Here is a 121,896-nt window from a genome sequence, read left to right as displayed (position 1 = left end):
TTGCGGTGCAAATTGTTACAAGATTTTAAGTTTATTAATTCCTTTATATGTTATTCATGTTTCCTTGACTGACAATTTCTACAGCTTGCAATTGGTAGTGTCTACGCTATTCTCACTGGAGAAGGTGAAATAACTTCTCTGTTCGTTTGCTTAATAGACCTCAAAATGTATAATATTTGTAACAACTAGATCTGGTCTGCCCCTAAAGTTACACGCACTTGTAACAACGCAAACAATGAATATTCATTATGCATGTGCAGAGTAAATATAAGTTGTGTTCCTACGAAAATGTATGAATGATAACAGACGTGTGTTTTTGCTGCTATTCAGTTCATAAATCCAACTGGCTACGATAGCCGTGCTTGTCCCACCTTCCCGCACAATCGTTGATGACCCGCAAGTACCCGTCGTCTTGGAGGGACTGCCATACATCGAACTCCATGTTGAAAGAGTGAGGACTCGTTGAGTAGTTCTTGGGCGTGTCGTCGTAATAGTGATATCGAAGGGTACGATTTGTTGGATCGACAGAGCGAGGATAGAACCCGTATAGTGTTATTCGTCGGCAAAACGTGGTAGCTGCGAGGTAGACCTGTGCGCCTGTCGTTGGATATCTGACTTTCATCCACCTGGCAGAGAATAATATTATAAAAAAAATAATAAAAAAAGAAAAACAATGTGAGCAAAAAAAAAAAAAGTCCGTGGCAACCAACATACCATAAAATCATCAAGCAAAGAATGATAACAAGAAATGTTTTAACATGAGACCAAAGAATGCAGTTTGACTGTTACTATTTCAGCACATCGCTAAGATACGTTATCGGTCTCCAAACTATAGATGGAACAAGCAATGAGCAGTTTATAACTCACTCTTTAAAAGGCATACATTCTCAGGTAAATGAGCAGACGCGATGATCTAAAATTGAACGATAATTATAATTGTACCCTCAATGTTATCAGGGAGGTTTTTTCTCACCTCCCTGATGCTATGCAAAGCAGTTTTTTTTTATAACCAAAACAATGACTGTATAAGGAACTGACCACTATCTGTTTCAGCAGACACATTTGTCTTTGCACTTTTGTTCAGCGAATTTATTTTGAAATAACATAATCATGTAAATCTCAGAGGAGGCAATGAATGTTGAATAAAACAGGAAAGAAAAATATAAAAGTTTAAGTTTGAAATAATCATTTTATGACCGCCTGCGGACTTTCTCAGGCTCCAGCAGCGCTGGCAAAATCTTTGTGTAGAAGTTGTGTTTCCTTCGTGTGCCCCACGGGTAAACTCCTTGATATAGATTTATTTCTTCGTGTGGGCTTCGTGTATGCTCGGGTACAATCGTGTGACTTTGTACTTGTTTCGGCTCTTGATTCGCTTTTGACTATGTTTTGGGCAAAGTTCGCATGAAATTAAAAATTCCGTATTCGTATGGCCATCTTGTGTCAATTACTGAACAATGTGAGGCCACCCTGAGTGACTCATTAATACATACTTTCTTTGTTGATTTTAATGCCCCGTCTCATGTGCTGTAGAGAACCGGGTCCTATCTAAAAGCAAACTCTAACCAAAGAAGGACTAAGGACACCTCAGTGCTCGGAAGTGTAAGCAAGAGTACCCTATCAAGCCCCACCCCCAAAAAAGTATTGCTTTTTGTGAAAGGAAATTCAATACATTGGTCAGGTAACATCATCGGTCTTCAAACTGCAAATAACTGCGAGAAACAATTATACGCACTTTCCTGTTGTATCAGCTGGTCTAACTGGACTGTAAGCAAAATAAAATTTCAGGCCGTGGTACTTCTTGTAGAACTGCAAGTCTTTTGTGATGCTTCCAATCAGCCCATGACCTTTGAAGTACCAAATTACAGTGCCATTCAAACGGCGCAAGAGTTTCAGCAAACTTCGACAATCGTCTGGTAAATTGTCGACCGACGTATTGGCATATTCATCTTTAGCACACGCCGACATTGCTCTACTCTGTTCGCCGTTAATCGTTGTTAGATTAGTCTTCGATCCAACATCACGAGCATATTCCCCGCCGGCGGGCGCGAGGTTCATTCGTAGAACTAGATTTGCCCTGTCAATGACGTCACCACAACTGCTATCCAATAGAACGCCGCTATTTCCCACGATTGCGCAGGAATCTATCAGCGGGAGGGACGTGGTCTGGTTGTACCGCTTCAAGCAAGTTAGAGACGAAGTTATTTTCATTTCATCCGGCCGTATTCCAGGTAGAAATATCTGGATAGTCTTCTCACGGGTCACATTCGTCATAAACTTTTCCCTTTAAAAGATCCAGAAAAACAAGAAAAACTGAAATGCAAAATCATATCTCTGGCTTACCTTTCCAAACAGTGCACGTCATTCAGTAATTATGATGGATGCAATCAATTGATATTTGTTGTACATGTATTCAAACAGTATTTTCTTACCTTGCATGCTACGTGTAAGTTTTGTGTGATTTATCATTTACATGTTCACATTGAATAAGTCATGATTTATGATTTATTCACTTGCACAAAATATATATTACAACGTAAGACCAACAATAAAGTGATTAGTTTTACCTTGCCACTATAAACTCATTTGGCTTGGCGGGTTCCTTTTTTGAAGCTGTCGTTGTTCGAAATTGCACTGACGCCACAAGGCCATGATCTGAGTCAAAGTATGTTGAAATAAACCGAATTCAAAATGAAAGGTTTAGCATTCATTCCGCCTCGGCAATAGGGGCTATACATAAAATATCTCATTCGGCAGTATATGCTGATGCTTATTCTATGCGGATAACATTAATCTCATAACTCATTTCTTTAATACGTGAAATTACTGTCTGACTCGATTCAGTAGCTATCTCAAAGGGTGTTGTTAAACTTTTCGAATTCAGATGATTAAAATCATGTAAATATTGTATACGGACTCGTGTTCCCCAAGCTTCAGTATTTGGACCCGTGTTATTCACTTAGCACAATACATATCGATACATCGATAACGTAGTTAAGCTTGCAAAAAGCTTGCAAAGCTTGCTTCCATTTTTATTTCAATTATGCTCGTGCTACAAGCCCTAATTTCCGAGTGCCTGCACATGTTGTTTATTCCATAACAATTACTGTGACAAACCAATGCATATTGGTTGTCGTGAGATATTAAGAAACAATAATGTAATCAACTGCAGCAAGGGAAGGACTACTTATTTAGACATTAAAAAAATTCATTTTTTAAAGTGTGTCCAATCACAATAGTTCTTAACTTGAAATTACGTCAAAAATAGTAGATACACTTGAATCAGCAAATCAAATCTGTAATCATTTTATTTACTTCTGTACATCTGTCGGCCAGCGAGTCTGTACAAAAACATTCAAAAGGTGTATTGCAATGCACCTACTCTTCTATAGGATGGAAAGTAGACACTTTTGTGGACGCACGACAGCACTGACCATTGTTTTTTTTTGTGTGTGTTTTTCAGTGGCAAGTATTTACCATGTCGAGTTTTTGTACGTCCTCTCATGTTTATTTTAAAGTAGAGATAGGAGTACAAACATTAATCGCCAACGACGCCATTCGCCAGAGGACAGCTGTGAAATTTCCGATTTGGTTATTGTTTTATTCCTGACAAATAGCGGTGCTCGTTAGCGTATATTTTTTTCTCTTTTCACGAACGGCGAGGTTTTGTTTGTTTGTTCATTTCCATCTGAGAAGATAGCCCATATTCAGCTTTGCTAAGCTGGACTTCCATGGGGTCCAATAGGATGTGAGGTGGGATCACTTCACTGGGTTAAACACCCTGCTCTTTGCGATGAATGAATGAAGAGAGATCTTTTACGTGCATGAGTTGTGACTCTCTCATACACGGGACCTCCATTTTATGTCCTATCCGAGGGACAGAGTGTTTTTGCCTCTTGCTAGAGGGGACGGTATGATTACACACAACATTGCTCAGTCCAGACTCGGTTTCGAACCCGGGACCTTAGGATTGTGAGGCAGACGCACTACCGACTGAGCCAACTCACCGCCCTTTATGTAAGAATGAATATGATAATATTGGTGATTGTTACGACCAAAATCACTCTGAGAATGATCACACAAAAGAAACAATCAACTGATGTTCAGGCGGTTTATTAACAGTGATATTGTGGGTACAGACTCGTAATCGGTTTTCACATCAGTACAATAATGATCAATAGAAACTGTAAATCGGTAGTGGAATCACTTACACGTATTAAGTAATCCTTTGAAAATGTCCAGATATGATGTTCGATGCACAGATGAATGATTCTTGACGCACCAATGAATGATTCCTCCGACATAATTCCAGAGGCACAGGTTGCACTAATCCACAGTATAAATCATTTTATATCCAGCAAACAGGAAATTTATCTTTACATTTTTAAATATCTTTTATATTTCAATTTAGATTATTGTTTGTTTGTTTCTGTTCTTACTTTTGGTTTATTTCTTTAAATACGGACTCGGCACTAACATAACTCCACATAAACATCGTACAATGAATTTCAAAGAAAAGATCACAATATCATTCTAGTCTCCACTTTTCTTTAGTGAATAGATACGCCCATAGATACGTCACTAATCTTTGATAAGCTCCATTAAGAACGCTTTGATATAGAAATGGAATTTCCATTGTTGTGATTGGCAAGTCAGTGAGTGCATTCTGTGCACACAGAGTGTAATACAGAAAAATTGCTTGTTAATAAATACACATACAGGGGCGCAAAGCACTTTGCATTTCTGGAGCCACTTCCGGGTTTAATCAGCTGACAAGAAAAACACACACACACACACACACACACACACAAAAAAAAAGGCCTTAAAAGGTATTTTCTCGTGCCACTTCCGGGGTTAATAAAAAAAAATACATAAGCGCTGTTTTCTGGTGCCACTACAATAGGCTGACATTGATCATCGTACGATTTCATGTAGACTTTTCAGTAAAAAAAAAAAAATCAAGATGCGCGCCCTCTCATTTTTGTTCTTTATTTCTTTTATCAAAAAGAAAGGGAAAGTAAATTAAAGGGGCTCGCGCCAGACAACAAAGTACAAGGCAGTATAGTACAGTCTGTATACTGATATTGTCTTGTTGGAGGTGCAATAAAACACCGAGGGGAAATTGATAGTGTCTTGTGGAAAAAAATTAAGTACCAAGGGACTGAAACGATGAACAAGTCAATATTTGATATAATGATATGGTCTAAATTAATACACATCATATCATTTCTAGCCCAGTCAGAAGCGTCAGCAGCCTGTCAAATAGTAAAATTATTGCCTGACGTGCAGGACTGCACCGCTGGCAAAACAATGATTTCGTTCGGCTGCATAGTCACGTGATTGCATTATGACCAATCACCAACCAATATTAGTGTAGACCATTTAGTATGTACAATTATTTCATTTCATTTCATTTTTATTTCATTTTCGGCTAAAGCATATAATATGACAATTTCATACAAACAAATTAAGTACAATGTAACTGACATTTCCAAATGAAATTTAGATACATGTCATTTGTTTACATGAATCAATAAACGTACTAGTTGAAGAAATATATGGACAAAATGTGACTGAATCATAACAAAGAAAGGGTCGGAAATGGAGGGGACTGCTAAAAAGCCAAGCTTGTAGAATGCAGTCCCCTCGTGAGTCGTGAAAATTATAGTAATAATGCAACGAGACAATTTGACATACAATGTAATCCTTGGGAAACAGAACATAAAACGAGTACGCACACAAACGCGCACACAGACAGAAACAAATCTGCTCTCTTACATACGCGTGGAAAGAATAAACAGGAGGTCAAAGGCCAGAAGGGGACAGGAAGACAGAGGAAGAGTTCAAGGGTCGATGCCAGGGCACATGAGACTTTGGTCTTACCGAGTCTTACTTATTGACAGAATACATATACATTAACATAACACTACACACACACACACACACACTATATATATATATATATATATATATATATATATATATATATGTGTGCGTGTGTGTGTGTGTGTGTGTGTGTGTACTACTCCGATACGTCTCCTGGCATGTAGCCGAGTCTCCGGGGAGTCGCAATCAAACACGTTCAATTTTTTTTTTTTTCGCACCAACACCACTTCCAGATAAAACAAAAACCCAGCATTCGTGCAGCAAAGTAGTTCTGAAATGTGAGTTAGGGATAGAAACAACCACTGTAAAAATTTGAATGGGTAAAATCAATGTTAAGTATTGTGAACAGTAGTTATAATTAAAATGTTTCTAGTCCAAACCGTCTACAGTTACGATTTACTGAGAAAAATACAGATATCTGCTTATACTTTAGGCTTTATCGCGAAAATTTTATATGATAGGATATTTTGTGGTACAACAGGCCTACACGTATGCATTAAATATCATATCTTGAATTTTTTTTTTTTTTAAATCACTGTTCCCAAAGGTAAATAGGACCTTTAATGATAAGTCATACATGTCGTATACCATGTTTACTCTGAAAAATTGTACGAAATTAGATTGCAAATTACAATCAACCTGCCGAAATACTTGCTTTCTCTCTTAAAGTACGTGCATTTCGCAAATAAAATTAATTTAGTGATGATATCCAAGTGTATACTTCAACTGCACATGCATTTTTCTTGATTTAAAGGCAGGGAATCCCATTTGCATGCCTTAAATAAAGAGTTGTATAAATACAGTGGTATGTTGAAGAGAGTATCATTTTAGAAACTCCCATAAAGTATTGAAAGTGGAAGGTAACATTTAGTACATTTTTATTGACCGTTAGATTTGAATTGATTTTTTTTTTTCGGGGCTCACCGTAAATTCCAGTACAGTACTAGGCTACCTTTGCAGACCCAAGCACTGCATGTGTGTCCATCATGTATATTTTGTGAAGAAAGTTCATCAAAACTTACAAACATTTCTATATACATTCTTGCCACACACTCTATTAATTATGTTATTACATCAGCTCTTATACTTTTAGATTTGTGTTTATAGATAAAAAAAATACAGAAGACTGCAACAAAAAGGCTTAAGAGTGGCTGACACACAGGACTACTGAGTAGTTGAGTTTTGTTCATTATTCAAATTGTAGATAACTGTTGACTTCCAAATTTCTCAGCAGTGGCCTAAACAAGTCCCCTTAGGTTCATATTTAATGTTTTGCTGCATTTTGGGAGGTCTGTAAAAGGTATCCCCTACCTTTAAGAGAGTTATTATCTTTTGCACATGTAGTTTTTAGATATCTCAAAGCGCAGTCTTGTTTTTACTCCACCCTAATTATGGCTGTCGTTGATCCACGATGAGATCAAAGCAGGACAGCATATTTAATATTATTGTGACGCTTTTCACAGAAACAGGTGTTTAAATTAATAAACGAGCGAAGAATGTCCATGTGTGGTAGGTCCATGTTTTAACAGGGATTTCCCCACTGTTCGTTACAGTTACACAGTCGAGACAGTGCAGCAATATTACAAGCATGGCAATGAAAGGGAATGAGATTCTGCAAGCAATAAGCCAGTTCGGAGTTCCACATTGCGCATGAGCAGAAACAAGGTCATTCGGACCAACATGCATGTTGGTTTTTAAATTCACTGGGATAAGCATCTGTGATGTAATGATTATTCATGTAATCCTTATAAATGCCGCTTGCCAGCACATCCACCTGACAGCAAAAAGTAAAAAGTGGTATTTGGCAATATCAATAAAAAGAGATTGTCAATACATCCAATGCCAAATAATCATATGGATGCTTTTACAGGTCTTAATTGACGGATCATTCTGGTCATCTGGTCGCTACGCAAGTTCATTCTTTGTTTGAACAGGATTGATGAATCCCATTAATTGTTACGTAAAACTTATGCATTATGTCGCTCTGAAAACGAGTGAAGTGCCCCTAACCAACTGAGAAAAAAGAAAAGGTCATTCGTACCAATGTGCCCATAAGCTAACTCCAAACTGGCTTTTTTCGCTTTGTCCCGAGTTGAGTACATCTGCAGTTCAATTCGCCTGGCACTCCATCGTGCTTGATGAAGTGGAGCCCAGTCTGAGCTCCTTTGTATCGCAGAGTATGAAGGAATGCATTCACGTCCAAAACTAAAAAAGCTCACAGGGCAAACAATACAACAGTGGCTGAACCAGAAGGCTGTTCATCATTGCTCAGTAACGGTTTCTATAGAGTATGCAATGCATGTTCAATTCACAATATATTCAAGACCATTGAATCGCGACCTCTCGACTAAGCTGTTGTAAACATGTAATGCTGTGTAACATCGAGGCAATGGCTAAACAGCCATGACTGCAAACGTTGCCATCATCACAGCAAAATATTACCTGTTGTCCCGTAATGCCGGAAGTACGTCTGAAATAATTTATAGATGAAGGCAAGGCAGGGCAATAAACAAAACAAAAACAAAACACCCAAAAAGAGAGAAAAAACACAAACAAAGGTACAGAAAATCCCCCACAGAATGGTACCTTCATCCACACACAAAATGGTGTAAAAGTGTTTGAAATTGTACCCTTATGTAAGCCTCATGTGTAGTAAGTGCTCTATAGATTGACATGTCAGATTATTGTCCAGACATGTCTAGCCGAGTAATTCGGATGTCTATATGCCTGCAATTTTTTTTTTTCTCACTTACTATTCACGCGTCTTCCCCATCATGTACCGCTCATCTTTTATAAGTTCTTTTTAACCCATAGAGGAGGGACTGATTCTGCTAAAAATAATGCCCATCATTAATACGGACATCTTTCTGACAGCATCACACATGGGATCAAAGCCACAGATCAAATAAGACACAGAATTTGAAATGGAATTTGGATTCATAAACCAATGTACTGTGCTATAGGCGTACTTCATGTTCACAAGTTGTAAATATTGTTTTGTTGAAATGTAGTGATTGAAAATGATGAAACCATTCTTGCAGGAAAAAAACAACAACAACACCAAAACCTCCCAAACCAAGAAAACAGACAATTCTCAAGGCATATGATATTGTGAAGTATTGTGTTGTAGTATATTGCATTGCATATTGCGTTATAAGAAATTATACAAAAATTTATTACATAAAAATTGATACTCTAATCAGAGGAAATAACCCTACTGACCGGACTGAGCGCTGCTATCGTAACAGCATTCTCTTGTAGAGGAGTCCCATAGATGAGAATAATACAAAGCGCAGTTTATAATAGTTACTTGAGAAAAAAAAATACATGCATTCAGATTAATACCTTAGATGAGAATTTTATACAATTACAGAATTTAATGACTAAAAGTAACTTATACCAAAAAGAAAATTAGGCATTTACGCATACATACAACAGAGAAAGAAAATAAATGCGGAATACACGTTACAATTTCATTTAAAGGAATGTATTGTGGATTGCATGTTGTAAAAGACATCTCGGAACATTATAGTGGGGGGGGGGGGCGCAAGGGACTTTTTTATTCAAATTCTTCCAAAAGTACCAAATTTGGCACACATGTAGCCCAAACCATACTATTCAAATTCTTGATGGGCGCCAAGAAGGGCGTAGGTTTAAAGGTCACTTGAAGGGTTACAATCATTTAAAAAGTTAGGTTTAGAGGTTTTCTGGGTCAAGGAATTCGATTCTGAAGTTGTTTTTTTATGGTCTGATGTCAACTTTTCCTTATAAGGTTACCTAAAGGTCCTTTGGGGGTCAAGTCATTGTATTCATAACAGGTAATTTAAAAATGGCTTGCCCATGGTTAATATAGCAGGAATGCCAGCCTTGGTAATAGAATTACAGTTGTCGACGGCTGAAAATTGGTCCGTTAAGGACGTGCGCAGCACGTGTGCGCGGTAGACTGAACGGTGATCATCAGCGTAGAGCTGTAGCAATCACTTCGTCTAACAACGTTATTGGGGTCGTCTTGATATGAAAACGATTACAAAATTCTAAATATCACTGTATCATACCCAAGGAATCGATTTTCATCAATCTCTTCTTTCAACCACGGTCGCAATCACATGCTATCAGAATGTTAAAAGATAATTCTCAGCATGCAACCATCAATCAGTTTCCGTACTTCGCCACACACACCACTCACCGCATCCGCGCGCACACACAATAGGGAGCTTTAGATTTTAGACGCGCGGACGTTCAAAGAGAAAAAAACATGATCTGAGCGTGCGCAGTAACTTGATCCGCGCTACTGCGCACGCTCAGATCATGTTTTTTTTTTCTCTTTGAACGTCCGCGCGTCTAAAATCTAAAGCTCCCTATTAACCGGTCCCACTGCACTTACGGATGCAAAGAGGATGTAAAGCGTACAAAAAATCTTGCCATCCGTTGGAAAACGCTACGAATCCGCTGTGTACCCATCGCATACATGTTTCATCCGCTCTATCCATCGAGCATCCGTCCACTGTGATTTCATCCGCGCAAAAAGTTTTAAGCTGCTTAAAACTTTTAGAACGGATGAACTTTCCGCTGTGTACGATGTAAATCCGCGACATACCAGCAACAAACGTTGTATGTCCGTGCGGCATCCCTTAAACGTCCGCTGCATCCTCTCTGCATCCTCTGGGCATCCTCGCAACTCACATCCGCTGCAGCTAAAAACGGAAAGAGGGAGGAAAGATATGGTACGTGGAACGTCTTTACATCGTTAATAGCACGTTAATAGAAAGGATGTAAGCGTATGCATCTCGTATATAAGCATTTCGAAAGCATCCCCTCTACATCCGCTCTGCATCCGCTCTGCATCCACTCTGCATTCGCTTTTTCTGCTATGCGTCCGTTTCGCAATTATCTCCGGTAACCCCTTCGGAGCTGTCATCCCCTTCCATCCGCTTTCATCCGCTAGGCTTCCGATGAACATCCGTTTAACATCCCCGCTACATACTACCCACGTCCGTTCTATTTCCGTTCTGTCACCGCCAATTTTCGCCAATTTTGTCAATTTCTGGAGCGGATGAAAGCGGATGAAGCCATCCCCAAAATTTTGCTCGTCCGCTCTGTCCTTTCTGCATACGCTTTGTGTCCGTCGGCCAGTGGGACCGGGCTTTTAGTACGTACGTACATAACACACACGAAGCTTAGATCTGTGAACCAGTCGTTTTCTTTAAATACTCACAGTACATTTTTCTTTTTTCATGTCAGGCATACTGGGGTGGCAACGCGGCGGTCTCGTTATGTTCTATCTGTCAACGAGATAGCAATTCGGCTGTCTCTTAATTTTACGATCAGTAGAGTGCATTTCTGTCTGTCATTGTAGTACGTTTTGATATGTCATTTTAGTACATTTTCATGGCTGTCTCTTATGAAGTACATTTCTATCTGACATTGTAGATGGCAACACGGCTGTCTCTTGAAGTAAAGTGCATTTCTATCTGACATTGTAGATGGCAACACGGCTTTCTCTTATGAAGTAAAAGTGCATTTCTATCTGACATTGTAGATGGCAACACGGCTGTCTCTTACGAAGTAAAGTAAATTTCTATCTGTCATTGTAGATGGCAACACGGCTGTCTCTTATGAAGTAAAGTAAATTTCTATCTGACATTGCAGATGGCAACACTGCTGTCTCTTATGGAATAAAGTGCATTTCTATACTAGTATGTGTCATTCAGATGGCAACACGGCTGTCTCTTATTGAAGAAAATGCATTTCTATCTGTCATCGAGATGGCAACACGGCTGTCTCTTATGGAATAAAGTGCATTTCTATGTGCGTCATTGAGATGGCAACACGGCTGTCTCTTATAAAGTAAAGTGCATTTCTATACTGTCTCATTGAGATAGCAACACGGCTGTCTCTTATGAAGTAAAGTGCATTTCTGTCTGTCATTGAGATGGCAACACGGCTATCTCTTATGGAATAAAGTGCATTGCTATGTTATTGTAGATGGCAACACGGCTGTCTCTTATGAGACAAAAAGGCCAGTCTAACCATTAAAAACCTTAAAAGTGTTACAACAATTTGAAAAGTCAGCTTTTGGGGTTTTCTGGGTCAAGGAATTCGATTCTGAGGTTGTTTTTATGGTCTGAAGTCAACTTATCCTTTACTTAAGGTCACCCTAAAGGTCATTTGGGGTCAAACCATTATTATTCACAATAGGTAATTTAAAAATGGCTTGCCTATGGTCAATATAGCAGGAATGCCAGCCTTGCTAATAGAATTGCAATTGTTGAGGGCTGTGGGAGAGGGAGGGGTGGGCTTTCTCACAAGTAACACCAATATTATTTGCTTTCGTGTTAAAGATTTCAAACACTAGGTATACACTCATGAATAATAATAACAACCCCTTTCTGAGAGTAATAAGGTTCTAACTTCTTGGGATCTTACTCAGATCCATATTTCACAATTTAATTTGAAGACTTGGTCACCCTGCATGCAATTTCACTTTAATGGTTACTTATGGTAATTTTTTCTGCATCATATCAATTATGGCCTGTTATTATATGCCTACATTAGCTTTTAAGTGAGGTTCTGTTCAAAGCTATTAAATACCATAGTTCATATATTCCATTTTTTTTTTATTCTTACAGGCGCTAAGACTGAGGAAAGGTCCTCACCGCCTGGTCATATTTGCGGAATTCAATATGTTTTCATTCGCTTTAATGACAGCCAAAAGAGCTAGTTAGAATTATGGGTAATGCCCTTTCAAAGAGTTTTCAAGATTTGATGGTTGGATTATTATTTTCATCTTCATCTGCAAGGAATGCGACAAAAACATACTTATTATGAGAAATAGAATCCTATTGCCGCCTAATACATCAATAGTTTAGCAATAAGGGGGAAGGGCTGCTCTCTATATACCAGCGTCCTTGACGTTGCCACTAAAAAGAGAAGTGTTTTTATTTTTCTCTTGCAGTTCAGGGATCCTCAATCACTACATTTTCAATATATTTTCATAATTCAGACTTAAATTCAATAGAATAATAATTATAAAGATCACCCCTAATCGGGATGAAAAAAAAAATCTGTCTTGTTTCAGAGAGTTTTTAGGAGATCAGGTTGGCATCAATTTGCTATTTTTGAACTTGTACAAGAAAGTTCGATTCTAAATTCCTTATAGGAAATTTTGTGTGCCACCACCGAAATATGCCGTTTCGAGAATATGACGGTCCTGGTGACGCCATGTAGGGAACAAGCATATTTCACAGGTGCCACAGTGACGCCATTAACGGGATACAGATTAGATATGCCATAGTAAAACTTTCGTGACACCATCTATGGTCTATTGAGATTCTAAAGTGCTTGGACGCGAATGGGTATGATATCACGAGACTTTAACTTGGTATCTCGTTGTTCTGGAGACTAGGGTGCAGCTCTATTCTCCGCAACATCTCTACTACGCACGTCTCCTGGAGACGAGTCCAATCTCCAGGAATCGCAGGAGAATCGAACATTGTCGATTTTTGCAGAGACTATTTCCGGCTTCCAGGTGGTCTCGGAGACGTCTCCGCGAAGTCTCCATCACTGTGGCCATATCGTCGGGACTAAATTTGTCTGCAACGCCTTCGAGATGTCCCCGTATCTTGTGGAGACCCGTAATAACCTAATGGTGACGAGATGTAGAAGTCGCTGAGAAAAGACGTCTCTGATAAGTCCCTGCGACTGCAAAAGCCGTGTCGACATCCCCGTGACTTCCAAGCAAATAAATTGTCCCTTTGTTTGAAGACGTCTCGGACGTCGCCCTGGAAATCGCGTTAGTTGTGACAGCGCAAATAATTTTCTTGGAAACGCTGGCATTGCGACAATGTCTCCTCCCGTCAGATAGGCCCTTAATCCCCCCCCCCCACTTTAAGTTTGCAGCAATATCAAAGTACTGATAATGGATCGTCTGATACCTGGGGCCCGTTTCATAAAACTTGTCATCAGTGACAAATTGTCATAGATGTGACAAGCTACTGAAATCCTTGCATCTTGAACTTTGAACTTTATTTCTTTCGACCCCTTCCGGAGTATGAGAAATATAACATACTAGTATTTATAATATTGTACAGCATAAAGCAATCACAAAATGGCAGCTTTGAAAAAACCCCAAAAAGATAAGATACTATGCAAACAACAAGGATATGACAAACATTAGATAATATAAATATACATAGAGGTAAAAAGGTTTTAACTTTTTACAAGAATTAAGAGCTAAACTTCTGCAATATTACTTTAACAAACTTGGCAAGTTTAAACAGCACCTTCATATTTTTAGTATTAAATAACGCATTCATTCATTCATTCATCTGATTGGCTGAGAGCAAATTTGTCATAGAAATGTAGCAGTTGTCACTGATGACAGGTTTTGTGAAACGGGCCCCCGCTCTACATTGTGCATTTTCACCTTCATTCATTCATTCATTCATTCATTCATTCATTTTTTTCCATTTTCATTTTCCCCCATCCAATGCATGCCTTGAAACAGCTGTAGTGCAGAGGAATGACATTTGGAACTGAAGCATTGCGGAGAGTGGCTGATAGTAATTGCCATGTGCCTGCGCCATCTTTACTCCAACTCCACTCCCTGAAGTCAGGGATCACATCATGACCCATGCTGTCATGATTCCAGTAGAAACTCGCTTGTAGCAGCACTCATCTTCGAAATGTTGATACAGCGCTGCTTGAGCAGATAGGGTGGTTTCTCATCCCCACGTTATGACAAGATGATGCCTACCCTCGTTGACACCGGCTGCACCACAGACCTTGTTGCTCATCAGCCCTTGCTGCACATTAGCACGATTATCAAAGCGTCCTACCCGTTGCATGTGAACGGACTCGATACCGTCGAGCTCAGGTCCAGGATGAAATCTGTGTAGTTAATGTGTCAGTGAGCTCTGGTTTGCTGACCCATACTACTTAAGCATTTTGCATGCCACATCAAAGCAAGTCTGAAGTAATGTCGCACCCTGTCAGTGCCTGTTGGGCTCTGGAAGAGAGGTATGCTGTACAGGAAAGAGCTGGAAAGGCCTTTATCTTTTCAATACCCCCCCCCCCCCCAAAAAAAAAAAAGAATAAAAAAGATAACAGAATAAGAAAAAAAAACATTCTGCTTGTCTTCACCTACTCTGATAAGATAATGCCATTAAAGGAATCTAATGATCGCATATAGTTAACTGCCTCTAGAATGCTGGTCTGACCTGGATTGAGGAGCTCGACCCTGGAGTCTAAGCTTCGGCCATTGCTTCCTTCACTGAAGATCTAGACGCTGTCTTGTCAAGAGAGAAAAGGCATACACCAATTTCAGCAGGAGGAGAATCATATTGCTTGCCAGCTGGAAAGTTGCATAATTGACCATGAAAGGTGACGAGGTGACTCGGTCAGTAGCGTATGATTTGCAGTCTAAAGACTTGAGTTCCAACGCGGGTTCGAATCCCGCTTATTTCAAGTCTAGCTGAGCAATGGTGTGAGTTGTCGTACCGTCCCCTCTAGTAGAGGCACAACACTTTGCACCTCAACACTAGGATATTATTATAAAGTGGAAGCCCCGTGTGTGAAAGAGTCACAAACCCAGACACATGAAAAGATCCCGAATCGGCATTCCGTTATCGAAAAACTCAAGGTGATAACCCGGTAAAGTGGTCCACCCCAGGAACATACAACTGGCCAGCTACAAACAGACCAGCTACGAGCTATCCAGCTATCTCGTCAGAAGGAAAATGAAGACAAAATAAGATTAGGTGTGTTTATTACCCTTTTTGCCATTGTACCCTGATTCAGCACCTTGGAATAGGATGGCGGCCGCTGACCAGCATTAGGCCTATATATTGAAATAAAGAAAGGGAAAACTGACCAGAAACAAAAATGATAAATAGCGAAATCTTTGAGCAAAGAAAATGAGAAAAGAAAACGAAACCAATAGAAACCCATTTTCTTTGCTCAAGGATTTCACTATACAATATGATATAATTTTCATTTATTTGTCATAATCATTATTGATATGTAGGGGGTGGAACCGCTCTTGGCCCTAATTGACCATTGAAGAAGTATGGAAGAGATGACAAATGGGACAAAATAGGGGTACCAGTGAATTGCAGTTGAATGCTCACAGGCGCCATTTCGAAAAAATGCCCGAAATGCCTGATTTGATCCTTATTTGACCTTGAAAGTGACCTTGAGAGGTGATAGTGACCTTGAAATGCAGAAATGATATTAAGAATAACATTCTCTAACCACTTAAACCCTTCCACATGGGATTCATTACTTTAATAAACCCTTTCAATTTGTAACTGCAGTTGACCTTTAACCCGGATGGCGGCCATATTGGATTTCACTAATATGGCGGCCCTAAGGGTTTTTAGTCTTGGCGCCCATCAAAAATCGAAAGAGGATGGTACAAGGGACCTATGAGCCAAATTTGGTGCTTTTGGAAGAATCTGAACTAAACAACCCATTTTGAGCCCTTATGCCCCCAACTATTAACACATATTCAGGTGAAGAGTATTTTCCCCAGACACATATTTTACTTACTTATAAGTCTTTTATATCACCGTGTTTGAAATACAGTAATTAGTATTCTTGCATGGGGAAATACTCATCAATAACTGAGAAATAAATTGAATTCATTGTAAAATAGGTTCTAAAAGTTGCATTATGTTTTGCTCAGCTAAGATAATCTATAATGTTAAATTACAGGAACAGTGAGTTGCTAAAAGTATTCGATAATATAACTATAAAGTAGAAATAACAGGGTTCATAATCATGTAAATGTCCTACTAGATGATCTGACGAATTTCATTTACCTTTACTCAACACGATTCTCACACAGTATATATTAATTTTTATACTGGACCAAGTTTTGGGGATCAGTTAGCCCATTATTAAATGAACCGTCCGAAACCGCCAAATTCGACAATTCGACAATCATTTTCCCTTACCTCAATCATGGAATTCTAGCGTAGGGTAACTTGTCGAAATTTTTGATTGATTTATTTGCTTTTCCTTCTTCAAATATGCGCTATCAGTATACTTTTTTCCAAACTTTTTAGCCATTCATGGAATATTTATCATCTCCATTTCAACATAATACAAACTTGGTATAGCTAATAACGCCTGATACGTATCTCATAGAAGTGACTATTTCTATAAGAATAAAAGTTTGAAATTGATTGAATTGTTTCATAACAATCCAGGCATTCTAATTGACAGATTTTCCTTCGTGATGTTTTTCTTCAGATGATCAAAAACAAACAAACAAACAAACAAAACTCTGTTCTCAACTATCCTATACCCGTCAACGAGACGCTTATCACCTTCCAAATACTTGAACACTTTTTTTTTTTTAGAAGAAAACAATTTTGCATGCAGATTAAGACAGTATTTACTGAATAACTACATCATGCATGCTTGTTGAAATTCTTTTTCATCTTGTTCAGGATATCCGGCTGTACTGTATGGTTGCTGTCCTGTTAATAATAGACTTAAGCCTAGCTGCTTGCGCTCTCAATTTCTGCTATACAAGTGTTCTTGATTCCTCATTCGCTAACGACTTCTGGGCGCGATATCAGCGAGCATTTTTTTTAATATATTTTCGTAGTAAATTCATATATCACAATGACACTCAATAGTGCTCGATGTAGTGCAGCCCAGTCTGAGTTTCTTTGGTTTTCCTTCATGTCCTTTGTATTGAAATGTTGGCATGTAGGCTGTGTATTCACGTCCAAACCGCAAAGCTCACAGCGCCAACAGTACAATAATACATATAGTGAACCCGAACTTGATCCTGTTCATTGTAAATCAGCAACGGTTTCCAAAGGTATGCAATTATTCATTGTGGTCTATTGACGATTCAAAATCAGTGAATCGTGACCTCTAGGATGTATACTGATGTAAACATGTAATATTGCTTAACATGGAGGCAATAGTTAGCCAGCCAAGATGGCAGAAGTTGCCACAACAAAACATTTCACCTATTAAATGTAGATTGTCCAGTAAAAATAAAAAAGTACTTCCGAAATCATTTATAGTTGAAGACATGGTAGGAAGTAAAAAAACAAACAAACAACAGACATAGAAAAATCATCCAACACTCAGGAGCTCAAAACAGAGTGGAGCTTACGTTCTAAGGAGCACTCTCTCTAGCGCGCCAGCACAAGCACACGACGATGTAAACTTGTTTGAAATTGTGCTCTAACAGAAAGAAGACTTCATCACTTTTTTGATTAATTAGGAAAAATGAAACTGATAGGGTATATGCTTCGAGCGTAATGCTTTCTGTTGCTGGAAAGTTTGAGGCATTTCTGGTATAGAAAATTAAACTCATATTTTTTACAGAAAATGAGAATTATCTCAGCGAAGTGTTCTCTTTATCATAAGTTGCTATGAAGTGATAGTGCTATTGAATTATACAACAAATTGTTTCTGACTTGTACAGACTCTCCGCAAGTATTTAGTAATCAATTCTTACTTTTCTTGAACTTTATCTAAAAGAGAACTTTTATTCTCTTCTTTCTCGAATATTTTTCATGTTCCTCTGCCCCTTCCTCTGTGATAATAAACGTTTAATCAAAAGAAGTAAAAGCTGCATAAGGCTTTTTTTTTGTCAACCTCAAAGAATAATCATAACTTTATATGTTTTAGTTTTTTTATAACAGTTTTTTTTTCAACAGAAGTTTTAATGTTTCCTTATCTTCAGTATCTTGTTTATGTATGTATTTGTTATTTCAATAGGTCGGAAATGCAAAATAAATACACTTGATCCTGAAGCACACACACACACACACAAATGAATATATGAACGACAAGAATTTACATATTTATAAACTACACTGCATCCAATTTCAGTGAATGTGTTTTGTGTTAATTTTAAGAAGAACTGCCCCCTTTATGAAAGTATTTAAGACGCATCATTACAGTCTATCGACTTTCATGGCGTCCAGTTTTGCGTCTTTTCTGTCCTTTTAAGATTTTCGATAACCGATGTTTGCATGTATTAACACGATATTGTGGCGTTTGAATGAGTGAAATTCAAATCAGGAAGTCAGTTAAATCTTGTTTATCCATCATGTCTTGCCCTCCATTCTTCATAGGAAAGGGCCGATATATGCAGATAATGTAGTTTTGATAATTGTTTTATCAAAATATTGGAAATTGTATTGAATTTTAAAGATTCACACTCTTTTATTTCATTTACTGATGACATTAATTTCTCCTATTCCCATACAGATTCCGATATTAGTGTGTGTCTTGTTCTCTAGAGTTGCCCTTGGCAACCGTGTACTTGCCCTATATAGTGGCGGTTGGCGGTCCCTGCGTGTGGGTCTTGTTGGGACATAGGGGTAGGGTGATATTTTGCTCTGCAGCTGTGGGAGAGGAGACATCCATATTTATTGTAATGAATGATAAAAACGGTCTATTCATAGATGTTCCTTGTGAACAAGCCTATTGCTGGTTCCCTCCAAATTGATTCCTCGGGCAAATTGTTCCCTTAGGCTGTGGCTGTTTGGGATTTGTACCCAGCGGGCATGATGGTTGTCAGGTCACTTTATTGTGATTAGAGCCAGCACGGGGTTATGATCCATGGCAACCAAATCTATGTCTATACTATAATCCATGTGATAAATACGCTGTTATGACTCTCGGTATTTACTAAACCTACCTGCAATTAATATTTTTGATGTTGTTATTGACATATATGTTTTTTTTTTGTATAATAATGATAAGTCTTTATAGAAATGTTTTCGTTTTCTTCCTCTCTCTTGATGGAAATAATTTTCTGATCAATTGGCATCCCGATTCAGAACTCCAACAGCTGATATTTTGAAAATCGAGGAATGCTCCCAAATTACCCAACTTACTAGCAGTCAATGTACGCAAGCTACATTTCATTATCATTGATGCAACACGCTTTAGCATATTATGTAGGTGGTATTGTTACTCATCAAGGGTGAATTGTATAGTCTGTCCTTTTTGTTCAGGATGGCATCTCAGTGCAAAAGGGTGCCATCTGAACTGAATACAGTATTAGTTGAGCACTATATTCATCTCCACTCACGCAGAGGTCCGGCTCTACAGTGTATTACAATTTATGTTAATTTGAAACTTGTTCGAATTTGGTTTATGTCTTCTTCGCTAGAGTTGCCCTTGGCAACCGTGTACTTGCCCTATATAGTGGCGGTTGGCGGTCCCTGCGTGTGGGTCTTGTTGGGGCATGAGGGGTGGGCTGATCTTTTGCTCTGCAGCTGTGGGAGAGGAGACATCCATATTTATTGTAATGAATGATAAAAACGGTCTATTCATAGATGTTCCGTGTGAACAAGCCCATTGCTGGTTCCCTCCAAATGGATTCCTCGGGAAAGGGTTCCCTTAGGCTGTAGCTGTTTTGGATTTGTGCCTGGCAGGCATGATGATTGTCAGGTCACTTTATTGTGATTAGAGCCAGCACGGGGTTATGATCCATGGCAACCAAATCTATATCTATACTATAATCCATGTGATAAATACGCTGTTATGACTCTCGGTATTTACTAAACCTACCTGCAATTAATGTTTTTGATGTTGTTGTTGACATATATGTCTTTTTTTTGGTATAATAATGATAAGTCTTTATAGAAATGTTTTCGTTTTCTTCCTCTCTCTTGATGGAAATAATTTTCTGATCAATTGGCATCCCAATTCAGAACTCCAACAGCTGATGTTTTGAAAATCGAGGGATGCTCCCAAATTACCCAACTTACTAGCAGTCAATGTACGCAAGCCACATTTCATTATCATTGATGCAACACGCTTAAGCATATTATGTAGGTGGTATTGTTACTCAAGGTGAATTGTATAGTCTGTTCTTTTTGTTCAGGATGGCATCTGCAAAAGGGTGCCATCTGAACTGAATACAGTATCAGTCGAGCATTATGAAATTCATCTCCACACACGCAGTGGACCGGCTCTACAGTGTATTACAATATATGTTTACTTGAAACTTGTTCGAATTTGGTGTGTGTCTTGTTCGCTAGAGTTGCCCTTGGCAACGGTGTACTTGCCCTATAAAGTGACGGTTGGCGGTCCCTGCGTGTGATGTCTCCTCTTCTGTCATAATATAATACGTATAGATAATGTTATTTTACATATTCCTTCTACTGCATGGATAAAGAATGATTTCCGGAGTTTCATTATAACATACTTGTCTATGTTTGTATGCTTATGATAAACTGTTTTCTTTATGTTTGTGTTAATCAAGATCGCATTAATGTTATGTATAGGACGACCCTATTTCCTTTTGTAGATAACGTTATGTTAAGAGACAACGATACAACGTGTAACTGGAATATTGCAACAATCTCCACTGTCAAATTGTTCTTTATTCCCCTCTACAGGTGCCTTCGTGGACTCAAGCAACGGACATCACGCTCACCCTTAAATACGCAATTCAGTAGACACAGCATTCAATTCAATTCAATTAATGATGACTTTTTTGATTTGGTAGGACCTTCTTTTGTACAAAACGAATCAAATATCAATAAAAATGACATTTCCTTTGATAATTACGTTTCAGACAGTTTTAATTCATCGCCACTGGAATTAGATTATGATTTTGATACAGAGAACCAATTGCAAAGTCCATCATCTGAATATCTTACTCAAAATCAATTCAGTAATGTTGTCAAGGAGTATGATAATAATGCTTTTTCTTTTATATATTTTAATATTAGGAGTATTAAAAATCATTTTGAAGAATTGAGGTTATTTTTAAATAGTCCCATTATGCAAAATATCACGGCAGTAGGTCTAACCGAAACCTGGCTTTCTCATGACTCAAGTCTTCCATTCGCTATTGACGTGTATAAGTTTGTGGTTAATTATAGACAAAATAGCTTAGGTGGGGGTGTCGCCATATATGTTTCACAAAATTATGATTATGTAGTTCGTCATGAGTTTAACAGTATGACTGATTCCTTTGAGTCTCTTTTTATTGAAATCACAGTTTCTGGCAGTAAAAATATAATCATAGGTGCAGTATATAGACCAAGAGCGAATATTAGATCATTTTTAGATTATTTTTCGGATTTGGTTAAAAATCCACTTTTTACAAATAAAAATTGTTTTATAATGGGTGATTTCAATATAGATTTATTAAAACAGAATAATATGTCACAAGATTTTTTGGAAATATTTTTATCTGCTTCTTTCTTACCCTTAATATCTAAACCCACACGTATTGTATTCCAAAACGTAGAGAAAAATCAACTACAAAAAAATACCTAGGCTCCCATGGATTTCTAAATCGCTTTTGCGTTTAATAAATAGAAAGAATAATTTATATCATAGATTAAAAATGAAACGTACTGAGCAATCAAAATTGAAATATACTACTTACATAAATACTTTGACGAAAATTATACGAATAGAAAAGAAGAAATATTATACTAACCAGTTACAACTTTACAGGCATGATAGCCAAATACATGGAAAATTTTTGAAACAAGCCATAAATACATCAAATGTCAAATCAAATATTACAAAAATTAGATTCGATGGTGAAATTTTTGAAGATCCTCATCAAATTTGTAATATTTTGAATAATAATTTTTCTTCAATTGGGGAAAATCTAGGAAGTAATATTCCTCCCTCCACAAAACATTTTTCCGAATTTTTAGGTCCACCAAATTATAGTTCAATATTTTTTAGTCCAACATTCAATCAGGAGATAATTAATATTGTTTCTGATTTGAGTTAAAAGAAAAGTGCTGGTCACGATGACATCAGCAATTTTCTTTTAAAGGGGGTAATATCGTCAATTGCGGATCCTTTAGCTCATATATTTAATTTATCTATTTTTAACGGCACCGTCCTCGAAAGTATGAAAACAGCAAAAGTCATCCCTTTGTTTAAAAAAGGTGACAAATTAGATGTAAATAATTACCGACCAATTTCTTTGTTAAGTATATTGTCGAAAATTCTTGAAAAACATTGATAAAAGAACTATTATTTTTTTTTTTAATCCAATGATATATTTTCCAAATCTCAGTCAGGATTTAGGGAGAAACATAGCACTACACATGCATTATCGAGTTTTATAGAAAAAGTGGCACATGCTATCGACAAATCTTCTCACCTGATAGGTTTGTTCCTGGACTTCGCCAAGGCCTTCGACACCATTAATCATGAAATATTAAATGTGGGGTTCCGCAGGGAAGTTTATTAGGTCCACTTTTGTTTAATGTTTACATAAATGATTTTTGTAGATCAGATGTTCTTTCTTTTATTTTCTTTGCAGATGACTCAAATTTATTTTTTTTTCGCATAATAATCCTCTTACCCTTGTAAATACAATAAATTAAGAATTAGAAAATGTTGCCCAGTGGATAAAAGCAAATATGTTATCTCTTAATTAAAAAAAAAACATATACTTTTTAGCAATTCTACTGAGGCATTACCTGTTGATATTGTTTTTGATGGTACTCCACTCGAAAATGTTTCCCATGTAAAATTTCTTGGAATAACAGTCGATGATAAGCTTTCATGGAAATTTCATATTGACAATTTATGTAAAATTATTTCACGTAATATTGATATAATCAATATTAAAGCCTAAATTTTGTTTTCCTTTATAGTCCCTGCTTACATTATATTCATCCTTAATATTGCCATATTTGAATTATGGTATTCTCGCGTGGGGAAATACATTTAAACACTCTTAGATAAATTACTTTTATTACAAAAGAAATCACTCCGTATCATATGTCATACTGGATTTCTGTCCCATACTGAACCGCTATTTTTTGAGCATAGAATATTGAAAATTAATGATTTGTATCTGTTAAACTTAGGAAAATTTATGTATAATTATAATAAAAATAATCTCATAAACATATTTGAAACAATGTTTCAAAGAAATCAATCCGTTCACAATTATCCAACAAGGCGATCGAATGATTTCCATTTGCCTTTTTTGAAAACTTTGCTGGCCCAGAACACATTCCTCTACGATGGACCAAAGTATTGGAATTCACTTCATACCAATATTACAACAGCTCAATCTTTGAACTCCTTCAAGAATAAATTAAAATTGTTTTTATTGAAATCTTATAACATCCAACCGAGTTAGGTTCATTTTACCATCTCAGTCAAGTCATCATTTCTTTGAAGATCAAACAATTGTGATCTTTTTTTATAACACAAGTCCTCCTTACATGTTCCTGTTATTGTTCCGTATATACCGATGTGTCTATTCTCTCCTTCTCCTGAATTCATACTGTTAAAATTACGGATAAAAATTTTTGCATTATATTCAATCCAGGTTGTATTTTATCACTACTTTTACATCATAGAACCCAGTTTACTTGCGTCCACGATGGCACGTGCTGTAGTTTTTGTTTGTTTTCTTTCTTTTTTGTCCTTCCAAATTATTTTGATTTCATGTCAGTTGACATTGGTTCGTTTTATTTTGTTTTATATTGCTGTCTTGTGTATATTCTGAGGGTCCCATATCATACAAGCTTTGCTTCATTAGTGGGACCCTCCATTTCCATCCCCATCCTTAGTTAACTTGTATTATACGCTTTATGTATATATTAACAAAGATAAAATTGTGTTTTTTTTTCATCTGCTACTCATTTTCATATGTACTTTGTTAAATCACATTCTGCAGTTATTACAAATATCCTGTGCATATACATTGTATATAATTTCTTTCATTATTTGATGGAAATGAAAATTAATTTGAATCTTGAATCTTGATATTCTTTTACATATCTATTAATGATGAATTTAGAAGTCACACGCAGTGAATACGAGCTAAATTAACTCTAAGCAAACACAATACTAAGTTAATGCTCTTTAGCAATGCACTTGAGAAACATCTAGAAAATGTTGTGATTGATGGCACTCACATTGAAATGGTCTCATCCATTGAATTCTCATGTGTTTATGTAGATAGTAAATTGTCACGGAAATATCATGTCAATGACTATTGTAACATTATATCACTATTGTTTCATTGGCACTTTTCCCGTAATTTACTTACCCTATCAAATATTATTATTATTACATTGAATTGTATTAGGTTACATTGTATCATATCATGATGTTATATTATATTATATTATATTATATTATATGATATCATATTATATTACGGAATTTAAACGAAGCTAATTGGCTCCTTCATGGGGAAATACTCATCAATAATTGAGTGATAGATTGTATTTATTTAAAAAAAAAGGTTCTGAGAATCACATTTTATTAACCACGTAATCGTAATGACAACAAATAACAAAATTCTAAATGTTAGAGACAACATATTTTTATCAGCTTAAGACAATCTACTTTAAATTGAAGGAACAGTGAGTTATTAAAAGTATTGTATTAAGTAGACCAGGATACATTATCATGACGTGTGCTCTACTTGATGAACTACTGGATTTTGGAGTTTATTTATTTACTCCACGCTATTCTCGCACAGAATAAAATTGTTTATACTGGACCAAGTGATTGGAATGAAGTAAAGATTTTTAGAAAATTCACCCATTGTTGCTGTATTTAAACAAAATTAAAGCAAAAATAAAGAGATGCACTAGATGTAATATAAAGAAGGGAAACTTATCGTGTTCAACGTACCTAGGTAGGACTAACATTTTGCAACCATTTTCAATGATCAACTTACCAGGGTTGGACATATGTTCTGCAACCATTTTGAAGTCCTCTTGAACTGTCTTTGTTGTCAAAATGCTCAGGTAAGCGATGATAATGTATAGGCAAAGAACGAAACACAATTTCACGTACTGGGGGTCAGCCATTTTTGCGCGATGCTTTCCCTGCACTAAAAGAGCTGAACTTACGTGCACATTACATGCATTTATTCCTGACATTGATACGCTCACATAAAAGAAAGTTGTTTTTTACGAGGCAGGCAAAGATATGCGAAGGGTGGGAATGTCGGAAAAAAAAAATGGGGGAAGTACAACATTCAAATTTCAGGCTGCAGAAGATCACCAAATCGGTGCGGGGTTTTGGAGGTGTATTGTTCGAGGTCGTCGTTTTGAGATTGGCGGAAAAAAGAAAAGAGATCTGGCGAACGTTTTCAGCACCCCTGTACCGGCCGCACAGAAACGCTGTTAGTGGGATGTTAGTTAGCGCTAACAAGTCACTAACAAATCAGCCACTAACAGCACGGGCAAAATGACCGCACAGAAAGCGCTGTTAGAGCGCTGTAAGAGTGCTCGCTGTTACGGCACTGTCAGTGTGTTTGAGCCATAGAGTGAGGCAAAATCTTTGCGATTTGTGATGCGATTTATGCGATTAATGATCTATTTATCAATTGATGCATCTTGTTGATCATATATATACGCAGTGCATTGTTATCTTCGTGAGTGACGTGTATTCATTTCTGTACACAGTTCGATATCATCCGTTCATTGTCGCCTTCAGAGCATGGCCGGCGCCACGTTTTCAAAAGTGGGAAGGGAAGGGGGGGGGGGGGGGGGGAGTGTCACGGCACATTTTGGTAAATTGCACATTTTTGTAAATTACCAAAATGTGCATTTACCAAAACGTGCCGTTACATGTCACGGCACATTTTGGTAAATTACCATAATGCGTAGTTACCAAAACGTGCCGTAGCATGTTACGGCACATTTTGGTAACTTTCTGCTCCTCAACAATCATCACTAAAACAAATTGTATAAAGTGCAGTCGGTTTTTGTCTCCCCCCCCCATGAGTTCGGTAGCCTAAGGGGACTATGAAACGGCGTGTTTGTGTGTGTATGTGTGCTCGAAATGATAAGATTTGCTTCCTCTCTGTCATTTCTGGGCCGATTTTGCTTCTGATTGCTTTGACTTATGGAGATAGGTAAGTGCTCTGAAAATACTTCAACACAGAATTCTGAAATTCATTAATTATGCAAATTTATGCGTGTTTTCGGAATTGAAATTAACGAAAATGTTACTTCTCCTACATTTAACAGTGGGGTTTGTTTCTGCTTGTTTTATCTGATAGGGCTTGGTTGGGACAACCAAATGTCAGTAAAGAATTCTAAAATGTATACATTTTGTACATTTATGCAAATGAATGCAAATTTATATATTTTTTTAAAAAGTAAGAGAAAATGCTACTTCTGCATTTTGCAGTGGATTTTTATTCTGCTTGTTTTTATCTGATAGGACCTGGATGGGACTACAAAACTCAACACAGAATTCTGCAAATCATTTATTATGCAAATTTATGCAAATGGGTGCAATTTTCCAGTTTTTAACAAAAATGTTACTTCTCCTACACTTATCAGTGCATTTTGATTCTGCTTGCTTAAACTGATAGGGCTTGATTGGGATAAGCAGATTTCAACACAGAAAACGGAAATTCATTAAATATGCAAATTTATGTAAATTTAAGCAAATTTATGGAAAGAAATTTACAAAAATGCTTCTTCGACTTTTTACAATGGATTTTGATTTTCGTTGTTTTATCTGATGGCTTGGCAGGCACGGCGATACGGTGCAATTAACTCGCCAAAAGCATATGACCTCGAAGGAAGCCTCATTTGCATAAAGTAGACAGCTTGTGTACGCAAAACTGCTGGGGGAAGTGTCTCAAAACAAGTGTTTTTTTTTCACATTTTCCTTCATTGCCCAGAAATGAAACTTCGGTATATGACCTATTGTAGAATATCCATACTGTGTTCCAAATATCTTTTCTGTATCATTTGGCGCACGGTTATGTCCGGAAAAAAATCGAGATCACTGTCACTTGTGACCCACGTAAAATCTATAGCTTAAAGGGACTGTACAGTACTGGTTGAGGTAGGGATTCATGTTTTGAACTTTCCTAAGAGAGATAATGAAAAGCCTCTTATGAAATATGAAAGAGCATGTAATTTTAAGAAGGATTCAACGTTTATTTGATGAAAATTGGTATTCAAATGGCTGAGATATCCAAAAAAGTGCTAATAATAAAAGGCGTCATGCCCCAACTTTATTAGTATCTCTTTGTTTCACCTTGTTTTTTTTGGATATCTCAGCCATTTTAAAACCGATTTTCATCGAATAAACTTTTGATACCCCCTTAGAACTGCATGTTCTTTGACATCTGATAGAGTGGTTTCTGAATATCTCATAAAACGTTAAAAGCTAAATCTTTACCTCGACCAGAACTGTACACACCCATTAAGCAGTACGCAGTCCGACGTATCGGTTTTCGTGCTGCATGAAACAGTTGAAGCACATTGCAGGGTTCCTCTCTTGCCCACTCACCACCCGGCCTGTAGACCGAAAACCGAACCCTGTCGCACTGTGCCGAACCTGACACCGCTGATTGGCTAAGCGTGCACTGACCAGCAGAGAACGCATGCGCAGGAGGATGATCTACTTGTGCATGTCCAGTATTTTCTCTTAAATTGGGTTGTCTTTTTGCTCTTATTTCACCTAACTACTAATTGCGCAAACACGAACCTTCACAGGTAGTGAGTCTGGTGTATACAGACTAGCAATATGTTAATCAAATGCATATTCATGCAGGCGCAGACTTATGTCCTGAAAAAAACAAAACAAAAACGTAACCCTTTCCCACGGTCGACTCAAACAGAGAAACACACATATCTCGAAAGATATCTCAGCATTTTCGCCCAAAAATCATATGGAGGATGATATACCCATATTAGATATATAAATGTGAAGCTTCAAGGGATTTGGTGATAAAATAAGGGAGATACGAGGAGGTGAACTTTCGAGATTTTTTTTGTCCTTCCCTCCGCACAGTGCTCGATGACCGTTATGATTTCAAAAGCTTTGACCTCTTATCAGTGAGTTAATTGCACCGTATCGCCGGGGCTGTTGGTTGGGACCGTAAAACTTAAAACTTCAACACCGAATTCTGAAATGTATTAATTATGCAAATTTATACAAATATATGAAAATTTTCAAAAATTAATGGAAATGATACATTTCTTTCATTAAACAGTGGATTTTGATTCTGGTTGTTTTATCTTATGGGGCTTAATCGGTACTACCAAGCTTCAACACAGAATGCTGAAATTCATTAATTATGCCTAGGGTTTTATATATAGATATAAATACACACACACACACATATATATATATATATATATATATATATATATATACATTAAACCAAGTAACCAAGTGTCATTCATGAGTTTGATGAAGACCCCTTCCCCTTCCCCCTTGGGAAAAAATAATTGATCCAAAAGATTGGTTTTACTCATGGGCGACGCTACAGTTAACAGGGGCGTTTATTGCTTGTCAAAATGATAAAAACAAAACAGGGGAGGAAAAAAAGGAGAAAAGGGAAAAACGAATAGGATGGGGAAAGAGACGCCTGTTTATTTAATGCTTCAATAAATTAACTTATGAGTCATCTTGCCCAGCCCCTTATCAAAATACAGTGGTGCCGCCCCCGTTTTAAATTTTGCCTCTTCTTTTTTTAATCTGCTGACCTCCCTCCGAACCAAATCTGAGTAACCTCTCCCCCCCCCGTGACCACGCGAATGCTTGAATTGTCGTTTTTCGTGAGTGTGCCTTTGTCATCTGAGAATATATCCTGTTTCCTTATGCTCAACCATCACCACCACCCCCCCCCCCTTTACTGGCCGATTACACACTAGCAGTGTCCCTATAACAAGCAAGTCTAGGCTTCATTCTACACAAACTATATAGAAATATCACAGAAGATAATTTATACCCGAGCCCTAGTACGCGTACGACGACCTTATGTGAGAAACAAAAACGATTTTTGCATTTTCTCTGATTTATTGCTATATGTCGTTGCCATGACAACACAGTACCCATCCTTTAACGAATGTGTCTTGTACGTCTCCACTCCAAGACCAAAAATCAACTATCGTGAGCATTTGGCAAAAATTAAGGAACTAATTTGATCTGCAAGATTTTGTCCGATGATATACTGTTACCACGGCAACACACTAACCATCAAATTAAAAAAAAAGGCCCGGGGGGGGGGGGGGGGGGCTAGCCGCAAACAACGACATAGTATCAGGACAAACTTTGAATTCTTTCAAGAACAAATTTAAATCATTTCTATTGAAATCTTATGATATGCAACCGAATTAGGTTCGTTTTTATTGTCTCAATCAAGTCATCTTTTTTACAAGCATTATAAGCAATCATACAGAAATCATTTTTTTTTTTTATGAGAGAAAAATAATCTGTCAAACATAAGTCCTCCTCAGATGTTAACAGTGTGTCTATTCTCTCTCTCTCTCTCTCTCTCTCTCTCTCTTTTCTTGTATGTCCGCTCTTCTGCATTCATACCGGTATATGTACCCAATCCTTCGCAATATCAATCCAGGGGAAGTCTTATCATTACACTTACATCATGAAATCCAGTCTGCTTGTGTCCACGATGTCGACGTGTTGTAGTTTTATTTTTCCCCCTTTTTCTTCTTTTTCCTTTTTCCTTTTTTTTCTTTTTTTCCTTCCTAAGTTGATTTCATGTCAGTTGACATTGGTTTCCTTGATTTTGTTTCATATAATGTTTGTAGTTTCATCATAAAGTCATTATTTGTTTTGCTTTTTAGCTTTTTAGTGGGACCCTCCATTTCCATTCCAAAACAAAAAGGACTTCAGCGCAACATCGGGTGCCACTTCCGAGTTTCTTCAGCTGACATGCAAAAATTAATAAATAAATAAACAAATAAATAAATAAATAAATAAATAAAAATAGGTCTGCAGCGCATCTTTCTCATTCCACTTCCGGGTTTCTTCGGCTGACAAGCAAAAACAGAAAAAAAGAGGTCTTCAAGGAAAAACAAAGGCCTTACCGCGCTCAAAGGTTTCATTGTCTTTTTTTTTTCTAGTGCCACTTCCGGGGTGAGGGCCCAAAGTGGTGACACCCTAGTATGTAGGCCCTACTCCTACGTAGTCCTACAGGTATAAAAAAGGTGGGCCCTCCCCAACCCCCCCCCCCCCGTTTCCACCGCCCCTGCAGAGCTGTATTTGAATTGATCATAATGGCGCAGAATATGGCGAAGAGAGTTTGATTTGGTTTGGTGTGGTTTGGTTTAATTTCCGCATTTCCTTTCTCCAGATACAATAACAAATGAAAACGAAGTGATGAACAGTATGCAAAAAAGGGAAGAGCATACCATACATTTGTCAATATCATAACAACATCAATCCCTAATTTATCAAAGTAACGGTTCTGTGTTCATGTGTGAACAAAGGAGAAATCAATACCCCAGGGGACAGTCATCATAAGCGGAACTTGACGTGGATGAGGCCCTATCTTGTATACGAATATAATACAACACCAATAAACCTACAAAAAAAAGCCTCGTACTCTTAATGTTGTATACCAACGTCCCCCCCCCCAAAAAAAAAAACAAAAAAAAAAAAACAAACAGAAAAAAGTTCGAGCTCCAGACTGCACTGAAGAAGAAATAAATGTTACATGGAGTAGGCCTACTATAGTTTTTTTTCTTTTTTTTAAGCACAACGCTTGTCAACCAAACATTATGCAATGATGCTATACAGATGGTTAGCCATTCGTTCAAAATAATGAAACCCAGCTCAAGGAAAAGAAACACACTCAACACATTTGTGACAAACATGTCATTTTATTTCTTTACTGGTTCTGTGAAACTGTCATCTTACTTTGTCAAGGCGTACTCTAGACCTATATTAGGAGAACGATGCATAATGGCGGAGGCAACCAGTCGCCATAGCGGCATTTCTAGTTACATATATGTATACAATAGTTGTAATAATAAATACTAGTAAAAGTAATTCGAGAAAAGTGAAAATATATTGAATTTTCTTCGTTTTCTTTATATCGTTCTACACATGTGACATCACAAACTGGTGTCCTCGTGTCGTCATCAGCAAAACCTATGTCGCCCACTACCCACCACATTCTTAATTAGGTCTAGGTCGATCTATTTTGAAGTATGTCTATATGGTATTAAAAAGGAGACAGCTGAGGTTACAGCGCACGCAAAAAAAAGAAGAAGAAGATATTCGCTAACATTGTCACTATCGGTGCCCCTGGCACTGTTAGTGAGTTGTTAAAACAACACCACTGCTGTTAGCTTCTGTGCGGACTCGCACTCAACATGTGCACACTGTTTCAAAAATCTTCGTGAAACCCCAAGCAGATCCCGACAGTTTCTAGAATGCATCTCGCAAAATATACAATCCCGCAAAAGCAATTCGCGGAATTATTTATTGACATACGGGTATGGCACGCCATTTGCCGAATAATTCCGATAAACTTCGACCGATTAACTTAGTTTTATCAGTCGATAAAATAAATTTTCGAGAAAAAAAAATCTATTTGTTTATTCATAATCACTATTTACCAAGCCTTAGAGTTTATCGTGAAGAACTCTCTCTCTCTCTCTCAAAAAAAATCCCAAAATAAAACAAAAAACACAAATCAATAATTTTGTGAAGACATGAAAGCATGGAAGCTGCTTTTAACAAAAAACTTTCCTTTTACCTTATTCTTCTCAAAACAGAGTTTAATTCTCCATAAAGATTTATTTGTAAAGTAAACATTTTCTTCTTTTTATGTAAGTTAACGTATATTAACCAGTGCATTTATTATTATTATTTACATTTATTTGTTTATTGTTATTTTGAATGTAATTTCCAAAATATGTTTGTGTGATAATATTGTGAAATGGTAAGGCATATTGTAAAGCCCGTTGGGGAACAATGGTTTGTTATATGCGTTACAATATATACGCTCAATTATTGATTTATTAATAAAGATTAAAAAAGTAAACGATTTAAGAATGAAGTTACGAACTATCAACCTCAGCTTTGTGAAACCACAGATAAATAAAAGTTAGAAATTAGAAAATCAAATAAAAGGGATGAAAACAAAAGATGAAAAAAGTAATCACTCCTAGATTAAAATGTTTCGAAATATCTTTGCTCGCTACTATATTTGCACCATATTTCTATTCCTATTCAATTTCATAATTTCATTCTCCCTTATCTCTTTTCATTCATTGCTTTTCCACTCAATAGGCCTAAATTATAATAATAATATTATGATATGTTAATACGTCTACATAACAACCCCAACTTTTAGCTTTCATCTCATTTGCCTTTTTAAAAGTGGTTGCCCCTGTCTTCCCTGTCCCTCATGTTGCTAGTAGAGTCCTGTTCTGCGTGGGCGACCTGAGAATGCCAGATAGAAGCTGCAGTTACATGTTCCTTCTTTCAAGGGGAGAAGTTGGTATGGTTTCCTTGCCTCTATTGTCTATCCTTCCCCCTGCCTCTTCCAAATTGCCCTGGTTCCTCTTTCCCATCTGTCCCCCTGATTTTCCCTTGATTTTTCTTCTATGCTTTTGTCATTTTGATTTTTTTTTTTTATATTTTCGTTCTCTAAATAGCTCGACAGCGGGTCGGTTCCCGGGCGGTTGCCGCTCGGACACCGAGCGCACTTTCGGCAGAGAGTGAAAACTGGTTCGCTGAAATTTTAACTCCGCGTTAATACCTCAGCGGCGACCGACCGATGCTCTAAAAATCAATGGTGCACTGTCGGTCACTGGTTGGTCACCGGTCGTACAGACCGAAATTGGTTTCAAACGCTCCAACCGGTCACCATGAAGGCTGATTGTAAGAGTTTTGACCGTAGCCTGTGTTGGGTTCTAGTTAGCGAGCGAGATGGCCTGGCGCCTGCAGCTGAGCTCCGCGTTCTAATTCTGCTAATTCCGTACAAGCACCCCTTCCTGTCAAAGCTAAAATGACCATGGCTATCGATTACAGAAATGGAGTGTTTCGAGACAGCTAAAAATGTTTTGATATGTATATTTTGCTCTTTTCTGGCAAATATTCATGAAGGCGGTGCAAAAATTACAGGTGCAAAAAGTGCAGTACTCATGATTGTTATGGTTATGCAGAATGTTTTGGAAATTACCTACATGATTATCTCCTTTTATAAGAAGTTATGTTTACAGCTATATTTAACAAATACGAGACGAGTGTCAACATCTATAACAGGCAGCACAACACTAACCAAAATAGGATAATATTGTGGGATCCATCTTGGTTGCCATTTGAATTATATGTATATATTATAAACATGTATATGTCATTGTCTATATCTATATCTAATTATATTATATATATAATAATGTGTATGTATAATCTCCTCGTAATGACAGTAGTAGGAATAGTAAAAGTATTGTCACCGTAGAGGAATGCATTGCCTTGGTTTATATTCAACTATTACTCTCTCTCTCTCTCTCTCTCTCTCTCTCTCTATATATATATATATATATATATTTATATATGATATATAATAATGTTTTATATGCTCCGCGTATTGACAATAGTAGAAATAGTAATAGTAATGTCACCGTGAGGAATGCATTAAATGCCAATTGCCTTGGTTTTTATTCAACTATATATATATATATATATATATATATATATATATATATATATATAGCCGTTGGGTATATATCTGTCGGGAATATATGGTTTGTTGAGGGTCGAAAAGTGCTCAATGCTGTAAAGCAGAGCATATTAGGCGTACCTGTGTTTTGGTGCCTTGTCTGCTACCGGCGGTTTCACGCTGTCGCGATCTTCAGGCAGACTGGCAAAGTGGTGTGTTTCTGTGCTCGGTAAAAGTGAGCTACAGCTGCATGAAAAACATGGATGCAGTCATAAAATCCCACAACCAAAGAGTTATCGGAAAATCCAAGTCACATGACACCGATCCCAAACCCAAATGCAACTGCCGCCAAAAAGATCAATGCCTGTTGAGAGGAAGATGCATGGAAACGGCTCTTGTGTATAAAGCAACCGTCAAGCATGACAATGAGGAAAGGTGCTACTACGGACTGGCGGGGGGTACCTTCAAGGACAGATATAGGAACCATGTGAAATCCATCAAGAACGAGAAATACAAAAACGAAACCCAACTCTCAAAATACATCTGGAGCCTGAAAGACAAACGCGCAAACTTCACACTGACATGGGACATCCAAAAAAAAAATCAAACTTAACACTTAACTCTAAGAAGGAGTGGCATGTGCAACCTCTGCCTCGATGAGAAGGCCATCATCATCAGAAACAAAAAAGCACTCAACAAAAGGTCCGAACTTATATCCAAATGCAGACACCGGAAAAGAAAAACCATCCATGCGTCAAACCGATCCACCGCGCCACATGAGCACAGAAACACACCACTTTGCCAGTCTGCCTGAAGATCGCGACAGCGTGAAACCGTCGGTAGCAGACAAGGCACCAAAACACAGGTACGCCTATATTATTATTATTATTATATATATATGTATATATATATATATATATATATGTATATATTTATATATATGTGTGTGTATATATATATATATATATATATATATATATATATATAGGTGAGAGAGAGGATGAGACGATAGACGTAGCTTGAATCCTCACAGTTTGATTCTTGTTCTCAAGCTTTCGGGCCTTGTCCTTTATCAAAATAAAGGGCAGGGCCCGAAAGCTTGAGAATAAAATCAAACTGTGAGGATTCAAGCTACGTCTATCTTCTCATCCTCTGTCTCACCTACACACTACTAAGATGCGACACGGCCGAGCGGTTTAATAATGAAAACACACCTTTCACACACTATGTTTATATGTATGTATATACATATACACGTATATATATATATATATATATATATATACATATATATATATCAATCTCGTGTTTGTGTTCGCAAGTGTTAGACTATCATTTATCAAAGATGGTGTTAATATTCTTCTTTTTTTTTTTGCCATACGCATGAGACATCCCATGACACATAATCAGATAAAGGTTGACATTTTCGCAGCCATTTGGATACCACTTAAGCTTATCTAATAGCTGATCTAACAATTTTGCTCCACTGAAATGTGAATAGAAATACGAATGATTGATTTCACACTGGGCTCAATCAGCCACATCACTTTAGAGCACAATTTTCTCACCATTCACAAGGAAATGTATAGAAATGTTCGCGATTGTTTTGCTCAATCAGCCATATCACTTTAGAGCACAATTTTCTCACCATTCATAAGGAAATGAACTTTGTACTTTGTATACATGATTCATCTCTATTAGTTTGTTGTATATCGTTAATCCTTCGCACTTTGTACTGTATACATGCTTATGATGGATTTTCTGATATACCTTGTGTTATGTTTTGTTGGAAAGAAAATGAGAATGAAATAAATGAATTGAATTGAATTGAATTGAATTGAATTGAAATGTATAGAAATGTTCGCGATTGTTTTGGCGGTCATCTTGGATGTCTCAAAATCCTGTGGAATGCAAGAATTGCATCGTCTAGATTCGGATTCAGCTCCCTCAAAATAGGGCAAAATGGTAAACAAATAAACGAACAAACACTGGGCGGACAGTAAAACAAGGTTCAGACACCAAGTCAATAGTCAAAAAATGACAATTTAATGTACGTACACCGTGTTTCACTGGACATCGGTCTCTATATAGTTTACATGACAACTCCAATTCATTTATGGTTTCTATTGATTAACATATTCATAGCTGCTTTTTACGAACACTTATGCCTGTTATAGCAATCATGGAGGACATCTTTTCAGTGGGTAATTATTGTGCCATCAATGATTAAAAATGTTAGCAGTCATGCGTTTGATTCAGAATATTTACTGACAATTTCAATGAAACACTTGTGGTTGCTGAAGTCAGTATCTATAATGCATTCTATTTCCAATGGAAGCGCAAGTTCCCTTTACCAGTTACCTTTTTTTTTTATATTCGTGGTTCCATATTCCACGTATCGGTTATATAATTTTACATTCCATTTCATTTCAATAGAGCAGTTTAACGTAAGACAGTCAGTTTGAGATGGAAATAAAACGAACAGATAAGCAAAAATGAATAACATTTTAATATGAGGAAACTACTAGTTGTTCACAGTGCCTTCCGCAAGACCATTGTGAAGTCTTGGCCTGTTTCTAGAAAAACGAAAGAGTTTATCTGAACTATGGTTTTTCTTAGTTTTCTTTGCAAAGTTGATTTCTGATTAGAATTGTGTAATTAGTCTTGACTGATATCGAAGAGCAATTGGAATGAAAAATATCCAATAACAAAATCATGGTAGGAGTTTAACATTGGACTCGCACCTTTCTACAGATATCATAACAATACATTTTTCAATATTATTACTATATATTTGTTATATTTTTTCTTCATCAGAGGGGATTGCTAGATAGCCCATATTCAGCTGCACTAGCTAGTCTGTCACGGGGTCCAGTTGGATGTGAGCTGCGGACCACTTCACCGAGTTATGCACCCTGCTCTTTCAAGTGCATGAGTTGTGACTCTGTCACACATGGGACCTGCATTTAATGTGCTATCCGAGGGACAGAGTGTTTTTCCTCTTACCAGAGGAGACGGTATGATTACACACATCATTGCTCAGTTAAACTCGGGTATCGAACCCGGGTCCTTTGGATTGGGAAGCAGATGTGCTACCGGCTGAGCCAAATCACCTCTTAAATAAATGAAAGCTCCTTCACCATGTCCGAAATTGCAGCTACACCTTCAAGTCGTTTGATGTTGTATCTTTTAACAAGTGTTTTTTGTTTTGTTTTGTTTTTTTTTGCAGAAAAAGAAACGTTCGGCCTCATGTAAGCCCTAGCTCTGCTGTACTCATAACTATATAATTGCTTGTTTAGGTATTAAACTTTTCAAAAGCTTCTTAATGAATGTCTTAACAAAGATTAGAATTTATATTTGAATTATACTTAATTTACAGCTCCTGTATACCTCCAAAATCTCCAAATGTCGTAATTGTGAACGTGATTTTAGGCAGAATTAACATCGTCAGTGTATCTGATTAGTTTCATCTGATATTTTTCATATGAAAGATAGGCAGTGAAATGCATATAAGCCAAATGATGGTAAGATGAGAAATAAATGGCAAAATGATATCATAACATGTGATACTCAATTCACTTTACTTCAGTCGATTGACTAAGTAAATTCTGATTTAACACGTATATTTTTCTAAGGAACAGACAAAAAGTACGAATATATACTAGAACACAGGTAATACGTAATAAATGATATATTCATTATCTTGATATAATGGACACTCCTGATAATCGTGCGTGTGTATGTTCCATGTGTGTGTGTGTGTGTGTGTGTGTGTACCACAATTTCATCGTCAACATGGACCTGATATCGAGTGAAATTTTAATAAAGAATATCATAAAACAAAAAAAGTGTGCATCTTTGTGAAGTCATGTGTCTAGCTGGCTACGGTAGTCGTGCTTGTCCCACCTTCCCGCACAATCGTTGATGACCTGTAAGTACCCGTCGTCTTGGAGGGACTGCCACACCTCGAACTCCTTGTTGAAAGAGTGGGGACTAGTCGAGTAGTTCTTGGGTGTGTCGTCGTAGTAATGATAGCGAAGGGTTCGATTTGTTGGGTCGACATAACGAGGATAGAACCCGTATAATGTTACTCGTCGGCAAAATGTTGTAGCTGTGAGGTAGATCGCTGCACCTGTGGTTGCATGTCTGACTTTCATCCACCTGCCAGAGAATAAACAAAAAAGAAAGAAAGATAAAAACCAAAACAGTGTCAGCGAAGAGCAATTTATAAGTCAATGGCAACCAATTATGTCGCAAAGACATTAACCAAGAATAACAACATGAAATGCGTTAATTGAGACCAAGAAAACAGTCTGACAATTACGATTTTATCACATCGTTGCGTCACCGGTCTCTAATCTATAGATGGAACAAGCAATAAGCAGTTTATAGGTCACTCTTGAAAAGGCATCCAAAGAAAATTTGATTCTCAGGTAAATGAACAGACGTAATGATCTCAAGTTGAACGATAATTATTGTACCCCAATGCTAAGCAAAGCAGTTAAACCAAATGAATGACTGTAAGGAACTGAACATTATCAAATATTTGAGCAGAAACGTTTTTGCACTTTTGTTCAGCGCATTCACATATTTTAACGACCAATTTCATGTAAATGTGAGAGGAGGCAATGAAAGCTCAATAAAACAGAAAAGAAAAATATAAAAGTTAAAGCACAAATTATCCTGAGAAATAATCATACGCACTTTGATGTCCTCCTAGTTGGATTAAGCGGACTGAAGGCAAAAGAAGTTTTCAGGCCGTGATATTTCTCGTAGAACTCCAGTCCTTTCTTGATGCGTTTCATCATATTAAAACTTCTGATGTACCAAATTACAGTGTTATTCAGACGCCGCATGAGTCTCAACAAACTTCGACAATTGTCTGGCAAATTGTCGACCGACGTTTTTGCGTGTTCATCTTCAGCACACGCCGCCATTGCTCTACTCTGTTCGCTGTTAATCGTTGTTATATTAGTCTTCGATCCAACATCACGAGCATATTCCCCGCCGGCGGGCGCGAGGTTCATTCGCAGAACTAGATTCGCCCTGTCGATGACGCCACCACAACTGCTATCCGATAGAACGCCGCTATTTCCCACGATTGCGCAGGAATCTATCAGTGGGAGGGACCTGGTCTGGTTGTACCGCTTCAAGCGAGTTAGAGACGAAGTTATTTTCATTTCATTCGGCCGTATTTCAGGTAGAAATATCTGGATAGTCTTCTCACGGGTAATATTCGTCATTAACTTATCCCTTTAAAAGAACCAGAAAAAAAAGAAAGAAAGAAAAAAAAGAATGAAATGCAAAATCATATATCAATGACTATTTTAATACCTTTCCAAACAGTACACGTCATCCAATAATTATGATTGATTTAAACAATACTTGCTGTATTCAGTCTTTCCTTTCCTTCCAATGCTACGTGTAAGTGTTGCGTGGTTTATCACTCAATTTTTTTTTTATAATTAATAAGTCATGATTTATGATTTATTCCCTTGCACAAAATAGAGATTATGACGTAGGACCAACACGAAAGTAATTAGTTTTACCTTGACACAATATACTCATTCGGCTTGACGGGCTCCTTTTCCGCTGTCGTCGTCTGTCGTTGCACTGACGCCACAAGGCCACGATCTGATGTTGAAACACACCGAATCCAAAATGAAAGTTCCAGCATTCATTCCGCCTCAGCAGTAGGTGCTATACATAGAATATTTGATTTGGCAGTATATGCTGATGCTTATTCTATGTGGAAGATATTTATCTGATATCTCGTTTCTCTAGTACGTGAAACTTTTTGACTCGACTCCGTAGCTATCTCAAAGGGCTTTGTCAAACTTTTCAAATTTGGTTGATTTAAATCATGTAAATATATGGACTCATATATTTTGGACCCCTGTTATTCACCTTATCCGATAGCACGATGCATATCGATAACGTAGTTAAACTTGCAAAATGATGCTGTTTACATCACTGATTGCAAGCTTACACTGTCACCCATTCTCATTTCAATTATGCTCGTGCTACAGAATCTGTTTTTAACCCCTAATTTCCAAGTATCTGCACTGTTACGACCAAAATCACTCTGAGAATGATCGCACAAAAGAAACCATCAACTAATGTTCAGGCGGTTTATTAACAGTGATATTGTGGGTACAGACTCGTAATCGGTGTTCACATCAGTACAATAATGATCGATAGAAACAATTATAAATCGGTAATGGAATCACTTACATATTTTGTTATCAAGTACTCCTTTGAAAAGGTTCAGATACGATGTTCGATGCACCGATGAATGATCCTTGACGCACAGATGAATGATTCCTCCGACGTAACTCCAAAGGCGCAGGTTACGATAGTCCACGGTATAGATCCGAGGTAAACTCCACGAGATATGTCCACAGCGAAACGTGCAGAATCCAAACGTTATGACGACCACGTCCAGTCGAGGTGTTGAATGATGATTCACTTTATATTGTCCAGCAAGGAATCCAGCCCGTCACAGCTTTGCCGTAACAATGTCCGTTGACACTAAAATATGGAGTCTATCTCCAATGTAGGCAAATTAATTCTCTGCAGGCAAAATGTCTCCCAGGCCTTATCTCCACAAACGCAGTTTGTATAGCAGGTCAGCAGGTAACACAGGACTGACTATAACAAGTCGCTTCAGAGCCAGAAGTGACGTAACTCTCAGAGCAGAGGTGTTGGGTACTCTGCCTACCTCAGAATTTCTCCAGCTTTTATACTATCCATTAACCCCTTTCTAGGCCTTCTCGGCCTTTTGGCTAAGATCATGTGTAGTATCTGTTCTTTTCAGCTTAATATCTGAAACGCGACTCATCGAGTCGCTTGAATATTAATCAGTATAGAAAGGATTCAGCCCCCCGCAAGGGAGGCCAGCCCTTTCGAGAAGAGTACAGGCAGTAATACTGCAGATGTTAAAGGTAGGGTTTACAGTAAGGTTTATAGTCATGTTATTAGTGATAATACACATGCTTCAGGAAGAAACTGTGTTAATCGTTTATCATGTGTATTTAGTAATGTTGATTCTCTTAGTAATAAGAAATCTATATTGGAAGCTAGGATTTCCATTACCAATCCGGATATCATAGCACTGGTGGAAATATACCCGAAGAACAGTTTGTATTCAATAGAAGAGAGTGAACTCCAGTTGCCGGGATACAGTCTGTTATTACCTGTTAAGTGCCGAAGAGGAGTTGCCATTTATTACAGAAAGAGTCTTCACTGTAAACAAGTTTTCTTTGATAAATCTGATTTTGAAGAAAGTGTCTGGTGTTCCGTTAAGGACAATAATGAAGAGTTACTGTTTGGCTGCATTTATAGAAGTCCAAATAGCCTCGAAGCTAATAATACAGCGTTGTTACAACTCTTTCAAGAAGTTGAGAATTCTCAGTACAAGTATTTGCTTATCGTGGGTGATTTTAACCTGCCAAATATTGATTGGGAGATCCCTGCTGTACAGGGAACAGGTACAAATGAATTTGCAAATGCATTTGTTCAAGTTATTCAGGATTTATTTTTGATGCAGTTAGTAAATGAGCCTACTCGACTAAGAGATGGGCAGAGGTCAAACATCTTGGATCTTGTTTTTACTAACCAAGAAGATATGGTGGAATTTTTACACACATCTTCCCCAGTAGGCAAGAGTGATCATTTAGTTCTTGAATTTGAACTCTATTTGCCAGGTTGCTACTTATCTACTGAGAAACCTGAACGTTATGCATTTTTTAGAGGAAATTACGATGATATGAGGAAATATGTGTGTGTCAATGACCTTTTTGATGTGTTGGATACAGAAGGAGATATTAACTCTGCAAATGATGTTTTTGTGAATGTACTTGGAATGCTTACTGATAAGTTTGTACCTAAAGTCAAACCAAGAGTGAAGGAGAAACCTCTATGGTTAAATAGTTCTGTTAAGCAAGCAATTGTCAAAAAACATAAAGCTTGGAATCGTTATCAAAAGACAAGAAGTCAGAAAGACAGAGATTGCTACAGAAAAGCTAGAAATGAAGTAACTAGAGTGGTATCTGGAGCAAAAAGGGATTTTGAATGCAAATTGATATCTGAATTGAGTTGTAACCCCAAAAGTTTTTGGAGGTATGTGCAAAGCAAAAGCAAATTCAAGCCCTGTTTAAGTACTTTGGAGAAACCAGATGGAGGTATAGCAGTAAGTGATGCAGAAAAGGCAGAAACACTGAACAACTTTTTTGCCTCTGTTTTTACACATGAAGACTTATCGAATGTTCCAGTTCTGGTTCCCAGAATTTATGATGTACAATTAGACAAAGTCATTTTTACAGAACAAGTTGTGAAAGATGTTATATTGAAACTGGATCAAACAAAATCCCCCGGTCCAGACAACGTGCAGAATCGTATTCTGAAAGAAATTGTAGATAGTGTTTCGAAACCACTTGCAGACTTATTTACTATGTCAATGTCAAAAGGTGAACTTCCAATGGCATGGAAGAATGCTAATGTTTCTCCAATTTACAAGCAAGGAGATAAGAAGAAACCAAATAATTATCGGCCGGTGAGTTTGACTAGTAATATTTGCAAGTTAATGGAAACCATTGTCAGAGACAAGATTGTACAACACATGGACTCAAATCTGTTATTTACAGAGGAGCAATATGGTTTTAGGAAAGGAAGAAGCTGTGGAGCACAGTTATTATCTGTGTCAGAAATATGGACAAAAGTATTAGACAATGGTGGAAACGTCGATTGTATATACTTAGATTATAGTAAGGCATTCGACAGTGTACCTCATGAACGACTGATTAGGAAAGTAGAAACGTACGGGATCACTGGAAATCTTTTGAAGTGGATTAAGTCTTTTTTAAGTGAAAGATCACAACGAGTGGTGGTCAATGGTGTTTCATCTTCACAAACTGCAGTATCTAGTGGAGTCCCACAAGGTAGTGTTTTGGGGCCGATTTTGTTTCTGTTGTATGTGAACGACCTTCCTGATGTGTTGTTAAGTGGCAGATGTGAAGTTAAGCTCTTTGCTGATGATACTAAGTTGTATTCACAGATATATGATAATGATGATGTACTCAATCTGCAAGCCGAACTAACTAGAGTGATGGATTGGTCAAAAAAGTGGCAGCTTCCTTTTAACCAGGAAAAGTGTAAAGTTATCCATTACGGAAGGAATAACCCATGTGTCAATTATAAGATGGATGAAACAAACCCACCCATTCCAGTAGCTACGTATGTAAAAGATCTTGGAGTAAATTATGACAAGAAGTTAGATTTTACTCATCATGTGGATACAATTTGTACTGCAGCGAATCGTAAGATTGGAATTATCAATCGCACATTTTCTACTTTTAATGAGAAAGGATTTATTCAACTGTACAAGTCTATTGTTAGACCGACATTAGAATATTGTTCATCAGTGTGGCATCCTCATTGGAAGAAGAATGTTGTAAAAGTAGAGAATGTACAGCGTCGAGCTACTAGAATGATACGTCCACTCAGACCTTTGAGTTATGAAGCAAGACTTAAACACTTGAAATTGCCTTCATTGGCATATAGACGACATAGAGCCGATATGATACAGATTTTTAAGATTGTGAAGGAGATTGATGATATGAAGTCCTCAGACTTTTTTGAGTTCTCAGTTGGAGGAAGGACGCGTGGTCATAAATTTAAGATACTGAAGGAGCATGTAAAGTCCAAAGTGAGACAGTGCTCTTTCTCTCAAAGAGTTATTAGTGAGTGGAATAAGTTACCATCATTTGTAGTTGACAGCCCATCCGTGAATAGTTTCAAGTCTAATTTAGAGAGGTTCTGGAGTCAAGACAAGAACAAATACAACCCCGAAGGGATATTTCTTTGTCCATGTTATACTGCACAGCGCCTAACAAAAAGTTATTAATGTCATGTAATGACGACACCGAGGGGCAAATAAGTTAAGTCTAACTTTACGCCCACATCCAAGGTATGTTCCAAGGTATGTAGTACATTCTGTAATTTTCTCCAACCTGGGGCCACATACCTGATCATACTAGCAAGTCCAAATTCCAGGAATCCTGGATGACTCACTGCCTAACTATGTGCATAACATCATTGCCAAAATTAACTACCAATCACATTGGTCTACAGGGACAGTGCCTCACTCAGCCAAATATGTAAGCACTTCCCAGAATATTCTGGAATGGGTTAAATCATTCTAGATTGAGTGAGCTGTAATGTATTTCCTGTCACATGCATGTACTGTAGCTACATTGTATACCACGTAGAAAATTCTTCACTGATCTGGTCAGCCTGTATGTACTATATTTATATCATATAGAATGTTCTCCATTAATCTGGTTCGCCTGTGTACATACACATTAAAACAACCATGCATACAGCCTTGATACATGTACATAACTACTTGTGTGTACATTTGTGACAGCACATGCTGTTTATTTCATAACAATTACTGTAACAAACATGACAAAACGATCTGCATATTGGTTGTTGTAAGATATTAGGAAACAATAATGTAGTAATCAACTGCAGCTAAGGGAAGATTACTTATTTAGATATTCAAAATTTTCATTACAAGAATCGATTTAGCTCGTTTTACGATAAAACTCTTCATACATGATATATACATATATGTATGTATGTATGAATGTATGTATTTTGTCATAATTGTACTTAAGCACTGGCCCACATAATATACAGAACCACGAACATTGAGAATGGAAAGATAGGAAGATGGGAAGATTTAACGCGAGGTTTAGGTGTGATTGATTGAATGAAGTAAATAGGATGATAAACCCATTGATTTGCTGATTGGAGTGCAACCACTATATTTGATACGGAATTTCATTTTCAAGGCAGGAACTACTGTGGTTGGATACACTTTAAAAGTGTATCTAACCACAGTAGTTCCAACTCAAAAAGCTCCCAGGTCAAACAATGCAATAGTGGCTGAACCAGAACGTCATCCTCTTCATCGTTATTCAGTAACGGCTTATACAGAGTAGACAATGGCTGTTCAATTGACAATTGAAGACCAGTAATTCAGGACCTCTCGGCCACACTGCTGTGAACATGTAATTCTGTGTAACTTTAAAGGGTGTGTACAGTTCTGGTCGAGGTGTAGATTTAGCTTTTAACATTTTGCGAGATATTCAGAAACCACTCTATGAGATGTCAAAGAGCATGCAGTTCTAAGGGGTATCAAAAGTTTATTCGATGAAAATCGGTTTTGAAATGGCTGAGATATCCAAAAACAAGGTGAAACAAAGAGATCCTAATAAAGTTGGGGCATGTCGCCTTTTATTATTAGCACTTTTTTGGATATCTCAGCCATTTGAAAACCAATTTTCATCAAATAAACGTTGAATCCTTTTTAAAATTACATGCTCTTTCATATTTCATAGGAGGCTTTTCATTATCTCACTTAGGAATGTTCAAAACATGAATCCCTACCTCAACCAGTACTGTACAGTCCCTTTAAAGCAATGGCCTACCAGGCAAATGTTGCCATCTTACGCACGACTGTACGAACAACTTCAATATGGATAAAGCCATGTGGGTTTCCTAGCCAGTGTTAATTTCAATTCCTAGAGTTGAAATTTGGAGATCTGATAATGATTATTTTTACATTTTAGTACGTTTTAGTTGAAAGTATTTTTTTTTTGCCCAACTGTAAATAGAATATTGACGTACAGTCGTACATTGTTAAAACGTAAGGGAGAAAAAGAAAATGGACACATATTGGCACCTCGTATTCCAGTCGCTCGTAAAGTCATGTGTAATCTTACGAACCGCTTTATGAAACAGGGTCCTGTTTTGATACAGTTAATGTTACAAATTGCATGTCCAGTAAACTCAGAAGTACAACCGAAAACATTTAGGCTCTATAGGTGAATGCACGACATGAACAGCAACAACGAAAGGCATAGAAAATCATCCAACAGTCAGGAGCTCCAAACAGAGTGTGGCTGCCTTCTCTCTTTCACAAACACATGTCACATACACACACACAAAATGATATAAAAGTGTTTGAAATCGTACCCTCGTGGTAACCCGACTTTATCGCTTTTCCAATTAATTCCGACAAATGAAACTGATAGGGTGTAAACCTCATGTGTAAAGTGCTCTATAAATTGACATATCAGATTAGTGTCCAGACATGTCTAGTGGAGTAATTTTGATGTATATGTATATATTATATGTATATGTATATGTATATGTATATGTATATATCAGCGTGTCTTCACTATCATGTACGGCTCATATTTTGATTAGTTCTTTTTAAAAGTAATAATAATCATACAGACATCTTTCGAAAACATTAAACATGGGATCAAAGCTAATAAAACACAGAATATAAAATAGAATTTGGATTCATGATTCAATGTACTGCCAATAATTATATTATATTGGATGGCTATGAATGAGAAACCAGGGAATATTTCACGAGTTAAGATCAATATTGCACGAATCGAAGATGAGTGCAATATTGACCCTAACAAGTGCAATATTCCCTGGTATTCCATGAATTAATGTCATCCAATATAATGATTATAATCAATAATCATGTAGAGAAAACATAAACTGCACAAAAATACCGTAAGCCTACTTCTAGTCGTCTTTAAAGTTGGCCCAGCAGTCCCATCCCAGCATTGAAAAAGGAAAAGCCCCGACGCAACTATCTGCAAGATGTGAATTGTAACCATGGGCGTAAATCCCGGGGGGGGGGGGGATGGGGGGATATATCCCCCCCTGAAATGGAGGAGGGGGGGATGGCCTATACAATCATCCCCCCCTGAATATTGAGGGGAAAAAATGGAGGAAGCAGAAATGTGATTGTATCAATTTTGGCATATTGCATGACGTTTGTACGCCGGCCTTCAGACAGGTAACAGAGCTGAACAGTATTCTATCTTGTAGGAAAATGTATAATTTTCTCAAGCGCTCGCTCGCTTCGCTCGCTCGCGAAGAAAGTAACATCGACATACACTGTAAGGTATGGCTCACGAGGCGTTGACAACGTCAAATAGTATAGGTCTACATGTAAACATGCTATGACGCGAGTAACTGGGGACCATCTGCAAAATATGTACGAAAACATACAAACAAACAATAACAACTTTATCGCCATTACATTGAATCCCCTCCATTTCCTGAATCATTCCTGAGAAACGACAGTGACTGATGACTCAGTCAGGATACATCTGTGGGCATACCAAGGGAAGATCAGGGACGTCGAATCTATTATATGGGGGGCAAAGGGGCATTTGCCCTGCCCCAAAGGAAGTGTTTAGACAGACAAATCATTTATCCCCCAAGCAATTCCCGAGATGAGGACAAATCTCGAACTTTCTTAATGGAAAATTGTCCAAATATCGCCAGAACTATGCACCAGATCGTTGTATTGCAATCATGAACATGCAAAAGGTCCGCTATATAGGATAAGGGATAAACTTTGTACACTTTTGACATAGACGTATATTCCCTAATATATCAAAGAGTGTGATGCAGCAGATCTTTCACTTAACAAAAGCAACCTAATATGTATAGAGGCGTCGATGGGGGGAGGGGTGGTTCTCAAATAAAAGTGGGACAAACAAAAGCGAAAAATATAGCTACAAACGGCAGTTTTTGGAGTGTAAAATTCAAAAATTTTAAAGCTCGCTCGCTCCGCTCGCTCGCATTTAACCGCTATGCCATTCTCCTGATGTTGCTGCCAGTGATTGACAGCAGGTGCACCCGGTGCGCCCCCTTAATTTCCAAAGCGAAAATATAGCTACAAACAACAGTTTTTAGGACTGGAAAATGTCAAAATTTTCAAGCTCACTCGCTTCGCTCGCTAGCATTATTTTTAATCAGTATGCCATTCTCCTGATGTTGCTGCCAGTAATTGCCGGCAGTTGCGCCCGGTGTGCCCCCTTAATTTCCAAAGCGAAAAAATACAGTCACAAACGGCAGTCTTTGCATTGTAAAATGTCAAAATTTTCAAACTCGCTCGCTCCGCTCGCTCGCATTTAACCGCTATGCCATTCTCCTGATGTTGCTGCCAGTAATTACCGGCAGTTGCACTCGGTGTGCCCCCTAAATTTCCAAAGCGAAAAAGTATAGCTACAAACGGCAGTTTTTAGACTGTAAAATGTCAAAACTTTCAAGCTCGCTCGCATTTAATCGCTATGCCATTCTCCTGATGTTGCTGCCAGTGATTGTGAGCAGGTGCGCCCCCCTTAATTTCCAAAGCGAAAAATGTAGCTACAAACGGCAGTTTGGGGACTGTAAAATGTCAAATTTTTGAAGCTCGTTCGCTTCGCTCGCTCACATTTAATCATTATGCCATTCTCCTGATGTTGCTGCCAGTAATTGCCAACAGTTTTTGCCCGGTGCGCCCCCTTAATTTCCAAAGCGAAACAAATACAGCCACAAACGACAGTTTTTGGGACTGGAAAAAAGTTATTATTCCATTCTCCTGATGTTGCTGCCAGTAATTGCCAGGAGTTTTTCGCCCGGTGCGCCCCCTTCATTTCCAAAGCGAAAAATATAGCTACAAATGGCAGTTTTTGGACTGTCAAATGTCAAATTTTTCAAGCTCATTCGCTTCGCTCGCTCGCATTTAATCATTATGCCATTCTCCTGATGTTGCTGCCAGTAATTGCCAGCAGTTTTCGCTATACTAGTAAAAAATACTAGTACAGCCACAAAGGACATGTGGGACTGTAAAATATCAAAATTTTCAAACTCAGTCGCTTCGCTCGCTCGCATTTAATCGTTATGCCATTCTGATGTTGCTGCCCGATTGCCGGCAGTTGCGCCCGGTGTGCCCCCATAATTTCCAAAGCGAAAAAAATACAGCCACAAACGGCAGTCTTTGGACTGTAAAATGTCAAAATTTTCAAGCTCGCTCGCCCCGCTCGCTCGCATTTAACTGCTATGCCATTCTCCTGATGTTGCTGCCAGTAATTGACAGCAGTTGCGCCTGATGCGGCCCCCCTTAATTTCCAAAGCGAAAAAGTATAGCTACAAACGGCAGTTTTTAGACTGTAAAATGTTAAAATTTTCATGCTCGCTCGCTCCGCTCGCTCGCATTTAATTGCTATGCCATTCTCCTGATGTTGCTGCCAGTGATTGACAGCAGTTGCGCCTGGTGTGCCCCCCTTAATTTCCAAAGCGAAGAATATAGCTACAAATGGCAGTTTTTGGACTGAAAAATGTCAAAATTTTCAACACAAGAGATTTCACTGTAGGAGGGGGAAACCCCCTACCATACCCTCCCCCCTCGCTTGAATCGTTCCCTCACATAACCGCTCCTCCTAAGATCAAATCCTGTCTACGCCGATGATAGGCCCCATTATTTAGTAGGCCTTCACAGTGATGTCGCACAGCAAGAGCTGATATACCAAGATTTTGTCATTCAATAATATATTGTGAATATTTCATTTTCTTTTTGTTTTTTTTTTAAAGAAAAGAAAACAAAATTTTCACCACAAGTGAGCACCAGATCGCTGAATTTCAGGTCTGAAAATGTAAAATCTTCCTCGTGTGGGAGAGGGATACAACCCCCCCATACACACCCTTCCCCCGTTCGGTCGTTCCCCTCCCTCTCACAGATATTTCAAAAAAAAATGTTTTCATACTTTTAAGGTCTGATTTTCCGCCGAAAGTCGTCTGACAAGCAAAAAAAAAAAAAAAAAAAAAAAAAGCAACGAGAACAAAAAGTCTTTATGTTGTTGCTGCCACTTTTCTCCCACTTTATATTTCATGCAAAAGAGTGGGGCATCCGATCCCTGTAAAGTGTGTGTGTGGGGGGGGGGGGGGGAGGGGGGCACAAAGCTTCTCCCACCCCCCCCCCCCCCCACCCCCCCCCCAAAAAAAAAAAAAAAAGGCAGCGCCGGTCCGGTTATGGGCTTGTAATCGTGGTGATGGTGGCCATCCCCCCCCCCCCCCCCACTCCTCAGTATGGATTTACGCCGTTGATTGTAATAGTTTGAAAGTTTGGAAGTTCATTGACTCAATCACCTCAATTGGGGTAGCGAGATCAACAGCAACATATGATAACATACATAGACATAATAATGTACAGAAACGTTACAGGCACCGCCTGCGAGCACTAAAACACGAACTCATAGATATACATTCAAAATGTTCTAATACCATGGGTCTACTAAGTTATCTTTGATAAATCATATTTACACACACACACACACACACACCCACACACACACACACACACACAAAAGAAGGCATTAGACTGTATTTATGATAGTGTTTTGATAGGCTCTAAATGATTTGTCACTTATCAAAATATTGAACAATTTCTTCACAGAATTTCGCCATCTTCTTCAGTGCCTCCTCAGTAGTGTCATTAAAAGGTGAATCCATTTTTAAGTACGTTTGGGTGTTTCCAGAAATATTTCTTAAGCGCTTGTTTGAATTATGCAGAAGCAGACAGTGAAATAAATATTGAAATTCATCACCAATCTCGCCGAGAGAGTAAAAAGATTTCGGGCACTAACAGCTAGCCCTGCTCGCGCACCAGACGAGACAAAATACGGAGTATTATTGAACGGCCAGTAACAATAATAGAGAAAGAAAATGAATGCAGAATACACATACAATATATTACAATTTCAATGGAAGGAATGCATTGTGGATTGCATGTTGTAAAAATTACATCTCGGAACATTTGCACATAACCAGTTTAAGAATCCCCCATACATACTTTACTTACCCTATATGATAGTCTTTTATAATACCGTAATTACACACACAGTAATTGGCATTCTTGGGGATATACTCATCAATAATTGAGAAATAAATTGAATTCATCGTAAAAGAAGATCTGAGAATTACATTTTATTCATAGCCATGGGGTCATCCATACTGATTTACCTTTTCTTGAAAACACAATTTTTGAGGCTACAGACTTATATTTTGCTCAGCTAGGACAATCTATGTTAATATGCAGGAACAGTTAGTTGCTTAAAAGTATTTGATAATATAACTATTTAGTTGAAATATCAGGGTTCATAATCATGCAAATGTCTGACTAGATGATCTAACAAATTTCATTTACCTTTACTCGACACGATTCTCACACACTATACAATACTGTTTATACTGAACTAAGTTTTTGGAATTGGTTAAGATATCAGTAACTGAACTGCCCTAAGCCGCCCGTGTGCTTTGCTTTTTTTAATTCATAGTTTTATGCTTTATCATTTTTATTGTTTTTATATAGAATATGAAATTACATTATTTGAAAGAGGGCAAATGTCAACAAAAGCATGTCAGAATTACTTCTGTGGCACACAAGTCTCTTGGTAAAGTCTTAATAGACTTCAAATTAACATAACTTATAATGGACAAAAGTAAACATTTTGTGAGCTGTTTTGCATCATATTGAAAGCTGTTAAAATGAGGGTAATGCTGCTTTACCTTCTAGGGAACAACAGGGCATTATTTAAGGAATATTTAGTTACTAAAGAATTAAGTGATGACCTAAAAAAATCACATCAAGATTTGCTGTATTTAAAGGGGATGGCTAGTAACTGAGCAGTGGGAATCAGTGGGAATGCTGGGGATGATTGTTCCAATCCTTGTGGGATTCATTTAAGAGTACATTAATGTCTATTGTTGTGTGAAAATTATTTGCTTCAGAATGGTCTCATATTCAAATAATGTGCAGTTTAATGTTTCCAGGTTAGCATGCCTGTACAGTGACGGGGCAGTAAACTGCACATGAGTTGAATATGAGACCGTTCTGAAGCAAATAATTTTCACACAACAATAGATATATAATATACTCTTAAATGAATCCCACAAGAATTGAACAATCATCCCCAGCATTCCCACTGATTCCCACTGATCAGTTACTATCCATCCCCTGTAAACAAAAAGAAAGAAAGGATGAAAGAGACGGTTTGATCGACTTACCAGGATTGGACTTATATCTTGCAACTTTTTTGAAGTCCCTCTGAACTGTATTCTTCGTTGTCAAAGCGCCAAGGTAAGAGAAGATAACGCATAAGCACAAAACAAAACATACTTTCGTGTACTGGAGGAAAGCCATCTTCGCACGATGCTATCCCTACACTCAAAGCTATGAACTATGTGCGCACCTACACTACAGGCATTTTAACATGAATACTAGTACACTCATGCCAGCGGTCGCCATTATTCGCCTATTTTCTTGTGTGTGGTTGGTAGGCGGACCACTTCACGGGGTTGGCACCCTGATCTTTGCGATGAATGAATGAAGTGGGTTATTTTACGTGCGTGTGTCGTGGCTAACACACACACACACACGGGACCTCTATTCAATAATCACGGTATCTTTTGATAATTTTCTCTTTTGCTTGAATAGAAAGTAGAAAATGACCATAATTTGATTTGATTTTTATTGATTCACAAAATGCATAGACTAGTATATACATACATGATTCACAAGTATAATGCTTTGTGCACGAAATATGATACATTTGTGTAAATCGTCATAAGCTTTTTCTGAAGGAGAATCAGTGAGTTGAGTTTAGTCTTCTGATAAGCCCAAACGATATTGCAGTAAGAAATATAAAGTAGAATAATACAATTATGAATGGTGAACACTCGATATATAATGGTCTAAGTTTGTACAATATTCCAACTCCGCTTACTACAGAAGTCACAACATTGGCAATATGCAGATTCCAGTTCAACTTGTCATCTATAGTAACCCCTAAAAACTTCGTACTTTCTTTCTGTTCAATTTTCATGTCATCAATGGCTCTTTCTATTTGGGATAGAAGGTAGAAAGAGTCATTTTGGTGAATTTTCTGTTTTCTGTTCGATTAAAAAAGTGTTTTGCCTCTTACTAGAGGGGACGGAATGCTTACACACAACATCGTTCAGTGAGACTCGCGAATCAAGGAACTGAGCCATATCCCCCGCCCGTCATTGCCTCCAGAGTACTCTAGTAGCTGGATTACTGGCGAACGCTACAACTCCCGGCCATGAGTACACTTACAATGGCAAGGCTGCCGAACTAAAGATACTGTCCCCAAATTGGCATTTGATGGCCATACGAATATGGAATTCGCCAAAAGATGGTCCCGAAACATTGGTTAAAAGCTAATTTATAGCCAAAGCAAATACGTTCTTTTATCAGCAGCCTGAGAAACTCCACCGATTGTTAAGATGGCTTTAAGATGCCCTCACAAACAACCCGATGTTCATATGATCAGAGCCGAATTGTAATATTCCTATATTGTGCATCCATCTTTGCTCAACTTCGGGACCATATTGTTTTCACGAGGCAGGCGAACGTTATGGGCAGGATTCGATTTTCGAAAAAAGGGCAAAGTCCAACATTCAAATTTTAGGCTTCAAAAGATCGCCAAATCAGTGAGGGTCGGGTTCGGAAGTATCGTCGTCAATATTGTTCGAGGGCATCGTTGTTATTTTTTAATGTACTAAAACCTTTGTCATATGCGTAGAACCTACTCAAGATGTATTCCAGAGGTGTTCGCAGAATCTTCATGAACCCCCCCCCCTTAAAAAAAAAAACAACCCAACAGTTTGGAGAATGATCATACCTGTAAACTGTTCTCGTACTTTGTGAGACATTCTCACGAATGTTTGGTACACGTCTGGAAGCAAATCTGCCCCAGTACATCTGACCTATAATATGCAGGCGTCAGTCTGTCCCGAAATTTAGCAAAGATGGATGCACGATAAGGAAATTTCAAAATCGCTTCTGATCGTATGAACATCATATCATTTGAGAGGGCATCCTAAGCTATCGTGTGACCACCTGATGTGGACTTTCTCAGGCTCCAGCAGCAACTTCCAGAGCGTTGGCAAAATCTTTGTGCAGAAGTTGTATTTCCTTCGTGTGTTCCCCGGGTAAATTCCTTGATACAGATTTATTTCCTCGTCTGGGCTTCGTGTATTGTTCGGGTACAATCGTGTGACTTTCTGTACTTCTTTTGGCTCTTGATTCGCTTTTGACTATGTTTTGGGCAAAGTTCGCATGAAATTAAAAATTCCGTATTCTCATGGTCATCTTGGGTCAATTACTGAACAGTGTGAGGCCACCCTGAGTGACTCATTAATACATATTTTCTTTGTTGATTTTAATGCGCCGTCTCATGTGCTGTACAGAGTCGGGTCCTATCTAAAACCAAACTATAATCCAAGGAGGACTAAGGACACCTCAATGCTCGGAAGTGTAAGCAAGCGTACCCTATCAAGCTCCACCCCATAAAAGTCTTGCCTTTTGTGAAAGTCAATTCAATACATTGGTAGCGTCATCGGTCTCCAAACTAGATTGAACAGGAGACGAAAAATTTATAGGTCACTCTTTCCTCGGGCATCCCAGGAAAATTTTCATTCTTAGGTAAATAAAAAGACTCAATGGTCTAAACTAGTTGTTACTAGGACTGTACTGTATCCTCAACGCTCTATATGCAGTTTTTAAAGGAAAAGAATGACTGTAAGGAACAGAACAGTACGTGTTTAATTAACACTTCTGTCATTGCACTTTTTCGATACATGAACATGTTTTAACGCGACCAATGAATGTCCAAATCAAACAAAAAAAAAAAGAAAAAGAAAAAGAAGAAAGTCGTTACAAGTATACCACGAATAACACCAAATAACTGCGAGAAACTTTTGTACCAACTGGACTAACCGGACTGTTGGTAAAATTGGTTTTATCAAAATATTGGAAATTGTATTATGAAAAATATAATTGATTGTACTGTAGAAAAAAAAAAACTTGTGATTGTTTAGGCGATTTTAAGTTTGGATTTTGACAAAACATAATGTTATACTTAGTGCTAAACTTCATAGAAAATGCCTAACCATCTCATTATACAAATTTTCACATAAAATGGGTATACTCCTGGACTTTTCCGAGGCCTTTGACACAATCATCTATGAAATTTTACTTCGTAAAAACGTCTTCGGTGGGAAGACCATGGAGTGGTTGAAGAATTATGTATCATGAATAGACAACAGTGTGTTCCTATTGGTAATGATGCATCCATGATCCGTAACATTATTTGTGTGGTGTATCCTAAGGTCACCTATTAACCCCTTTTTGTATATAAATGATTTTTTAACAGATTTTCACTCTTTTATTTCATTTACTGGTGACAGTAATTTCTTCTATTCCCATACAGATCCCGATATTCTTTTATGACCTATTAATGATGAATTTAGAAGTCATACGCAGTGAATCCGAGCTAAATTATCTTTTAGCCTACACAATACTAAGTTTATGCTTTTTAGCAATGCACTTGAGAAACATGTTATGGCCAATTTTGGGAAATTGCACATTTTGGTAAATTACCAAAACGTGCAGTTACCAAAACGTGCCGTAACATGTTACGGCACATTTTATTAAGTGCACATTTTGGCAAATTTACCAAAATGTGCAGGACATTGACGGCACATTTTGGTAACTTTCTGCTCCTCCGCAATCATCACTAAAACAAATTGTAAGTGCAGTTGGTTTTTGTCCCCACTGAATGAGTTCGGTAGCCTAAGGGGACTATGAAACGACGTGTTTGTGTGTGTGCGTGTGTGTATGTGTGCTCGAAATGATAAAATTTGCTTCCTCTCTGTCATTTCTGGGCCGATTTTGCTTCTGATTGATCTGACTTATGGAGACAGGTAAGGGCTCTGAAAATACTTCAACACAGAATTCTGAAATTCATTAATTATGCAATTTTATGCATTTTTTTTTTTTGTAATCTGATAGAGCTTGGTTGGGACAACCAAATTTCAATAAAGAATTCTATAATTTCTGAATTTTTCACAGTTATACAAATGTATGCAAATTTATGCATTTACGCATTTTACAAAAATGCTTCTTCGATTTTTTACAATGGATTTTGAGTTCCGTTGTTTTATCTGATGGCTTGGCAGGCACGGCGATACGGTGCAATTAACTCGCCAAAGGCATATGACCTCGAAGCCTCATTTGCATAAAGTAGACAGTTTGTGTACGCAAAACCGCTGGGGAAGTGTTGCAGGACAATCGCAATATCTCATCTCAGAAGCCATCAAAATACCTAATGATTAAATCTATACAGCAAATTGAAGAAGAAACTGTTCTCTATAACTCGCAATGGTAGTTATTTTGGGTTTTATTGAGGATAAATCTGTGAAAATAACGTCAAAACTTAGCTTCCAAAACAGAAAATTTGGTCTCAAAGCACGTGTTATATTTTCACATTTTCCTTCATTGCCCAGAAATGAAACTTCGGTATATGACTTATGGTAGTATATCCATACTGTGTTCTAAATGTCTTTTCTGTATCATTTGGCGCAGGGTTATGTCCATAAAAAAAAAAAAGAAATCGAGAGCACTGTCACTTGTGACCCACGTAAAACCCATAGCGTAAGCAGTACGCAGTCCGATGTAAATCGGTTTTCGTGCTGCATGAAACGGTTGAAGCACATTGCACGGTTCCTCTCTTGCCTACTCACCACCCGGCCTGTGGACCGAAAACCGAACCCTGTCGCATTGCGCCGAACCTGACACCGCTGATTGGCTAAGCGTGCACTGACCAGTAGAGAACGCATGCGCAGGAGGATGACCTACTTGTGCATGTCCAGTACTTTCTCCTAAATTGGGTTGTCTTTTTGCTCTTTTTTTTCACCTAATTACTAATTGCGCAAACACGAACCTTCGCAGGTATTGAGTCTGGTGCATGTATACAGACTAGTAATATGTTAATCAAATGCATATTCATGCAGGCGCAGACTTATAAATGTCCATTCAAAAAAATCGTAACCCTTTCCCACGGTCGACTCAAACAGAAAAAAACAAACCACCACATATCTCGAAAGATATAGCAATATTTTCGCCCAAAAATCATATGAAGGATAATATATCCATATTAGTTAAAAATGCGAAGTTTCAAGGGATTTGGTAGCAAAATAAGGGAAATACGAGGAGGTGAACTTTCGAGATTTTTTTGTACTTCCCTCCGCAAGTGCTTCGATGACCGTTACGAATTCAAAAGCTTTGGCCTCTTATCAGTGAGTTAATTGCCCGCTATCGCCGGGCTGTTGGTTGGGACCTTGAAACTTCAATACCGAATTCTGAAATGCACAAATTATGCAAATTTATGAAAATATATGTTTTTTTTTCCCAAAAAAAAATAATGGAAATTATTTAAAAACATGCGCTTTCCTCGCCAGGATAAAGCGTTTTAATGCCATTTTAGGTTTTAATCTCAATGGAAATGATACATCTCCTTCATTAAACAGTGGATTTTGAGTCTGGTTGTTTTATCTTATGGGGCTTAGTCGGGATTACCAAGCTTCAACACAGAATGCTGAAATACATTAATTATGCCTAGGGTTATATATATATATATATATATATATATATATATATATATATATAAACCAAGTGACCAAGTGTCACTCATGAGCTCGATGAAGACCCCTCCCCCTTCCCCCTGGGGAAAATAATTGATCCAAAAGATTGGTTTTACTCATGGGCGACGCTACAGTTGGCAGGGGCATTTACTGCTTGTCAAATGATAAACACAAAACAGGGGAGGAAAAATAGGAGAAAATGGAAAAACGAAGAGAATGGGGAAAGAGACGCTTGTTCATTTAATGCTTCAATAAATTAAATTATGAGTCATCGTACCCAGTCCTCATCAAAATACACTGGTGCCGCCCCCGTTTTAAATTCTGCCTCTTCTTTTTTATCTGCTGACCACCCTCCGAACCAAATCTGAGTACCCCCCCCCCGTGACCACGCGAATGCTTAAAATTGTCCTCTTTCGTGACTGTGCCTTTGTCATCTGAGAATATATATTGTCTCCTCTTGCTCAACCATCACCTACACCCCCCCCCTTTTTACTGGCCGATTACACACTAGCAGTGTCCCTTTAACAAGCCAGTCGAGGTTTCATTCTGCACAAACTATATAGAAATATCACAGAAGATAATTTATACCCACGCCCTAGTACGCGTACGACGGCCTTATGTGAAAAACAGAAACGATTTTTGCATTGTCTCTGATTTATTGCTATTTGTAGTTACCATGACAACGTAGTAGCCATCCTTTAACGAATGTGTCGTGTACGTCTTCACTTCAAGATCAAAAATCAAATATCGTGAGCATTTGGCAAAAATTAAAGAAGTAATTTGATCTGCAAGATTTTGTCATAGTTTGTTGCGATTATATACTGTTACCATGGTAACACACTAAACATCATATTTCAACAAAAGGCCCGGGGGGCTAGCCGCTAACCCGAGTATCGCAGTCAATACACTTCGCTAGGAGACCCCCCCCCCAAAAAAAAAAAAAAAAAAACAAAACAAAACAAACAAACAAACAAACAAACAAAAACCCAAACAAACAAACATACAAAGAAATTTGGGTCCTTCTACCGAAAGGATGATTCCTAGCAATTTTGGTTGAAATCTGCCCATTGGTTCTAAAGAATATGGAAAAGTGATTTTCTTCCCCTCTCCCTTATTTGGTTTGGTTTGGTTTGGTTTATTTCTGCATTTTCTTTCTCCAAATACAATTGCAAATGAAAACAGAGTGATACAGAGTATACAAGAAAAAAGAGAGAGAGAGAGAGAGAGAGAGTTAACATACAAATCAATACAAACAATATCATTTGCGTAACAACATCAGTCTGTAGTGACATATGAATAAAAATAACATAATTTAAGGCATACTGTATCTATGAACAAAGGAGTAATCAATTCAGGGGACCGTCATCATAAGCAGAGCTTGACGTGGATGAGGCCCTATCTATATATATAATACAAATATAATACAACACCAATTATATATGTACTCGTAAAACTCTTAATCTTGATTCTCGAAACACATTTTGCTAAAGAAAAAAAAAGCGGAAAAGAAAAACACTGACTTGGCGCTTTAAAAAAGAAAAAAAAAAGCACGCAGCACCATTGACTTCTGCATGGTATAGTAGACAATAGAATGTTTGTTCCTCCTCCAAACTTTCACCCCTCTAGGAACCCAAGGGGCCATCCTAAATATTGCCATTAAGAGCTTATGTTCTTCATCTATAGAGGTATCTACATGTATAAAATATGCCTTTTTTTCCCTCAGCCCCCCCCCCCCGGGGGGGGGGGGGGGCTGGGCACTTGACCCACACTCACTTACAACTTTGGGACCCTACCTCCTCGCCAAGTTTGATTGTCTGAAATCGGCCCATGGTTCTGAAGAAAATGAAAATGTGTTTTCCCCTTACCCCCCCCCCCCACCAAGGGGGCTACCGTAGGTATCCCCATAAACAAATTATATTCTCCAGCTAGAAAGACATCCACGTACAACATATCTTGAGTGTAATGCTTTTTTGGTATGGAGCACAAATTTCTACCTATTTCCTCTCGGTGGTGGTGGTGGTGGGGGGGGGGTGGGGGGTTGCTCCCCGGGGTTGCTCCCCATGGGGGCCACATGCCCAACATGAACAACCTTAGGACCCAACCCCCTAAGGATGATTCCCACCAAGTTTGATTAAAATTCGCCCACTGATTCTGAAGAAGATGAAAATGTGTTTTCCCTCCCTTGGCCCCCACCCCTCAAACTTTCACCCCCATCTAGGGGCATAAGGGGGCAATCTTCGGTCTTCCCTTGAGAAGACATTCCCTTGAGAACGGCGAGAACATGCTTGCCGAAACGTCGGGATTGGGTAAGGCCACACACTTACCCTAGAAAGAATACGTGGTGCACCGTGAAGTCTTCTACCACCCAACGTTCCACCACCACGGAAGCCTTCAAAGATTCCAATATTGGGTCTTGCCATGAACAAACTATATTCTTCACATATAAAGGTATCTACATACAACATACCTAGACTATTGCTCTTGTGTCTGGAAAGAAGATTTTTCAAGTTTACTCCTTTTTTTTTTCCTCTTGAGGGCTCTCTCCCTGGGCCACCTGGGGACCACATGTTCCACATGAACAACTTTGGGTCCCTACCCCGTTAGGATAATCCCCACCAAGTCTGATTGAAATTCGCCGACAGGTTCTGAAGGAGAAGATGAAAATGTCTGTTTCCCCCTTGGCCCCCACCCCTCAAACTTTCACCCCCTCTAGGGCCCAAGGGGGCCATCTTGGGTCTTGCCATAAACAAACTACATATGAATTTATAAAGATATCTACATACAACATAACCTAAACTGTACTGCTTTTGGGTTTGGAGAAGAAGTTTTTTTTTTAAAATTTACCCCTTTTCCCTTGGGGGCCCTCACCCTGCCCCCCCCCCCCCCCTGGGGACCACATACTCCACACGAACAACTTTGGGTCCTTACCCCCAAGGGTGATTCCCATCAAGTTTGCTTGAAATCTACCCGCCGGTTCTGGAAGAGAAGATGAAAATGTAAACAGTTTATGCACGACGCACGATGGACTACGGACGACGGACGACGGACAACGGACGACGGACGAAAAGCGATCGCAATAGCTCAGTCGAGCCTTCGACTCGGGTGAGCGCTCGGGTGAGTTAAAAAAGTGTCTTGCCTGTCTTTACTGCAGGACCATATCACATAAACTCCTTGACCGTATAATAACTCTCAAGCCCATTCATGGGTTTTTAGTTGAGTTACCAAAATGTGCAGGCAAATCCACTTGTAACTGCGCATTTTGGTAACAGTTGATCCCGCCAGGTATAGGTGCAGTATCGGCACATTTTGGTAACAAATTTCTTTTACCAAAATGTGCAGTTACCAATTTACATTTTGGTAAATTGCACATTTTGGTAATTTACCAAAATGTGCACTTTACCATAATGTGCCGTAACAGGGGAAAACAAAACAAACAAAACAAAACAAAACAAAACAAAAAAGACTTACTCAGCGCAACATCGGGTGGCACTTCCGAGTTTCTTCAGCTGACAAGCAAAAATAAATAAATAAATAAATAAAAATAGGTCTTCAGCGGATCTTTCTTTCTCGTTCCACTTCCGGGTTTCTTCGGCTGACAAGCAAAAAAAAAAAAGAAAAAAAGAAAAAAAAAAGAAAAAGAGGTCTTCAGGGCAAAGACAAAAACAAAGGTCTTATCTTATCAATACCCCAGGGGACAGTCATCATAAGCGGAACTTGACATGGATGAGGCCCTATCTTGTATACGAATATAATACAACACCAATAAACCTACTAGAAAAAAAAAGCCTCGCAATCTTAACGTTGCATGCCAACTCCCCCCCCCAAAAAAAAAAAAAAAAAAGTTCGAGCTCCAGACTACACTGACAAAGAAATTAATGGAGTAGGCCTACTTTAGTTTTATAAAGCACAACGCTTGTCACCCAAACATTATGCAATGATGCTACACAGATGGTTAGCCATTCGTTCAAATGAAACCCAGCTCAAGGAAAAGAAACACACTCAACACATTTGTGACAATCATGTCATTTTATTTCTTTACCAGTTCTGTGAAACTGTCGTCTTACTTTGTCAAGGCGTACTCTAGACATATATTGGGAGAACGATGCATAATGGCGGACGCAACCAGTCGCCATAGCGGCATTTCTAGTTACATATATGTATACAATAGTTGTAATAATAAAGTTCATTTTATTGGCTTTAATGGGTATGTATATAGCCTATTTCACAATTAAAGGATAAGTCCACCTACAAATGTGGATTGAGTGAATGCAACAATATTAGTAAAATACATCAGTGAGTTTGGGGGAAATCAGACAATCGATTTAAAAATTATGAATTTTTGAATTTTTTGAAGTCACTGCTGGATGAGAAGACTGCTACAGTGTATGATATGCGTAGAACGATATAAGGAAATTCGAAATATAAAGAGAATTTCACGAAATGTATTAAAAAAAAAAGGAAGTGCATATTCTCTCGACTTGTCACGTATGTTAAGGGTATAATGCTTAATGAAAAAAAAATCCCCTGCCTTCTGAAAGAGGCAAGTCAAGTGTTCTTTTATTATGCGAGAAAAGTGAAAATATATTGAATTTTCGTTATATTTTCTTTATATCGTTCTACACATGTGACATCACAATTAAGCTGTAGAAATTTTCTCATCAAGAGTGACTAAGCAGAAACTTCCAAAATTCATAACTTTTGAACGGATTGTTCGATTTTCCTCAAACTTTCACTGATGTATGGTCTCTTGCTGCATTCACTCAATCCGAATGTCTATGAAGCTATAATTCTGTAACGCGAGAAGGCCTCGTCGCGAGGCTTTTTGACTTTGTTTGTTCAAGTATCGCGCAACTTTTGAGACCAAATTTGCAACGTCCGCGCATACTTTTGCGAAGCCACGCCCATTTTCGTAACGGAATGTCGCCCCAAAACGGGCACAATTTTGTGATTTTGTGTACATTTCCTATGGAGAACAGTGCTCTGTGATGAAAGTCATAAAAACCTGATTATTTTTACAATTAATCACTTTCATTGATTAATTTTATGCTAATTATGGTAGAAAAGTGGTCGTGATAATTTCCGATAAAAAACGAAGAAAAAACAAAAGTGGAAAAACAAAGAAATACATAAATTCTGAAAGCAATAAAATACATAAGAACTGAAATGACTTTTGGAAGTTTTTGTGATGTACAATTGTTGAATATACTAAAACAGATTTACAGATCAAAAATTAGACTCTCAATGCTTTTAATTAGGCTAAAATATGATCTTGAGCTTAATTTGCATAATTATTTAATTAAAATTAGAAATTGATTGTTTCAAAAAATCTTATGACACAATCTTGTAGATTATGACGTGGGTCTCACGCATACAAAATTTCATCGCGATCGCACCACCGATGGCCGAGATCTGGGGGGGGGGGGGGGGCGGGCGACAATCTGTGACGAGGGCTGGCGGCAAGGATTGTCGCCCGCCCTCGAAGCACATTTTGCTGGGTAATATCGTTCTTGACATAGTCATTGAAATACCAACACATAACTTGCATGGCTACATCCATGCAAACATGCCATGTAGAAGTCATGGTGAGGTTTCAAGGAAGTGTGTATGTGCACGCGCACATGATAATTTGGTGTCCGTTTGTGCCTGTGTGTGTGTGTGTGTGTGTGTTAGTGTATATGATGGAAGAATGTGTTTATCATGTCAGCGTATGTGTTTTGGCTGCGCGTGAGGAGGGATACCAAGTAAGCTGTTGCTGGCAAAAACGTTGTATTGATTTTATCAGCAGCTTTGACTTTGATGACTTTGTTAGACGGATTTGTATATGAATTCGGAGTGGTGCTTGCGTGCGGGCGGATGATGCTTTTATGCAGGGTCCATTATGTCTTATGTATCAATATTGGGAAGTCGTTTCATCAGGAAGGAAGGTGGTAGCGGTTCGGGTTTGTGTGCCGGGAGGGGGGGGGGGGTTGGGTTACACTTCGTTATTGCGAAGGTTCGTTATTCTGAAGGCTCTTTAGTCCGAAGGTTCGTTATTCCGAATTTCATTTTCGGATTAACGAACCCTTCTTCATTTTCGGATTAACGAAACTCTAGGTATAGGGAATTGTGTGTTTCGGATAATTTAATGAACCTTTGGAAAAACGAACCTTCGGAATAACGAACAGCACCCGTGTGTGTGTATGTGTGTAGGTGTGTGTATGTATGTGGGTTGGTGAATGTGGGTGTGGGATGATTTAGGTTTTGGTTAATCGGGGGTTGGTGGGTTGGGGATTTGATTTGAAGAAGGATAGTCATAAATGGTATGACAGATTTCGGTAGGATTTAATATTTAGGATAGATGTAGACTTGTTTCGATTTGGGGGGGGGGGGTGGTCGGGTTTTTTATGACTGATTTCATTTTAGATTTGTATAATGTATTTGTGTTTTTTTTTTAAATATATATATGCCCTTGTAAGTAAGAAGGTGTTACATGATCCAAACCAATATATTCAAGGGATATAGGTTTGGTAGGGCCTTACATGTCAAAACTTTCTCGTGAAGAAATTGTTAGTAGGGTTGGTCTATAATCGAGTTATCTATGTTGAATTGAGATTGACAAATGGATTTGTTTGTGATTCGAATTGCCATTTGTAACGTTTTTGTTCATGTTACACCCAGAATGGGTCGATTTATGAATGATTTGAATGAAATCAATCAATATCAAGGAAAAACAAAAACAAAAATGTTAAGGTGGTTCATTTGCATTATGAGGATTTGAGTGTTTGTTGGTGTTTGTTTACAATACGTATGTATTGGCGGTGTGCATATAACAAAGAATAGTGATATGGAAGTTATAGTTAAGACTGATGGAAGAATATGACTACAGTGAAAAAATGAACAAAGACAGATAACATTTAGGATGTGTACCTCCCTCGTATGCCTTTTCTCTCGGTCTCTCTCTCCTAGCCCGCCTTAGCGCTGAAATTGACACACCCATACTATTTTGAAATCAACGCTGCTGTGAACTCTATTAATACGTGCTCATACACATTGAAGGCATTTTCATTGCCACAGTAGTGCCTGCTGATCAAAAAAATTGTTCGCACAAACATCAAAACACAAACACAAACAGACACACGTACGCATACAGGCACAAGTATACACACAGACAAACAAACCACTACCACTATACAACCACCACACAGTTTCTACATAGTGTTAAGGTCAGTAACTTGTCCTGCATACTGGTTACACTTCATAGTCAGGGTCAATGTCCTAATTCTTATCGGTATTCTCCCACACATATATCTTGTACAGATTGAATATCCTTTGTCCTAAAGTCATAAAGTGGAGGGCTTAGTTAGCCCCTATGTGTTAATTGAACCAAGACACACACGTATAAGTTCAGTGTTGATGCCTAGAATAAAGCAGTAATTGTAGCTCTTTTCTCATCTACTATACTGACCATGCAAGAACCTATCCCTTGTCCTCCCCTAGTAGCTAAACGTTTGATGTCACCCCTTTGTGATAGTCTCAACTTTATGTCTCTTTGTCCTATTGTTGTAGCCATGCCTCCCTCCAATTACCACCCTATTGCCCGATTGTACCTGTATTAGTTTCTCATTTAATCTCTTCTATGACTGTGGAAGTAGCCAACTGGTTAATTGTTTGTATACTTGGCTGGGAATGATGCCAAGCTAAAACTCCTGTTTGGGAGTCAGTCTGAATTTGGTCCTCCTGAAGTCAAGACGCCAATAAATGTTCTCTCCGTAAATGCAATGATTTTATGTTGGTGTGACTGATTCATTGACTCTTGTTTGAAACTCAACACTGGTGAGCAGCGGTGGGATCCAAACTTATACACGCCAAAGAAATACATTAGTTTAAGTAACCGAAATGCCACAAATTTAAAGACATCATGAAATGTCAACGACCTGAAATTGAGATGGACCACAAGGCGAAGGCTGGCGACTTCTAGGTGGGCTATAAGGTCTGCATGACAGCCGACAAGGACAATGAAGGCCCTTACTTTTCTGTTGATGGCAGTAGCTCTGGTCTGCATGTACTTTGTTTTGTCATCAGATGTCAGAAATATCATTGAATCGTCGGCAGGACCAATGACCACAGAAAAGTGTTTTTATGAGACAGGGACCAGCGACAAGGAAGTGGGGAGAAATGGCGGGGACGTAACTCGTGGAGATTACATTGGATGCGAGATGGCATGGATGGCGACAGAGATGATGATGACGGCTTTAGGGCCAAACCACCGCGGACCTGGCTGGATGAATATGGCAGGCGCTGGCAGGAACGTGGGCAGATTGCTGTTCTCCATAAGTAGGAGCAGCACCATAGAGACATCTTGGCTGGACGGGAAGCACATCGTTGGATAGACCAACTCGGCACATACAATATCACCATGACAACGAAGAGACTTTGGCCACACCACGACATGAGTGCACTGATCGACAAATTAGTTTTTCTCCTTTCCGGTACGTTTCTCATAACTACACATGCTCTTTGGCCTTGTAACTTGTAATTAATTTCATTATTTAAAGATAGTGGTGAAATTCAGTTAGTTTCACAAAGCTGCCTCTTGAAAGTAATGCGTTATGTTCCGATATTTTGTAGAGAAAGCGTGCAAAACGAGAAATGTGTGATGAAATTTTGCTATTGGCACGAAAATGAAGACGACAGATGAAATTGAAACCCTGGGGTTGTCAATCAGATAGTGAGTAAAGGTGCCTAGATGTCATGAATTATAGAGATAATTCAGTAATGTGCAGTGCTGTTCTATATGGGTGTTTTTACTGGTGAATTGCCCTGCAACTATACAAAGTTGCCTTAGCTGAAATTTTCAGGCAGCAATGATTCAACTTGTAATAGCACCTGTATCTGAATAAAGCTACAGTTTATCGAAAACATAACAAGACAATTTCTCCGAAGGGTCGCTGGTAGTTAAAAATATTTATAGATACAGTTGTACCAGTAAACCGTATGGAAAATTATGACAGCATCTTATCTTTCCTGGCTTGGCATGCCAGTGATTAGGTGAACTTTTATACATATGTGATAGAATTTAGATGGATATGTCAAGTGAATGCAATTACAGTACCCCTTTAGTTGAGTTGACTAGTTGTGTACAAATGATACATGCCAGTGTTGTAGAGGTTAAGCTCCAAGGTTTGTAGAGTGTACAAACTTGTGTTGAGGCTAAGGAACAATCTGCCCTGCATCTATACAAAGATGCCTTAGCCGGATATATCCGGGCCGCAGAGAAATTCCTGTAGAGTTTTGCATGTAGTTGTTTCATAGAATGTTGAAGTAGACTAAGGGTATCAAGATTTGCGTCATCACTTGTCACCCAATTCAGGTTTTACACTGTGATGAATTGTTCAGCTGATGCTGGTACTTAATTTGCATAGGATCCAAGTTTCACGTCAGGGTTTGTTGTCTCTGTTTATTCCTTCCCTCACTCTAGTTTTCTATTTTATTTCATTACACTGGAGACCAGAATGTTTACACCTATGCATTATGAACAGGAATTGGTGTAGTACCCATGCTCTTATGTTGCAAAAGGTTCTAAAATGAATTAATATCCTACAGTACTGATCTGTTCTTAACTCCTGTTCGTGCTTAACCTTCAATTTTCTTGTCAATGGCGACCACATTGTATGTTCACTGTACATGTCGTTTTCTCTTGATCTCGATGTGTTTACAAAGTAGCATCTCTTCCGTTTAATATTTTACCTCGAATGAGGATACTGTCTGTTCTTCTCTTTCTTCTCTTACAATTGTCTTACTTCTTCGTTATCTTTTCTTCTGCGATGTTTCATTCTTTCTACAAAACTTAGATTGCCGAAGCTTCAATAATCAATGTCGTTATTCTGATTTTCAAGGTGCATGTTATAGTGTAACTGTATAATGTAAGATTTAAGGTAAGCGCTATTTGTTGATAGATGGACGTAGAGTGAAAATGTAAACAATGTAAATTTGGGTTGTTATTTCTGTTACATGCTGTTTGTTCGTGTCATTACTTTTGTACATACATGCACATGATTATACGTCGCTGTCAGTTGTAATATATTTTTTTGAGTTGTTTTGTGATGGGTTCACTATTTGGGAGTTATAAAATATTTGAACTATTTATTAATTATAGTTTGGATAAATGTGACAACCTCTCTAACACCTTGTACAAAATCTTCACTATCATTCTGTTACACCTCCTGATTCTGTTTCTCTCTTCTCTTTCTGTTGAGTGTCTTCTCTCTCTCTGTCTTTCCATGTCATGTATCCGTACTGCTAAATTCACCCTTTGGTAGGTTGTGTATTGAGGACAATACCTCTTTTCAAAAGGGGGGAGTAGTGTTAAGGTCAGTAACTTGTCCTGCATACTGGTTACACTTCATAGTCAGGGTCAATGTCCTAATTCTTATCGGTATTCTCCCACACATATATCTTGTACAGATTGAATATCCTTTGTCCTAAAGTCATAAAGTGGAGGGCTTAGTTAGCCCCTATGTGTTAATTGAACCAAGACACACACGTATAAGTTCAGTGTTGATGCCTAGAATAAAGCAGTAATTGTAGCTCTTTTCTCATCTACTATACTGACCATGCAAGAACCTATCCCTTGTCCTCCCCTAGTAGCTAAACGTTTGATGTCACCCCTTTGTGATAGTCTCAACTTTATGTCTCTTTGTCCTATTGTTGTAGCCATGCCTCCCTCCAATTACCACCCTATTGCCCGATTGTACCTGTATTAGTTTCTCATTTAATCTCTTCTATGACTGTGGAAGTAGCCAACTGGTTAATTGTTTGTACACTTGGCTGGGAATGATGCCAAGCTAAAACTCCTGTTTGGGAGTCAGTCTGAATTTGGTCCTCCTGAAGTCAAGACGCCAATAAATGTTCTCTCCGTAAATGCAATGATTTTATGTTGGTGTGACTGATTCATTGACTCTTGTTTGAAACTCAACAATATTGTATTATTATACTCCAAACACACACACACACACACACACACAGCTATACGGAAACTCATACACAAGTCACTTATTGTACGCGCCTACAAATCATACACAGCACATGTATGATTTACATAGTACAAAATTGTGTTTATATGCGGATGATGCTGCAGTTTTTTGTAAAGACAGAAATATTAATGTTGTTTCTAAACTGTTGCAAAAGGAGTTTAAGAAGATATGCAAATGGGTGGAATTTAATAATCTAGAATTGAATGTTGAGAAATGTAAGTGTATGTTGATTGGTACAAAACGGAGAGACAATGATGCTGTTTTAGTTATTAGATATAATAAGGAAATAATTGATCAAGTTCATAAATTTAAATATTTGGGTGTTGTATTGGATGAGTGTTTCACATGGAATAAACAAATTGAGAAGGTATATGTGAAGGTTTCTAAAATTATTTGGTGTATCCGACAGTTTAGAAAGAACGTTCCACGAAATATTTTAATTATGTTATATAATGCATTAATTTTGCCGCATATCGATTATGGTCTTGTAATCTGGGGCAGAAGTACAAAGTGCAATATCAAGAAAATACAAAAATTGCAAAATAGATATGCTCGTTTGGTTTTATATGCTGATTTTTCAATATCCAGTACTACTCTTTTAAGACAATTAAACTGGCAAACGATTATACAAAGGAGGCAATACCAAACGTATATTTTTATGTACAAATTGATCAACGATATGGTGCCAGTGTATTTAAAAGAAATAGTTGTTTTTCGTAATGTCAATTTGCGAACTCGATATGCACTCTCTTGCCAACTAAAAATCAATACACCCCGCACGGAATATTATAAGAGATCTCTGCATTATCAAGGGTCAAATCTTTGGAACGACTTACCTTGTTTTATGCAAGTTTTGTCATCTTTTCCTGTATTTAAAAAAACAGAGTAAAATTTTATCTCTCAAGTTTTAACCCTATTGTGATTTTTTTTTTTACACGAAAAACAGAGTGCAATACATAGTATGATTATTTCTGTAACACCGGGAACGGACATATCATCTGTTCTGTTGTTGTTGTTGTTGTTGTTGTTGTTGTTATAGCTGTTTTTTTTTAATCGCGTTTTATATTCTCTCGGTTTTTTTCTTTCTTATACATGCTGTATTCTTATCATAGTATACTTTTTGTTACACATATTTTTTTTTCTTTGCTATGTGGTTGATATCTTTACGTTTGGTTTGATTGTAACGTTGTGCATTTGAATATATGTTTTTGTATCTTTTTATTGTGCAGGGCCCCTTGGTAGAGCAGTTTGTTAACTGAAAGGGCTACCCTGTTGAAATAAAACGGAAATAAATAAATGCCATGCAGCTCCCAACAAACATACACACACGCACACACACACACACACACATACGCATAACTTACCAGTCATACCCATCCCACCAAAGCATAACACCGGAACAACCAACCCCGAGCCGGGGGCGACAATCTTTGACGGGGCGACAATCTTTGTCGCAACAATTTTTTTTTGCCATCATAGATTGTCCCCATCGATGTCAAAAATTGGGAAGTGCACAAGCGTCACAGATTGTCGCCAGACGACAATCTTTGACGGGGCGACAATCCTCGACGCCAACTCCGTCAAGGATTGTCGCACCGAGGCGGGGGCGACAATCCTTGTCGCAACAAACGTTTCTGTGCGGCCGCTTCTGGTCGTGATTTGTTCAGGAAGTGTATTAAAGCTTTATCATATGGGCACGACGTACTCAACATGTGCACGATGTTTGAGAAATCTTCGTGAAACCCCGAGCAGATCCCGACAGTTTCTAGAATGTATCTCGCAAAATATATCCCGCAAAAGCAGTTCGTGAAATTGTTTATCGACATACGGGTATGGCACGCCATTTGCCGAATAATTCCGATAAACTTCGACCGATAAACTTAGTGTTATCAGTCGATAGACTAAATTTTCGAGAAAAAAACTATTAGTTTATTGATAAACACTATTTATCAAGCCTTAACGTTATCGTGAAAAACTCTCTCTCAAAAAAACAACAACAAACAAACAAAAAAAGCAAAACAAAACAAAACAAAACAAAACCCCAAACACACAACACAGTAATTTTTTTGAAGACATGAATGCATGGAAGCTGTTTTTAACAAATAACTTACCTTGTACCTTATTCTTCTCAAATAGAGTTTAATTCGCCATAAAGATCTATTTGTAAAGTAAACATTTTCTTTTTTTTTTGGAAGTTAACGTATATAAACCAGTGCAGTTTATGTTGCGTGTTTTATGATTACATCTATTTTTATTGTTATTTTGAATGTAAATTGCAAAATATGTTTATGTGATAATATTGTGAAATGGTAAGGTATATTGTAAAGCCCGTTGGGGAACAACGGTTTGTTATATACGCTACAATATATACGCTTAATTATTGATTTATTAATAGAGATTAAAAAAGTAAGCGATTTAAGAATGAAGTTACGAACTATCAACCTCAGCTCTGTGAAACCACGGATAAATAACAGTTAGAAAATAGAAAATCAAATAAAAGGGATGAAAACAAAAGATAACTAGACTTGGAATTTGTCAACACTGACAAATTAGGTGATCCGTTTTTTTTTTTAATCGATGATTCGAGTCCTGATCGCAATAGGCATGACCATACAGGTTTCATCTGTGTTTAATGACATTGACCATGTGATGTTTTAATTCTCATTTAGAAAAGAGAGTCAGGTCTGCCATCTTTGGTACCAAATTCAGTATACACTATAACGAAGATACAGAATGAAACATTTATGACCTTTGACCCTAATTTACCTACCCAAGATGGTGTTCGATCAAGTAGTTGTTATCTTATAATAATGTACGTGACATGAACTAAACATGTGCAAAATATGGGGGTAATAGGGAATGTCTTTCTTGAGTTATTGCAAAGAAAGTTGCAGAAAGAAAGTAACATGAAAATACATCGAAGCTAAGCTTTAATTTTTGCGAAGTTTTTCGACGTGATTTCGATGTCGCATGAAAAAGAGTGGGCAAAGAAACGATAGCGCAAAGTCTCAGCTACAACATATTAAAATCTGGGAGAAATTCACAGAAGAGTAAGTGAACTAGTGCTCAATAAAGACCGTCATGTCAATTTTCATTTCCAGAAAAATTCCCTCCCATAGAGATAACACGTAAACTGGTTAAATTTGACAAGGTTACATTATATCTATTTTCACGAGGTGAAGACATCCGATTAAAACTTTGATCGAACAAAACTTAAAGAGTATTACATTGGCTACAACATACTAAAATCTGGAAGAAATTCACCGAAGGGTAATTGAGCTAGTCGTCGATAAAGACAATCATGTCAATTTTCACATCTAGAAAAATTCCCTCCCATAGAGATAACACGTCATAATGAAGATAAAGAAAGAAGTACATATGACCTTTGACCCTACTTTGCACAGACAAGATGGCGTCTGAGCAAAAAGTGGTTATTTTGTGAAATGATTCTTGTAACATGGTCTTTACGTATGCAAAATATGGGAAAGATAAGACATGTATTCACCAAGATACAGGATGAAACATTTTTGACCTTTGACCCTAATTTACATACCCAAGAAGGTGCCCGATCAAGTACTTGTTATTTTATGAAATAATGTACGTGACATAAACTAAACATGTGCAAAATATTGGGCTGATAGAGCTTGTTTTTCTTGAGTTATTGCAAAGAAAGTTGCAGAAAGAAAGGAATATGAAAATACATGGAAGATAGGCTTTAATTTCAACCAAGTTTTTGGGCATGATGCCGACTCCGTATGAAATAACGAAGGGCACACTTACGATAGCCCAAAGTCTCAGCTACAACATACTAAAATATGGGAGAAATTCACCGAAGCATAAGTGAGCTAGTGCTCGATAAAGATAGTCATGTCAGTTTTCATTTCCAGAAAAACTGCACTCCCATAGAGATAACACGTAAACTGGTCAAATTTAACAATGTTACATTTAATCCCTTTTTACGAGGTGATGCCGTCATCCAATCAAATTGTTGTTATTATATATCTGAAAGACCATTTAATAAGCTACAACATATTGAAATTTGGACGAAAATCAACTAAAGAATAAGTGAGATATGCTTGAATGAACTTGAAATTTGATGACGTCATTTTGAAAATTTACTTTTTTAACTTTATTAAGAAATTTGATATATTTTAGTCATTTTTCCAGCATTGCCAACCCATGAAATGACATGTACAACTCATCAGCTTTCAGAATATGTAAAGAAAATGAGGGGTCACCGTCCATCCTGACGAGTAAAATCGGATTTAAAATTGGCAGTTTTTTGGCATTGTTGCACTGTATATCGCCATTGACGCGCGCGCGGAATTTCAACTTTGACGGACCCGTATGACGTCATTTTGAGTGGGGTTGACTTGAAACTTGGTAGAAATATTCCTTGACATTTCAGACATCCGATCAAAGTGAAAAAACGGGAAATTTTCATTGCATATGAGCTGTGCGTGCGTATATGTGCGCGCGCGTACGCGTCCGTCCGATTTTTTCAGTTTTTCAAAAAATGCTCCAAATGGTCTGAAACGTGTGCAAAAAAATTTTGAGCTCGATTTGAGCATACAAATATTTCAACGCGCGCGTACGCGCACGTTTGAAGTATATAGATGAATTTTGAAAACATGAGTAGAATCACGTTGACTTGAACTATATGTGACGTAAATTTCATTGAAAAATTCCATTCCATAATTGAGATATAATTGAGAATGTGTTTTCATATAATGACGTCATAGTGACGTCACGGTCGACTGATCACTTTGATTTTAGTTCGATTGTCGTCTTTGGGACACGATACATATATGGTATAAGTTTGACATTCATAGGCAATGCACTCTCTGAGCTAATCTCTACACAACTTTTGTAGAGAAATAAAGAAGAAGAAGAAAAACAAAGAATCAGTACAGATACAGAAGGTGATCCGAGAGGATTCTCGGATCACCTAAAAAAGTAATCACTCCTAGATTAAAATGTTTCAAAATATATTTGCTCGCTCCTATATTTGTACCATATTTCATATTCCTATTCAATTTCATACTTTCATTCTCCCCATCTCTTTTCATTCATTACTTTTCCACTCAATAGGTCTAAATTATAATAATGTGATATATTACTACGTCTACATAACCCCAACTTTTAGCTTTCATCTCATTGCCCTTTAAGTGGTTGTCCCTGTCTTCCCTATCCCTCATATTGCTAGCCGAGTCCTATTAAATAATAAATCATATATATATATATATATATATATATATATTTATATTAATGATGATAATAATAATAATGTATAATATGCTCCGCGTATTGGCAGTAGTAGAAATAGTAATAGTAATGTCACCGTAGAGGAATGCATTAAATGCCAATTGCCTTGGTTTTTATTCAACTATTATATATATATATATATATATATATATATATATATAATCTCGTGTTTGACTCTCATTTATCAAAGATAATGTTAATATTCTTTTTTTTGCGATACGCATGAGACATCCCATAAGACAAAATCAGATAAAGGTTGACATTTTCGCAGCCATTTGGATACCACTTTAGCTTATCTAATAGCTGATCTAACAACTTTGCTCCACTGAAATGTGTAATAGAAATACGAATGACTGATTTCACACTAGGCTCAATCGGCCATATTACTTCAGAGCACAATTTTATTACCAGTCATTAGAAAATGTATAGAAATGTTGGCGGTTGTTTTGGAAGTCATCTTAGATGTCTCAAAATCCTGTAGGATGCAAGAATTCCATCGTCCAGATTCGGATTCAGCTCCCTCAAAATAGGGCAGAATGGTAAACAAAGAAACAAGCAAGCAAACAAACAAACAAACATTGGGCGAACAGTAAAACAAGGTTCAGACACCAAGTCAACCGTGAAAAAAATGGCAATTTAATGAATACCGCGTTTCATTGGACATCGGTCTCTGCATAGTTTACACAATAACTCCAATTTATTTATGGTTTCTATTAACTAAACATATTGATAACTGCCTTTTACGAACATTTATGGCTATTATAGCAATCATGGTGGACACCTTTTCAGTGGATGATTATTGTGCCATCAATGATTAAATGCTATCAGACATACGCTTGATACAGATTTTATCCTGACATTTTCAATAAAACACTTATGGTTAACGTTGGTGTCTATAATGCATTTTATTTCAAATGAAAGCGCAAGTTTCCTGTACCTGTTATTTGTGTAATTATTATTCATGGTTCCAAATTCCACGTATCATATAATTTTACATTCCATTTGATTTCAAGAGATTAGTTTAATACAAGACAGTTCATTTGAGAAGGAAATAAACAAATAAATAAGTATTTATTATGAATAACATGTAATACGAAGAACCTTCTAAAAAGCAGAAACTACTGAAATATGTTCAGGTGAGTATTATTCACAATGCCTTCTGTAAGACCATTGTGAAGACTTGGCTTGTTACTAGAAAAACGAAAGACTTATTTGTTGTTAGATTCTGTTTGTTTCTTATTTTCTTTATAAAGTAGATTTTTTATTAGAATTTTGTAATTAATCTGGACTGATACCGAAGAACAGTTGGAATGAAGAATATCAAGTGAGAAATCATGGTAGGAGTTTCACATTGGCCACGCACCTTTCTACAGATATAATAACATTACAGTTTTTAACATCATTACTACATATTTGTTTTATTTTTTCTTCATCTGAGAAGATGGCTGGGAGCCCATATCCAGCTGCACTAGCTGGTCTTTCACTGGGCCCAGTGGGATGTGAGACGGGAGCTCTTCACCGGGTTATGCAGGGGCAACCTGCTCTTTGTAATGAATAAATGAAGCTGGATCTTTTAGGCGCGTAAGTTGTGACTCTCTCCCACACGGGACTGCCATTTAATGTCTGATCCGAGGGACAGAGTGTTTTGCCTCTTACAAAAGAGGAAGATATGATTACACACAACACTGCTCAGTCAGACTCGGGTATCGAACCCGGGTCCTAAGGGTCTGCACACAGACACCCTACCGACTGAGCCAAATCACCACCATAAATGTATGAAAGCTCCTTCACCATGTCCGAGACTGCACCTACACCTTAAAATCGTTTGATACTGTATTTTTTTTTTTACTTTTAATATCCTTTGCGAGTGTTTCTTTACATAAAAAAAAAAATGTTCTGTCTCATTGGGGCCCTCTGCTGGACACATACTTATAAAATTGTTTGTTTCGGTAGTAAAATTTTCAAAAGCTTAATTCTTAATGAATTTCTTAATAATTATTATGTTTAGAATTTAGATTAGAATCACTCTTAGATGATTACAGCTCCTGTATACCTCGAAAATCTCCAAATGTTGTAATTGTGTATGTGATTTTGGGCAGAATTAACATAGTGTATCTGACCAGTTGCATCTAATATTTAGCCAATAAAAGATAGGCAGTGAAATACAGACGTGCCAATTTATGTTAAGATGAGAAAAAAAAAATGGCATAATGAATGATGACCACAAATTTCGGCCTCGGGGTATTCAGCTCAAATTACTTCGGTCGATTTGTACAGCAAATTGTGATTCAACAAGTATCTTTTAAAGGGATCGCATAGTTTTGGTTGAGACCTAATTTCAGGTTTCTAACATTTTTTTTTTTGGTGAGATAATGAGAAACCTCTTATGAAATATGAAAGAACATGTAATTCCATTCGAATTCAATGTTTATTTCATGAAAATTGGTTTTGAAATGGCCGAGATATCCAAAACAGAGTGCTTCTAATAAGTGTGGGACCCACACTTTTTTTTTTTTTTACGATCGCTTTGTTTTACTTTGTTTTTGGATGTTTCAGTCATGCCAAACCCGATTTTCATCAAATAAACTTTGAATTCTTCTTAAAATGGTATGCTCTGTACTATTTCGTAAGTGTTTTCTTGGTATCTGGCAAAAAGTTAAAAGCCAAATTCTCATCTCCACCAATACTGTACCATTCCTTTAAGGAATAGACATGAAGTACGAATATACTACTATAGTACGCGTATATATAATACATAATATACAAATAGTGAATGGTCACGAGTGCGATGGTACAAGATTTCGAACGAGGTGAACGATAGAGGCGCTCTATTCAACGAGGCAAAGCCGAGTTGAATAGTTTCACCGAGTCTTTCACCGAGTGCGAAATCTTGTTCCATTTTACGAGTAAAGACCATACACTATTTGTTTTATACAACGCCTCGAACTTCAACAGATTTGGTCCACATAGATTCTTGAATTTAGCACAGAAATGGCAACCATTTTCCGTGAAAGACGAAGGAGTAGCCGTTTACGTACGCGAAACGAAGTTGTTTACAAAAATGAGTAACAAAAGCACGCGCTTTTAAGCGCGCTTGTGTTTGTTGAGTGCGCGCGGCAAATGTTTGTTTATTGTCACATCAGAGCCGTCCGATGGAACAAAAACTTCGATTCAATCGTGAGTTTAAAGACGCTCAATCGGGAGGGTACATGGACATATTTCAGCCGCGGGTGGCGCCACGTAAACTCGCTTCCGAAGTTACTACGAAGCGAAATGTGTGTGTGCGCAAGACATCCCTGCTGCAATGTATCGCGCTTTAGTGTCTCGATCGTCGTCACTCGTCAACTGATGTACTCGTCAGATCAGATCAGACTAGAGTACAGCTACAGAGACCACAATCAGTTGACAATAGATACATGTGTGCAGGTAAATGTGAGGATGGCCATCATGGACGATGATACATCGTCATGGGTTGCGCGATTCACTTTAAATCGCTACCATAACACCTCAACTGTCACCAAAATGCTACAAGAACTTGATTGGACCACTCTGGAACAACGCAGAAAAAATGATAGGCTAATTATTATGTACAAAATACACAATATTCTTACTCCTCTTTCAGCACAGGAAGGACTAAACAGGCTACTCAGTTGACGAGAGCCTCGCAACCACACTCCTATCAGGTACCATACTCGAGAACTGAATCGCATCGCCATTCTTTCTTTCCAAGAACTGTAAGGAACTGGTATTCCCTGTCATCAGAAATTGTTTCAGCGCCATCTGTGGGATCATTTCGAAACCGTCTAACGGTTGATCACAGTGGATAGTTATTTTCGTCAAATTTTATATGTACTTGTAAATATCTGTAAATAAATTGTATTATAATGTAAATAGCACAGTCTGCAAGAATCTTCAGTCTATTGAAGGAGGCAGACTTAATCGGAAGAAGAAGAAGAAGAAGACATGACCGCTGAGCTGTCTATTTTGAACATGGACGATTGGGTCGGAGACCCTGTATCATGTACTTCCTCAGGGGTTTGTAAATACAAATCGGGGAAGCGGCTGTGCCCGTGCAGGGCCAACGGCCACAGTTGCACTGCACAGTGTACCTGTGGCCGTGGTAAAAGCGGGCCGTGCACCAACCGACACACCGTTTCATCTTCTGTAAATAGATCTATATGTAATCAACACCAGAATCAAATCACAATAACATTGGCAATAACTCTATCTGCTAATTAGTAATTTTTCTTGATAAACATCAAATTGAAACGTTTGCTTACTTGTTTTAGTTTTCAGAATCAAATTCAGTGAACAGAAACTGTCGGAAACTAACAGAGAACTGAAAGGCTGTAAATAAGTGTAAATGTGAGTGTTAGCAAATTATTTATACTATAAGAATTGCATTTTCAAGATAATTAACAATACACATGCAAGGATTCCCATCGAACATGGGCATCACAGATTTTTGAGTTGCCATCTTTAAATGGGATACTAGTCTTTGATAAAGTGAAAGAAAAGACCCAAAACGGTAGTACAGTTTGTAGATTACTAAGCTCTACCTCAGACAGAGTCGAGTCTAACCGTGTTAGACTATTAGTCTTTGAGAATAGGCAGTACAAGTAGAAATTTATAATTTTATGGGAGTTAGAGAGGCGCTGTAACGTTATAGGCCCTACATACAATCATTCATGTACTTACACTACACATCATCTGGATCTGGATTCCTTGAAGTTGTTGACTTGGCCTGGGGTTGCCTTATTGGCGTAAGCCGTGGCATTGGACGTGCAGGCAGCTGGGTCGACGTCTCAGGCTGAGTTACAATATTACCGTGCATGCTGTAACACGAATTTGCACATTCTAAATTCCTGCAAAACTATTCATACAACTCCAGCAAGTGGAAAGCAATTTTTTTCATCAGCACGCTGACGCTGAAGCTACCCCTTCTGGCCTCTTACTTGTCCTAGTAAACATGCTAAGAACACGGCTCTCTGCTTTCTCCACTCGTCGATAGCGTCATACAAGTAAATACGTTTGCAGTCTTTCGAGTTGGACGGCTGTTTGACCTCCATTGTGAAGTTTCATTACTAAACCAAAGGCTAAGCCGAACTGAACTGAACTGAAGCAGTACTTTTTATTGCAAACGGTACACGCACACCACACACATTGATACTGACATTACCGATGACTTTATATCGACTTTGTATGTTACGATCCGGCCGAACGTATCACAGCTGACATGGGATATGCAGGAGACAATATTGCACAATGATCAAAACAACAAAACAACCTGCCATATGCATTGCAACTTGCTATATATATGAAGCTTAGAGTTTTAATATTTCTTCATTAAACCATATTATTTATAAAACTAAATATTTAAAGACGTAATATATAAATAATCTATAATATTGTTATAGGATATTTCTAGAAATTTCAAAAGTGCAAATAAGAGACTGGAGCCAGGTACGTACGTACACACACAGCTCTCTCAGTTGTGTCATGACCGGAGCCCGTAGGAGAGATTTGTGCGTGCACCCATTCGGCCCCACTCGGTAGGTATTCGGGCGTCCATGTTGAAATTAGGGTGGACGACTCGCACGGCTCTTGTAGTCTAGCTGGGTGTTCGCTGGTGCGCTGCGTAGCGTCGTGTTCGGCATTCGGTACGTACGGGGGGGGGGGGGGGGGGTACGGTAACGGGAGGAGCAGCGTGTCGTGCTTTTCTAATGAGCTGCAAATCGCCTGCGACGATTGAGCGTCTTGAATACGAGAGTCAATGGAAATGGGTGACGTCAGCCATGCGCTACACCTTTTTGCTCAAACAAAATTGCACGGCTGACAGCCAGAGCGTGCGATGGAACTTTTAACTAAATGTCACGTGATGGGCAATCGACTCATCGGATAGCTACATTCAAATTAGGTGTTGTATAATATATTCAATCTTATTGTTAACATGAAATCAAACGAAATTCAAATAAAGAATATCATACAACAAACTAGAAAAACACTCCGAGAGCGCAGACCTCCGCCAAGCAGTTACTTTCCACCGATGATCTTGCTCTTCCATAGAGATCAATGATTTCCACCCACTGAAAAATCGCCCGATTTCCCAATATAGAAGCCTTTGTTACGTCATAAACCCTCAGATGCACGGCGCGCCTCGCCTCAGCAGAAACTAGAGCACGCACTTTAGTGCGCGCATGAAAAAATGCGCAGCTTGAACTCCAAAGTTCATTGACCCTACGTGGCAGAATATCAAAAATCCTTCATAAAACCCATAAAATTTTTCGGATCACTACCAAAATTTAATCATCTGTTTCTTGTGTCGTTTCCAACCTTTCCTGCAAGTTTCATCTAAATCCGTTAACAACATTTTGAGTTATTTTGCACACGGACAAACAAACAAACTAACAACTAACTAGCCCTAGCAGAAACTAGAGCACGCACTTTAGTACGCACATGCAAACCTCAATACGCTCAGCCTGAACTCCCAAGTTCATTGACCATATCTGCCAAAATGTCAAAAATCCTTCGTAAGTTCCCCCAAAATTCTCGGATCACTACCAAAAGATAATCGTTTTTTACTTGTGTCATTCTCAACCTTTCCTGCAAGTTTCATCCAAATCCGTTAACTACTTTTTGAGTTATTTTGCACACGGACAAACTAACTAACTAATCCCAACGGCAACGAAAACATAACCTCCTCCCTTGGTGGAGGTAACAAGAAAAGCACTCTGAGAGCGCAGACCTCCGCCAAGCAGCTACTTTCCACCGATCATCTTGCAAAGAGATTTTTCTCCTCTCCACCACTGGGGAAGTTCAAAGATCTTTGGGCTCTTCCATAGAGATCGGTGATTTCCGCCAATATAGGTACTATTATATCCCTCACAATTTGCTTCTCGTCCTCTGATTGGTCGAGAGCACTGAAAACAACAAAATATAATTCTACCATACAAATCCGCGTCTCGCTATTCTCCCTAGGGAAATAGTAAAAAAACTATATCACGCTGGTGAATTTCGCGCCTTTTTTGATACGCGTCGCGACGCGGAAGATTTCACGTGCAATGATCGCAGCACCTTCGCTTCGCGAGAGATTTCACGTATAAATGAATGGGTATCGCGGCGCCTTCGCTTCGCGAGAACCACAGTCAATTTTCGCGTACAAATGAATGAGTATGGCACACCGTAGACAATACGTGTAACGTTAGAGAAAATAACAGACTCAAACCATCATTCTACCTAAAAAGATGCCCATGGCGTTGTGAAATAGACTATTATGTTACAACAGATAAGCAAACATGGGCTCTAGATTCTATTTCTAGAGATCTTTACGACGTACCGTTTGTCCGTACGGCGTAGATCTTGGCCTCATTCAGGTTTTAAAGATGAGTAATTATGAGTGTCGTAGACCCCCATAATGCATATGATATATAGACACCTAACGTTAGATCAAGAGATATTGGAAGGTCGTTCCAAAGTTTTGGGCCATGTATGAGATAGTATGACCCCCTAACTATTCGAGGTAGTGTAGGACTGTCTGTAATTTTGACCCGGGAGTTCATGCTTCGCCGTTTGAAATTTGGTCTCACAGTTCATAAACTCGAGCGACATAAAGATGTTGACAAGTAAGTAGGCCCTAGATAGAACTAACGTTAGGCCTGATTATAATTATTTCTAGCGTAAGTTAGATCTAGCTAAGCCTATTTCTACCTGTCTAACCGTAGTTTCCGTAATCTGATCCTTATAGAAACCCTAAGGCCTAAAGTTAATCACAACTACATTAGTTGTATACAAGAGTGTCTAGGGTCTAACGTTTTATAGTCCCAGAACAGAAGTGGAACATGAATCACACGAATTAACGATGGCACTCGATCATGGGCGTAAATCCCGGGGGGATGGGGGGGGGGGATATATCCCCCCCCCTGAAATAGAGGAGGGGGGGATGGCCTGTACAATCATCCCCCCCTGAATTTTGAGGGGAAAAAATGGAGGAAGCAGAAATGTGATTGTATCAATTTTGGCATATTGCATGACGTTTGTACGCCGGCCTTCAGACAGGTAACAGAGCTGAACAGTATTCTATCTTGTAGGAAAATGTATAATTTTCTTAAGCGCTCGCTCGCTTCGCTCGCTCGCGAAGAAAGTAACATCGACATACACTGTAAGGCATGGCTCAGGCGTTGACAACGTCAAATAGTATAGGTCTACATGTAAACATGCTATATATGACGCGAGTAACTGGGGACCATCTGCAAAATATGTACGAAAACATACAAACAAACAGTAACAACAACTTTATCGCCATAATTATTGAATCCCCTCCATTTCCTGAATCATTCCTGAGAAACGACAGTGACTGATGACTCAGTCAGGATACATCTATGGGCATACCAAGGGAAGATCAGGAACGTCGAATCTATGGGGGGCAAAGGGGCATTGCCCCGCCCCAAAGAAAGTGTTTAGACAGACAAATCATTTATCCCCCAAGCAATTCCCGAGATGAGGACAAATCTCGAACTTTCTTAATAGAAAATTGTCCAAATATCGCCAGAACTATGCACCAGATCGTTGTGTAAAGCAACCTAATATGTATAGAGGCGTCGATGGGGGGGGGGGGGGATGGTTCTCAAATAAAAGTGGGACAAACAAAAGCGAAAAATATAGCTACAAACGGCAGTTTTTGGAGTGTAAAATTTTAAAATTTTAAAGCTCGCTCGCTCCGCTCGCTCGCATTTAACCGCTATGCCTTTCTCCTGATGTTGCTGCCAGTGATTGACAGCAGGTACACCCGGTGCGCCCCCCCTTAATTTCCAAAGCGAAAATATAGCTACAAACGATAGTCTTTAGGACTGGAAAATGTCAAAATTTTCAAGCTCACTCGCTTCGCTCGCTAGCATTTAATCAGTATGCCATTCTCCTAATGTTGCTGCCAGTAATTGCCGGCAGTTGCGCCCGGTGTGCCCCCTTAATTTCCAAAGCGAAAAAATACAGCCACAAACGGCAGTCTTTGGACTGTAAAATGTCAAAATTTTCAAGCTCGCTCGCTCCGCTCGCTCGCATTCACAAAGGGATCGTACAGTTTTGGTTGAGACCTAATTTCAGATTTCTAACATTTTTTGGTGAGATAATGAGAAATCTCTTATGAAATATGAAAGAGTATGTAATTCTATGAGGAATTCAACGTTTATCTGATGAAAATTGGTTTAGAAATGGTTGAGATATCCAAAAACAGCGATTCTAATAAAGTGTGGGACCCACACTTTATTACGATCGCTTTGTTTTACTTTGTTTTTGGATGTTTCAGTCATTCCAAACCTGATTTTCATCAAATAAACTTTGAATTCCTCTTAAAATGGTATGCTCTGTACTATATCATGAGTGTTTTCTTGGTATCTTGCTAAAAGTTAAAAGCCCAATTCTCATCTCCACCAATACTGTACCATCCCTTTAACCGCTATGCCATTCTCCTGATGTTGCTGCCAGTAATTGCCGGCAGTTGCACTCGGTGTGCCCCCTAAATTTCCAAAGCGAAAAAGTATAGCTACAAACGGCAGTTTTTAGACTGTAAAATGTCAAAATTTTCAAGCTCGCTCGCATTTAATCGCTATGCCATTCTCCTGATGTTGCTGCCAGTGATTGTGAGCAGGTGCGCCCCCTTAATTTCGAAATATAGCTACAAACGGCAGTTTGGGGACTGTAAAATGTCAAATTTTTGAAGCTCGCTCGCTTCGCTCGCTCGCATTTAATTATTATTCCATTCTCCTGATGTTGCTGCAAGTAACTGCCAGCAGTTTTCGCCCGGTGCGCCCCCTTAATTTCCAAAGCGAAAAATATAGCTACAAACGGCAGTTTTTGGACTGTCAAATGTCAAAATTTTGAAGCTCACTCGCTTCGCTCGCTCGCATTTAATCATTATGCCATTCTCCTGATGTTGCTGCCAGTAATTGCAAACAGTTTTTGCCCGGTGTGCCCCCTTAATTTCCAAAGCGAAAAAATACAGCCACAAACGACAGTTTCTGTTACTGGAAAATGTCAAAATTTTCAAGCTCACTCGCTTCGCTCGCTATTAATCAGTATGCCATTCTCCTGATGTTGCTGCCAGTAATTGCCGGCAGTTGCGCCCGGTGTGCCCCCTTAATTTCCAAAGCGAAAAAATACAGCCACAAACGGCAGTCTTTGGACTGTAAAATGTCAAAATTTTCAAGCTCGCTCGCCCCGCTCGCTCGCATTTAACTGCTATGCCATTCTCCTGATGTTGCTGCCAGTAATTGCCGGCAGTTGCACTCGGTGTGCCCCCTAAATTTCCAAAGCGAAAAAGTATAGCTACAAACGGCAGTGTTTAGACTGTAAAATGTCAAAATTTTCAAGCTCGCTCGCTTCGCTCGCTCGCATTTAATCGCTATGCCATTCTCCTGATGTTGTCTCCAGTGATTGTGAGCAGGTGCGCCCCCTTAATTTCCAAAGCGAAAAATATAGCTACAAACGGCAGTTTTTGGACTGTAAAATGTCAAACTTTTGAAGCTCGCTCGCTTCGCTCGCTCGCATTTAATTATTATTCCATTCTCCTGATGTTGCTGCCAGTAATTGCCAGCAGTTTTCGCCCGGTGCGCCCCCTTAATTTCCAAAGCGAAAAATATAGCTATAAACGGCAGTTTTTGGACTGTCAAATGTCAAAATTTTGAAGCTCACTCGCTTCGCTCGCTCGCATTTAATCATTATGCCATTCTCCTGATGTTGCTGCCAGTAATTGCCAACAGTTTTTGCCCGGTGCGCCCCCTTAATTTCCAAAGCGAAAAATATAGCTACAAACGGCAGTTTTTGGACTGTAAAATGTCAAACTTCTGAAGCTCGCTCGCTTCGCTCGCTCGCATTTAATTGTTATTCCATTCTCCTGATGTTGCTGCCAGTAATTGCCAGCAGTTTTCGCCCGGTGCGCCCCCCTCAATTTCCAAAGGGAAAAAATACTAGTACAGCCACAAAGGACATGTGGGACAGTAAAATATCAACATTTTCAAGCTCACTTGCTTCGCTCGCTCGCATTTAATCGTTATGCCATTCTAATGTTGCTGCCCGATTGCCGGCAGTTGCGCCCGGTGTGCCCCCATAATTTCAAAAGCGAAAAAATACAGCCACAAACGGCAGCCTTTGGACTGTAAAGTGTCAAAATTTTCAAGCTCGCTCGCCCCGCTCGCTCGCATTTAACTGCTATGCCATTCTCCTGATGTTGCTGCCAGTAGTTGCCAGCAGTTGCGCCTGATGCGGCCCCCCTTAATTTCCAAAGCGAAAAAGTATAGCTACAAACGGCAGTTTTTAGACTGTAAAATGTTAAAATTTTCATGCTCGCTCGCTCCGCTCGCTCGCATTTAATCGCTATGCCATTCTCCTAATGTTGCTGCCAGTGATTGACAGCAGTTGCGCCTGGTGTGCCCCCCCCCCTTAATTTCCAAAGCGAAGAATATAGCTACAAACGGCAGTTTTTGGACTGAAAAATGTCAACATTTTCAACGCAAAGAGATTTCACCGTAGGAGGGGGAAACCCCCCTACCATACCCTCCCCCCTCGCTTGATTCGTTCCCTCACATAACCGCTCCTCCTAAGATCAAATCCTGTCTACGCCGATGATAGGCCCCATTATTTAGTAGGCCTTTACAGTGATGTTGCACAGCAAGAGCTGAAATACCACGATTTTGTCATTCAATAATATATTGTGAATATTTCATTTTCTTATTGTTTTTTTAAAGAAAAGAAAAGAAAATTTTCACCACAAGTGAGCACCAGATCGCTGAATTTCAGGTCTGAAAATGCAAAATCTTCCTCGTGTGGGAGAGGGATACCCCCCCCCCCCCCCCCATACACACCCTTCCCCCGTTCGGTCGTTCCGCTCCCTCTCACAGATATTTCAAAAAAAAAAAAAAAAAGGTCTGATTTTCCGCCGAAAGTCGTCTGACAAGCAAAAAAAAAAAAAAAAAAGCAACAAGAACAAAAAGTCTTTATGTTGTTGCTGCCACTTTTCTCCCACTTTATATTTCATGCAAAAGAGTGGGGCATCCGATCCCTGTAAAGTGTGTGTGTGTGTGGGGGGGGGGGAGGGGGGCACAAAGCTTCTCCCCCACCCCCCCCCCCAAAAAAAAAAGGCTGCGCCGGTCCGGTTATGGGCTTGTAATTGTGGTGATGGTGACCATCCCCCCCACTCCTCAGTATGGATTTACGCCGTTGCACTCGATGCCATTGCTAGTGCATAATCCAACCTTAGACTTGCCGTTACTGAATTTTCTACCCATATTTACAATGTATACTTGCATTTTTAACAGCAAAGGATTGTCCGTATCCATGTACAGACAGCTAGAAAACGCTAGAAGGACGATAAAAAAAAAAAAAACAAACAAACAAACAAACAAAAAAAAAAAACAAAACAAACCATAACAGCTGCAGCTCACATCGTTGATCAGCTAAATGTACCGGGACGGAACGGCGTAGAGTAAAATACTAGCTTGATTGACAGCCCGGATAAGCGCGTACTGAGTTTGCAGTCTGCGCATGTTTACCAGTAATTTGTACAGCAGGTTAGCGGCTGAGCGCGCAGTAAGTTGTCTCTTCATAATACGCGTACGCGCTGCCCTCCTCTGCGGCTTTCCCCAAGCATGCATGATTGACCTGTTAATCTTCTCGAAAAGAGGGGTTACGCCATTTCCTGACCCACTTCATCTGACACACTCTTTCTGACACACTTTTTTGCCATTCATTTTGTACACGGGGCAGTTTTCATGAGACGGCCTCTGTTATTGGCTACTTGGCTAATGAATATTCAACAGCCTTACGATTTTTTTTTTTTCATAATGAGTCACTCGGTCTGATTCTGTGTCTGTGATTGGCTTTTAGCTATTGAATATCTAATAGTTATCGGCCAGCTACCTAGAGTGATAAACACGTTGCTGTTCAGAAAATCACGTACGACTAACATGTTAGCGAGAGTGTCGAGCAACGCACGGCCAACCGGCCGACGGCCGTGGGCCAGCTCCAAGGGATCAATAATAGAAAGAGTGCACGTTCCCAGTCGATAGAGTATTTATATCACGCACATGCATTTGAACAACTGACGTTGGTCAAAGCTTTATGTCGCAAGTTTCAAGGTCTCTATCTATTGTTAGATTGAAGGAAACATTGATAAACTGGTGATATTCATTTGATATATCAGACCCATCCGGACTAAAAACTTTACTACATACCTTCTCGTGGAGTGTCACACGTCATAATCGGTCTGTACGGGATCGAAAGTCCTGCAAGCTGCAGTTGCTGTGACGCGTTTTCCCCGTGCAGCCGTCGAGTGTTCCCTCTCACTTCTTTACACTCGGATCGTTGTTTTTTCAGTGCTTTGTAACATTATGCTGATCTCTATGTGTAATGTACATGCCATGTCGAGTACCGGTAGTCTATGGACGTGCGATTTGCTATTGCAGTTCATTATCTGTAAAAAGCTTGTACTTCCAAATAATAGATTAGTTAACACATTGATCGCCACTTAAAGAGGAATTCCACCATAAAAATAAATAAATTTCATAAGAAAGAAAAACATTTCTGTGCAGAATAAAGCAAAAATGACAAAAATCGAATAATTAGGAAGATATGACATTTTGAAATTTCTCTCTTTTTCCCTTATGAATATTCAAATGAGCGAGTTGATGATGTCATTCCCTCACAATTTTTCATGTATATTATATATGAAATTCAGAAAAAATAGTTGCTTTTAGCTAATACGGGTAAGAGCACTTTCCAATACACTGTACTATAATATATCAGAATTAAAATTTGTTCTTACTTATTTTGGTAGGTTATAAGGCAAGTTTTAAATTCATACAGCTGAAACATGATATTTTTGTCATTTCTGTATATAAAATGAAAAGAAATTGTGAGGGCATGACATCAACTTGCTCATTTGAATATTCATAAAGACTGGTCAAGAAGTGTTTTCCGAAAAATTGTGAAATATCAAAATATCATAACTTCTTTAGTTCTCACGATTTTGATCATTTTTGCACTGTTTTGTAGCATTTTTTTTCTCTTTTTTTATGAAATTGGAGTGGATTTCTTCTTTAATGTACATTAGGCCCTATGTGGTGAGTGTATAACCCTTCCTTACAAAAATGTTTAGTGATATTCAATTGGTCTCTGTATGGTATACTATAGAAGCAATGATAAATTTACATGTAGTCTAAGACTGTCTATATCATTATATCTTAAGGATCAAACTATGCAAAATGCATGTTGACTTGTCTTGATTTATACTACCGTGATCCTCACCTACAGTGGTCAAAAGAATAATGAACCAGGTTGAATTACCAGATAAAAAAAAAAAAAACAACGAACAAAAACACACCTTCCAAACACAGATTTCAGCTGAGGCGCAATAAGATATTGTAATGTCGTACTGCCATCATCCAGGGACGTCTTGCACTGCGTGCGTGCGCTTCTACTTTGGTCTCACCTAGTACCTCCCTGCACCCATCACACGTGCAGTGTATGTAGCGCGCAATTTAAGCAGCTGAAAAAAGGGGTACTGGAAGCGCACGTAGTAGCAAGGCCTACACGTGGATGAGGTTAGAAATTGCCGCGCGCCTCCAGCTCACCAGCTCCTGGCCGCCTCTTATTGGCCGGCCTTGAGCGCGACGTTCGACAAGCCATACCATATAAATAGTCTTGAATATTCATTAGCACAGTAGCCAATAACAGCGGCCGTCTCATGAAAACTGCCCCGTGTACAAAGTGAATGGCAAAAAAAGTGTGTCAGAAAGAGTGTGTCAGATAAAATGGGTCAGGAAATGGCGTAACCCCGAAAAGAGTGAAGCAAGATGTCCTAAAAAAGGGTAGATTACAGAATACAAGCAGTAAATTACTCTTAAATTCATTTGGGAGGGATATAAAACAAATATACCAGGCCATTTTTAGAGGCACCGGTTGAAACTATGTGCCTTCGGTGACTTCAGTAGCACTATTTTCTTCGGGGCTGCGCCCCTCAGAAAATAGTGCTACTGAAGTCACCTCATGCACATAGTTTCAACCAGAGCCTCTCAGGCTTGGTATATTTGTATAGTATACATGCTGAAAAAAAAAATCGCCCGATTTCCCAATATAGAAGCATTTGACACGTCATAAACCCTCAGCTGCACGGCGCGCCTCGCCCTAGCAGAAACTAGAGCACGCACTTTAGTGCGCGCATGCAAACCTCAAATACGCGCAGCCTGAACTCCCAAGTTCATTGACCCTACCTGCCAAAATATAAAAAATCCTTCATAAATTCCCCAAACATTCTCAGATCACTACCAAAAGTTAATCGTTTGTTACTTGTATCATTCTAAACCTTTCCTGCAAGTTTCATCCAAATCCGTTAACCGCTTTTTTAGTTATTTTGCACACGGACAAACTAACTAACTAACGAACAAAGTTAACAAACCAACGGTAACGAAAACATAACCTCCTCCCTTGGCGGAGGTAACAAGAAAAGCACTCTGAGAGCGCAGACCTCCGCCAAGCAGTTACTTTCCACCGATGATCTTGCTCTTCCCAAAGAGATTTTTTCTCCTCTCCAACACTGGGGAAAGGCTCTTTGGGCTCTTCCATAGAGATCAGTGATTTCCACGCCACCCATAAGTATACTACTAGTAGTACATGCTGAAAATCGCCCGATTTTCCAATATAGAAGCCTTTGTTACGTCATAAACTCTCAGTTGCACGGCGCGCCTCGCCCTTAGAAACCAGAGCACGCACTTTAGTGTGCGCATGCAAACCTCAAATACGCGCAGCCTGAACTCCCAAGTTCATTGACCCTATAATATACCTGCTGAAATATAAAAAATCCTTCATAAATTCCCCAAAATTTCTCGGATCACTACCAAAAGTTAAGCGTTTGTTACTTGTGTCATTCTCCACCTTTCCTGCAAGTTTCATCTAAATTCGTTCACTACTTTTTGATTTATTTTGCACACGGGCAAACTAACTAACAAACCAACGGTAACGAAAACATAACCTCCTCCCTTGGCGGAGGTAAAAAGTGTGTATCTATGGGTGCGTTCGAGCGCTCTAAAGCGAACCAAAGCGAACTGAACTAAAGCGTACCGTACCGTACTGTGCCAGCTTGGGAGCGTTCGAAAGCTCTGTGGAGAAAGCGTACCTCTCGAGTTATTTTTAGAAAAGGTCACGCTTGTTTATAGCGAGAAGGTCATTCACCTTGCGCTTGACCTACTTACAGCTGTCCCGAACAAAGAGAATGATGTTTTTGCATTGTGACGTATGCGCATGATACGCGCATGCTTTACAACGAACTTTTGGTACGCTTTGGTACGCTTTTGGAGCACATCGGGAAGTGATCCACTTTTGGCTCGGTACAGTACGGTACGGTACACTTTAGGAGCGTTCGAACGCTCCCCTGGCGCGGTACGGTACGGTACAGTTCACTTTAGGAGAGCGCTCGAACGCGCCCTATAAGGCGCGGTCAGACTGGCAAAAGATCGAGAAGTTTAAGATCGCGACGTTTGGGCCATTGGTACGCGCGCAAGCAAGAATGCGCCGTCCGATGGCTAGTGATTGTGACGTAACAATGCACATCTGTACATGACAATGGCCTCGCGCTTCGGAGGCACCGCCCGCAAACAGATCGAGAAGTTTCGCGGGAAGTTTCGCGGGAAGTTTGCGGTCACACTGGCAAAACTTCGAGATCTTAAAGATCGCGATCTTAAACTTCGCGATCTTTTGCCAGTCTGACCGCGCCTAAATTTGTGAAGTCATGTGTCTAGCTGGCTGCGGTAGTCGTGCTTGTCCCACTTTCCCGCACAATCGTTGATAACCCGCAAGTAACCGTCGTTTTCGAGCGACTGCCACACTTTGAACTCTTTGTTGAATGAATGGGGAGTCTTCGAGTAGTTCTTGGGTGTGTCGTCGTAATAGTGATAGCGAAGGGTTCGGTTTGTTGGGTCGACGTAGCGAGGATAGAAGCCGAACAACGTTATTCGTCGGCAAAATTTGTGCGATGCGAGATATAGTATCGCACCGGTCGTTGCAGATCGTACTCTCAGCCATCTAAGAGAGGAGATAGAAGAATATTAATTTAGACCATATTATCATTATCATTAGTAGTAATAATGCGAATGCCCTTACCACATTATATGAGATATTTTGTTCTATCGGTATTAAACAAAACACAGAACAGAACAGAACAAAACAAAACAAAACAAAACAAAACAAAACAGTAAGGTGGGAAGCTCATTATGTTTCAATGGAACCAAAGAAAAAGAGTTTGTTTTACCAGTTATTTAGGTATATCTCCTTATTTCGTCGTATCTTTGCACACAACTTCTCCGCGTACATCAATATCCCCAAAACAAACGAACAAACAACAAAATAAGAAAAAAAAATCTTTCGTCGCAACTGTATGAAGGGAAACTTTTGTGTCTTTCCAAAATTGTTCTTCAGTTATTATACAATTTCACTATTACAGCTAGAGAATACCGTTACCTTAATCTTGCAAAACGTAGTTTTTTTTGTGTTTTTTTTTTCATTGTCATGAGGGTCATTGTATCTGAAGCAGGCCCTCTAATGCATTTGCTGAAATTTTGCGTCACCTCCCAAATCATCAAATCAAGTGCCATGTAGAGTTTACTCGCAGCCATTAATTTTACAATTGGGCGAGAAAGGAATATCCAAATACAAAGTCAACGCTATTATGAACAAATGAAACGTACCTTTGTGTTGGTCCTAATAGACCTGCAGGACTGTAAGCAAATAAAACTTTCAGGTTGTAATACTCCTTGTAAAAATCCAGTCCCTCCTTGATGAGGTTTACCACCCAATGGGCCTTGAAATACCAAATGACAGTGTTATTAAGACGAAGCATGAGTTTCATCAAACTTTGGCATTCGTCCGGTATGTCTTCATGTGACTTGTTGGTGTACTCTGCCTTAGCACACGACGACATGATTTTGCTCAGCTCAAAGTTGATCGTAGTTAGATTCGTCTTCGATCCAACGTCACGTGAATATTCCCCGCCAGCAGGCGCGAGGTTCATCCGTACGACTAGATCCCCCTGGTCGATGACGTCGCCACAGTTGCTTTCAAGCAGAACACCGCTATTTCCGACGATGGAGCAGGAGTCCACCTGTGGGACAGACCGAGTTTGATTGCTTTTGGCCACGTCACTTGCAGACGAGAGGATCTTCCATTTCTCTGGCGGTATTCCGGGTAGAAATATCTGGATGGTCTCTTCACGAGTGATGCCGGATGCAACTTTATCCCTTCAAAAGGAACCAGAACAAATGACGAATTAAAGGCATAGTTTACCATTTGCAGATGAAACAAAAACCCAGCACTAGTGCTTTAAAAAGTTCTAAAATGTGAGTTAGGGTTAGAAGCAACCACTATAAAAATTTGAATCCGTATAATCGAAACACAAAGTGTGAACATTAGTTATGATAAAAATGTTTCCAGGCTAAACCATCTGCAGCTACAGTTTATCGAAAAAATACTGATATCTCGTTATATTTCAGGCTTTATTGCGAAAATTTTATATGTGGGATGTTGTGTGATAGAACAGACCTACACATATGCATCAACTGTGATATCTTGAAAAATTTTTAAATCACTGCTCCCAAAGGTAAACATGACCTCTAAGGCACAAATGATTTGCTAACATTATATCATCAAAATAATGTCACTTATAAGTAGCAGTTAAAAATTCCCCTCATATTTCACAGTTATTTACTTAAAGCTGGATATTTTTTCCCCGTGTTCCCAAAGGTATGTTATTGGAGGTTTGGTATCCTGATATGGAATTATGTCTCTGGTACCAGTAGACTCTTCGCTCGAATCAGCAAATTCATGCCCACAACACGTTGGGATCTGTGTATGTGTTTGTGTGTGTGTGTTTATGTGTGTGTGTGTGTGTGTACGTGTCCCCGTGGGTGTGGTTGTGTGTATGCATCGTATGGTTAATATGTACACAATTCTTTTTATTGTGTGTGTCTGTCATCAAAAATGTGTCTGTTATCTCTGACATAGTCTCATTCATGGGCAGAATGTTTTTAATGAGTGTACAAAGCGCAAGGTTAATCTGACAACAGTGGGTGCCAAGTGGTTTTCATTTTCGTTTCATTCCAAACAATAAAGGGTGACAGAATGCACTTCTACAGAACCTTCTGTAGAGGAACTAAGACCAGCTTTTGTCAGTCCAATTCCTTATTGCTGCCTTCAATTTAGCAATATTTAGCGCAAAAGATGACATATTCGGTATTTCAATTTTGTGATCTGTTCATTCAAATTCATTTTGGAGCATTCAAATTACCTTTAACTTCATTCTAATTAACATTTTTCAATTGAAATTCGTAAACCAAGAACCATTTCGTTATTCGTTCTTTCAATTTAGAATAATATAGTCACGTGATGACGTACATGCTCCGCTCGTTAATTCGAATTCATTTTTGGGCATCCAATTTAACATCTTTTGCAGTCAATTTAGCACACATGTTTATGCTTTGGTTCCTTGTTTCCTTTTTTTTTTCCAGCATGGTTATTGTTTTTATAAGCATCATTTAATTTCACATTTTCGTATTAATTTTAGAGATTTTGGCAACATTTTTTTTTTTTCAATTTGCTCATTGAGTCTCCCAGTCCAAAGATGGTGCATGTGATCACAACTTATCTGGCCGTTGAGCGTTTTATTCCGGGTGTGTCGGCCAGTTCTGGAAAGTCAAGGTTATGATCAGCAAATGTTCCTATAATTCTTTCTCTGTCTTCTTGAGATATACGTCTGTTTGTAACTTGTGCTGTCATGACTGTAAGAAGATGAAGTTGATATGAAGTATTGGTACATGTATATACGCTTATATTGTATGAAAGAAAAGGGGCGTCACAGAACAACAAACTCAACTTAGGGTCAAAAATATAATACTTTTACTGCTTAACAGTGCGTGGATGAAACAAACAGTCACACAGAAATGCACATGTTTGAATATTCTCACCTTTTTCTAAAAAGAAAGAACATGACGTTAATTTGAATGAAAATGTTTGGAATTTGACTGCCCATTCGTAAAATTGATTGACTCAAATACCCTTTTGGGCGAGTAGTTGTCAATTTGAATGAACGTAGAGTACCAGCCAATTTGAATGCCCATTTCACGAATTCGAAAGCCACATGTGCAAATATCATTGATCGAAATGCTAAACTGAACGCACAAATTGAAATTTTGAAGAACAGACTGTGCGATAACGAGGGGTTTTGCTAAATTGAATGAACCTGATATCAAGTGGACTGAAAAAAGTGCGAAATTGGCTGGAAAAACCTATATTAGTAGAACACATCAATGAAAGTTTGAGGAAAATCGGACAATCGGTTCCAAAGTTACGAATTTGTTAAATTTTGGTGCCGTCATCGCTGGATAAATAGACTACTACATTTCATGAAGTCCATTATAAATAAAAAATGAAGAAAATTTAATGTAATTTCACTTTTCTAGCATTATGAAGAACACTTGACTTATCTCTTTAAGAAAGCAAGGAGAATGATATTACATTAAGAATATTTTATATCGGTAAAAAGTATAGATGGAATGTGTGCTTTTCATGAAATTGAAATTTCGTGGAATTCTTTATATTGTTATACATAGTGACGACATGAAGTGTAGTAGTCTCCTTACAGACAACGATAATGGCGCCGATGTGTTCTACTTATATTGCTGCTTAAAGGGGAAATCCTGTCCAAATGTACACTTAGTCTGAAAAGAAAGAGTAAAATATTACGAGTTCAAATGGTACAATATTTATCGAAATCGGGTAAAATGAGGAAATTTTTACACGAACAATGGAAAATTGTGAGGTTATGACGGTAAACTGGCACCTCGTCTACAACCACCCTGTCCACTGTCCACCTAGTCTAATGCCATCTCGTCTAAACTCACTTCGTCTACTACCAACTCGTCTACCAACCATTTTGTCTAAATGCCAATTAGTCTAATTGTCATTTCGTCTACTAACCATTTTATCTAATGTCCAATTTGTCTAAGTCACATTTCGTCTAACACCCATTATGTCTATTGACCATTTCGTCTATTAATCATTACGTCTATGAATACAAGGAAAAGTAGAAATTACGCAGTGCGTAATATATGTCCCCGCCGGAAGTAGCATTTTGTAACAAAATGTGCAATATAGGTAAAAAATCAAGGTCAAAGGTCAAAGAAGTCAAAGGTCAAAACTCTGTGTAGAAGTTTTGAAGCCCTCACCTAGTGTCATCACATAAAGCAAATGGAATCGAAATTGGGTTAGAAATGGCAAAGGAGTAGCATTTTGTAGCCAATGTACAATATAGGTCAAAAATCAAGGTCAAAGGTCAAAGAAGACAAAGGTCAAAATTCTGTGTAGAAGTTTTGAAGCCCTCACCTAGTGCTATCACATAAAGCAAACGGAATCGAAATCGGGTTAGAAATGGCGAAGGAGTAGCATTTTGTAGCAAAATGCACAATATAGGTACAAAATCAAGGTCAAAGGTCAAAGAAGTCAAAGGTCAAAATTCTGTGTAGAAGTTTTGAAGCCCTCAACTAGTGCCATCATATAAAGCAAACGGAATCGAAATCGGGTTAGAAATGGCGAAGGAGTAGCATTTTGTAGCAAAATGTACAATATAGGTCAAAAATCAAGGTCAAAGGTCAAAGAAGTCAAAGGTCAAAATTCTGTGTAGAAGTTTTGAAGCCCTCACCTAGTGCCATCACATAAAGCAAACGGAATCGAAATCGGGTTAGAAATGGCGAAGGAGTAGCATTTTGTAGCAAAATGTACAATATAGGTCAAAAATCAAGGTCAAAGGTCAAAGAAGTCAAAGGTCAAAATTCTGTGTAGAAGTTTTGAAGCCCTCACCTAGTGCCATCACATAAAGCAAACGGAATCGAAATCGGGTTAGAAATGGCGAAGGAGTAGCATTTTGTAGCAAAATGTACAATATAAGTCAAAGGTCAAGGTCAAAGGTCACAACTGAAATTCTGTGTAGAAGTTTTAAAGCTCCCATGTAGTGCTATCATATAAAGCAAACAGAATCAAAATTGGCTCATAAATGACAGAGAAGTAGCAAATTGAACATTTTGATCACACACGGACGCACACACGGACGGACACACGGACGGACGCACGGACGGACGCACGGACGCACGGACACACACACGTATGGAGCCCGTTTCATAGTCCCCTGCTCGAACTCGTTCGGCGGGGACAAAAATAGTCTACAGCTCATTTTGTCTAATAGCCAATTGGTCTACAACCACCTTGTCTAATACTCAATTAGTCTAATAACCAGTCAGTCTACTCCCAACTGGTCTACTGCCAACTGGTCTACTCCCACCTCGTCTACTCCCAATTGGTGTACTCCCAACTGGTCTACACCCAACTGGTCTACACCCAACTCGTCTACTCCCAACTGGTCTACACCCAACTGGTCTACACCCAACTCGTCTACTGCCAACTCGTCTACTGCCAACTAGTCTACTCCCAACTGGTCTACTACTAGTTATAGTTTTTTTTTTTGGGTTATTTAAGTATACTTCATCCAGTTTCTTTTTTCCCAGTGAAATAGGTTGAACACTCTTGGTGCCCCATTTGGTTTAAATTTTTATGTTCTAATTATGACAATTTTTAAGGGAAATAAAATAATGTCACAGTGTGAAAAACTTGCTGTGTTATTTTTGTGGTGGATGTGTAATTTATGTCAGAAGCAATCATGCAGCATTTATATGTCCAAACTTCAACTTTGATACACAATCATAAGTATGGTAAAAATGAAAAGGAACACATTAGAAGTACATTAATAATTAACAACTAGAATAGTCTAATATTGATTTTTGTGCTAATCAAGGGCAGGGTTTAATATGAATAGTTCATGACAGTGAGACGGACTGGACACTAGACAAAGTGGTATATTCATTATTAGCATGACTAGATGGAAATGATCAGTTTGGGTAAATTGTTGAGAGTAAAACTATATCAGTTGGGAGTACACCAATTGGGTATAGACGAGTATAGACCAATTGGGAGTAGATGAGTTAGGAGTAGACCAACTGGGAGTAGACCAGTAAAATTGGGAGTAGATCAATTGGGAGTAGACGAGTTGGGGAGTAGACCAATTGTGAGTAGACGAGTTGGGAGTAGACCAGTTGGGAGTAGACCAGTTGGGAGTAGACGAGTTGGGAGTAGACCAGTACGGGTAGTGGGCAAAGTGACTATTAGACAATATGGGTACTGGACAAAACAAGTTGTAGACCAAATGGGTATTAGACGAATCGGTAATAGACGATTTGCTAGTAGACCAATTGGAAAATAGACATAGTGGCTGTAGGCGAGGTCACTATAAACCGTTATGACTTGGTTTGCTCACTCATTTGCATATTCATATCCACTGTACAAAAACTGTTTTGTTGAAATTAGCAAAACTTCAAAATGTCAGAACTTCCTTATTTTTCATCCAATTTCTGTCAAAAGTTTACCTTTGAAATCGTAAGATTTATATCTGGACTTGATTTTCCATTTAAACTTAATCCATATTTATATTTCGCCTTTGTTTTCCTGACTGTTAAAGACTCTTTTCTCTGACGTAATATTCCTGCATGGTTATGTTTCTATCATTACAATTGGGTTGGTTGCGCAGTGTTTTCACTTCCGGGTTTCATGAGCTAACAAGAAAAAAAAAGGCTCATCTCTTCTCCCCGTCCACTTCCGGGTTTCTTCAGCTGACAAGCCAAAAAAAAAAAGGTAAAAAGGTCTTCAGAGAAAAACATAACCTTACCGCCGCCATACTTCAAGATCCCTATCTATTTCTACTTTAGTGCCACTTACGTACTTCCGGGTTAAAAAAAAAGTGTGGGGGCCCGAGCCCCCACGGCCCTCATGGCTGCGCCGGCCATGGGTTAGAGACGTTAAAACTCGAGTTGATTTCCACTCTAAAGATAAGAATCTTCTTTTTTCTTCTTTCTCTCTCTCTCTCTATCTCTCTCTCATTTTTTTTTTTTGGGGGGGGGGGGGGATGGTTGTGATGCATGGTACTGTTGACATCAATAAACTCCATGGAAGAATTTACCTTGCTGCAATGAACTTATTCAGTTTGGTTGACTTTTTTGGCCTCGGTACTTGCGCTGACGGAATGAACTTTTTCACCTTTGTTGAATTGTTTATCCTTGGTACTTGCGCTGACGTATTGTGACCCACATCTGACACGTTGTGACGTACATCTGGGTCAAGAAACGACAGAAAACGCTGTTTAATAAAGACACATCGATGCAGTTTATACACTGTAATGTAATTTGTATTTTTCCGAGGTGGATGGAATACCACTGAAAAAGTTTTGGTGTATGCTCTCACCCTGTCAAAGAATTATGAGATTTCCAACTGTTACAGAAAAACGGATACATAGGCCTCTCATACAATATACAGGTAATCATGCAGACAACATTCCCTTCTTGGATGGTATATCATTAGGAACAAATGATCACACCTAAATTCTTTGTGTTGCCCGATACCATACAACTATATGGCCGGCTATTAATATCATACATCATGCCTTTTATAACACGTAAAAGTTGTGTTTCAGAGAAAAAATTTTGAGAAAAACAAAACAAAACACAATAATTCGGGAGAAAGACGTACGGCACATTTTAGTGTCAGCTGACGGCCCACATGAAATCAGTTATATGAGGTTTAATTTGTGTGTGTGTATGTGTGTATGTGTGCGCGCGCATGTGTGTGTGTGTGTGTGTGTGTGTATTGAAAAAGATTTTTTTTCCACATTTGTTTAGTACATACTCATTGACAGTAAATATTAGGTTTTGTATATTTATTTCTGAATATTTAGACGTTTGTCCGTCTGAACACTGAATTGGAATGTTCAAGTATACTCTTTTACGGGAGATACGAAATTTACTTTCCATATTTATTTTGTAAATCTAAACATTCAAGTGGAATCTACAGTAATGAACGAAATTAAAATGAAATAAAAATATTGGAATAAGTGTGTGTGTGTGTGTATGTGTATTGCTACTGCCAAAATACTGCATTAGGGCCTACTGCAATGTTCAGAAATAGGAAATCGAAATAGATGTCACTGAAAAGGTTACTTTTGTAACTATGGTAATGTGTTTGGTTTATAGTGGAAATGTGGTTAATGGTCTTGTATTCTTTGCATTTTAATTTTATGAGTTCCTGTAGGATGTATTTCTTAATGAGCTAAATATGATGTTACTTGAGAACAGATCTACTGTCAGATTAGTAGCAAAACTCATATTTTCTTTTTCCTGCATTTAAACTATAAAATCCATATGGAAAGAATGTGTGTAACATAGGTTTGTCAACACATTGCTAACACAAATATCTATACATGGGGCAACAGTAAATTTTCAAATTGAATTATTAGTGCATTTTAAGAGGTGAAGACAGAAAATATCCTTGGTTTTAACATAATATTTTATTTTGTAAATATCAATTTGACGATTGACATACTTGAAAATCAAGTTCGATTAATGTTCGCCCGGGGGTCAAATTCAAGGTCAAAGTCAAGTTAAAAAGATTATGGCTATTTAGCATGCCTAAATATACTTTTAAATGCATTTTTTTGGATTCCTTTTAGAATTTTCTTTCTAATGACACCAATTTCATGAAAATTGGTCAACCAGTGCCTGCGCAATGGCTGTTTGAAAACTGGTGGCCACGCCCATTTTTGCCAAAACATGACAAAAAGGGTGTGTAGCAAGACAACGGCTGAGCCAATCGCACTGAAATTCACAATATTGGCTTGGAAAAGATGAAATTTTCTGTGTACCAAATATTAACAAAATCCAAGAAGGTAGGGTTTAAAATTGCAAAATGTTTGTGTGAACTGGCATGGAATGACCCTTTCACTCTTGCGAGCTAGCGAATGAAAATAGTTTAGGAGGGAAAATACACTTTTCTTTCAATCAATTTAGATCTATTTATGTAGTTAGTTATTTATGCATGACTTAACTTGGTTTTAAGTGTAGGTCGGGCCGGCACAGTGATATGTGAACAATTTCAATTCCATTTTGGCAAGCGGCCGAAAGAAAAACACACACTTTCCCCTTTTTTCTTCTCCTTTTCCCTTTTCCCCCTTTCCCCAATCCTTCATTTTCCCCCATTCTTCATTTTTTCTTCCTCTTACTCTCCTTTACGTTTTCCCTTATCGTCTTTCTTTCCGTTCTTCTTTTTTCCCCTAGGTTTTCCCTTTTCCTCTCTTTTCCTTTTTGTTTATATATTCTAAAAGACAATGAATATTCACATTTTTTCAGGTGATTACCATGAAACACAGTATTTTTTGCTTCTTTCTTGGTTTAAATTATAAACCCGTAATGCATGCAGTGAAATATTTGCGAATAGTTCGAGCTGCTTTCTTTTTAAAACAATATTCTCTCTATACAGTGGCCTGAAATCACTTAGAAAACCCGTAGAAATCCCCACTCCTGCAAGCATGAGTCTCTTAGCAGTAAACTGCCTACCGCCTTTACCGGTAGATCAAGGCTAATTTGAAATAGAACAAACGTACCCAGTGGCGTACCGTGGGTCAAGACATGGGGGGGGGGGCACCTCATGGCAGCAACATCAGAATTGCATAACGTAACAATTAAATGCGAGCGAGCGGAGCGAGCGAGCTTGAAAATTTTGACATTTTACAGTCCCCAAACTGCCGTTTGTAGCTATATATAATAATACATGTATGTATATATATACAAATATATATATATATATATATATATATATATTTGCTTTGGAAATTAAGGGGGTTGCACCGGGCGCAACTGCTGGCAGTTGCTGGAAGTAACATCACGAGAATGGCATAACGATTAAATGCGAGCGAGCGAAGCGAGCGAGCTTGAAAATTTTGACATTTTACAGTCCCCAAACTGCCGTTTGTAGCTATATTTTTTCGCTTTGGAAATTAAGGGGAGGGGGCGCACCGGGCGCAACTGCTGGCAATTACTGACAGCAACATCAGGAAAATTGCGTAGCGATTAAATGCGAGCGAGCGAAGCGAGCGAGCTTGAAAATTTTGACATTTTGCAGTCCCAAAACTGCCGTTTTTAGCTACATTTTTTTCGCTTTGGAAATTAAGGAGAGGGCCTGGGCGCACCGGGCACAACTGCTGGCAATTACTGACAGCAACATCAGGAGAATTGCATCAAACATCACATTGCGCAACATTGCAGCGACTCTTTTTGCCATTCCGATGTTCTGAGCACACTGCGCACATCCTGCTTGTATTCAAAATGCCAACCAGGAACCACACTGAATCACAATCTTTTGTCGTCTCCGGGCTTTTTGAACAATGTTTCACTATAACACCTCTTTATGGTTAAAAGAAATCTTAGAAAAATATCTTTTTTCTTGATCATCCTTTCATGTCGATTTCAAAAGTAGATTACTAACCCTTGAATTACCATTTTGGTAGGTTTTTTTTTTCTTCTTCTTTTTTTCTTTTTTTTTTTTAGCCATCGGATTGGGGGGGGGGGGGGGGCACGTGCCCCCCCCCCCATGCCCCCCGTAGTTACGCCACTGAACGTACCCATACCGTACGGGACCAACCTTTGAAAATGAGTATTGCGATAAATCGAACCCTCTATTCCAGTCCAAGATGCATGCATTATTCAGCAAGTCAGGCGTAGATTCAGTTCTCGATGTAGTATGAATATAACGGTACCAGCGTGCATGTTGGTGAGGCCGAGGCGAGGGCCGTCGACGGCTAGCTCGCCTCGCGTCGATGCCGCGCCGGCGTAGCGCGCTAAGTCTAAGTACTGCATAGCTCAGCCGGCCGGCCGGCCGGCCGGCCACTTACCTCAGCTCAGTGCTAACAAAGTTCCATGGCACTGTGACTCCGCTCAGACTGGCGCCACCTTTTGGACGGGAAAAAAGAGGAACGTTTTTTTTTTTTCTTTTATCACAGTGAAATGGTTTTATCAGAGTGAAATGGTTTTAGTGCGGTGAAATGGTTTCGTCAGAGTGATATGGTACGCCAAAGCAAATTTTTTTTTTTTTATGGAAAAATGAAATGATTTATTTTTTTTTTCTTGAAAAGTGAAATGAATTTTTGTGAAAAGTCAGTTTTTGGTTAAAAAGTGAAATACATTTTGTGAAGAGTAAAATGAATTTTTATTTAAAAGTGAAATGTATTTTTGTGAAAAGTGAAATGAATTTTTACTTAAAAGTGGTGTGTTTTTGTGAAAAATGAAATGAATTTTTATTCAAAAGTGAAATGTCTCTTTGTAAAAAGTAAAATAAATGTTGGTGAGTGAAATGTATTTGCTAAATGCACACAGTCGTCGCAGGCGATTTTGCAGCTCAGTAGAAAAGCACGACACGCTGCTCCTCCCGTTACCGTACCCCCCCCCCCCCCCCCGTACGTACCGAATGCCAAACACGACGCTACGCAACGCACCAGCGAACACCCAGCTAGACTACAAGAGCCGTGCGAGCCGTCCACCCTAATTTCAACATGGACCATGGGCGTAAATCCGGGGGGGGGGGGGGGATGGGGGGATATATCCCCCCCTGAAATGGAGGAGGGGGGGGGATGGCCTGTACAATCACCCCCCTGAAATTTGAGGAAAAAATGGAGGAAACAGAAATGTGCTTTTATCAATATTGACATATTTTTATTGAAAGGCCCGCCTTCAGAGAGGTAACAGAGCTGAACAGTATTCCATCTTGTAGGATAATGTATACATAATTTTCTCAAGCGCTCGCTCGCTTCGCTCGCTCGCGAAGAAAGTATTATCGACATTTTATGGTCCAGACGTTGACAACGTCAAATAGCACAGGTTTACATGTAAACATGCTATGACGCGAGCAACTCGGGACCATCTGCAAATTATGTACGAAAACGAACAAACAAACAATAACTAAAACCATACCGCCATAATTGAACCCAGTCCATTTCCTGAATTATTCCTGAAACGATGACGACTCTTATACATCTATGGGCATACCCAGGGATGATCAGGGGCGTCGAATCTATCTCGGGAGGGGGGAGGCAAAGAGGCATTTGCCCCACCCCTGCGGAAGTGTTGGGGCAGAAAAGTCACTTGTCCCCCAAGCAATTCCCGAGATAAGGACAAATCTCGAACTTTCTTTGTGGAAATTGTCCAAATACCGCCAGAACTATGCACCAGATTTCGTTGAATTGCAATCATAAGCATGCAAAAGCTCCGCTAGTGGATCCCTTTCGATAGATTTTGAACACTTTTGAGATTGACGTATTCCCTAGTATTTTATCAAAGAGCGTGCAGCAGATCTTTCACTTACAAAAGCTCCCTCATATGCAGAGGCGTCGATAGGGGGGGGGGGGATGGTACCCCATAAAAGTACTGGGGACAAACATATCATTTTGCTCCTCGTAACTCCCGAGATGTGGAAATGTTCTTACTTTTTTGATAGAAAACTGTCTAAATATTTCATCCAAAGATGGCTGAATCTCAATTCTACAAATAATACAAAATCTCCCTCGTGTAAGAGGGGTTAAGCCTACCCCATGCCTCCTATACCCTCCTTGTTCAGTCCTTTCTACTTAATACACTTTAGATTTAACATATTTTAAAATGTTTCATCTAAAGTGTGCATCAGGTCTGTTACTTCAGTTTAGAAAAAAAAAATGCAAAAGTTCCGTGGGTGGAGATATCTATAGATACCAACGGAGGGTTACCACCCCCCCCCAAAAAAAAACCCTGATATTGTTGCCAGTAAAAATAGCTACAAAAGGTGTTTTTGGACCGTAAAATGTCAAAATTTCCAAGCTCGCTCGCTCGCATTTAATCGCAATGCTATTCTCCCGATGTTGCTGAAAGTTTTTGCCCACAGCTGCACCCGGTGCGCCCCCTTAATTTCCAAAGCAAAAATGTATAGCTCGCTCGCATTTAATCGTTATCATGCCATTCTCCTGATGTTGCTGCCAGTAACTGCCAGCACTTGCGCCCGGTGCGCCCCCTTTAATATCCAAGGCGAAAAAATAAAGCTACAAACGGTACTTTTGCGACTGTAAAATGTCACAATTTTCAAGATCGCTCGCTTCGCTCGCTCGCATTTAATCGTTATGCTATTCTCCTGATGTTGATGCCAGTAATTGCCAGCAGTTGCGCCCGGTGAGCCCCCCCCCCCGTCTTAATATCCAAAGCGATAAAAAATATAGCTACAAACGGCAGTTTTGGGACTGTAAAATGTCAAAATTTTCAAGCTCGCTCTCATTTAATCGCTATGCTATTCTCCTGATGTTGCTGCCAGTAATCGCCAGCAGTTGGGACCGGTGCTCCCCCCTTTACTTTCCAAAGCGAATAAGTATAGCTATACCAAACGGCAGTTTTGTGGTTTTAGAATGTCCAAATTTTCAAGCTCGTTCGCTTCGCTTCGCTCGCATTTAATCGTTATGCTATTCTCCTGATGTTCCTGCCAGTATCTGGCAGCAGTGACGCTCGTTGCGCCCCCTTAATTTCCAAAGCAAAAAATATAGCTACAAACGGCAGTTTTGGGACTGTAAAATGTCAAAATTTCAAGCTCGCTCGCTCCGCTCGCTCGCATTCAATCGCTATGCTATTCTCCCGATGTTGCTGTCAGTAATCGCCAGTAGTTGGGTCCGGTGCGCCCCCCTTAATTTCCAAGGCGAATAAGTATAGCTACAAACGGCGGATTTGTGGTTTTGGAATGTCAAAATTTCAAGCTCGTTCGCTTCGCTCGCTCGCATTTAATCGTTATGCTATTCTCCTGACGTTGCTGCCAGTAACTGGCAGCAGTTACGCTCGTTGCGCCCCCCCCTTAATTTCCGAAGCAAAAAATATAGCTACAAACGCTATGCTATTCTCCTGATGTTGCTGCCAGTAATCGTCAGCAGTTGGGACCGGTGCTCCCCCCTTTACTTTCCAAAGCGAATAAGTATAGCTATACCAAACGGCAGTTTTGGGACTGTAAAATGTCAAAATTTCAAGCTCGCTCGCTCCCCTCGCTCGCAGTCATTCGTTATGCCATTCTTCTGATGTTGCTGCCAGTAATTGCCAGCAGTTGCGCCCGATGCTTCCCTCCCCTCCTTAATATCCAAAGCGAAAAAATATAGTAAACGGCAGTTTTTGGACTGTAAAATATCAAAATTTTCAAGCTCGCTCGCTTCGCTCGCTCGCATTTAATCGTTATGCCAATCTCCTGATATCAACTGATAAACACAGTTTTTCTGATAAACAGTGTTTATCAGCAATAAACTCTGTTTATCAATTGATAAACAGAGTTTATCAAACAGTTTATAAAACAGAACATATCAAACAGTGAAAACGCCCTCTTTATAAAACAGAACATATCAAACAGTGAAAACGCCCTCTCTTGTGGAGAGACAAATAACTCTGCTTATCAAAAGTGATAAACAGAGTTTATCAATCTGATAAACTGAGTTTATCAGAAAAACAGTGTTTATCAGTTGATAAACACAGTTTATCAAAGAAAAACTCTGTTTATCAGTTGATAAACACTGTTTTTCTGATAAACTCAGTTTATCAGTTGATAAACAGAGTTTATCACTTTTGATAAGCAGAGTTATTTGTCTCTCCACAAGAGAGGGCGTTTTCACTGTTTGATATGTTCTGCTCGTTGATAATAATCGCAGCGCTAGCGCTTGCAATGTATCGCTGTGCTAGTTAGCTAGCTAATTGGGCTGGTCGCGCGTTGTGTCTGTAATTCTGGCAACGTTTTCGGTAATCGGTATCTGGTGTATAGCACCTCATCGGAGGGGGCAGGAAACACAAAAGCAAGAACACACATGTGCGATAAGTTGGCCTGCGACGTAAGGCCATCACTCGTCACACTCGCGTCATATACCTATCCACTTTTTTTTTGTTTTTTTTAAATTCAAGTTCCATATTCCACATTCCATATTCAGGTTTCATATTCCATTTGATTTCGGAGTAAAACATGTATAACACAACATTCAATTTTAGACATAATTTCACGAATGTATAAGGACAGTAACATAATGATGTGTAAATATGAGGAACCTACTAAAAAGCAATGCTTGTAGGGTGTAGGTTCCAAAGAAAATAAGCGTTTAGTACAACATGCTAATTACGAAAAATGACGAAACACAAGCGAAAATCGGTATGTCGAGATTATAATAAACTCTATACGGAATGTTGAAAATAGTTTATGTTCAAGGTAAAACTCGGGGATTCAATGCTCCATAAAATTGCACTATTAGTCAAAGAAATGTGGTCAAATGAAGTCACCCGAGCGAGGCATCATTGCGAATAAGAACAGATATATCAAATGGTCACGGCAAGTAACTATACATAGGATTTTAAAAATTGGCTTTTAGATTTGCTTAAAGGAACTTAGAGAACTTGATTGCAGCCGAACAGAATCTAACTCATTCCAGAAAGAAGGACCCGTAGAAGTAATTGTCTTAAGGGCTAAAACTGTACGAACGGGGGAAAAGTGATATGATCCACTGTGTCTTGTAGGGTAATTATGAATTTCACTGTTTTCACTTCCCGGCAGCTGCTCGCTTCCCGGCTGGCCCCGCGTACATATACAGTGCCGTATATGTATATCACTAGCTGTAGGTCTACGTACATGTACGTATTAACAGAGCAGACGGCTCTGCGTATTAAATGCTGCTAGCGCCTACTACCGAGAAGGTTTGAATAACTCTGCTTTTCTCTGATAAACTGAGTTTATCAGAAAAACTGTTAATCAGTTGATAAACTCAGTTTATCAAGTGATAAACAGAGTTTATCAGAAAAACTGTGTTTATCAGTTGATAAACTCAGTTTATCATTGATAAACAGAGTTTATCGGAAAAACTGTGTTTATCAGTTGATAAACAGAGTTTTTCTGATAAACTCTGTTTTTCTCTGATAAACAGAGTTTTTCTTGAAAAACGATGTTTATCAGTTGATAAACACAGTTTTTCTGATAACTCTGCTTTTCTCTGATAAACTGAGTTTATCAGAAAAACTGTGTTTATCAGTTGATAAACTCAGTTTATCATTGATAAACAGAGTTTATCGGAAAAACTGTGTTTATCAGTTGATAAACAGAGTTTTTCTTGAAAAACAATGTTTATCAGTTGATAAACACAGTTTTTCTGATAAACTGTGTTTATCACTTGATAAACAGTGTTTATCAACTGATAAACAGTGTTTATCAACTGATAAACACAGTTTTTCTGATAAACTCTGTTTATCACTTGATAAACTGAGTTTATCAACTGATAAACACAGTTTTTCTGATAAACTCTGTTTATCACTTGATAAACTCAGTTTTTCTTGAAAAACAATGTTTATCAGTTGATAAACACAGTTTTTCTGATAAACTGTGTTTATCAGTTGATAAACTCAGTTTATCAAGTGAAAAACAGAGTTTATCGACTTTTTACACAAACGGCTTGCCATATACGTACCTGGACCAGTCTCTGTTTATTTGCACTGTGGTGCCAATTTCAGCAATCTAAGCAATAATATTTCATATTTTCTGGAAATATCCTATAACAATATTATAGAGTATTTATATATTACGTTATTAAATATTTAGTTTTATAAATATGGTTTAATGAAGAAATATTAAAACTCTAAGCTTCATATATATAGCAAGTTGCAATGCATATGGGAGGTTGTTTTGTTGTGTTGATCATTGTGCATTGTCTGCTGCATATCCCATGTCAGCTGTGATACGTTCGGCCGGATCGTAACATACAGAGTCGATATAAAGTCATCGGTATGTCAATATCAATGTGTGTGGTGTGCGTGTACTGTTTGCAATAAAAAGTACTGCTTCAGTTCAGTTAATTTCGGCTTAGTCTTGGTTTAGTAATGAAACTTCACAATGGAGATCAAACAGCCGTCCAAAACTGACTGCAAACGTATTTACTTGTATGACGCTATCGACGAGTGAGAGAACGCAGAGAGCCGTGTTCTTAGCATGCTTACTAGGACAAGTAAGAGACCAGAAGGGGAAGCTTCAGCGTCAGCGTGCCGATGAAAAATTTGCTTTCCACTTGCTGGAGTTGCATGAACAGTTTTGTAGGAATTTAAAATGTGCAAATTCGTGTTACAGCATGCACGGTCGGTGGAATTGTAACTCAGCCTGAGACGTCGACCCAGGTCCCAGCTGCCTGCATGTCCAATGCCACGGCTTACGCCAATCAAGCAACCCCAGGCCAAATCAACAACTTCAAGGAATCCAGATCCAGATGTGTAAGTACACGAATGATTGAAGTGTATGTAGGGCCTATAACGTTACGGCGCCTCTCTAACTCCCATAAAATTATAAATTTCTACTTGTACTGCCTATTCTCAAAGACTAAGGCCCGTATTCTGCTAAAAACTTAGACCCGAGTTTAAACCCACGCCTGGGTCTAAAGTGGGTTTTTGGGGTTTAAACCTGAGTTTAAACCACCAGTTTAGACCCAGGTTTAAACCCAGGTTTAATTTGTATTCTACTAAGTCCAGCTGTGGTCTAAATTGGGTTTAAATTAAACCTACCCTGGAGGAGGTTTATTTCGAGTTTAAATCGAGTCTATTACGATGACTGGTAAGGGTATACCAGCACACAGATCAATGCCAATGGCACAAAATGAGTGGCTGGCTGGATACAGCAGCAGCTGCCTGCAGCTAGCTTGCCGGCCACATGCGTGTACACACGAGATTAACGCCTACTACGTACTAGATCTAGTACCTGGTACTTACACTTAGAAGAGACTCGGGATCTAAATGTTAGAAATACTACCTATACTACCTGTACTAATAGCTACGTTAGTCTAGACTTTACGATGAAAATAACCTGAAGACTAGACCAAGAACTCAATGTAGGACTAGAGGGTAGAACCTGAGGTCGATTTGGCATAGACTAGATCGAGAACCTAGATCGTAGGACTAACGTTAGGACTAGGAGTAGGGTCCTACTATTAAACGTTAGCAGAACCTATGCGAATAGCTAGAGTACATTACTAGTATTGTAACGTTTTAGGACTAACGTTAGATCTATTAAAAGTTAGGTTAGTGTGGTACGGTAGGTAAAATCTAACTGTTACTTCTAATATCGAGACAGGGTTGATAATGATATAGAAATCTAGGCCTAGATATATTTCTAAATTTTAGAATGGTTTCTATTTTTATCAACTGACAATCTTAAGAGAAAAACTTTTATTCAATTTCCTACCTCAAAGTCCTGGTTTGGCTAATCGCCAATCCATTCCGAATTCACGATTCAATCGACATAAAAAGCCATGTCTATGTCCCATCCATGCCAGCACACACAGCAACCCTGCCGCCCCCGGTGCGGCGCGATGGCTTTGTTGCTGGTATATGCTGAGCACTCAAAGCTAGCTAGCCAGGAGTGTTACGCTATATCGCTTACTATGTATCCTGTGATGTGCGTCGCACACGTACACAAACTGTAGGCCCTACAGTAAATGTACAGTGCTTCACGAGTCGTCGCAAGCAAAAATACAGCATGCCCTTATTCGACATAATTACCCGTAAAAACTATTCAAAATCCAAGAAAGTCACGCTCATGTGGCTGATACACTGTCAATAATAAATTTAAGTGGATTTGTGGAGAGAAAAGTACTCAGAGAAGGAGAATTTCTTCTTCCGTAGAGGGCACCATGGTGGCTTGACCAAAGACTATTTCGGGTTTAATTTAGACCCGAGATAGACCTGGGTTTATGTAAACCTCGCTAGCAGAATACAAAATTAAACCTCTGGTCTAGCTAAACCATAGGTGAGTCTAAAATGGGTTTAAACCTTGGTCTACAGTAGAATACGGGCCTAATAGTCTAACACGGTTAGACTCGACTCTGTCTGAGGTAGAACTTAGTAATCTACAAGTACAAACTGTAATACCGTCTTAGTCTAACGTTAGATCTATAAAAAAAGGTCATAAATTTACCCGTAACGGTTAGATCTGACGTTTATCTAGACACTGACTTTTTAATTTTACTTGAGTATTTTGAACTACAGCTGTTGGTAGTAGATCTCTATACACAGCCAAGTCGCTGTTATGAATAAGGTTAGATGCTGTGCTTCGCGTCTGGTCGGGCTAGGGTAGTTTCAAATCATACGTGTGTTTATTACGCAAATTCCCCAAGAATATTATAATTTACGATTTGCGAATAAATTTTTAATAATTGAATAGATCTATCTCAAGCTACATCATACATGTAGTCAAGACAAATTACTAATTAACAGATAGAGCTATTGCCAATGTTATTGTGATTTGATTCTGGTGTTGATTAGATATAGATCTATTTACAGAAGATGATGAAACGGTATGTCGGTTGGTGCACGGCCCCCTTCTACCACGGCCACAGGTACACTGTGCAGTGCAACTGTGGCCGTTGGTCCTGCACGGCCACAGCCGCTTCCCCGATTTGTAATGTATTTACAAACGCCCGAGCAAGTACATGATACAGGGTCTCCGACCCAGTCGTCCATGTTCAAAATAGACAGCTCAGCGGTAATGTCCGCAACCCATGACGATGTGTCATCGTCCATGATGGCCATCCTCACATTTACCTGCACACATGTATCAATTGTCAACTGATTGTGGTCTGTAGTTGTACTCTAGTCTGATCTGACGAGTATAGTTGACGACGACGATCGACGATGCGATGATGCGATGATGTATAGGAGGCTACATAGAAGGTGCGTATACGTATGTACATGTAAAGGCAGCTCCTATAAGGCGCTGTAACAAAGGCCGGCGATATTGCGATCGCTACCGTATACCATGCATGCAATTCACATGTACAGTACGTACACATCTCAGCTGAGCTCAGCGCTCAAGGGAGGAATCGAGATACTATAGCGCGATACATTGCAGCAGGGATGTCTTGCGCACACACACATTTCGCTTCGTAGTAACTTCGGAAGCGAGTTAAGGTGCGGCTGAAATATGTCCATGTACCCTCCCGACAGTGTCTTTAAAAGTGAAATGAATATTGGCTGGAGTGAAATGAATTTTGTATTGTTTCCCTAATGGCGGTCCATAGCGCACTGTCTTTGAAGTTGTTGTTTATCAAGCGTCTTTAATTTTTGTTTAGATCATGTTGCCAAATTTTTACCTCCACGAAATAATCCTTATTACTTTAAAATCTTGTTCTTCAAAATAATCCCCTTAACCGAAAAAAAGTTACGACTATGCTTTTTAAATCTTTTTAAGATAATAAAAATACCGATACCTTTGGAAATGAATGATGTTTCTAGGTGTACTGGGTTTATACTTAGCTCTCTTTTGTAGCGTCATGTAGGGTAGCCATTTTGTTTCCATTATTATTACGCGCCTTCCTATCTTCCTGTACTCTCTACTATCTTTGGTTCTTGTGTTCGCACAGGCGCGATGTCCCTTTTGTTGAAAGCAAAAGGTTGTGCATACGGATTTAAGCGATTGCTCGCGCTAGACCTTTTGCTAGACGAGCTTGTGCTTTTGCTTGAACTGCTTACAAGCAATTGCTAGTTTTATGCATTCGGCCCATTGATCGTGTGTGTTGTGCTTTGAACCCCCCTCCCCACAAGGTATTTTCTCTCATTCTGCGCATCAATTGGTGGACAATATCAATCTACTAGGTGTTACAAAAAAACATTTCCCACTTTTCATCCTTAATAGTTCCAAAACTATGTATCAGATAATACTGACATTGATGTGAACAACAGCTGTATAGTGTACAATTTTGCTGGAGGTAATTTAAAAATGAAAGCATTATTGAGTTTCATTAAATTCAAGATTAATTCAATTCAATTCAATTCACATTTATTTCGGATATTAATACAAGGTAAATATTACAAGGATTCATTTGGGTAACACCTATAAGAAGCAAACGCTTGTCGAGTAAGGTGCACCCTATTGCAACTGTATAATAAACATAAATAATGATTTAATATACAACATAAAAGCGACTAAAAAAAATAGAAAACATACAGCGTACATACATACAAAATACATTCACAAAGACAACAAAATAAAAAAAAAATAATGGATATCGGGTAAGTGAGGCATCAAAAAAAATTAATGTTGGTTGAAACGTACGTTGACTCAAAAGATGTGAAATATCAGATTGGATAAGTTAAACTGCCAAGTAAACAGTAAAAAATCATGCAATTAGTCAATCAGCATTCGAAATATATTATAAGCGTCAATGATGTAATTCGTTTGATTTTTATAGAAAAATAATAATACTAATGTTAATCAACACTAACATCTAGTGATAATTATTAAAATGAACTTTGAACAGTAACACAAAAAACAATATAGCATGCAAAACATTAAAAGCAGATACCTATTCGAACTTATACAAATGAAATATAATGTCAATTTTTAAAAGCATGCTTACTATCATATAAAAAAACAATTAGTCAGTATTTCATATCATAATTTGCCAGATAAAAAGGAAGTGTAGATGGGAAACGTTGATTTTTGTTGCAGAGTCAAATCGGAAGAAATCATTATGATGGCACGTGAATTCAAAGAAATGTATTGCGCAAGGATCATAATAATGTGAATAACATATGTAAAATACGTAAAATGCATGCGATGAAATACTATTGTGACACTGATAAATTATAATAAATAAGGAAATAATACATTAGGAATTATACTCAGAATGGCAAACAAAAGAAGAAGAAAAAACGAAGCACAGTATTGCACAAAGATCATAGCAATGTGAAACTATAGTATGATATAATAATGAAATGCATGCAATGTGATACTACTTTATGAGACTTATGAAAATCTACACCCACTGGTAATGGGACAAATTGATTACGGAAATATAAATTGAAGCAAATGAACATAAATAAACTCAATGATACAGCGCAATAAAATGATATAATAATAGTGAATGGAAATGATGAAAATCAAATTGCATTGCATGATAAATCATAGTAAACAGGGCACTTTACATTGAGAATTATACACAGTATTGCAACCAGGGGAAAAACGAAGCACAGTATTGCACAGAGATCATAGCTATGTGAAGCTATGCGTGCTATGATTATGAGACTATACGAATGTCTACACCCACTGGTAATGGGACATATTGATTACGAAAATATAAATTGAAGCAAATAATCATATAAACGCAATTAATCATACAGCACAATAAACTAATATACATGTAATAACAGTTACTGGAAATGATGAAGATCAGATTGCATTGCATGAGAAATTATAATAAAGTGGGCACTTCGCATGAAGAATTACTCAGCATTGCAACAACAAAAACAAAAAACAGAGTAAAGTTATATACTGTGTTAATGGTAATGTACCTATTCATCGTTAATTGCAAATTGACAGTTTGCAGATTAATTATTAAGTGAGGATACAGATTTTGCTCTATTTTCACCCCTCTGTACAAAACATTAACTTTGCACAGGGGTCGATTGGTGTGTATGGGAGTGTGCGGTTTACACCCAGACAATGGTCCTGAACAATGGCCAGGGTTTTAATGCTCTATTGCATATTCATGGGAATATGTAATAGAAATGAGACATGAGAAAACATGTGCTTTTTTATTTTTCATGTGCACGCATTTTACCCTTTACCATGAATTCAGACTAGCAGTGCCCAGGGCAATCCATCAGGAACTATTAATATTGAATTCATGTGGCTTGGAGCAAGAAACCAGAAGCCTATAGTCAGCAGAGCTCGGAAAAGGTGGTTTTCGTGGTATTCATGTCTATTGTTCAGGGTCATTGTACGCACACACTGACATACATATCATTGGTTCCTGATGTGTAAAGTTCGATTTTGAACAGAGGGTTCCAATTTGACCCAAAACCTGGAACTTTAACTTTGATTCATGCTTTCATATTCAAATCACCTCCAACTAAATTGTACATTATTCAGCTATTACTCATACCATTGAAATGCCAGTGTTTCCTGATATAAAATTTTCGAACTGAAAGTGGCAAATGTTTTTTGCAACACCTAGTACTTCCTTGTTCCAATGAATATTTCATCCACAAAGCAGCCTTCTCCCTGATGATCCGTGACCTTTTACAAGAATTCTATCGGTTGAGTGTTATGCTCAAAACTCAATCTAAACGTCTGACTAATACCCCTTTCATGACTTTTGACAAAAGAGGATTGAAAGCACTTGGACTGTGATTTGGTGCTTTTGTCTTCCAACTTGAATATTGGCACTAGTTAACATATTATAAAACTTTGTATTTACTTGTCGTCAACGGTAACAACCTAAAGATATTAACACACACAAACACATATATATACCGGGTGTCCCAAAAAAAGCGGAACGGTGGATTTTCAGTACCTTGCGTTCTAAAAGTGATATATTTTTTGACATTATTAGAAAGAGCATCTTCCGCAGAAGACCATGATACCAAAATCATTAAATTTGGTTCAGTACTTTTTATTCTACGCCAATTTCTGTAAATGTAGTCATTTTCAATTTTTTTCGACTTATGAGATAATAATTTGGGTGAGACACGCGTTCCATACGGTGAATTGTGTAAGCTCGTTGATCCATGTCAACAAAAGATAACGCTTTCATATTGGGAGCGCGCGCACACACACACACACAGACACACACACACACACACACACGGTTTTTTTCCTGGCCCGTGCCCAATGTGAAAGCTGTATCTTTTGTTGACATGGATCACCGAGCTTACACAATATTCACCGTATGGATCGCGTGTCGCACACAAATTATTATCTCATAAGTCGCAAAAATCCGGCGAAATTTGGCAATAACTGCATTTTCAGAAATTGGCGTAGAATAAAAAGTACTGAACCAAATTTGATGATTTTGGTATCATAGTCTTCTGCGGAAGATGTTCTTTCTAATGATGTCAAAAGATATATAACTTTTAGATCGCAAGGTACTGAAAATCCACCGTTCCGCTTTTTTTGGGACACCCGGTATATATATATACATATATATATATATATATATATATATATATACACATATATATATATATATATCTTATTGTTTCATAAAGAGTGGAGTATATGCTGATTAGGAATTTGCACATCACCTCCTTTGTTTCCACATAGCATGACATCCCTGATTATTGATTCGTGCGGTAAATTTAAGTAAGATGAATTTTCAAAAAATAAGCAATCCAGGCAAGGATAGAATTTTCATAGTATCATGACTATCCCTGACTACAACGCTATCATTAGTTGCTTAAAAAAAATTAAAAACTTCCCCCTGTATTTGCAAGTCCGTTCAGGGAATGCATTGGGACATTGGAACTCCTTGAAACTGTAGAAAAATGTATTACTTGTTGACACTATTTGATTTATTAAAGCATTTAATTGAATACATCTTAAGCTGCAAGTGGTAGTAATAACTCATCCACTACATTGACGACTACGTGAATTGGTCTCTTAGCTTTCGGGATATTTATCAGCTCTCCTAAACACGATGTCTTCTTTTAACAAGTAAAACAGTTTTAGCCATATTATGCTCATCAGTCATTTGAGAAACATTACTCCAAAGTTGGTATATACACGCCTCTAACATATCGTCTTATATATCTATGACCATTTCCGCACGTAATCTCAAGCTCGCATTGGTAGCTCTTGAAATTTAAAAATAGCACGTACAATCTGTAGACTGGTTGTTAATTCCGGTAGGGTTTACACTGTACGTTATGTTTGGAGTATCAATGAAATATTCTTTGAATATCAACTGAATAATGCCATTGCTAAGAGTTTGATATATAAAGAATAGCTTTCTTTGTTAGCAGGCTCACAACATGTAAGCCTACAACGTGGGAACTGTTTTTAAGGTATTTTGAGTGAAGCGCTTCAAAAATGCAAGAGTGGTTTTATAAAACACTCCTTGCAACACCAGTTCGTCTAAATTTCTGTCATTTTATCAAAAAATCATCACCACCAGCAATCAGATTTGAATATCTGAACAAAATCGGCTTGCCCTGTTCAGTCGATAGCACGTATATCCCTATTGTTTTGTGAACAATGCACCTTATTTCACTATTATTCCTAATTTATTTTCCTTTATTTCTATCATTGGCAAGGTATCAGTTTCCAGGTAAACTAAAACTCGTAATATCCGTGTGCAATTAAGAGTTTCGAATGTGCTCTTCTGTGCCATGATAAGTGCCCGCCCGTTTCTCTTTGAATAGCCGTACGTGCCAGTTCAAACACGACGAGGACGAATTGATAGATGCGTAGTTCACACATCAGATGACCGACTTACCATGGCTGGAGTCATATTTCGCTGCTCTCTTGAAGTCGATGGTTCTTGAGTGATGTTTTACTGCCATCCTCAAGTCGGTGATTCTCGTATTTGTTGTTAGGTAAACGCTCAGGAGCATGGTCAGCGAGCACGTACAAAGAGCGAGGGGCCAACGAAGGTTAGCCATCTTTGCGCAGAACGTTTCTTGCACTCTACACGTTCCTGCAAAATGGCGTCGATAGATAGTGTTGTATATGATGTCAATGACAACGAATCGTTGTAGACGAGTGCTGGCCTTTATTCAAGTCAACGCACTGACGTTGCATCAACGTTGTGAGTGAGTAATACACAAAGGGGCAACATGGTTGACAGACAGTATAACCGATACAACATATTTTCCTTCCTTTGAAACAAACATTCAGTCCAAGGTGAGTCCAAATATATAAGCCAAAATATTTATCCAAAAATGAGTCCAATGTCTTTGAATTTTCCAATATGTGTGATAATAATCATAACGTTGCCAAAGTAACAAACTGCAGTTTCATCGTTCCAAATAATCATGTCGTCCAAAATCCGGGTATTCTCTTTTGATTTCAAAATTTGCATGCAGTTTGAAGATTATAGTTTACTGTTATTCATTAAACTAAATCATCCAGATATTGAGGTCGGCGTCTCAATCTTTGCGATCGGCGAAGTGGTGGTTCGCAGTTTGTCCCATGTTGTTGGGGGTCGCCGTCATCGAAGATGAATTGGTTCGCTTCGCTGTGAACGAGGTCGCCATTGCCTCCTCTTCGGGTGGAGATCAAGCGTCTCGCATTCCAACGCGTTCCGTCGTGCAGAAGGTATGCACTCGCTCCCAGTCTGCGAATGACTTGTTTTGGCTGCGAATCGGTCGCTTCACTTGCACCCAGTCGTCGACACGGAATTGAGCAGGTTTTGCGTCTCTGCGCGTGTCCGTGTACTGTTTTGCTTTGTGCTGTTTTGTCGCGATTTCGGTTGTTTTCAGTCTGATCTTCTCTGAGAGGCGTTCTGATATTCCTCCCTATCATGAGCTCGGCTGGGGTTTTGCTGGTCAACGAGTGGGGGGATTGATCGGTACGTACGCAGAAGGGTTTGAATTGACTGGTCAAATGTTTTACCTTCTGACATGCTTGCCTTCACACTGTCTTTGATCACGCGGTTGAATCGCTCTACGCCACCGTTTGATTGCGGATTGTAGCGTGAAGTGCGTTGGTGACGAATTCCGTATTGCGAAAGAAACTCGGAAAACTCGGCAGACACAAATTGAGGTCCATTTTCCGTGGTTATGGTTTTTGGCAGTCCCCATTTCATGAACAAGGTTTCAAGGATGGCAATGACCGACTTAGTGGTGACTGAGCTCGTTGCTGCTATCTCAGGCCACTTCATCAGTGCTATGCACCACTATCAAGAATCGCTGTCAGGCTGGAGCTGCGACGACCTCACCGAATATGTCGACTTGAATCGATTCCCACGGTTCGGTAGGCCAAGGCGTAGGTTGTAAGGGAGCTAGATGTGGGGTTGATGCCTTCTCGCTCAGCGTACAGCTCTCGCAGTCCCTCACAAATTATTCTACTTCTGTGTCAACATCTTTGCTTCATCTTCACGATGCCGGGATGACCTTCATGGGCCAACTGTATGACCCGACGTCGCAGCGATTTTGGTACGACTGCTTGCGTGCCGCGTGCGATTGATACACCATCATACACTGCGAGTTCGTGTCTTACCCTATAGTAGGGTTTGAGTTCGTCTGGAACTTTGCTTGGCCACTCTGATTTCAAGTACTGACGTATTTTTTTTTCAGCGTTTCGTCTGTGCGAGATTCCGCTTCCAGTTCCTCTCGCGTAACAAGCTTCGCGGTTGCGTTTGAGATCACAGAGAAGTTGAATTCTTCCATGTCGCTTGTTGCGATGTTGTCGTGATCATTGCTTGGAGTTGATGGCGTACGGCTCAACATGTCTGCGACGCGATTGCGATTACCTGCGAGGTATTCGACGTCGAAGTCGTATTGATGCAGTCTGTCTGACCAGCGATAAATTTGGAGCGGTCTATATCCGGATCCCGAAGTACTCAACAACGCAGTCAAGGCTTGATGGTCCGTGCGGAGTGTGAAATGAAAAATTTCCTTGTGTTTGTATGGTACAGTCCGCCAAACTCTGGTGTACAAATGTTTCAGAAATTTGAGGCACTTTTTCAAAGAATTGACGATATCAACATGGACGTGCTCATTGTTGGTATTATAAACTGTGATATGCTAGATCGAACTTTATGGCAGTCGAAACGTGTGTTTTTTTTTTTAAGATATTGGATAACTTTGATTTGAACCAAGTCATTACTGAACCAACTAGGGTAACAAATGTGACTTCAACATTTCTGAATCTCATTATTACATAATAAAATAATCCTGATAAAATAAGACAGAGTGGAGTTATTCATGTAGCTCTCAGTGACCATTATTTAGTCCATTGTGCGTGGCGATCGGAACAAATATCAGAAGCCAACCCCCAAACCAGCACAAGTACATCATGGTACGTAACGTAAAGCGTATTGATATGGAAGCATACGTTCGAGAAATTGCTCACATGGATTGGCACGAATTGGAAACCAAAGATGATGTAAATGACGCATGTGGTTATTTTGAAAATACATTAGCGGTTATTGTTGGTAAATATACTCCCATTAAAAAACATAGAGTCAGAAAGAAAAAAAAAATCCCCGTAGATGACAAGAATAATATCAGAGTTGATTCATGTTAGAAATACACAATAGAAAAAAAGTAAAAGAGAACGAAAGAAGATAGAGATTGGAGTGAGTATGGAATGGAAAGACATAAGGTCACTACAGCATTAAGAAAGGCTAAATCTGAGCATATCACTAAGACTGTTGAAACAAAATGACAGAAATTCTCATGAGGTATGGACATCTTTGAAGCATGTTATGCCATAGAAAAGGAAAGATCAAGATCCAGTATATTTACAATGTGAAGGTGGTGCGTTGATTAGTTCAGAAGAGGTTTGATTTGATTTGATTTATTTATTCACCGTAAATTCAAGCAAAAAAAAAAAAAAAGAGTACAGTAAAAGTGTGACAAGCAATATACAACATATGATCAACAGTAGATTAAAACATAGAATGCATCAAATATGGAAAAGGGAAGAAAGCAAGAGAAAAAAAAAATAAGCAACGAATATGTACGGTAGGATAGCCCGTTCAGCTCAGTCTACGAAGACTTGGCTGTTCTTCCATGGGGTCCTAACATGAAATTGATATTGATATCAGGATAAAAAGATTCAAACTGTAAAAATATGTATATCACTGACAAAAGAAAAAAAAGTACATTTGACTGAGCTACCAAAAAATTAAACTTATACTATGGAGGGATTATAAAAAATCTGAAACAAATGATGCTAACTTACTGTCAGCTCTAGGCTCTGAGTAGTCTGGCTGACGATAGATTAAGTCCTGTTATAGTGGTATAATGGTATAAATTATGAACTGCAAAGAAGGCGGCGTTGCACAAATATATATCGTGAAATAAATTGTTTATTATTGACGACGCTCGGTGCTTTCCGGCCCGTCAAAATGAAACAAAAATCAACTGGTACAAAAATGAACAATTCAAAGGGTTACATAAACGAACGGAGTTGCTGCAAAATGACTATCCTACCAAATCACATTGTGGCAGACATACACATAATCATGGGATTTAAATGGTTAAATAGCACCTGGAAAAAGGGGGGGGGGGGTGCGGATCGAGCTTCCGAGTCCTTCAGTTCACTCGCGTGAAGTTCACAAAGTTGGGCGTCTAAGGGTCTTACACGCGGGAGAACGGACGACGGGCAGGCGCGTCACCCTGGAGGACGAGGACGGTGAGTAGGTCCGAAGGCGGGGCTCCGAGACCTGACCAAAGACAAACGACGCCGACTGATGCCGAATATTGCCGAGGTTATGACGATTTGCGTTTGATGTCTGCTGAGTGCTGGTAGAGTGCTGAATAGCAGCTTGGAATCGATAAGTGCAGGATGTCGCGTTATATAGCGATGCGGGCTGGACGTTTGTCGTGAGTTTTGTCATGAGCGTTCTCATGAGCGTTGTCATGAGCTGTTATGAGCGTTGTCATGAGCGTTGTCATGAGCCCAGCTCATCCAGTTCTTAAAGGGGCGAGTCGAGCTGGGGGAAGTTGGGGGCTTCTCCTGGCCTGTGCTGCCAAAAGTTGCGCTGAAATCGGCTCCTCCTGGCCTGTGCTGTCAGAAGTCACACTGCCTGCAAACCTGTGGTTTTGCCAGCCATGCTAAAACCACTTTGCAAAGTATAGGGCGTACCTCAGCCTCAGTGCCTTCCCAATTCCCTATAGCTACACACACATAGGAGCATGGGTTGCAGCTCCTCAGCTTTTCATCCTTCTGCAAGGAGCTCTTGGTATCTTCTGCCTACTCTCACACACTCTCTCTCATACCTTGGCACTCTCATACTCACTTGCATACACAAACACAAAAGATTTTGCATCCTACCCAATTAAACCCACCTGTGCTAACTATGCTAAAATCTTGGGCTATGTGTTATTGTATTGATAAACAGACTGGTGACTTATCCCGTTCCTTATAATAGTCCCTAGCTAATGTGTTCAAAATAAAACTAAGATGCGAGCATGCATGATCCTAATGCAAATGAGGGGGGGGGGGGTGTAAACTGGTCGCATTGTGACATATCTCCCCTTCCTTCGAGAAATTTTTATAATTTCAAAAGTGAGAGAAACATAATAAAATCATTAGTTTGTGTTAGCGGAGTGGCTTTCTCCTGTCAAATACACATTGAGGTAGAAATTCAGTGTCAATATATCTAAAAGGGAAAGAAAACAGGTCTCCCTGCTTAGGCGACAGTCCTAAGTTCAGGTTTCAGGGATTCTGCTGAGATAATCAGCGATGATTTGGGATAACCTGAGATACCCTGAGATAATATGGGGTAACGAGTATGGCTTATTCTTGAGTGATCCTTGGTTCGGTTGTCTGATGTTGCGCTTTCCAAGAGTTGTAGGTCGGGGGATGTCGGCCAGGACGTCCTTATTCTCGTCCAGTACAGATTTGATAGTCCCATGCGGACTTTCATCCAGTTTGGGACTGGTCTGCACGTCTTGGAGGGATTCAGTGGGAGTTAGTGTTGATCGATGAAGCAGGTTGCTCCGTGATGTAGGCTGGTCATTCTTTGCTTTCCGGTTGCACTGCTTTCTGTATTTCTCGGCTGAGTGGCCGAGGTTGTTTTGGGTGAGTTTGCAAGTTGCCTCCATCCGGTCCTTCAAGTCGAGGGCAACCCGTCTAAACGGCCCATCGATGAGGGGTATTGATCCTAGGGGTATCTTTGTCGCTTTACCTTTTAGAGAGGTTCGTTGACATGGCCCACACGAACGGCAATAACGTCCCACATCGGCATGCATTCCAGGCCAGAAGAAGTTGGACTGAATCCTGTCGCGGGTCTTCTTGTTTCCCAGATGACCTCTAAAGTTGGACTCGTGTGCCAGCTTCATGACCTGATTCCGAAACTTTGATGGCACAACAACTTGCATCACCACATCTGATCCGGGGTTTACATCAATGAATTTCCTGTAGAGTACACTGCTCTTATACACAAACGACGTAGTGTTGCCGTGCTTTGTCACACGTTGATCTCCGAGTTCTGCCAGGTTTCTCGGCGCTTTCAACGACTCGTCCTCATGCTGAGCCTTTATCAAGTCCTCCACGGACACCGTGCTT

The 121,896-nt window shown here is 38.8% G+C and overlaps 4 protein-coding genes and 1 pseudogene across 4 annotated transcripts; 2 read left to right on the top strand and 3 right to left on the bottom strand.

The window, feature by feature from the left end:
• Positions 1 to 331: 331 nt before the first annotated feature.
• On the bottom strand, positions 332 to 25,691 carry LOC140230331 (alpha-2,8-sialyltransferase 8B-like). The gene is made up of 4 exons (XM_072310482.1): positions 25,559 to 25,691; positions 2,565 to 2,652; positions 1,733 to 2,281; positions 332 to 626 (listed from the first exon to the last, which is right to left on the bottom strand). The coding sequence occupies exons 1-4, from the start codon at positions 25,689 to 25,691 to the stop codon at positions 332 to 334; spliced, it is 1,065 nt and encodes a 354-aa protein (XP_072166583.1).
• A 12,448-nt stretch (positions 25,692 to 38,139) lies between these two features.
• LOC140230364 (alpha-2,8-sialyltransferase 8B-like) lies at positions 38,140 to 52,337 on the bottom strand. Its single transcript, XM_072310512.1, has 4 exons — positions 52,202 to 52,337; positions 39,823 to 39,907; positions 38,978 to 39,526; positions 38,140 to 38,434 (listed from the first exon to the last, which is right to left on the bottom strand). Exons 1-4 carry the CDS (start codon positions 52,335 to 52,337, stop codon positions 38,140 to 38,142), a joined length of 1,065 nt encoding a protein of 354 aa, XP_072166613.1.
• LOC140231341 (U2 spliceosomal RNA) lies at positions 41,039 to 41,158 on the top strand (annotated as a pseudogene).
• A 13,297-nt stretch (positions 52,338 to 65,634) lies between the features above and the next one.
• On the top strand, positions 65,635 to 66,009 carry LOC140231162 (peptidyl-prolyl cis-trans isomerase B-like). Its single transcript, XM_072311310.1, has one exon. It carries the CDS (start codon positions 65,635 to 65,637, stop codon positions 66,007 to 66,009), a length of 375 nt encoding a protein of 124 aa, XP_072167411.1.
• A 24,680-nt stretch (positions 66,010 to 90,689) lies between these two features.
• On the bottom strand, positions 90,690 to 116,318 carry LOC140231161 (alpha-2,8-sialyltransferase 8B-like). The gene is made up of 4 exons (XM_072311309.1): positions 116,153 to 116,318; positions 101,774 to 101,831; positions 91,647 to 92,195; positions 90,690 to 90,984 (listed from the first exon to the last, which is right to left on the bottom strand). The coding sequence occupies exons 1-4, from the start codon at positions 116,316 to 116,318 to the stop codon at positions 90,690 to 90,692; spliced, it is 1,068 nt and encodes a 355-aa protein (XP_072167410.1).
• Between the last annotated feature and the right edge of the window lie 5,578 nt (positions 116,319 to 121,896).

The sequence above is a fragment of the Diadema setosum genome, chromosome 7, assembly GCF_964275005.1.
Source record: "Diadema setosum chromosome 7, eeDiaSeto1, whole genome shotgun sequence".
Taxonomy (NCBI): Eukaryota; Metazoa; Echinodermata; class Echinoidea; order Diadematoida; family Diadematidae; genus Diadema; species Diadema setosum.
This window is presented reverse-complemented; position numbering and strand designations above follow the sequence as displayed.

Coding starts and splice junctions, on each gene's coding strand:
- LOC140231161 (XM_072311309.1), bottom strand. CDS start 116,318: ATGGCTAACCTTCGTTGGCCCCTCGCTCTTTGTACGTGCTCGCTGACC. Junction 92,196..101,773: donor TTTGTTAGCACTGAGCTGAG/GTAAGTGGCCGG, acceptor TTCCTTTTGAAG/GGATAAAGTTGCATCCGGCA. Junction 90,985..91,646: donor CTATTAGGACCAACACAAAG/GTACGTTTCATT, acceptor CTCCTCTCTTAG/ATGGCTGAGAGTACGATCTG.
- LOC140230331 (XM_072310482.1), bottom strand. CDS start 25,691: ATGGCTGACCCCCAGTACGTGAAATTGTGTTTCGTTCTTTGCCTATAC. Junction 2,282..2,564: donor AATGAGTTTATAGTGGCAAG/GTAAAACTAATC, acceptor GATCTTTTAAAG/GGAAAAGTTTATGACGAATG. Junction 627..1,732: donor CCAGCTGATACAACAGGAAA/GTGCGTATAATT, acceptor ATTCTCTGCCAG/GTGGATGAAAGTCAGATATC.
- LOC140231162 (XM_072311310.1), top strand. CDS start 65,635: ATGAAGGCCCTTACTTTTCTGTTGATGGCAGTAGCTCTGGTCTGCATG.
- LOC140230364 (XM_072310512.1), bottom strand. CDS start 52,337: ATGGCTTTCCTCCAGTACACGAAAGTATGTTTTGTTTTGTGCTTATGC. Junction 39,908..52,201: donor AAGATATAAGTCCAATCCTG/GTAAGTCGATCA, acceptor TTTCAACATCAG/ATCGTGGCCTTGTGGCGTCA. Junction 38,435..38,977: donor CCAACTAGGAGGACATCAAA/GTGCGTATGATT, acceptor ATTCTCTGGCAG/GTGGATGAAAGTCAGACATG.